This window comes from Urocitellus parryii, chromosome 1 (genome assembly GCF_045843805.1).
Source record: "Urocitellus parryii isolate mUroPar1 chromosome 1, mUroPar1.hap1, whole genome shotgun sequence".
Taxonomy (NCBI): domain Eukaryota; kingdom Metazoa; phylum Chordata; class Mammalia; order Rodentia; family Sciuridae; genus Urocitellus; species Urocitellus parryii.
This window is the reverse complement of record NC_135531.1, coordinates 23,159,179-23,303,357: the sequence shown is the minus strand read 5'-3', so window position 1 is coordinate 23,303,357 and position 144,179 is coordinate 23,159,179. Positions and strand designations below refer to the sequence as shown.

At 39.4% G+C, this 144,179-nt stretch overlaps 1 protein-coding gene and 1 long non-coding RNA gene across 7 annotated transcripts; one reads left to right on the top strand and one right to left on the bottom strand.

The window, feature by feature from the left end:
* Nucleotides 1-55,963: 55,963 nt before the first annotated feature.
* On the top strand, nucleotides 55,964-123,141 carry Npr3 (natriuretic peptide receptor 3). 6 transcript variants are annotated; one of them, XM_026390165.2, is made up of 9 exons: nucleotides 56,155-56,194; nucleotides 56,288-56,358; nucleotides 68,287-68,409; nucleotides 81,535-81,701; nucleotides 107,579-107,714; nucleotides 113,398-113,492; nucleotides 115,266-115,401; nucleotides 116,929-117,016; nucleotides 118,052-123,141. In XM_026390165.2, exons 3-9 carry the CDS (start codon nucleotides 68,295-68,297, stop codon nucleotides 118,161-118,163), a joined length of 849 nt encoding a protein of 282 aa, XP_026245950.2. In that variant the 5' UTR covers nucleotides 56,155-56,194; nucleotides 56,288-56,358; nucleotides 68,287-68,294; the 3' UTR covers nucleotides 118,164-123,141. The 6 variants fall into 6 exon arrangements, with proteins under 6 accessions (XP_026245951.2, XP_026245950.2, XP_026245949.2 ...); XM_026390166.2 differs by lacking the exon at nucleotides 56,288-56,358 and having other exon boundaries at nucleotides 55,964-56,194; XM_026390164.2 differs by lacking the exon at nucleotides 56,155-56,194 and having other exon boundaries at nucleotides 56,205-56,358.
* Nucleotides 77,040-81,514, bottom strand: LOC144255462 (uncharacterized). Its single transcript, XR_013343759.1, has 3 exons — nucleotides 81,219-81,514; nucleotides 80,745-80,813; nucleotides 77,040-77,186 (listed from the first exon to the last, which is right to left on the bottom strand). It is a non-coding gene; the product is annotated as an uncharacterized LOC144255462 (long non-coding RNA).
* Nucleotides 123,142-144,179: the final 21,038 nt, after the last annotated feature.

Sequence of the window (144,179 nt, the reverse complement as noted above, 5' to 3'; positions counted from 1 at the left end):
TAATTGTTATTCAAATTGATTTTAACCAGTTATTAAAAAGAAATGCTTATGTTTTCCAAGATTTATATATGCTTTTAGGTTATACTTGACAAAAAAGTATACAATGCTACCCATTATACCCGCTGCTCATAACTCTCAGCTGGGGAGCCCACCAGCTGAGAGTGACAACACCTAAACTGACAGGTACCTTTGGAACAGATCCCCATGTTTGGATAATGCATCAGTGTCAAATTACTGTAAGTGCTTCTAGGCACCCTCTCTCAGTTTCTGTACTTGATTGATTTTGGATCAGTAACACAGCACTGGTATTTTCCAAGAGTCTTTTCTGAATTGGGGATGGATATTGGAGCAGGGGAATGTCAGAGTTAATAAAAACTGGTTAGTGTGTGAGAATAGAGACCAGTGTTGCCCGAATGTTTTGGAATTTTTTATTTTACAAATCCAGTTGACAATTTTTTTTGTTTGTACCGTGACAATAAAATATAGTTATCCAGAGTGAAAAAGAAAATTACAGACATTCTGTGCTCAACTTTTACTTTCTTCTTTCCCAACAGTTATAGGAATGCCAGCCATGAAGTGTCTCCCCAGATACTGATCCAAATGCAATCTGCATTTGGTTTCTCCTACAGTGTGATTGTGAGTTTAGCAGGAGCATACGTTTACCTTGCAGTGTTAGTACTCATTTGGGTATTAGTACCCATTCTTGTTTATGGTTGTAAATAGGACCAGTCAGCATATTTGGTTATTGCTCTCCTAACAGGACCACAGACAGTGATTCTCTAGATGGGATCTAGCAAATTCATGGACTCCACTGATGAACTGATCTCACTACCATAACTGCCACCAGCATGACTTTTTGAAGAATTAATACTGTTTATTCTGCATGGTAAGGTCTTTCTTATAACGAGTGAATTGTGGACAAAATGATTCCATGTTATATTATTCCAATAGGTAAAGATTTTATTATATTATCTATCTGTGCCAAGAATTTTTTAAAATTATGAAAATGTTAATAAGAAGATCATTAACAACTTGGATGAAATTGGTTAGGAACTGGGAGAGGTGCTATTCACTAGAAATGGACATCTCTTACTCCCAACTATTCCCCACAAAAGAATCCTATTCTCACTGATAACAGCATAGTTTAGTTTTGCCTGTTTTTTTTTAATGATTTGTAAATAAAATAATACAACATGCATTCTTTTGCTTTGTAGTTTGAAAATTTCACTTAGCATTCTCTGTGTGAGATTCATCCACATAAGTTGTATGTAATTATAGCTTGCTTGTTTTCATTGCTTTATTATTCTCTGGTGCCATTTCTCTGTATATTGCTTACATTTAATGCAAGCAATTCTGTCCAAACCTATTTCCTCCTATATAGTGTGGATAAATTCTCCTTGACATTTTTACCACTTTGTTTAGGGTCCATTTGTCTTACTCCCTTTGAACGACAACTTGATAGCTGTGTATTGCTTTACCTTTATTTTTCTATACAACAGCAATATATTGTTCTTTGTGGAGAAGAGGTTATGATAGGCAGGGGTCAGTTCTTATGGAACCATGTGCAGCCATTGGTGAGGGGCTTGAGGTTTTATTATTTTCTGAGCTATCAAAATGTCCTGCAAGGGCTCACTCCACCTAGCCATTGGTGTGTCCCATCCTAATGAGTTTGTGCCTGTTTCTCCAACTTCATTTACCCAGTGCCCTGGAGGAGCCTGGTTAACACTTCTGCCCTGGTAAGACTGGAATGGGGGAGTCTGCTGTTGAGAGATTTTCCTTAAATGTTTTCCTTCTGAGTTTTCTGCTTATTTTTTTAGCCACCATTGTGTTCTTTTATTGCTACTACTGAATATTGGGTATTAAAAACAAACTGGGTGCAGTGGTGCACACCTGTAATCCCAGCACCTGGGAGGCTGATGCAGGAGGATCAATACTTTGAGGCCAGCCTCAACATGTTAGACCTAAGCAACTTAATGAGACCCTGTCTCAAAATTAAAAATTAGGGGCTAGGGATGTAGCTTAGTGTTGGAGCACTTGCTTAGCATGTGTGAGGCACTGGGTTTGATCCTCAGCACCACATAAAAATAAATAAATGAAATAAAGGTCCATTAACAACTACAACTAAAAAATATTTTTAAAAATTAAAAAAATAAAAAGACATGGGGATGATGTAGCTCAATGGTAAAGTGTCCCTAGGTTCAATCCCCAGTACAAAACAAAACACAAAGTTTTATTTCTCAGGTATTAGAGAAAAAGGATATTCTGTGGTCTTACTTTCTCCTGTTATGTTGGCATTTAACAGCTTTTGTTTTTAACTGCTGTAGATACAAGTGAAATAAGTATACTTATTTTAATCCAAGATCTTAAGGTGTTCATTATTTTGCCAGAAGGTGGTAGCAAAGACTTTGGGTAAAAATCACAAGTGTCATCACACAATGAAAACCAAACCAAACCAAATGAAAACCAGAAAAGAACAACAAACTGGGAAAATAATGAAATGCTACCTATTTATTAATATGGACCATAAGATTTATAAAGTCTTGTTTTTTTATAACTCATTTTTTGAAAATCACTATAAAGTAAATGCAACTCTGACCTCTTAAGTATGATAAAATGATTACTAAAACATTCTTTGAGTCAAAGGCTTTTATCAAACTAAATTTCTAACAAATTGTACATAGTACCCTCAACTTAAGAGATCAGAAATTAATGGTAAATTTAAAAATTCAGAGTTCTTTAAATTTTCACAATAGTATACATTCAACACATTCTCCAACAAGAAAGTGCTGAGAAAGGCTAAAATCTAAGAGTTGAAATGTTCTCCATTGATCCTATCATGATTAAGAAATAAATATTGGAGTAAAGAGATGATAAGAAGAACCTAAACAAATGTTATATTTTCTTGGTCCTATTTTCTGTCCTGTTCAGGTGATCAGAATTCCTTTCTTCTTTTCCTGCTGTTGCCCACCTAATGCACCCTCCAGTTTAGTCATTCATTCTTTACCCTTTTTGGAGGCTACCATATGCGAGACACTGAGAAATAGCAGTATCCAAGGCAAATAAAGTTGCTGCTTTGATGAAGCTTACATGCTAGTATAGTGCTACCCAGTAGAACTTTCTGAGATGATAGAAATAAATTTCAATTCAGTAGAACTTTCTGAGATTATGATGATCATATTGTGCTGTCCAATACAGTAGACACCAGCCACATGTGGCTACTGAGCATTTGAAATGTTGGCAAGTGGCCTTTGTATTAGACAGATCAATTCCAGTAGGTGAGAGATACAGCAAGCTAGTAAACAATCACATTGGAAAAGTTTGGAAAAAGATAGGTGGTACCAAAAAATTGAACTGAATAATGTGATAGTAACATGGGGAGGAGGGCAGTATTAGTTCCAGTGGTCAAGGAAGGGCTTCATACAAACAACTGAGGTGAGACCAGGTGACAGAAACCAGCCATAAGATGAAGTGGGGAGAACAACATCCTAGCCAGGGAGGGCATCTTGGGCAAAGGGCTGGATGTGGGAATAAGCTTGTTTTGAGGGCAGTATGGTTGGAATATGATAAGGAGAACTAGGAGATAGTTCTTTATAAGCTATGACAAGAAATTGGAATAAGATGTGAAGTGTTATGGAGCCTCTAAACTTGGAATATTCCTTTTACCCTTTGAAAATGAACAATCCAGTGGTTTTTAATATATGTTCATGCAACCATCTCCACTATCTAATCTACCCCCTTCCCTCACCTCAACACTTCCATGCTCCTGTCCATGCCACTTAATTCCTTAGAGCACAGCCAACACCAAGAGTGATTCCCTGCTACTATTCCTAAGGTTCTAGTGAATTGCAATGATTTGCAACCAAGTCTTGTGGTTGCTCTTTGGAGTCCATGGGCCCATTCTCTGCTCATTGGAGGCCAAGGAAAAAGGGAGGCTCAAATATTTATATCAAACCCACTTCTTTTTCAAATTCTGCCTGCTTCTATCCCTCTTGAAGGAGGATGTGTGAGGCCATCGTGGTGTGATCAATCAAAAGAACAGGCCTTTGCTAACTGTGGCCGCACTTTTGTCTTCAGGCTTAGGAATTCTGAGGAGAGGGTGTATGGAGGTGTGGGGGCAAAGAGCAGACTGGAGGAGTCCTCACAGCCTTCCCACTGTACTATTCTTAGTCGCTTTGTCGTTTACATCTTTTCACGATTCAGCAAGAACAAGGTGAAATCTACTTAGAAAACCTATTATACAACATAGTTGTTGTTTTCAAAAGGAAAATAAATAATAAAATGAAAAGATGAAGAAAATCAAATAAAGAAAATATTGATGTATTTTCCTCCTCCACATGTGTTGGGGAGTGAAAGATACAGGATGGGAGGAAGTGTCTTCATAGATACAGTGTTTCTCAATAAAGGCTGAAATTCAGCTCTGCCTTTGGAGGGAGTGAACTGAAAGGCTTCTTTTAGCCTTAAAATTCCATAATTCTCTTTCCACAGGACAAAATTCCACAAACTCTGGCAACAGAGTTTCAGTTTCCAATGTCTTTCCAGTCTTGGAGTCTGGACATTTCATGGAAATCCTTAGAAAACAAGGTGCAATTTATGACACACATTCGAGTGTGTGTACAGGGCAAGCTTCCTCCCTCATGCAGGGATGTGTGCTGTGAGGAGGACCAAGTATTAACGGGTGCTTCTCTATGCTATTGAACTCATTAAATTCAAGTTCCCTCTCTTTTTTACTGTGCTGGGGATGGAACCCAGGACATCAGGAATGCGAACTCTCAGCCCAGTGCTTGGGATGTCTTAAGTGAAGAATGAAAACTGCTGCACATGAAGCTTGAGGCTGATCATTCTTGGCTTCAGAGTTGCAGGAACTCCTTCAGTTCTGGAGGTGGAGATGTGGCTCTCAGGTCACAATATGAATGCCCACTGGCCAGCACAGAATCTTATTTCAACTTGGTGTGTTACATGGACCCAATCTGTTTTTCATACTAGAATGCCTTGAATTCAATCAGATGACCTCAATGGGTGCTCTTTGTATTCACATTCAGAAATGTTTCCATATTTTCCCAATAGGATAACTTTCTTTTCTTGTGTAGTATCATCTTCTTAGAAGATCTTTGTTGTGATCTAAGTATAGGATTTGGAGGGCATGTTGGATTTGAGTCTTGAATCTAACACTTATTAGCAGTGTCAACTTGCTTGACTTCTTAGAGCTTCAGTTTTCTCATCTGTAGATGGGATGATGTTAGTGATAGTATTACTGGGAGAATAAGTGAAATGAATGTATTATCATCTATGAGCATATGTAGTAGATGCCCCATAAAAGATTATTCTTGCTCTTCTTCTTCAGTAAGCCTAAGACAATACAGATGTTGCTTGATTTATTGTGGGGTTGCATCCCAATAAACCCATCATAAATTGAAAATAGAAGTCAGCCAAAAGTGCATTTAATACACCTAACCTACCTTAGCCCAGCCGACCTTAAACATGCTTGGAACACTATCATAATCTGGGGCCAGATCATCTAATGTAAACACTGTTATAATCAAGTAAATGTTGATTATGTCATGTATCTTACCAAAACTGTACTGAAAGTGAAAACCAGAATTATTGGGTGGGTACTTGAATAATAGTTTCTACTAACTGCGTATCACCTTTGCACTGTTATAAAGATGAAAAATCATAAATTGAACCATTGCAAATTGGGGATCATGTGTATAAGACAAGCAGATAATCCAACTAACTCATTGTAAGCATCCATATTCTTGTGTTCACAAGCTTATCCTTCAAGGCCTCATTGGTTGGAATTCATTTTTTTTTTTTAAGAGAGAGTGAGAGAGGAGAGAGAGAGAGAGAGAGAATTTTTAATATTTATTTTTTTTAGTTCTCGGCGGACACAACATCTTTGTTGGTATGTGGTGCTGAGGATCGAACCCGGGCCGCACGCATGCCAGGCGAGCGCGCTACTGCTTGAGCCACATCCCCAGCCCCGTTGGAATTCATTTTATAATTATCCAGAAGGATTTGAGAGAAGAGGTTTAATCTTATTTTAGGAACAGAAGGGGAACAGCTTTTATTCCAAGCATTTTGATAGAAGCACAAGCGCTACCCATTTGGGTAGGGCGGTAAAGCAATCTGCCTTCAATCCTTCTCTCTAGGCAACTGCTCTTTGCCTTTGGGGCTGTGCTCTCTACTGCTAATTCTCCTGGAGGGTCACTGCCTTCCACTGATGTCCTATGGATTCTCTTAGGAAAAGTCCCAAAGTCAAGCTATCCTCATTTCATACAGAGGTCTTTGTCTCTTTCTCTCAAAGCCCCCCTCTGACTTCTAGCCTTATCCATAGAACACATAGTGTATCCTTTAGCTGAAGAGCAGAGAGGGGGCCAATGCATTGTCTCCCAGGATCCTCTGCTTTCCACCAGATGTCCTGCATAGCCTCAGGTGATTCGAGGGCAAAATGGGACTTACTAGAAAAGAAAGTTTGAAGGTTGTTACTTTTGTCTCCTCTTAAATGTATGAATGACTTCCTAGAGATTTTTTTTTTTTTTTCAGTTTTCTTCTTTTTTTTTTTTTTTTTTTAATTGTTGGTCGTTCAAAACATTACATAGTTCCTCATACATCATATTTCACAGTTTGATTCAAATGAGTTATGAACTCCCAATTTTATCCCGTAAAAGTAAAATAGAGGAAAGAGCTTGAGACATTGAATTGTTTGTGCTGAAGGACTTCTCTGCTCTGTAACAGAGGAGGTAACTCATGGTGTGGAGAAGTTCACCAAAGAGCATCTAAAATCAAGAAACCTGTTCAGATCTTGAGGTAAATAATGTTTGACCAGAATTTGCATGTAGTTAACAAAACCTTTCAATCTTACAATCTCTTTTAGTAGAGACCAGAGCTCTCCAATAGAACTTTATGCTATTGTTTTACATTTAAATTTAAAAATTCAATAATTAAATAAAATTGTTGAAAATTCTATTTTGTTATTGCCCAAGTCACATGTGCTCAATAGCCACCTTTGGCTAGTGGCTATGGTATTGGACAGTGTAAGTCTAGATAGCAACCCTGTGATGTGGGATGGGCATTACTGTACTCATTTGGTGAACTAATCCAAGTATTTTTTTTTTTTTTTGAGAGAATTTTAATATTTATTTTTTAGTTTTCGGCGGACACAACATCATTGTTTGTATGTGGTGCTGAGGATCGAACCCAGGCCGCAAGCATGCCAGGTGAGCGCGCTACCGCTTGAGCCACATCCCCAGCCCCTAATCCAAGTATTGATGTAGGTAAGTGATCACAGACTCAAGGGGCTCCAGTAGGCAGGCAGAGAAAGAGAATGCATGGTGTAGGCCATGGTGTGTTAGAAACGGTGGTACTGGTCAGATTGTAGGGATTATGCCTTGTCCTAACAAGGAGCTGTTCCTTGGCTATCACCAATTGTTGCCATTTGCAAAGTAGACCCAAAGGTGCAATATCTTCTCTTTTCTTTGTTTGCTTTTTCCTTTAATAATGAATTTTTAAAAAGTCAATATTATGTAAATTTAAAAAAACAGCAACAATCAAAAACCAAAAACCTAACTATGAAGCCTGCTGTAACCCAAATGATTCACCAAAGCTCAAATTTTGCAGATGTATCAAATCACTGCATTTAAAACAGCTTCTTTGGAATCAGCTTTCATGGACAAAGGGAATTATAGGAATGTCTGCTGTTGGAGGCCAAATCCTGGTTCTGAATTTCCAGAAATCGTCAAACTAAATAAAAGAGATTGTGATAAGGGAAAAAACAAAACAATAGAACAAAATAAAACAAAAGTTGCTTTAAAAAAAAAAAAAGGTCAAAAAGTTTTCAATTTATGCACCAGATATTCAAGTCACACAAATATGAAGAAGCTCTAATTAGTGGCAATAATTTCCCCCAGTGACCTCACCTCTTACTATGTCAGTTTTTCATAATTATGCTGTACCTTACCCACAAGTCAGGAAGAGGAAATATTATTTCTCTGCTCCAGGGCACAGTTGTTAGTTGATTCCCAAATTTTCATTGCAAGACCTCAAAATCATAGCACAGGAAAATATCTTGAAAGAACACTAACATTTCAGTGAAAGGAGTGGACCAGGAGAAAATGACTTGTTACAGAGATACCGCTTATCATAATGAACATTCATTACCCTGAAAAATGATGAAAATTATTACATATCCATTTCTGTTCATTGTTCTGCCTGATAAAAGAGTTAGAAACTGCTTTCAAATGGTCAAAGTAAGAGCATTGTACAGAAAGTATCTGTTCTACTAATTTGACACTGCAAAAACTGCTATATTGTAAAGTTTAAGTCGCTTGACCTTCTATATTGTTATATTCTATACATGTGTTTTTTGGTTCAAATACTTCATGAAGAAATGGTCTAGTTGCATTTGTATTTCAGATTGCTGAATTATGTCTTAGTTATGGCTCAGATGTTCTGCTGATTGTCTTAAAATTTCTGTTTTATAATTTTTTTGACATGGTGTCAGGAATGTTGGAGAAAAAAAAAAGAACCTAGATTGAGAAACTTGAGGCAAACTGAGGCAAATACGAGCAATCTTCATCCACATCAGAAAGGAACTTGCAGTTTTCACCAGCTATTTCAACATTCTGAGTTTCTGTTTTGTTAAATTTCATTGCCTAAGCCAACTTTTATTGAGTGACCATTGCATACCCTTTACTAATTACCCCTGGGGTTGCATACAGAGATAAATCCAATACTCTTCATTGCAACCATAGCAAATTTGAAATTCAGAAATATAACCATTAGTGTTTTCTTTTAGAGTGAAAGTCAACTTGACAAATGATGCCTGAAGACCTAGTATGTTCCATGTAACCTGCTAAATATTTGAGAGTCACCACAGGCTACAAACTGGAATATGTAGCTTATTGAGTAATATTGTAAAATACCACCAAGGTGTTTACAGACACATGAGTTAAATTCTTTCTCAGAATGCCAATGTTTCTTGGAAAGGAAATTCTGTTAAACCACAAAGATGCTATCATCTTTCCATTATGAAGTCCTGTCCCCCTTGCACCTTGGAGCATGCAATGTACTTTGTTCAAACCATCACCTACTTGGTATAGATGAAGAACTTGGAATAACTTTCAGTAGCCCATGAATGTGATAAGTTTTAATGGGCACCTCAGTACAGGGCAAGATTTGTTCCAGAAGCTAGAACATTTGCTTACTATTGTTTCACAGATTCGATCATTTTATTTAGTGATCAGTATGTGTTGTAAGTAATTATTCACTGCCCCCAATTTTATGAAAAATAATAACAAGATCCTTTAAGGTTAATGCTAGAAAGGATTTCCTGAGGGTGAGGTGGGGAAGGAGCAGCTGGATCTGTAGGCCTAACATTTGTCCCACAAAGTTTGCTTCCTGTGCTCCAGTACACAGTTGTTAATCTCTCTCACTCCCATGCATCCCTGCCACCACCTCCACCCCGAGTGGAGGCAGAGGTGGGAGTGGGGAGTATCTGTCTCTTGCCTTTTAGCAAAGCTGGCCCAAAGAAGGAAGCAGGAGCCCTTCTATACATGCTCTATGGCATGGCTGAGACAAGGTTATGTCATTTAGAAGCTTTCCTGAAAGTACTGATTGACAAAAGACAAAGAATTATGGACTGCAGCAGAGGAAGTACAGTAAATCTTCACTGCTTATAGTTCACTGTAATGAGCAGCCCCACTCCGTAGCTTTTGTAGTATTAAAGACCCTAAACCTTCCAAGTTCTAATCCAGGAGGGAATGCCTAAACTCCTTTGGTTATATTCTATATTCTCCCAATTCCCTACCTCTCTTTTGAGGACTTGGCCCAGAAGGCAGAACCTCAGAGAGACAATAATGTCAGAATGCCCCTCAACATTTAGTGACAGGAGTCCAGATGACTCCTGGGACCCCTCTGTTCCCATGGCTGTGGCTAAAGAGTAAGCCACCTTTTGTTTCCCTAGAGCTTAGGATCTGTCACTATGATGTGCTCAGCACCCTTTGTGGAATGCATTGTTCACATGTCACCCTTTCCATCTGGGCCCTGGATGATCGATCATTCCTTAAACTTTGGTCTGTTCATTCTTTCATTAGTCTTCCCTCCAAATGATGGATATCAAGTGCCCCCAGTAAAGATAGTAAAAGGGGTGAGACCAAATAGTTATATTAGACCTTGCTTGGCTAGTCTGTTTTTCATAACTACTAAACTATATCAGACAACATCAAGATCCATCCTAAATCCATATAGGTTTACTCATAAGCAATAATGAAAGCCCTACAATTTTTACATTTATGCTTAAACACTTATGAACATCCAATCCTTGTGGCACTTAGGGAAAATATTGTTCCACACATGCATTCTTATCTACCAAGTAAAAATCAAACTAAGGGCAATTGTGGCAGTAAACATCAAGATTTTGTTTATTTTCCTAAATCAGTTGAAGCTATAATTCTCTGCATCCTGCTATCACTCTTGAAAGCAGGTCCCTAGTCTTAGATCTGCAGAGCTGAGCTACCTTCCAATCCAGGTCTTGACTCTTAGTGCACAGGATCCTCTTTGGACATTTCCTTGAGGAACTTAGATCCACTTCCTAAGAAAGAAAACTGCAGAAGCTGAGAATACTGTGATTTGATCATTTCCAGACAATGATAGAAAAGGCCAGGAAGAGACTCAGTTCTCAGGTTCTTTGAAAATGTTTAATGTCTATGGTTCTTATCTTGGGTGTTTGTGCCTGCTATAAGTAAACCCTTAATCTGTTGATGTCCTAGAATTAAAACAAGCCACTCCATCTTTCATTCATTCACTAGGATTTGTTGAGAGCCACTGTATGTATAACAGCATACTAGATAGGTCCTAAGGGATGTAGAGGAGGTACATGGCGCTCCCCTAGATTTCCAAGGGTTTACAGTCAGTACTTACAGTGGGTTGGGAAGCCTGCAGCAGGTGATTTAGCTCAGTGGCTTGGGGAGAAGGGTGGCTGTGTTATTTAGAGCACATTTAGTTGTAGGAAGTAGGATGTGAAGGGGAAAATATGCTGTGCAGATCTCTAAATACAGCAGAAAGTTGCTGTATTTAGATTACTCAGTAAAAAGAATAAAAACCCAGCTTTCTTGGTTAAACATGACTTGTTTGCAGAGAAAGGGCAGGGAGAGGAGCAGGTAGGGAGAAAAGCATGGCTGTGCTCATCCGTGAAAATGTGGAATAGTCTAGAAGGCTGGAATTGACCAGAAAGGGGAAAACCCCAACGTGAATGACATGAGAATGAGCTAAGGAATATAGGAAGAATAATACGGTACTCAATGAGCTAGATCCTCTCCTGAAAGACTAAGACTGTGCCATTAGGAAATTAGGGTTTTTTTTTTTTTGTCTAGAACACAGTATAATGCTTTCAAATCTCTGCCATCTCCCTTCTGCTATTAATTTATTCCATCTTTCTAAAACCACCCATAGAAAAATGTCCTCCCATTTAATGTTCCTTTGAGTCTTCAAGGCTTAGCTGTTTTATTTGTAAGGTGGCAGTGTCCAACACAGTCAGTAGATGTCACTGTCTAATAGTCAAGGTGTCCATTCAACAAGCCTTTGGGGTCAGACGCTTCAGGTTCTCTTGGATGGATTAACTCCCTTTTTGGTTGGCTCTGTAAGGTCTAAATTCTGTGCATAGTATTTACTTAAGACAGTATGTAGCCCTCTCTCCATTTCAGATATGACGTTAGAGACGTGGTTTGCCCAGCGTCTGTGATCACCAGCTTTCACCGCCTTCCAGCCGCAGCGCATTGCCTCATGCACCAAGAAGCCACAGTTGCCCTTCAAGGCTGATTCAATGGCATTTAATGGTATCTAACCCTGGCCCATTGCCCTCTGGACTTGGGTCTTTCAGTTATGGCCAAAATCTTAGTTCTGAAGATGGAGACGGGATCAGGTACCACATGGTCCCGAGTGCAGGAGCCAGTCTGAATGTGTCCTGTCACTTGATAGCAGACAGACACTCCTCATCAGCTACTCAGGACTCCAGGCGCCAGGAAGTAAGTTGAGGTCAGGGAGTTTGTTTTATCTACTGATTTGGAAAAATATTTAGCCTCCCTGGAACAGGGATGTGCATTCCGTGAGCCTGAAGCCATGAAATTTGGCAAGTCCCATATCAGATGCCTAAAACTGTTATACAACTCAGTCTAATTTAGATTGTAAGGCTGCCAGAGGGAACTCAAGTCTCTTCTTGGTTCCAAAAGTCCCTTCTGTCTGACAATTCTTGGGGCCCAGCAATCAGTATTGATCAATAGCAATTATCATAATAATGATATCCATTGCCCAGATTTGAACCACAGCTTAAGATGCATCGCTTTGGATAATTGGTAGTTACAATTTGGCCCAAAGAGACATGTGAGTGACTTGCGCAATAATCTGGCCATCCTACATATTAAAGACAAAGGTATCTGACACTGGGAGGTGAAAACATCTCCCAGGTGAGTGTTTCTTGCACAGTTGGCTCTGACTAGAAAACAAAAGCCACCTTTTTTTCTTTTTTTTAATAATTTTTCTCCTAAGAGGTCACTGACTATTTCAGATAATTTTATTCAAATTTGTTTTAAAAAGCTTTAATTTTGCCTTTTATATTTATATGCTATATGTGAATATTTCAAGCACTTGAAACTCTCTTCCATGGGAAAATAACAAAATGGAAAAGGACATTGAAAAATAATAGACATTATTATTGCTGTATGTATATAAGTGACTGTATGACCAATGTGATTCTGCAACCTGTGCACTCAGAAAAATGAGAAATTACACCCTATCTGATTCAAATGTATGATATGTCAAGATCATTGTACTGTCAAAAAGAAATAAAGAAAAAGAAATTTTTTTAAAAAAGCACATTGAAAATCAGTGTGTCTTGCACTTACCTTTCACATGGTCAATGGTAATCATGTGAATACATATATGTGCAGAGCTGTTGAAAAGAGCTAAGGATATGGCTCAGTGTTAAGCACTTGCCTGGCATGCATGAGGCCCTGGGTTCAATCCCCAATACCACAAAAAAGAAAAAAAAAAAAAGATCTGGATTCAACTTTTGACTCAGAAAAGTCTTCAATTTTCTTATCCAGATGTTCCATTTGTCACACCAAAGTGTATTCTCTGGAACATGACTTTTGCAGAATAGAAAAAAAAAATGTTACAGGAACGAAAGAGAGTCATAGTGCTAAGTTGAATGAAATTCAACTGGCTTTTAAATTGTAGGATCACTCAGAGCCTCTAATATCTTAAAATCTAATGTGTCTCTCAAAGAGAGATCAACACATCATTTAAAATGCAATGAATAGCTAAGTGTTGCCGGAACTTACCCAGCTATGGAAACTTCTTTTCATAAAGCATCTCATGGAATTTAGGAATTTAGGGAAACAATGATTACGTTCTTCAGGACACTTCAGGTTGAAAGTAATAGAGATCAAACACTAGTTTAGGCAAGAAGCGGAAACTGTTTGATCCGGTAACAAAATCAAAGGCAGGACAAGGGTGGAGATAGCTACATGGACAACTGGAGTAGCTTATAATCGTTAATATTTATTGTGAGATGACCATGTGCCAGACATTGCTCAACATGCTTCACATGCATTCATTGGTTCAGTCCCCCCCTACAACAGTACTATTATTATCTTCTCTTTACAAAAGAGGAAAATCAGGGTCAGAGAGGTTTGCCAATGTTGCCAAGGCAGTGACTCTGCACCCACACTTGGAACTACTAACCTTTTGTTTTTCCAGGGACTGAAATGCTGTCAAAGTTCATTTTCTCTGTGTGACTCTTGTGTCCTTGGGTCTATTTCATTCTCCTCAAATCACCTTTCCCCATGAGATTAGAGATCTGACTTCTACCTCTTGGCTTGCCTCCTTCCCTCCTTCTCAGTGCTCCTCCTCCAATTTCTATTAAAATCATTCTGGAGAAGGCTGTTATTAGCCCCTGACTTGAGCTCCCGTGCCCAACCTTGAGCCAATCTCTAGGGTGGAGGGGTGGATGGGGTATTCTAATCAGCTCAGCTCACATATCATTGTGGCAGGGAGAATGGAGAACTGTGATTAGCCACATCCACTATTTAAACAGTCGTAGAGGGTGATGGGGCAGGGCAGTTCTCTGAAACAAAGGTGTGTTTTCCAGAAGAGGCCTGAGGCACTGACCTACCTTGGTATCTTAGAATCCAACGGGATATGTATGCAGAGCTGCCAGCCATGGTTCCAGGCACTGGGATAGGGTATTGATTCATTGTGGCCACTCTTCTACTTAGGCTGAGTAGAGAAAGACCTTCCTTTTAATGCAGGGATGCTAAACTGAGCAGGTAGAAGAATGAACTAGGAAGGCTGCTTTGTACATAACAAGTCTGAAAGCTAAAACAAGACCTGACTGACTGATAGGTCAAGGTCTAGATCTAAAAAGTCAGGCCAAGCTGGAAGATAAACAAAACAAGGTTGGGGAAGGGGGCAGCAAAATCCAAATTTTTCATAAAACACAGACATGTTCATGGAACAGGCCAGAAGTCAACATCCAGAGGTCTAATCTGGGTAAGAGGGCCTAGGCAGGCAGGTCAGCCCAGAGCAAATTCCACCCAGGCTGGAGTGCAGGATCCCAGCCTGGTGGAGGTCAGAGAGCAGCTCTCAGAAGTAGAACAGGGAGACAGAGCAATGCCTCAGATTCCAAAATAAGGAGGCAAAGTGTGTGTCTAGTGGGACCCAGTTGACTAGAGATAAGTGATGCCAGAGAGTATTTTCTTCCAAACCCTAGCAGGGAAAGGAACCCAAACAGCAAACTTACTTACTTCAACTAACCTTAAACATATTCTAAAGGTCATTGTTGACCACTTGACTATTTGTGATAGGTTGCCAAGTCACAAGTTCAGTGAACAACTGTGATGTTGATGATTTTAGTTTTGATGGGCAATCTGTGTCAGGCTTGACATTCCCTATTAGCCAGCTCTGTTCTCTGGATAAATCCAGTGGTACTCCTCCTCTTCTATGATTATCCAGGAGGTGAATCATGATTGGTGTTAATATCTATTGCTGCTAAAACAAAACACTACAAACTTAGTGGCTGTGAACAATATCAGTTTATTATTTCAGTTTTAAAAGTCAGAAGTTAAAAAATGGGTATTATTAGCTGGGCACAGTGGCACATGTCTAATCCCAGGGAGGCTGAGATAGGAGGATGGTGAGTTCAAAGCCAGCCTCAGCAAAATCAAGGTGTTAAGCAACTGAGTGAAATCCCATCTCTAAATAAAATACAAAATAGGGCTGAGGATGTGGCTCAGTGGTTGAGTGCTCCTGAGTTCAATCCCTGGTATTCCCCTTAGTCCAGTGGGTATTACTGGACTGACATCAAGACTGTGTTTCTTCTGGATGCCCTTTCCTCTCCATCTCCAGTTTCTAGAGGTGTCTGCATTCCTTGGGTTGTGGACCCTTCCTCTATATGCAGAAACAGCTGCATAGCATTTTTTCAATTTCTCTTTGACTGAACCTCTGCTCCCCTACTGTAGGAATTCTTATGATTACTTTGGACCCCTTACCCCCAATTATCCAGAATAATTGCCTCACCCCAAGATCTTTAATCACCCCCATGAAATCTCTTCTGCTATGTGAAATATTCATGGGTTTCAAGAATTAGCATATGGAAATCCATGGTGGGGAGATATTAATCAGCTTGTCACAGTTGTCATGTTTGACTTTAAACCTCCAAACAAATCTGGTGTTTGACATATGCACACATCATTTCTATAAAGCTTGCATTGATCCGTTCCAGATTTTATAAGCCTAGGTACCGCCAGGATAGGAGGTATGTGCCTGAAATCTGATGGCTCTTTGTTTGGAGGAGGATGGGGTTAGAAAGTGTGTGCTGTCTCTCAAGTGAGGTGGGCTCTGTAAGAGTGTTGCACATGGTAGAAGCCTAGTCACCCAGAGACCTTCTCAGCCATTGCTTTTTTCTTAATGAAGGCAAGAATTTCAGCAAGCTCTGGTCACTAGGAATAGCTGTCTAAATCTGTTATACTTAGGCAGACATTATGGAGAAGTAAATGGGACTGATAGTTCTTGCTGGAAAAACTCTCAAACTGGTGCTCTGGTAATAATGTATGAAAGCATTCCTCACAGTCTTGTTTGTAATGGTGAAAAACCACAATTAAAATTTCCTTCAGTAGAAGGACAGACAAAAAAAAAACTATTGATGTATTCTATAATAATTACCACAAATGAATTAAGAGTGCATATGTTGACATAAAAAAATATTGAAAATATAATGTTAAGTGAAAAAAAACCCAAGTTATAAATTTGTCATTTGTGGATATGTATGTAGGAAAAAAAAAACATAAGAATGTGCTTGGGATAGAACACTCCAGTTGCAGAATAGTGGGTTCCGCTGGACAGGAGGGACAGAATGGGATTGGAGAAGACACACAAAGGACAGCATCCCCATTGGTGAATCCAGTTCACTTCTTTAACAAAAAATGAAATTAATATAGTAACATGAATATATTTGTTATAAATAAGTGGTGGGCGCCCCACATTTATTATATCATTCCCTATACTCTTATGCATAGTTTGAAATATTTAAAAATAAGCCATAAGTTAATTAAAATGTCTGGACATAAGACATACTACAGTTATTTTAACTATTTTTAAAAACAACTTTTTTCCCTATATACTGTGTGATTGGCTTGGGAATGTTTTCCAAAGGGCCATGTGTTAAAGGCTTGCTTCTAGGCTTGGCACTATTGGAAGGCACTGGAAACCCTTAAGAGGTGGTGCCTATGGGAGGTTCTAGGTCACTGGGGGTGTGCTCTTGGAGGGGACAGTGGGAGTCTGGCCCTACATCTTTGTCTTTTTGCCTCCCAGCCACCATGAGGTGAGGGCTGTCTCTGCCATGTGCTTCTGCCATGATGTGCTGACTCGCCACAGGCCCCAAAGCAACAGGCCAACCAAACATGCACTAAAACCTCTGAAACCATGAGATGAAATGAACCTCTTCTCTTTTTAAGCTGATTACCTCAGGTATTTATTAAAGAAGTGGAAAGTTAACACTATAATATAATGTTAAAATGATTACATACTAAACCAATTAATGATTTATAATTTTCAACACTGTACCCTGACTTAAAAACTGATCTAACATCCAAACTTCAGGCTCTTAAATTCTTATATAATTAGTAGGTTCATAAATTTCCTGGTCATCTTCTTAAATAGTTTGATCATTGAGAATGTATTTTATTATTTCCCTTTTGTGAAAAGTTCCACTTGATAAAGTAATAAGGATTTACTTATTATTAAAGTAATAATCCCTCTAGTGTGGTAATTCCAGCATGAACTTGCTTTATTAGGATAAAGTCAGTGTTTCAGAATCTGCTCCTCACCCAACAGGGACTTATGGAACAGACATTAATTTTCTCTATGGAATTGGATAGAAAAATATGTTAGTGAAAAACCTTATGATACATACAGAATTGTCTCTTCACTATAATAATATTTAATAGTGGGTAGGACTTTATTGAAATAAGAGAATTTGACTTTATCAGTTCTACTGTTTCTACCTTATACAAAATGTTACAGGAAAATTTAAAAGTAATGCCATTTAGAAATTTAATCCAACCTCCCCTCCTTTTCGAACCCACTAGTACTTTGTACATTTACTCTGCAAGTATCATGTTGTGCTATTTCTCTAGTCTTCCAAAATTGCAAGGATGAGGTTCTGGACATCCTGCAGGGCAGGAGAATTTATAGTTGAAAAACATAAGACTTTATGGAGCCAAGAGCATAGAGTCAGAAGTGAACATATGAAACTCTTCTACAATTGTTTTCACTACATTAGAGCAATGAAGATAATACATTCAGGGCTACTATTGGGTCATAGCTGTATGCTGTGTGCAAAATTTGAAAGTCACCTCTTTATCTGGGTGAACACAGTCCTCTTTGGACAGGTGCCCTAAAGTAGAGCATACCTTGCTCAGTCATACATGCCTTCAAGAGGGTTAACTGTAGCATTGAAAACATTTAAATTTACATATAATGATTATACATATTTATGGGATGCAGTGTGATATGTGTGCAATGTGTAATGGATCAAATCAAGGTAATTAGCATAGCCATCACTTCAAACCTTTGTATTGCTTGTGCAGGAAAATTTCAAAGTTCTTTCTTCAAGTTATTTTGAAATGTCCAATAAATTATTGTTAACTATAGTCACCTCACTGTAATATAAAACACTAGAAATTCTCCTTCCTGTGATTTAGTATTGATAATCAATCTCTTTCTATATCTCTTTCCCCCTTCCTAGCCTCTGATAATCATTATTTGACTCTCTGCTTCTATAAGATTAACTTATCTAGCTTCCACAAATGAGTAAGAATATTTGGCATTTGTCTTTCTTTGCCTGGCTTATTTCACTTAACATAATGTCCCCCAGGCTTATCCATGTGGTTGCAAATGACAAATTTCATGGTAGATAATATCCCATTTTATATATATTATATATCATACAGAATAATATCCCATTTATATATAATACATATTATATATATGATACATATTATATATAATACATATACATATATAATAATATCCCATTTATAATTATTTATTTGGCTATGAATATATATATATGAATTTATATATATAAATTTTTAAAATATATAGAGATAAATATAGATATAGATATCTATATCTATATCCATATATCTCCCACATTTAGAAAAAAATCTATATATATCTATATCTCTCCACATTTTTCAAATCCATCCATTGATGGACACCTAGGTTGATTTTTATCTTGGCTGTTGTGAATAAACATGCAAATACATATATCTCTATACATTATGTACTGATATTCTTTCCTTTTGTATATATACCTAGTAATAGGATTGCTGGTTCATATGGTGGCTCTGTTTTTAGGTTTTTGAGGAACCTCCATATTATTTTCCATAATGACTGTATTAATTTACATTCCCTTTTCAATATCTTTGCTAACACTTGTTATTTTTTGTCTTTTTGGTATTAGTGCTTCTGACTTTCCATTGAATTTTACACATTTTAAAGAAATAGTACAGACACAATACAATTTAAATATGCAACACCTTACTTGATAGAAACTTCTTGGGCTCTTCTCTGCACTTGTAATAAAATGCGTGCAAATTTGTTTGGTTTTGATGAGGAAGCATGTCTAGTAAGAGAGATTTTCTTCCTCTGTGTTTATGTGCCCTTCCAAACGGTCCGTGAATCAGGACTGTTGACAGTCATTTCTCACACTCACCTATGGTTCCAAATACAATACCCTTCACAGAGCCTGAGGAGGGGTGGTGGAAGCAGGCATCTGCTCAGAACAGTAATCCAGAGGGTGCTCACACTGCAAAGGAATACAATGTTTCAATTTCAGTTGGTACTGTGGACGACATCCTTAAGTAGATATTAAATAACTTGAATGCCAAGTTATGTCTCCTAAAGATTTTTACAAGATTTTGCCCACATGCAGTCTTACCATCAAAAAGTCCTAGACAGCTGGAATTCTGAAACCCAAATGAAAAATGGCATAAGAAACTTTCTTGGAAATAATTTATTATTTAATAAGCCTGCTAGCAATTGACTAGGATTAGCAAATTACAAAAGGAAGGACCTATTAGAAAAGCTGGAAATGTTTTGTTGAATTTTTTCAGACCATCAATTCTGCTCCAACCAGTAGAATTGAATTGGTGTTTTTAGGTAAGATACATATATAATTGCAAACAGAAAAGTTGCAAGTACAGTACAGGAAACTCCCCCAGCCAGGCTTCCCTTTTTCCCTTTGTATTTATGTCTACATGTATACTTTGTGGAGAACAACTTCAAAATTATGTAAATATCCTGTACTTCTTTAAAGGTACAATTCATTGATTGTTTTACCAATGTGAGTATGACCCATGTCTTTGGGTTATAATCTAATAGTACAATTACTTGTCTCCATAGTCCAATTGTCCCTCTTCAGGTTGGCTTCTGCATCCATTTGATATGTCTCCTCATTCTTTGAGAATTTCTTGCTTTCTGGCATAAGAAGCTCCCAGCTAATTTTTTACTTTCCCTGCCCAGCCCTGCTACTAGCCAATTCTTCAAGAAGCTGTGATTCCTCTTTTTTTTTCTTAATTAAACTTTTGGGGATAATTATAGATTTACTTTCAGTTGTGAGAAATAATAGAGAGATCCTGAATTACCAGTTCCCACCAATAACAACATCTTGCAAAATTATAATACAACATCACAACCAGGATATTGACAGTGATACAGTCAAGGCCCAGAACATTTTTATCACCATAAGATCTTTTCTGTTGTCCTTTTATACTTATGCCCACCTTTGTCTCCCTCTCTCATCTCCACTTGAGTCTGGTTCCTTGAATGGAGAATTCAAGATCTAGGTGTTAGATGTGTTGGTTGCTATTGGGTGTGGCTTCTCTCAATATATATGTATATGTATATGTATGCATATGTGTGTAAATACACATTTCCATCTATATGTATTTCATATCTGCCTACTGAAAGCTGACTTTACACCAATATCTCCAATTTCAATCCAACACATCAGGTTCATTCATTCCTTTCCATATCTGTACCTCTTCTGCATAATAAAACTGACTTCTGTTATCTTTTTTTGTTTGTTTTGGGTACAAGGGATTGGACAAATGGGTTCTTAAGCACTGAGCCACATCCCAGTCCTTATATCTTTTCTATTTCGAGACAGGGTCTCACTAAGTTGCTTAAAGCCTTGCCAAGTTGCTGAGGTTGGCTTTGAAGTTGCCTTCCTGCCTCAGCCTCCCAAGCTGCTTGGATTACCGGAGGTGCCACCATGCCTGGCTTCTATTATCTGTATTTAGTCCTGTGATCAAACCCTCTGCATGTAATGGTTTGCCATCTCTTCCTCTGTACAGACGCTCTCCTTACTCCCAGAGTGCTGACACCCTTGCTGGGCTGCCCTTCCACAAAGACATCCTTCCACTTTGCCCCAACATGTCCCGGAACACCTCCTCTGGGAGAATCCCCTCTTCCCCATGCTAGGGCTCTGCACCCCCTGGGCTGCCCCATGTGCAAGCACTGTGTTCCTGTTGAGTCCTGTCATGCGGCTCTGCTCCCTCAGTTCTGTCCCCATCTGGTGCAGATACCTCCCTCGTTCCTTTTCATCTAGTAGCTTTAGGACTGAATTGGTCAAGAAGGAAAGAAAAAGGAAGGGGAAGAAGAAGACTTATATGTACTTTTTGATAACAACAACAACAATAAAACCCTATCCCTAACAAATAATTGTAGAGCAATTTAAAAAAAAAAAGATTGAAGGCTAATGTGTTGGCCTATGAGGAACATCCTTGTGTAACAGCTCAGCCCTGGCTGTCAGACCCTATTATGTATGTCCTACTTCCTTCCTTCTGTATAATCCCAGGGTGCCGTTCTGAGGAAGAAGGCTCTCTCAGCTTCCTTTAGTTTCTTAGGCTTCATTGCAGAAATGCCCAGTGATTTGCCTTCATTTTCTATTTTCAACTCTCCCACTCCCCCTGCCCCCATCGTCCTTTTCTAAATATGCCTATCAGGAATGACTTAGGTTTTACAGCCATCGAAATTCTCAGGCTTGCCAGAGAGATGTATAGCAGTGAAGGCTTGCTGTGAGTTTGTTTATGAGGAGCCTGTGACTGACTTTCTGTATGTGTTTATTCCTGAGTCTAGTGCTTTATTTCCTGTAATCATTTTTGTTTTTTCAGACTTGTCATTGGACCTGGTTCCTAATGAGCAATCCATGAATGCAGGTTGCACTGTAACAAGTGATCTTGATTCACACTGTTCCACATAATGTTTGAACACTCAGTGAGCTGAAACTGGACAGCAAGATATATTTTCCAGGCTCCTGACTTTTAGTTTATAGACTGTCCCTTTGTGCTGGGGAACTAGCCATCACAGGCCTTTAGTAATGAAATGTGGAACAAAGACCCTCTTCTAGAATGGAGAGGTGTCAGCTTGGGTGTATATCCATTCTGTACACAGGGGCCATTACTGAGGGCAGAACTGCCTTGGACCTGTCATTTTTCCTTCAGAGAAGATTTTCATAGGTCCAAATGTAGGCCATGCTGTTTTGTATGTCATTTCCCTGGATGCTAGAGCCATGGATATCCTTGCTCCCATATCAAGAGCAAGGAGCCTGAGAGTGTGGAAACACATGAAGGCCATAATCTTTTCCTTTCTATTCTGGAGGAGAGGCTGTGCCAAGGAACTTTGCTTGAAGCAAAGGAATATGGATGGGATTATGGTTGATGCCACATGGAGTTATTAAAGATTGACTAACCCATTTAGCAAACATACTGATAGAGAAATGTATTCTGATGTCTTTTGGGGCTAAGAAGGATACTGTGGTCCTGTGGATGGAGATGGAGTTTCCCCTACATGGAAAAGATAGCCCATCCCTAGCCATCCTGAAAAGAGGTCTGCACTGAGAAGGAGGTTGGGACGTAACAGGTGGATCTCACCCAAGCTAGGGGAAAAGCCTCCTCCTAGCTCTAGGATGGGCCAGGTTTGGATGCTGACAAATGGAAATGTTCAGAAAGCCTCTGGTAGATGGTGGTGGTGGTGGGTACTCTAGGCCATGTGACCTAAAGGCAGATGGGAAGGGTCCCAGAATAAGGCACAGTATTTTAATGTGCTCTTTATGTTGTACTTCTTTTCCATGATTTCAGAAACAAACATACAACTTAAGTTTTATTCTGGTCACCTACATTGAGGGAAAAAAAATTCTCCTGGAGCTGTGGGTAGATTCCATCATCTGTGAAACAGGGAAGATAGGACAGATGACCCAGGGTTGCTGTGAATTGAGTGGGATAGTCCATCTCAAGGCACCTGTAACTGTGCTTGTTGCATGTGTTTACTTTTCCTAGTGAGCTATTTTTTGGAATTGATTTTTAAGGAAGCATCTGCCTCACTCACTCCTAAACGTGTCTTTGGCATTCCATTCCAACTGAAGAAAGCCAACTTTTTACTCCATGATTTTTTTTTATTTTGATACACCTGTGCATGTGCCTCATGCTGGTTGACAGCACTGAATGATCTGGCTCATGCAAAATATTTGTCAAGAAGCAATGACGTAAAATAAAATGATGAACTACCAAAGTGGAAAGGATTTCGGAGGTGATCTAATTTGGTTTCTAAGTAGGGTTTTGTTGTTTTTCCACTTGGAAATTCTTTTTGAATGGAAATGTTTTCTCCAATTGCAGGGTATTTCTGATTTCCTTAGTTTTTGTGATGCCCACACATTTCCAGATACTCCTAGGATGGGGAAACCTATTGCTCTTGTTGAGAACCACTGACACCTCCATTATCACCATAAGATAGGTAGGCCTAAGAAGTTATGTTAGTTAGTTTTACATCAACATGACCAAAATACTTGACAAGAACAACTTTAAAGGCGAACAAGTTATTGTAGTTTATGGTTTCAGAGGTCTCAGTCCTTGGCTGACTGATTTCATTGTTCTGGGCCTAAGGTGTCGCAGACATCATGGAACAAGGGCATAGTGGAGTACGCTGCTCAGCTCATGGCAACTAGGAAACAGAGTGAGGAGGAAGGGACTGGGGAGAAGATAAACTCTTCAAGGGCAACCTCGAGTGATCTACTTCTTCCAACCTCCCTCTAGTTCATTTGGTGACCAATAGATTGATCTTCCGATGAGGTCAGAGCCCTTTATGATCTATCATTGTCTAGAAGCCCATCTCTGGACCATGCTCCATTGAGGACAATGCTTTAACACATGAGCTTAGGGGGGACATTTCAGATCCAAACTACAACAGAAGCTTGACAAAAATTCCAGAACAAATTAGAGAGCCATTTCTAAGGCCTGCAACTCCTACAGGTAAGTCTTACTATTCTATTTATCTGGGTTAAGAAGCTGACGGATGTGCCTAGCATCACACAGTGAATAAAAAGCAAAACCTGTATTCAGCACTAGACGGTTGGCTTCAAAGCCCACCCATTCTATTCCATCCCATGGTGCTCATAAATTAGTTCATATCCACTTAGAAAATGAAGACCATAAAATGATGCTTCTTTCATACCCAACTTAACACTAACAGAGGACTTATCTATAGGTTTTCTGATGTTCCTAAAATTTTCTATTTTTTTTCTCATATAAGAGATGGTAAAAGATGCCATTTAAAAGTTATAGATGATGCAGAAAGCTTCATATTTTTTTTGCTATGATCCAACTATTAACTCATTCCAAATTGTGCAAACAATTAAACATGCCCAACCCTACATTCTTTCACTATGACCTTCATCATGGGAGTTTTCACACAGAGATATAAAATGTTGACAGAACATTTTACTCTACTATATTACTATTAAAGGCAAATTCTTTGAATTTCTGACTGTAAAGTTAAGGATTATATTTTGTTTCAAATGAAACTGCACATTAGGAAGATTTTTCTGTGAAGCCACTCTTCATAACCCAAGAACATTAACTAGTTCTGTTAATCCACCTAATCAAAATCATTTGGCATTTGGAACTAGTACATGTAAGACTGCTTTTTCTTTTTCTTTTTTGGTACTGGGGTTTAAACTCAGGGGTGCTCTTAACACTAAGCTACATCCCCAGGCCTTTAATTTTTTTTTTTTGTCATTAATTTTGAGATAGGCTTTCACTAAGTTGCCCAAACTAGTCTCAAACTTGTAATTCTCCTGCCTCAGCCTCTCAAGTCACTGGGATTACAGGCATGTGCCACTATGCCTGGCCAAGACTGCTTTTTTCTTAGATAAATGATATGAGTGCTATTTATTCATGTTTCCAAAACATAATTATAAATTAAAGAGACTAATTTTATAAACAAAATATTTCGTATTGTTGTAGTGAAAATGGGTACCTATAACATGCTGATGTGAATTTTTTAGGTCATTTTATAAATATAAATGCAAAATTTAAGCATTTTATAGAATTCTTATATTTATTTTATACAATATTTTAGTAAGCTTTTTGCTGTTTTGACCAAAGTTTTTAGACGACAACAACTCAGAGAAGGAAAGATTTATTTTGGCTCCTGGTTTCTGAGGTCTCAGTTCAAGGTTGGTCAACTCCATTGCTAAACATTATGGTGGCATTGGGGTGGAAAGCAGCTTAGCTCATGGCAGCTGGGAAGCAGAGAAAAGAAGGGAGCCAGGAACAGATATAGCCCCAACGCCATGTCCCCAGTGACTACCTTCGTCCAGCCACAATCACCTGCTTACAGGTACCAGTAGTCCTTTTAAATTATTAATCCATCAAATGGATTAATCCACTGATGAGGTACGAGCTCTCATAATCCAATCTGATTGCCTCTTAACATTGCTGTACTGCCTGGCACATGAGCTTTGGGGGGATGTTCCATATCTAACCATAATACATACAAAAGCATTTCTTCCTAACTGTCAGTTCTCTGTCCTCTTTTTCTTTTATTTATTTATTTAGGTACTGAAGATTGAACTCAGGGGCACTTGATCACTGAGTCACATCCCCAGCCCTATTTTGTATATTATTTAGACACAAGGTCTCATTTTGAGTTGCTTAATGCCTCGTTAAATCGTTGAGGCTGACTTTGATCTCCCTATTCTCCTGTCTCAGTCTCTTGAGCCACTGGGATTACAAGTGTGCACCACTGTGCCCGCTGTTCTCTTTTTCTAGGTACTATAATTCTTAAAGTAACTCTGTCATATAGTTTATAATAATTTTTAGAATTCATTTAGGAAGTCAGTGTATGTAAAATTTGCTCATGTTGAATTCATCTTTTTAAATAAAACAGAATGTTGCTCAGCCTTACTGGAACAGAAATATTTCAAATCAAGAAAAAAGAATTCTCCATATATACATTTACTCACAAGATAACTATATAATTATGATGTCAATTTTATTGTTTATATGTATATATTGCTTATCAAAGCCAGAAGGAAAGTCTGAATCTCAACATGTATCCATGAACTTGATTCATCTTTTTTTTTTAAATACCACTTGACAATGAAGCAACATCAGTTTACATGCACAGGTATTGGTATGAAAAGAAAACCATGTATGAATGTACTTATAGAAACAGGAGGTTTCACCTACTTAATAAGATGATCAAAATGTTGTCAAGTATTTTTCCTCTTTAGGTGACAGTATACAGAAAACCAAGGCACAAGAACTGTTGGAATGCCTATAGAAAATTTACACCAAATTCATATCTAAGAATTTAAAGCAGTGAATGATTATAATTACCTTCAAAGGGTTCCTCTAAAGAGGACACACATCTATTCTAGGGATAATGCCATTGCTCTAAAACATGGTTTTTCCAACTGAGGGTTGCATCCCTGAGGCTCCAAGGATGTGTTGTTGGATAATCATGAGTCCTCCTTAAGAATGTTTAAATTTGCATTTGTTTAAAAAATAGTCTCAAACATTTTAACATCATCCTTTTATGGATCATCTAGAAAATTCATAACTGAGACCTGCCAAGAATTTTATGTCCTAGTTTGCACTTGTATTTCCAATTCAATTTGAAATAACACACTTTAGCTGTCATGGACTAATAAGAAAAAAGCAGAGATATTTTCACACCAAGTGAAGGCCAAGTAATGACCTGACCCTGTGGTCCCAAGGTTCCCAGTGGATTGAAGGGATAAAGTGGTGAGACAACTGAGTCATCATAATGCATGCAACAGCATAGTGGTGCTGAACTCCAGGATACCTGTAACTTAGCAGCACATTGGGAGCAGCAGATCGGTTCAGGAAAACAACATCTGTCAAGTTAAACTTATGTAAGTAATTTGGAATTATATTGTTTTTGTCATTTTGTTTGAATTGCATTTTAAAATTTATTGTGGCTTTAAATTTTAAAAGTGCTATAAGTCCAAGATTTTTACTCCTGGTTTCATGCTTGGACATACTTGAGTAACACCACAGTCAAAAGGAATTTAATACAACACTTGATGGTTTATGAGATCTTTTCTTTCAACAAAATTTATTTTTACATTCAAAATAATCCTTTTGTAGAACAGTGCTCTAAAAATTTTGGACCTGCTCTCTAGGAATTATCTCTATACTATATTCTTTTTAATATTCTCAATAGTATGAATCTTGCTTCTCTGATGGTGGATGTGTTAAAAGCACTACAGATTCTTCTAGTTGCCTGTTCAGGGTCTGTGAACACTTCTCTTGGTTTTCTGCCCCTTTGTTTTCGTTTCTGGAATGCAGTCTTCATGGGAGTGTCAATCACAGTGTCCCATCCCCTTCACCCCTTATTCCCTGGCCAAGGGCTGGACAGGGAATCCAAATGATGTCAGCCAGACTCTCACTGGAATTTGAGGCTTGAAGCAGAGTGACCCAAGAACTGAAAATAGTTGAAGCTGATTCTTCCCAAAGGTGGAGGCTGAAGGAGCCTGTCCATTAGTGTTTGCTCCTGCACTCTCTGATTTGGCCTGAATTCTGTCATTTTCAAGACTTTCTGATCATTTGTTGCTTTAGTTCTATGGGCTGCCCTTTGCCTTTCAACAAATTCTTAATTTATCCAGAGGATGTTTCTGTTACACGCCACCATGGATGGAGTCATTAAGAGGAGAGGTTTGGCAAAAGGGTTAATTGATGATACTTGGAATTTGTTTGAGTCAACAAAATAATGTGGGAATAAAACTAGAAGAATTAAAAAAATACACAGGTCCTTCATGAGGCTCATAATCTGGCTAACTTCTATAAACACTGTTGGAAAGAACTATCGAGGGAAAAAAATATGGAGGCTATGGCTTTAGAATCAAATACAATTAGTTCTCTAATTTATCAACTGAGTATAACCTTGAGTTATGTTCCTTCAACCCTTTAAGCCTCCATTTCCTCATATTTCCTCATAATATTGGGGAATATAACAGTATAGTCAGCCTGCCACATTGGTGGGTTCTGTGTCTTTGGATTCAACCAACCTCAGATAAAAAAAAAAGTGTTTGGAAAAAAGATTGAATCTGTACTAAATATGTAGACTTTTTCCTTGTTGTCATTCTCTAATCAATACAATAACTATTTATATAGCATTTACATTGTTATGAGTAATCTAGAGATAACTTGAAATATACAAGCAGATAGAGAAGTGTGTTGTTTTCTGCCACTATAACAAATACCTGAGATAATCGACTTATAAAGAGAAAAGGTTTATTTTGGCTCATGATCAGTTGGCCCATTTGCTTTTGGGGCCTTTGAAGAGGCAGCCACTCTTGGCAGGATTGTGTGATAGGGCAAAAGTGCTTACCTTCTCGATGGGAAATGAAAGGGAAAAAGAGGAAGCGACCAGTATTCCATATCACCTTCATGGGCATGCCTCATGACCTGAAGACCTCCTGCTAGCCTACCTCTTACAGTTTCCATCACTTCCAATAGTCTATGCTGGGTAATGAGCCTTTAACACCCTGGATTTGGAGGGAAATTCAAGATCCAAACCACAACAGTAGGTTATATGTAAATACTATGTCACTTTATATAAGAGACTGAACATCCAAGAATTTTGGAATCGTTGGGGGTCCTAGAACCAATTTTCCATGGATATTGAGGGACAACTGTTAAGTACCATATGGTATTGAGATATAGTCTATAAGACACATAACAAACATCAAAAAAAAGTATCATTGTTATTATAATTTTGTTTTATGTGGCAGTCATTGAACTGTATGCTGGGGATCCAAAAGTAATGAGCAAAGAAATTTAATCTTTTTTTTTTTTTATACTGGGGACTGAACCCAGAGCCTCTTAACCCCTGAGCTACATTTTCATCTCTTCTAGATTCTATTTTAAGACAGTCTCACTCAGTTGTCCATGCTGGCCTTGAACTTGCAAATCACTGGAAAACAAAAACAAAAACAAAAACATTGATTTCTTTGGGAAGAAGTAGGTTGACATTCTGCTTCAGAAGGAAAGTAAGACCCATAAGGAAGTGCTTAATTAATAGCCTAGTGGGAGAAAAAGAGACATTTTGTTAGTAAGATAGGGAGAAGGAGAGCAGTTGGAAGCCAAGGGATGAGATTTTAAAGTGAAAAGATAGGCAATGTGATCCTTTTCATTGACTCCACCCTGCGGTATTCAGTAAAGACTACCAAAAAATTCAGCAAGTAATTATTAAAATTTGAAAGTGAAAGTCAAGAGATACTGAGTTTCTGCATCTTGGCTTCCATAGGGATAAAAATTTATCTGATGTAAAATGAAGGGAACAGTTGTCATCTTTGGTATAATTATGGCATCCGCCACAAGATTATTGAACTGGTCACCACCCAGTTATTATTCATATTAGTTCACATTAGCTCAAAAAACAGCCTCCTCAAGCAGGACCTGGGTTGGGTTGTATATATGTTTATGAAGTACAGAGAGTGCTCCCTTGGCCATAGGGGGAATGGGATGTGGGTAATTTATGGCATGTGGTGGCATCATGATTACTCAACTAATCAGTGGGAGGTATAAGATGTGAAGTGCAGGTGGTGGGCAAGATATTGGGAGATCAAGTGGCTGTGGGACTTAGTCACTATAGTGATAGTAGTTTTGTAAAGATTGTGGTGTCATCTGACTTTTTTTTGATGACCCTAAGTGGTACAAGAGAAGTGTGAAGCTATAGACCCAGGATGGAGAATACACATGGGTAACCAGAAAGCCATTGCAGGATCCGTACAGCTGAGGGGTCAAGCACAAAGCATTACAGCGTCAAAGAAATGCTTAAACGTGCTGAACTACTTACCCTAGGGTTAGGGAACTGGGAAGCAGGGTGTATGAGAGTTATCTGGCAGACGTAGAGAAGGTTGAGAACTTGGGCTGTAAATTCCCAGTAACTCTCTTGCTAGCAGAGGAACAAACACTCTTCTGTTAGAAACCTTCTAAATGAGAACACCTGGCAGTTGCCCCCTCCTGAGGCATACCACTCATCACCTGTACACTAATATCAAGAGTTAAAACCCAACAGAACCCAGATGAAGAGGTACAAAGCCTGGTCTGGAAGAGAGATCTTGTACACAGAGTCGGAAGATGTCACTGATCGGCTTTGGCACAAGTCTGGAGAGCATACATGAGAATAGATTCTCAAGATGTTATACCAAGGAGGACATTTAGAGCTTTTTTTGGTTCTAATTTATTAATATAGGAGCACTCACACAGGGTTCTGGATTTAATGTGTTAGCTTTAGGAATCAAATTAAGAGTGTGCTAGATTGGCTAATCAAAACCCATACTCCATCATAGTGTGCCAGATTGTATTCTCCAAGGTGTTTGTAATATATAATCCCATCCCACTGCTTAAAAGGAGGCTAAGTCATTCTCCTACTCTCTGTCATCATGTAGTTTGGATATTGGATACACGAAATTCTGATCATTTTGATATTCTGCTATTGATGAAATTGGATGCCAGTGGGACTTGGTGTCAGGAGACAGCAAACTCCTTTGGTGCCTTAGCTATATATGTGTACTCGTGAAGGAGAAGAAACACCAAGAAAGTAGAGTGGCTTGCCATCTTGGTGAGTAGCTAGAGTCTGGTGCTCTAAGCATTTGGAATGGTGAGAGAAATGGTGTTGAACCTTGCCTGGTTTAAAATGAGGCATAAAGCTTGGTGAGCCTGTTTGGATTTTGAGGAAGAAAATATCTTTGGGCAAAGGAACTCCAGTACAATGAAAATAAACAATATTATTACTTTCTCATTTTAATAAAATAATGAATTAGAGAAACGTTATGTGCCCTTAATTAGCTGATATTTAATTTTATTGTATATTCCTGATTTGCATCTGAAACCCTATTCTCTTTATGCCCCTAACATCATTCATCCTTTGACCATTTTGAGGGATTTTGAATTCCTTTTATTTTTTTGACCTAGTAATAGTTCATTTTGTATCCCCAAACACCCTAATGTTATGTTGGGATCTTCACTACTGTTTGTAACATTTTTATACTTTGAATTTTGTACAATATTTGGATTGACATTAATTGGCATTATTTTATATCTCTGCATATCATACCAATACATGCTGACAAATTAACAGTAGAACATATAAACTATCGGCCACTCTCTCTCAAACACTCAAATACTTGGCATATTCAAAATTATCTCAAAAGCCAATAAACCCATGGGAAAGGTTAAAAAGAAGAAAAAAGAATACAAATAAGGAGGAAGAAGATAAATTACTTATGAGTGTGTATAACTATGGAATCTATCTTGTTTTTCTTTTTTTTTTCAACAGATGAAGTCATTTGTTGAAAATATATCTTCTCTTTCTTTTTAAAAAAGTATTTTATTGTGGTAAAAACACTACACATGAGATATATCCTCTTAAAATTTTAAGGGTACAACACTATCTTCTCTCTCTTTTTTTTAAAAAAAGTATTTTATTGTGGTAAAAATACTTGAGATCTACCCTCTTAAAACTTTAAGGGTGTAACACATCGTTGTGGAGGATACAATGTTGTACAGAAGATCTCTAGCACTTACTCATCTTAACTGAAAATTTTATGCCTACTGACTAGCGACGCCCATTTTTTCCTCCTTTCCCTTCTTATTTATTTATTTATTTTTGGTACCAGGGTGTGGAGAGTGGTGACTTGGATCATGGTCTCTTACTGCCTCGTGGCTGCATTTGCACTGGGAACTTTCTGTGTAAGATTGCCCAGTTGCCATGGTGATGCTCTGCCTAAGGAGGCTCTGTGCAAAGACACAGAACTATGTCAATCTGGACCTTGAGCTCGGACACCAGCAGCCAGGTATGGAGGACTCTGGGCATAACAAAGTAACCACTGGGTCTTGAAAGTGACCACAACCTTCAAGTCTGCCTGCTTTGCAGAAACTTTCCCACAAATAACATTTCCACAATGAAGCCTATATAATAAACATGCTGAATTAGCTCTGGGTCATTCATTGTTCCTCCATCAGAGGATGGTGTCTCACCTGGTCCCGGCTTTCTCTCTATAAGTTTTTGTTTGCCTTTCTTAAACCCCATCGCCCCTCTCTGGTTTCTAATTATTGGCCATACAGGTTGTGGCACCAGGGATTGAACTCAGGGGTGCTGAAACACTGAGCCTCATCCCCAGCCCTTTTTTGTGTTTTATTTAGAGACAGGGTCTTGCTGAGTTGCTTAGCGCCTCACTAAGTTGCTGAGGCTGGCTTTGAATTTGTGATCCTCTTGCCTCAGCCTGCTGAGCTGCTGGGATTACAGGTATGCACCATTACACCCGTCCTCCTTTCCCTTTTTAAAAGCTTGCAAATACTTCTCTTTTTTTCTTCAGAAAATGGGATCATATGGGATATGGAATTCTATAGTTTAAAATTTTCATTATGTTAACTTAATGAAATAAGTCATTATTTTTCATCAATAGCATTGATACTTCAATTTAGTCCATCTCTTAATTTTGAATCTTTAGGCTGTTTTCAGTTACTAGCTATGAATACAGATTTTGCTGGTCAACACATTCTACCTTTTATTCTAAAACTACAAATTTAGAAGGGAAAGGAAACGGTCATCTGAAAAGCAACATCTTTAAGTGAAAAAATGTTAATGCAAAAATTTTACTGAACCAAGGTCCTTGCCGCTCACCACTTGAAGGGCCAATATCTGAGAGATAAATTGGTAGGAAGAAATCAGGTTTATTCAAGGATCAGCTCTAAAGAAGATGGAGGGGTGATTGCCCTCAAACCTGCACCTTGGGGGTTGCAGGGGTGCAAAGGGCTTTCATAGGGAGGGAAAGGAATTGCTGGTTTGGAAGGTGACTTGCTAGCCTGGATCTTCCTCATCTAGGGTGTGGGAGTCCTTTTTTCTTCTTCAAAACATCATGATGGACCTCAGCCTCCTGGAGCCGTATCCCATGGTCTTTTTTAGGTAGTCATATATTACTTTTCTGAAACTCAGACCTCACATCAATTTACGTGCTTTGTGTTAGCAGATTTTAAAGAAAGATTTAGCAGTTAACTTCTGAACCACTTAGATGGGGTTTCTCTTGAGAATTTAGAAAGCTCAGCAAAAGAGAGGGGACTTCACACTGGCCAAAGGATTAGGCAGGGCATCAACCTTGTGGAAGGTCAAAGGACGGCAGAAGGGAAAATGACTCCGCTAAGGATGGTTTTTCAAAGGAGGGGCCCTGGTATAAAAAGGCCAGTGTATGTTTAGTGGAGAGGAGGATAAAATATCCGTGGGTTCTTATAATGATGTAAAACATTCTAAACTTAATTAAGTATATTCCTGTGACTTAGGTGATTCATCCAGTAACACATCCACCAGCATCTGGCGATGTCCAGGGCAGAACTACATGCAAAATCTACAGATTGTATAAATTTCCTTTTGTGTTTTTCATGAAACATCAGATAGTAATTATACTATAAAATTTTGTTTTTGGTTAACTCTGCCTTAAAAGAACTTGCATGATACTTGTATTAATTGTGTCTTCTATTTTTGGCTTTTTTTTATGGCTCTTTGACATTTTGAGGAGCATTGTTGGCAGGGGTGAGACTGCCCCTAGCTAATTGCTGGGGATAGCAAATGACTCCCTTGTGGGCATAACTTTCAAACACAAACCAATCGATCTAAAACCTGTATTCCCAACCTTCTTTATCTAATTCTGTCCTAAATCATCTTAAGATCAGAAACAGACAAGGAGAGACCACCCTTATGGCTCAGAGCCCTCTGAAATTTTTCCAGCTGCCCAATCCTAAACTTAACTTGCCCATCCTGCCAAGCTCATTCCTACCCAAGGGAATCACTATAAAATTTCGGGCCAGGCCTTCTGCTGTGCTGTTTTTGCTGGACTTGGTACCTCCCCAGGTGGCCCTGCATGGTGTGGTGTGTCTTCTTCTCTTGGGAAGAAAATGTCTTCTTTCAAATGCATTTGTCTTTGAATTTGTCACCTTACCATTACTTGAGGGAAGCAAATCCTGGGGACACCATTCTTCTTTCCTTAACCATAAAAATTCAAAGGCTGCCTGGGGTACTGTTTCTAAGCTGGTTTGCATCATGCTCTCCCAGTGCATAACCATATCCCAGCAAGGCTCATATGCATTTGAGGTTTAGAATAGCCCAGCCCTGTGGTTCTGGGGACTGTGCGGGCAGAGTATTCTTCCACAATATAGAATGCTCTTTGGGTATCACAGTCTATTTTTATTTTTTCTTAGTTTTTAACTAAGTCTGCATGATTTTTCCTTGTTCAAAAGAAGAAAGCAATGCGTTGTTTTGCTTTATCATCTTTGAATATCTGCATGAAATAAGAGGCTTTCTGGATTTTATAGGGTGAATATACGTCTATAGCCACCCGAATGTAAACTTTGCACAATGTGAATCTTTACCCAAGCCCAGTAACTGGATGCATAAAAGATGTGTCAACTAAATCCTCCATTTGATCTCCATAGCTCTGGCAGCTTAAAAGTAACTCCTGCAGGGAAACAGAAGAGCATCTGCTCACAGTGAGACTGTGAATCACAGGGACTTCTAAGAAAACGAGTGATTCACCAGGAAAGGATAAATCAAATAGAAATAAAGCCCAAGGGTTCTAAGAAAGTATTAAAAAATATTTTCCTAAAAAACATTTTTAGTAGGTTAAAAAAATGACTTGCTTGGTAAAGCTGGATTTAGTCGATTCAGTCAACACTATCATAGAGTTATATCTCTATACACTTCAAAACAGTTCCAAAAGTTCTTAATATCATAATTTTTTTGGGGGGTGGTTATTGGGGATCGAACCTAGGGGTGCTTAACCACTGAGTCACATCCTCAGCCCCCCCTTTATATATATATATATATATATATATATATATATATATATATATATATATATATTTTACTAGAGACAGGGTCTTGCTGAGTTGCTAAGTGCCTCGCTAAACCGCTGAAGCTGGATTTGAACTTGCGATCCTCCTGCCTCAGTCCCCCAAGCCACTAGGATTATAGGCGTGCGCCATTGCACCTGGCAATAACATAATGTTTGATTAAACAGTCCGATGCATTATAAAGAGGTCTGATAGACTCACTGTGCCTTGGACTTAGCTCATCTTCATTTGATGCAAGGAACATTCACTAAACTCCCCAAGCGCTTCTTCATCCATGAGATGAAAGAATTGAACAGGCTGAATTCTTCCAACTCTAAACTCTTAATAATGTATTTGGGATTCTTTCTATAGTTATTTCAGGCTCAATTTTAGGTTTTCAAGTGGAAAATCCCACTGATTGAGTTTTCTCCTCCTCCTCCTCCTTCTTTCTTACAGTGCTGGGGAATCAAATTCAGGGCCTCATGCACAGAAGTTTTCAGTCACTGAACTACATCCCCGTTCCTGAGACCTTTCTTCTTAATGTATTATCAGTACCTAATAGTTTTAATACACATTGAAATGTAGAATCAGATACTTCATTTTATAATAGAAATGAAAAAGAGAGATGTCTAAAATGGAGAAATCCTTGGCAATGATTTTTCAAAATAAAGAGGGTAGGTGGCATTTGCATAGTAATGGAGCAGGGTGCCCATCATTTTGGTAGGTAAATGGAGGCTTAGTTGCTCCCAAGATGAAAGTGACAGTTGATGTGGGAAAGTTCAACTCTAGTTCTGGCTGAACTCATCCTTTGTTTTGTCTATGGAATATTTCTTAGGAATTGCATTTGAGAGATGAATAACTGGAGTTGTGGCTCAGTGGTAGAGTGCTTGCCTGGCACGTGTGAGGCCCTGGGTTTGATCCTCAGCACTGCATATATATAAATAAATAAATAAATAAATAATAAAAGATCCATTGACAACTTAAAAAAAAAGTAAAAAAAATCCCAGCCCTGCCACATACTAATGTGTGATTACAGACAAATTATTTCAATTTTTTTTGGTGGTATTTAGGTTTGAACCCAGGTCTCACACATATTAGGCAAGTGCTTTACCACGAACTACATCCCCAGCTCTTTCAATGCTGAGTTGCCCAGGCTGGCCTTGAATTAGTGGTCTTCCTGCCTCAGCTCCTGAATAGCTGGGATTACAGGTATGCAGCACCATGCCTGGAAAATTATTTAATTTTTTGAAGGCTCAGTTTCATCATCTCTAAATTGGAGCTGATAATCATTCTTATTTAGAGAGTTATTATGAGGATTAAATGAGATAGGGCATGCAGAGTACTTAACAGGGTCTTTTACTTAGTAAGATGGTGCCTAAGAAGTGGTAGAGGACTGCGGGGAGAGTGTAGCTCTGTGGTTGGCACTTGCCTAGCCGGTGTGAGGCCCTTGGTTGGATCCCCAGCACAAGATGTAGTAGATACTCTTGTTATACCAATTACTTCCTTGGATCTCAGCTCTGTGCCCTGGTGATTTTGTAGGATTAGGAAAATTAAAGAAAAAAATGAGAAATGATTACTAAATAAATGAAAGAGATTTGGGTGAAAAACAGAGTAGCCAGTATAAGACAAAGTTAAACTATTTTGCAAATGTAGAAAACAAGTCACAATAGAGTTTATAAAGGCAGAGAAACTAACTGAAGAAATGACAGCTTAAAAAACAATAAACAAGCCAATATTAGGTTGGGAAAGAACATAACACTTTTACTTGCTTGAAGCTTTAATACCATAGACATTTTTTTTAAGCACAGGGCAAAGACTATGACTGTCATACTGATGGTATGAGCAGATATCAGCCAATGGCTTCATTATCCTCCTCATGATGACAAAGATTCTTTTCTTGACCAAACTTTAGACAGGCTCCCTCTCCCTGGTGCCCATCTGTGCACTTCCTTGTAAAATCCAATTTTAGCAGATCCCAGCTAAGTCAGTTACCCCTGTTGATATCTGATCAACCTCATTTGATCTAGTTCCTCATCCTCCAGCACCCCCAGGTTTTCAGCAAGAATCCTGTTAGGTCAATTTAGCCAGATCTCCCTTACCCATGATGTTTCCTCTCATTCTGTTCTTTGGCCATACATTCCCACTTGCCCATGCTGTATTCAGAGTTGAGCCCAATCTCTCTCATACTGCAAAATCCCATAGCCGTGGTCCCTGTACCTACTGCAATGGTTTTGAATAAAGATTACCTTACTGTGCTCAGACCAGTATCACTGAATTGTATTCTTTTTTGACAGTGACCCTGGAGAATAAAATTAAGTATATGCAAAGCCATCAGCTAGGTTTTTTCCCCCTGCTTGAAGTAGACATTGTCTTCTTCTTTTTCTTTTGACAAGTGTCCAAACTTTCCTCATAATAGCATCCCAGCTTATGCTGCTAGTGCCCCCATAGCGCAGCCTAGATGGGAGGTGGCACCCACTTCCCACCTAGGAAGATGAATGGGATGTTTTTCTCTCCTCCAACATGCACCCACAGCCTGAAGCAGGCTGCATCTTGGATTCTGCCAACTAGACACATCTCTTATGCTTTACTTTTCTGTGAGGGACACAGTGACGCAACAAGGCAGGACTTTGTCAAGCCTGCCTTCCTGAGTGACTTCGGGAAGTCTATTTCTCAGGCTTGGCTGTGAGTTCTTATTCCCCTCAAGGAGTCTCCAATACCCTTCAGTGATAGTCATTTTTTTTTTCCAAGAGGGAACTAGTTTAGTCCCCTTGGCCCCCAAGCAGACCCAGAGAAAAGAATTTGAATGTAGGGAGTTTACATGGGAGGCTAGGAGGCTAAAGAAGTGAGACAGAAAGAGAAGGCAGGTAGGGAAGTGTGCCATCCTCACGGGGGCTGCTGAAATTAATCTTTTTTTTTAATGTTTATTTTTTAGGTGTAGATGGACACAACACAATGCCTTTATTTTTTTTATGTGGTGCTGAGGATTAAACCCAGGTCCTGCCCGTGCTAGGCGAGCGCTCCACCACTGAGCCACAATCCCAGCCCGAAATTAATCTTGAAGAAAGAAACTGTGGGGACATATGTCACCCACGGGGGGGGGGCAGGCACTGAAGTGTTCAGGTACTGACCATTGTCAATGCTAGACTGAAGGCTGCTCCCGGGGTGGCCCATCATCTGGCACTTCTGGCTTCCATGAGCACAGGCAGAACAGCCTTCTCCTGCTTTGAGGAACCCCTCAGTCAGGGAAGCAGGTACTGGCAGTTGGCCCTGGATTGAAGCATGCAGAAGTGACTCATGCCTTTGGACTTGTTGGTCTTGACCTTATATATTATTGTTGGGCATATTTGACTTTATGTTAAGTGGTTAAATAAAACTCGATTAATGATGGATAGTGCATGTCACATGGTCACTTGGTGGTCCATGATCAGACAGTCTCCACCTGGGTCCAGCAACAAGCCAATGGTGATGTTTCTCTTAAGGGAGTATTTACTTGCTTCAAAACTCTAGGCCATTCATTGTGATTATTCTGATAAAGACTGTGATAGGCTCTAGATAGTATCCCTGTCTTCCAAAGATACTTCAAGAATCTCCTAAATCAGAATGATAGGTAACCAACTGTTTCCACTTCAGCATAGACCTGTTGGAAAGCTTGTTTGACCTAGGTGCCCACTGAAAGCTAGCCATCTACATCCACATGTGTCTGTATAGGAAACCCAAACATGGTGAACGGTACCTTCAAAATTCAAAGAGGCTCAGTCAGTGAAATGGCTCTTTCTTTGGGATATGGAGTGTAAGAAGCATAAATTTGTCCTGTAGAATGGATATATGTCTGTGTCTGTGTATACACATGTGTATGTATTTGTGAATGTGTATATATGCATTGAGAGAGGTGTTTATATTTCTGGTTATATGTTTATATACATGTATTCATTTATGTGTGTATGTGTGTATGTATTTTCATGGGATCCATAAATTCCACCTAAACATATATTTAAAGTGTATGAATGATATCTGCATTTTGTGTATCCAGGTATCCTTCCCATGTCATGAAGCACTTGGTCAGTGTGATGACCTACGCCATTCTTAGCACTTGGTATTTTTTTTATTAGGCAGGGCTATAGCAGCGCAGCTTTTATATTTTTATGCTAGGAATCAAATAATCCATAAAAAGTCACCCAAGTTTCATGTGGTCTGACCACTATTACAGCGATGATTTCCCGTCCATGATCGCAGCGACGCAAGGAAGGGAAGGCAATCAGGGTGCCAGCAGGCCCTTGCTCTCCAGGGAAAGCCAGTGCCAAGCCTCTCTCTTGACAACCCGGGGAGTGAACATCTTGCATGGTATGTCCTGGGTTCCTTGATGGCCTCATCCTAGTTCCTGTCCTGTACAATAGTCATCACGTGTTTTCTACTTCACCGCTGAGTGTTAAGTCCTGTATGTTGGCCTCCGGCATCTCTTAGGTCATTCAAGCTGCTGTGTTGAAATCAGAGGGATCATTTCGGTCTCAGTCTCTCTCTGGTGATAGTATGTTCTGTGCTGTCAAAACCCTCCCTGTAGGACAGAGGCACTCTTTTTGCTACTTGTTAGAAGTATTGGTGGCTGAGGCTATAAGGGTCTACACACCTGGCTTTAGAGTTGGACGTTCTAGATCCAGAGATTCTGGTGGGAATTACACTGCAGTTCCACCCCTCCCTCTGCCAAAACTTCCTGCCTCTGCTCCCTGACCAATGTTGATCACAAGAACATTCAACAAGAAACTTTCTGCACACACTTTCCTCTCAAATTTTGTTTCCCGGTTACCAAATCTGAGCCCAGTGGTGCAGCTGCTGTATGGGGAAGCAGAGCACATGAGATTTTGGAGCATGGTACCTTCCAGCTGGCTGGCATGAAGGACAGCATTTCTTCCTTCCAATAAATGGATAGCATTCCATTTATTGATTGGGTTATTTATTTTTTTAGGTTAAGTTTTTTTGTGTTCTTTGTATATCTTAGAAATTAATGCCTTATCTGAGGTACTGGTGGTGAAGTTTTCCTCCCATTCTCTAGGCTCTCTCTTCACATTCTTGATTCTTTCCTTCACTGTGAAGAAGCTTTTCAGTTTGATATCATCCCATTTATTGATTCTTGATTTTACTTCTTGCACTTTAGGAGTCTTGTTGAGGAATTTGGTTCGCAAGGAACTGAAGAAATAGGAATGGTCAAAAGATATGAAAAAATGTTCAGCATCTGTAGCAATTAAAGAAATGCAAAATAAAGCTACAGTGAGATTTCATCTTACTTCAGTCAGAATGGCAATTATCAAGATACAAGGAACAACACATGTTGGTGAGGATGTAGGGAAAGAGGTTCACTTATACATTGCTGGTAGGACTGCAAATTGGTACAACTACTATGGAAAGCAGTAGGAAGATTCCTCAGAAGACTTCGAATGGAATCACCATTTGACCCAGTTATCCTACTCCTTGGTCTGTATTCAAAGGACTTAAAAATAGCATACTATGGTGACACAGCCACATCAATGTTTACAGCAGCTCAATTCACAATAGCTAAACTATGGAAGCAACCGAGGTGCCCTTCAACAGATGAATGCATAAAGAAAATATGGTCATATACACAATGGAATATTACTCAGAAGAATGAAATTATAAAGAATAAAGAAGAATAAAATTATGGCATTTTCTGGTAAAGGAATGGAACTGGAGGAGATCATGCTAAGTGAAATAAACCAATCCCAAAAAACCAAAGGCCAAATGTTCTTTCTGATTTGTGGATGCTAACCCAAAACAAGGGACGTTGGTGGGGAGAATACTAGAAATCCCTTGAACTAGACAAGAGGAAACAAAGGGAAGGGCTGGGGGAGGGGAATAGGAAAGATAGTAAAATTAATTGGTCATAACTTTCCTAACCTTGTATTTGTATACGTGACCAGGGTAACTCCACATTATGTATGTATTATTACAAGAGTGGTAACCTAAATAGAATAAGTTATATTCTATGTACGTATATTCTGCCAAAATACATTCTATTGTCATGTATAATTAAAAAGTAAATATTAAAAAAACAATAACAATTAAAAAAAAAAGAACAGCATCCCTGGTGGCAGGTGGAACTGACAGCCCCTGTCACACACTCCATACAGCTTTCACTGCTGGTGTATGGAAAGGAACGCAGAGGTAGGGAAATACAACAGGTATGTGTGAAGTTGGTGAAGGTAGTAATTAGAAGAATTGTGAAATTATATGGCTATTACTGGGGGTAATTAAGGCAATGGAATAAGACAATGAAAAGTCAAAAGGTATTAATCAGTAATTAAAGGCTAAGTGTGAGAGAGAGGGCCACTCTGGCAGCATATGAAAAGATTTCTGAAGCTTGAGGGCAGAAAAACCTGAGGATCAGGCCTAGCAGATAATAATAATAATAATAATAATAATAATATTAATAGAACTAGCTTCAGAGGAGGTCTGATTCTCCACATTGGAAGGCCCTGATTGGGAAAGATGGGCACACATGGGATGACCACATCTGGCCCATGCACTGGAAAATCTCAAATCCCCAGATCTCTCTGAACTTTCTAAGCCTGCAGAAAGGGCACAGTACTTCCCCTTAAAGGGCTGTGCTGCCCTCTTGCTTGAAGATATTCAGAAGCTTCTGTCATGCAGGACAATTGAAACCCCTCAGGATCTATACCAGCCCATTTTCTAGCTACAGGATCAATAATTAGGGTCCAATCCCAATATAACTCATCTGATGCTGGGTCTGCTAGGGAAGGATGGGGCCTGCAAGACCTCACCGATGTGGACTAGCAGCTGCTGGGAGAATAGGTGTGGGACCGGATCATGGGCTCCAGTTTTTCCACGACACATGACTTAATGTCTTTGGCAATGACTCTGGGAAACCATGACTTGTTTGAAGAAGGTGAAGGTTTACACTAAGTAAAGTTGAAATTCAAGACCTGATATGGCAGACAGTGGGAAAATGGATTACAAGCCTCAAAACAGTGGGTGAGCTGGAGTGCACACACAACCCAAGGTCAGAAAACCCACCAGCTGACCATGTTCCAATGAAGGACCCTGTAGACAGTCCATTTGTCAATGTGTTAAAGAATATGCTGGTGAAAGGGCAGTGATTCATTGAGTTTCTCTTTGGTGGCTGTCCCTGTAGACTAGACCTGATGATAGGAGATGGTAATAGCTGGGCTTGCTGATAACACAGAGATGTCAGGATTGCAAAATAATAAAGGGTGGTACTTAACCATAATAAACAATGAAATTATTAAACCAGAGTGCCAGGTGACATGGGTCTGACCTGTTAAGAAGGCTAAAAATTGGTTAATAGAAGATGTATTACTTAAGAACAAGATAGATGGGCAGGCAATAAGAGCTTTGCTTAATTTATGTAATTCAGAGAAATAAAGGATTGATGATAAAAAGCAGAAGACAGCCAGCCCAATAAAAAGCCATGATCTCTTCGTAAGTTTCCAGACTTGATTCAAGACACAGATCCAACAAATAAGGAGAAACCATGGGTCCCGGAGGAAGGACCTGGAGTACCATGGCAAGTATTCATAGCTACAATTCCCCAGAGAGACCTATGGCTATTTATTCAGATAACTAGGCCCTGGGGAAAAGGGAATACCCGAACATTTCAAGGACCACTGGGCAAGTTGGCATTGGGATCTTGGAACCCAGCTTTAAGTATTTTAAGTAAGAGAGATTTGATTACAGATTTTAATCACATTAGAAAATACCTTAATAACAGCACTTAGATGATTGAATAACTGGGAAAATATGCCCAGACAAGTTGACACATAAAATTGACCATTGCAATAAATGTGGTATGTATACCCGGTGAAATACTATTCACCCATAGAAAGGATGAAATCCTGTCATTTGTGGCAATATGGATAGAATTGGAAGACATTATGTTAAGTGAAATAATCTAGGAACAGAAAGACAAATACTGTGTGTTCTCACTCATATGCAGAGTTTTATAAAAGTTGATATCCTGAAAGTGGAGATTACAGTAGTGATTAGCAGAAGTGGGTGGATAGAGAGAGGTGGGATAGAGGTAGAAGGAATAGGTTCTAGTTCTAATTCTGCAGCATAATAGGTTGACTAGAGTGTACAATGATTTATTTTATATCTTAAAATATAAAAATATTTTATACCTTAAAAAAAGAGGAGTTTGAAGCTTCCCAACACAGAAAAATGTTAATTATCCAGATTTAGTTGTATATGTGTATGAAATTATCACATCATGCCCCACAATATGTAAAATTATGATATCAGTTTAAAATTTGGCCATCAATATACCCATAACATTAAATTCAGTCCTATTGCTGGGCACACAGTGGCACATGCATGGAATCCCAGCCGCTCAGGAGGCTGAGGCAGGAGGATTGTGAGTTCAAAGCCAGCCTCAGCAAAAGTGAGGTACTGAGCAACTCTGTGAGACCCTGTCTCTAAATAAAATACAAAATAGGGTTGGGGATGTAGCTCAGTGGTAGAGTGCCCCTGAGTTCAATCCCTCATACCTAAGAAATTTTAAAAAGTTCAATCCAACTTAAAAATGGAATCTAGATTTTTTTTTACTTGATTAAAAATTCTCAGAATATATATTCATACATCCCCTAGATTTCTGCTAATGTGAATTACAAAAGTACTATAATTCTTTTGTATTTAAGTCATCTTCTTCAAAACTTGGCTTTTTCATTGAGCCTTTTGGGAAATTTAGGATTAGACTCCAAATATGGGGAGAAGGGCCTGGATCAGGGAAGCTTGGTGGGATGGAGGGCTTGCAGAGCACCAAGTCCTCTCACATGTCCCCCTTCCTATTCTCAGAGTGCCACTTTCTGCTCCTCTGTTCCTCCACTTTCATATAAGAGACCTAAAAAAGCATTTCATTCAACCCAAGTTGCCCATCAGGAAACAACAGAACTAAGCTGTGTTTGCTTTTTGTCTCTCTCTGTCTATAGCCAGAAGCATGGAGTCCCTAGGTTTCGGTGTGTCTTGAGTGAAGAAGACAAATGTTTGAGCTTGCTACTGTTTATATTCAACACAGAATATAAAAACATTTGAGACATTCAGCAATGTAGGGATGGGGTAGCTGCTTCTACCAGCATTGGATATCTCTTTAAAAATAGAATGGCAGGAGGGTGTAAGTGGAAGGTATGCTTGGTCAAGTGCTTATCAAGTGACCTTTCTAAAATAGGGTGCTTCACATTTAAAAAAAGGGATAGATGTCTACCCAGGGAGGAAGGGGTGAAGATCAAGGATAGTGTGATGGTGGGGGGTGAAGTGAGATCAGGGAAGGGGTGAGGGACGGTTGTTAGGTGACGGAACAGGCGGGCGATTAGGAGTGGAATGAAGTCGTGGTCAAGGATGAGGTGAGGGTCAGAAATGGGGTGAGGTCAGGAATAGGAAAAGGGTTAGGAAAGGGGATAGAAATTGTGTTACGGTGATGAATAAAGTGAAGGTCAGGGAGGAGGCTCATTGTGATATCGTTGACATCCCGTCTTTCTATAGGTCAAAGGTCCACAGCATCCAAATATATTTTTTTTTTGTTAAATTATGAAACATTCTGACTTGGAGGGTAGTCTAGATATAAAATGTGGATGTTTGTTACGTGTTTCACCCCCTCCTGTGTCCTGCGTACATCACAGAGTCTGGGAAACTCCCCAGACTCCCTTGCTGCTCTACTACTGGGTGCATCTCTTGAGAGACTGGCAAGCAGAAGTGAGGAAGACCATTGTCCCTGTGCCAGATGGTGGGCTTCCAAGGAGCCTCACTCATGTTCTATACAGTTCAGTCACCAACTGTTATGGTTTAGATATAAAGTGTCCCCCAAACGCTCATGTATGAGACAATGCAAGAAAGTTTGGAGGTGAAATTATTGAGTTATGAGAACTTTAACCTAATTAGTACTTTAATCCCCTGATAGAGATTACCTGGGTGGTAACTGTAGGTAGGTAGGTGATGGGGGGAGGGCCCTTTGGATATATATCTTGTGAGCTGAGCTCAGTCTCTCTCTGCTCTCTGGTGGCATTGTCCTGAACTACTTTCCTCCACTGCACTCTTCTGCCATGATGCTCTGTCACATCTTGGACCCACAGCAGTGGAGCTGGCCATCTGTGGACTGAGAGCTCTGAAACCATTAGCTCCAAAATAAAATTTTCCTCCTCTAAAATTGTTCTTGTCAGGTCTTGTGGTCATAGCAGCAAAAGAGTTGACTGAAACACCATCTTTGGAGCAAAGGGCAGTGGAGACAGAAGTTGTGGCCACCGTTTTAGAGCCTTGACATTGCACTAAGGTGGCTTCTGGAAAAAAACGAGCTGAGATCTCCAGTTCTGCTCCTCCAGACTCCGATGACTCTTTACTTAGTTGGAGGGTAGTTTGTTTAAAATAGTGTAATCATCCTATAACTTATGTTTGTTTTCTTAAAATCATGTTCACTATAATTACAATTAGGTAAATTTAGTGAAGACTGAGAAACTAAAATATTCTCCAGGGTTGGTACAATACCAGCTCTAGAATTTTGGCTTTCCACTCCGCCTATTATAACTTTCTAGAGCAGAAACATATTCCAACTGCTGGCACAGTGCCTGATGCAAAACAGGGGCTCCATGTGTGGGTACTGAACAACAAATTACTGGTGGAAGTAATAGGTAGAAATTTTATACCGAAATAACCTGTTAGAGTGAACTTTAAGAAAAAATAAATTTGTTTAGAAAAGTTTGGGAGGGATGTAGAGGGAGTTTAATACATGAATACAAAGCAAATTCCAGTAGTTTTTATTTTATTTATTTATTTTTATTATTATTTTTTTACTTGTAGATGGACATGGACACAGTGCTTTTATTTTATTTGTTTATTTTTATGTGGTGCCAGGGATCCAGCGCATGCTAGGCAAGCGCTCTATCACTGAGCCACAACCTCGGCCCTCCAATAGATTTTAAAGCATCTAAATCTCTGTGTTAAAGCCCTTTCTGTTTGAAATACCTGTGGTGTTTCCATTTCTTTCAGTTATACCTGACAGAAATGGAGGAAAGTTAATCTGAAGGAAGGAAAAGTAGAAAGGAAGATGTTAGGTTTTATGATTTCCAATTTGCAAGTTATGGTTATACCCCAAGAGGACTAATTCAGGATATTGCAACAACATGGGCTACTGATTGGAAAACTCTGACATCTGCTTGGGTGGAATGTGGGAAATTCCATAAATATTATTTTCTATTTAGGATGGGATTGAGGAGAAAGTTGACTTTGGAAACTGTGGACCTTTAGGCTTGATTTTCACACTGGGATGGGGATGGGGAACTTGGAAAAGAATTAGGAGATCAATTTGCAAATTCTTTCATGGAAACTGGATAAATTTAGCCTGACTCTATAACAGAGCAAGCATGTCAGGATGCTGTAAGGACTGACAGGGAGGAAAATCAATGTTGAGTTCATGTTACTGTCCTTATTCCAGAAGAACATTCTGTCTTGTTTCTTTTTGTTGTTTCTTGATAGTTTGCTATTAATTGACCCTAAGCCTAACGATTCCATAGGAGGCGGCAATGGGATGATTTGACTTGCAGGACTATAATCTATATTTGTTTTTAATATGTTGTAATCATATGGTTAAAAAACCCCCCACTTCTTAGCTACATCCTTTCTACACAAGAAACGTCTTTTCCACCCATACACACACCCCTCATCAAACCACTGAGCAACATCCCCAGTGCTTTTTTTTAAAAAAAATATGTTTTATTTTGAGACAGAGTCTTGATAAGTTGCTTATGGCGTCACTAAATTGCTGAGGCTGGCTTCAAACTTGGCAATCTTCCTGCCCAACCTCCGGAGTCACTGGGATTGCAAGCATGCACCATACCTGGCTCCCAGGGAAACTTCTAACTTGTTCAGTTCTTCACAATTTAGAGTTAGGTGAATGATCATCAGCAGGTGTCCTCAGGTGAACATTATAAGCTATCAGATTTCCTATCTGTGGGGGCTTTGCCAGTGGTTATCTTCAGTTTGTCTGATAGTTGATGTCAGCAAAAATCTACATTTTTTTAATATTCGAACAGATTGTCATTCAACCTTCCTCAGAGAGCAATGGGCGCAAAATCAGGCAAAAGGAAACATATTCTCATTTGAATTTAGCTCAGGTGGAAGTTGAAAACTTAATCTTGCTAAGTTAAAGTAGCATAGTTGTTTCTAATTTCTGTGACACACTAGTTTTATTATATTATATCCTTGCTCAGAAATCCTCAGGTTGTCCTCAAGATTTCAGGAGAAACATTCAAACCCTAAAATATAATTAAATGCTTTCTTTATTCTCCTGTTATCCCACCTCTCCAAATAAACTTCCCATGACTCTCCACCATCAACCTGGCTTCCAATGAGTCTCATTCTTCAGGGTCCGCCCAGCATACTACACACTGATGGAAAGCTTCTGCTTATACCAAACCCTATATGAAATATATATTTTTTGTCATTTCATTTCTGTGTCCGAGTGTTTTCTTTGTTTGAAAGAATGGCTCAAGTTTTATCTGATGCCTCTCCATAAAGAGAATGTACTTTTCTTAGTGAATCAGAATGTCCAATGTTTGACTGACAATGTGTTCAGGTGGAAAGGGGAGACTCTTTTGTGGTCCTAATTATGTTCCCTTGAGTGTCTTCTCCTTTGTTACTACCACCACCAGCACCACTACCACACTGACCCCCAGGTGAGCCATTCTCAATCTGTGTATAGGCAAAATCCTCTCTCCTTGTTTTCCCTGTGCACAATGAAACAAAGACAGAACTTTAAAAGACTTTTCTAATAACAGGAGAGGACAAAAGAAAAAATAAATACCAAGTTTCAAGAAGCCACAAACAGCTCACTTTACATAACACAATAACTCAGCCTATCTTGATACATTAGGATTAGGTTCAGATGCATTGGTCCAACTTTCAAAAAATAGCATAAAATATATGAGTTTATTCACTCTTGTAAAAGAAGCTTGCAGGTCTAGCATCAGGCATTCAGACCCTGATTTTTCTATTCCACTACCCTTAATGTGAGGGTTCCATCCTCAGGGTCAGTTTAGGACTTAATAGGAATGCTGGAGTTCTAGCCATCTTGTACATATTCCAGGCAGGAAGAAGAGAAAGGGCCAAAGGTCATAGTGTATGCACTCCTTTAAAGAGCCTTCTTGGACTGAGTGTGATGGTTCACTCACTATGCCTATAATCCCAGCAACTCAGGAGCTCAGGAGGTTGAAGCAGGAGGATCACAAGCTCAAAGCATCCTCAGCAACACTGTGAGGCTCTAAGAGACTTAGAGAGACACTGTCTCAAAATCAAAAATAAAAAGGGCTGAGGATGCTGCTCAGTGGTTAAGTACCCTTGGGGTAAAAAAAAAAAAGGCTTCTTAGAACTTTCCCAACATCTTCCTTTTCCATTTCATTAGCTATACATTAGCCATACTTTTAGTTTCAAGAGGGGGCTAGTTAGTATAATGTAAGCAGGGAAGATTGTTGCCTTGAATAAAATAGGGTTCTGTTAATAAAGAAAAAGGGATATTGATGGACAACTAGCCATCTTTGCCACAGATCACTCACATGGCTCAGGGGCCCTGTTCAGTAGACCTCCTCAGCTCCAAGAAGCTGGCTCAAGCTCAAAGCCCATTGCTGTATATTGTCTGTGCTCTGAGCATCTCTCTAGTCTTCATGTGAGGTGTCATCTTAAATGCCCATGACCTTGGTGCTCCCTTGTTATACTATAGGCTGGCATAAGCTAGAGAAAACGTTTTGTGGGTTTGTCATACTTGATTGCAGTTCTTGGTCTAGTTAGTGGTAGTACCTCTTCTTAGGTGATTTTTAGTGAAACTCAATTTCAGTATAAGAAGTTATGGGATGGTCCTCTAGCATCATCAATTGTTACTTCATGGTGTCCAATGAAGCATGCTCCTGGTGCTCACTTCCTTTGTAGTGCCTTCCTACAGTGACTCTGGGTTTTGTCATGTGACATGGTGTGGCCAATGGGACATCAGCAAGTGTCATGCTAGAGGCCTAAGAAGTACTTATGCATTGGGACTTGCCTTCCTGGATTGCTGTCACCACTCTGTAAACCCATCACTTTATATAGAGGACATGAACATCCATGGATTTTGATATCCATAAGGAATCCTGGAACCAATTCTCCATGGATACCAAGGGATGACTGTATTTTCCAGTTATCTCCCTGTCTTTGGTCATTCATCATCCATTTCTCCCTGTTTTGGCAACAACACTGGGATTTTTTTTAGGGCAATCAGTTATTAAGTAATCACATGAAATTCTTTTGTCTACAGTGTTTGAACAGAAAGAAGTAAATGACCTGGTCAAGATCGATTAGAGGTCAAGTTCAGGCTTCGTGTTCAAACTCTGTTTTTAATCTAGAAAAAAAAAAGTCTGAAGCTAGGGAGGATCTCAGGAAAGCAATTCAATCCTTCTTTTTGGTAATGGAGACACTCTCGACAGGCATTAGAAACATACTCAGTTTGTACTGAGGGAACCCTTCTATAGAGCTGGTGGGAGAGCAAACTGATGCTGCCATTCTGTGGAGTAATTTGAGCATATTAAATAAAATAAAAATGCATATTCCACTGAGCCAGAAACATGAATCCAGGGAAATGGTCATGTAAGTCCATAAGGGAACACAGATGAAGATCTTCATGAGGGCAGTTTCTGGTAGCAAGGATTAACATAAGGGTCAAAATCTTGGAAAATGTATAAATAAAGTATGGTAGAATATTAGGCAACATGCCAAAGTCATGAGATAATTTTTACCCTTAGTATGTGTGCAGACGTATCCACGTTGCTCTCTCAGAAAATAAAAAAGAATATAGTACAGTTTCTCAATTGGAATAATACATGCATGCACAAAGAACACTCTTTTTCAAGAATGTGAATTTATCTGTGGCCTATGTTAATCATATTAGAAAGGATCCTAAATAAAAGGAATGTGAAGAAAGAAATGAAGGGAAAAATCAAATAAGGCCAGGACCTGGGAAATGATGATGAATGTGCTTAGGATTAAGGATACAGCTAACTTAAAAATTGGTACCTAAGGTTCAAAAAGAACCCAAAGCATTCATTCACTAGACCACTGAATGATTTGCAATTTAAGATAATTTGTACATTTATATACACTTGACTATGAGAAATCATCCACATAGAAGGTTGTTTCCAGGTCAGAAATAAAGGCAATCAGGAATCTGTCAGGAAGCAGGGTTCAGGTTAACATAGTCCTCATTATTTCTCCAGGCAGATGGCAAAGGGAAAAAGAACAAAAAGGCTGAAAGGAGAATATTTTTTAGGTCAGATAAACAGCAAAGAAGAACATGTACTGTTAAGGAATTACCAACAATCGAACAGGAACAATGTCAACTTGATGAGACAATTTTCTCCCTTAATGTGAGGGTGAAATTTGATGTCACAACATGATCACCAAAAATATGAGAGGGCAAATGTCAAGAATTTTCCTGATGTTTTCCTCATGGCATTCTATTCTATTTTGGTCTCATGCATCAGCTATCCAAGATATAGTGCCAAGTGGAATGTACTTGCTGGAAAGAAATAAAAACCTGTATCTCACAACATTGCACATGATGGTAAGAGAAATTTTCCTTATCACCTTTAATTCCTGTTTGGAGGATGATAAAAGATAATGCCCTGATGTTTTTAAGAATCTGTGTAGTGCATTTTTCTCATTAGCAAGAAAATAATCAAGAATTAAATGTGAATGATGAGGTGCTGGTAAAAAATCAATGTGCTAAGGCCACTTAAAATTAGTATTTAGGCAAGGTGCCATGGTGCATGCCTGTAATCCCAGCAACTTGGGAGGCTGAAGCAGGAGGATCGCAAGTTCAAAGGCAGCCTTAGCAATTTAGCAAGGTCCTAAGCAACTTTTGTGAGACCCTGTTGCAAAATTAAAAAAGGGGTTAGGGATGTGGCTTAGTGGCTAAAGGCTGGGGATGTAGTTCAGTGGTTTAGCACCCCTGAGTTCAATCCCTGGTACCATAAAACAAAATAAAACAAAACAATGACAACAGAAGAAAAAAATCCATAAAAATTAGTATTTAGGATCTTGGACCTCTTACATCGTTTAGACAATCAAAAATCCAACATGATCATATCTGAAAGTTCTGAGAATTTTGATTTTAGAACTTCATATACATGAATTTATATATATGAGCTAATTTCTCTTTGAATTATCCTTTTTCATTTTATTGCTTCATGATTTCTCTTTTAAATTGCATTTCATAGTAGTCTTTGCTTTCTGTGGATGTATCATTGTAAAATAAAAATCTAAGCATCCACATATCGTTCTTGAAGGAGGGAATACAGGACTGAAGGAAAAAAATTCCAGACTTTATGGAATCTATATTCTAATGATTTGATGCTGATTTAATTCAGAGTTTAAAATGTTCAAGATTATGGTATAGGATCAGATAAATAATTTTATGAGATATTTCTGAAATTTGCCATATTCTTGTCCTGATAATGTTGCTCTTGAATTTAGCGTATTTGACATTATAACATCTCTAGCTATTATGTAGATTTAAATATAACTTGGGTCAACTCATTTCTCCAAACAAAATCTGATACAATAGGGTAAAGCTATAGAACACCATAGTCCTGGACACATTGTAGAGGTTTAAAAAGTTTGAATTAAACAAGAGCATTAAGCTCTGGGCCAAACATTTTTATAGCCTGGGTAGTTAGTACATTATGGTACATTCTGTTGCTCCTTCATTTATGTTAACATCTGTAATCTATAAATTAAATACATTCTTCCCAATACAATAATCTTTGTGTTTCCTGCTTCCTCCTCCCTTCCAATCCTCAAAATCCTGTGCCTGGCACCACCTCTCCTGTTCCCCTTCATTTTTATTATCTTCTGATTGACCCTTGTCTCTCCTTATTCTCTTTAGTTCTCTCAGTCTGAATTCTAGAGGAGCCTTGGGGCTGTTATGGGTAGGTGCAGGGTGACAAATATTAGCTCCTGCTCTCTTTGCCCCATTATGGGGGAGAAAAAAATATTGAACAGGCTCTTGTCACAAGCTTACCAGGAAATTGCTGAGGCTGGGAATCCAGGGCCAATACCAAAGTGATTGCCAAAAAGGTTCCCCCAGGGAGGCCACTGTTAATAAACAAACATTATAAAATAAGGTCTGTTGCAATTGAGTCACACATAAATCATATTTTTTTAGAGTTTTGAATTCATTTACTTATTTTATTATTTATTTTTTGGACCTGGGATTGAACCCAGGGTTGCTTAACTACTGAGCCACATCCCCAGCCCTTTTTATATTTTATTTAGAGACATGGTCTCTCTAGGTTGCTTAGGGCCTTGCTAAGTTGCTGTGGCTGGCTTTGAACTTGTGATCCTCCTGCCTCAGCCTCTCGAGCCTCTGGGATTTCAGGCATGGGCTACTGCTCTTGGTCCTTGAATTTATTCATTTATTCATTCATCCCATAAACATTTGTTGAACACTTTCTTGGTGTAATGTATATATATATATATATATATATATATTAACTAGGCATTGAAGGGAATGTTATAACATGAGCTGCCATTTATTAATTTTCTGCAGTATACTAAGCGTTCAGCTTTCATTTTTTTTCTCAACCTAATTCTATAACCCAAGGACAATACCTCCATTTTAAAAGTGTGAGAATAGAGGAAACTGAAAGTCAAACAGGTCAGAAGATAACGTGCAGACTTATTTGTGAGGCTTCTGTGTGCGTGTTCTTTCTATGCTGCAAAACCCTGGAGACTTATTTCAACCCAGAGAGACTTCCTCATTAAATGGAAATATAATTCAGTGTGATCATGAACCAGGAATGTTATGGAAACTCAGATGGAAGAGCAGAACATTTCTGAGGCTTGGGTCCATTACTAAAGGTTTAAGGAGGAAAATAAATCCCAAGAGAGTAGGACCCACTGACTGTGCATGTTATCCTAAGTGAAAGTTTTCTAAAGTTCCATTTTATATATTTATGTGGCCTTCTAAAATGCTTTTTGGAAGAACACAGTGTGTAACTAAAGAAACCAATTAAACGCAGTCAATATTATACCCATGAAGTTGAAGTACAGATACTTTGGAGGTAATGTAATGTCTTGTTTTGTAATACAATAATCTACATGAAATAACTTTTCCATATGTCAATGAGACGGGGTAGCTTGCATTCTTATCTCAGTACTAAGGTCAAATCACAGAAAAGCAATACATTTTTCAGAGATCTTCCCAGTGCCACTTTGTCTCAGAATATCTTCAAGTAAAAGAATATTGTAATTGATGGACTAAAAGGATAATAATACACACAGTGGATTTTCAATAGAAGCCTTCTCAAGGCCACATTTAACTGCAGTTTCAGATGAAACAGAATCATAAATTTAAATAGAAAAAGACACGATTGCTATTAGAAAAGGAGTCCATTAATAGAGTCCCTGCAAAGAAAGCTGAAACCCAGAGTCAAAGTTTTAATTTAGTTTTTTGATGTCTGTTAAGTTTTCTCCCACTTCTTGGGCAGTTAGTTCCCTCTGAAATATCAATTCTATTTTGGAAATGAAGATCTTGACACTCATTAAATTACTCTGGTTTCTCTTCAAATCACATAAACCTTTAAATTACAGAAATGTTCTTAAATTATGTGTCATGTTTTTTCATCTTTTCTGCCTCTAGGGGGAAGTGTGTTTTCAACAATTCTGTCCCCAGAAGGTATTTTCTTGTAGGCTATAGGCTTTCAGAGTGTTCTTTAGTGTGACTTCAGAGCTGACTGGACAAGGAAGAGGCCCCTTGAAAATCTGAACAGTCCACTTTAAAGGTTGCAGCCAGGATTCTGAGGGAGCAGGGTGGTAGAGATTGTTACGAATGGTTAGAGAAAACTTCATTCCAGTAGCTTTTCTACTACGTTACATAGATTCACGCTAGTTGCCCTATGTGGTGCTGTCTTTCCAGATAGAAGCAGGATGATATATGGACACAAATTTCAGTTCACAGAGCTGGAAACTAAGCAGTTGAATACTCTATGGAAACGTTGCCTCCTTATATTAGTAGCTTAAAGTTTAAAAATCATGGTTTTTGGATATTGGTGAAAACATATCTAAACCTATAAAAAATCTATTAATTTCTATAACTTCACATTTAGGACTAACATTGTCTTCAGGCTTTCAACTGGTTAATTTTGTTTTGTAGCATTTCTTCATAACTTTTATTTGTTTTCATGTGACATTTGAAGCCAGAAAAGATGCACCCATTAAAAAGCTTAGTGTTTTTTTTAATATGAAAATATGCTTCTTTTCTCCTATTTCAGTGTTTCACAGAGTGAAAAGGAATCATATTTAAAAATTGAGTCCAAGGATGAGTTATTTTTATTTTTCATTCCTTTTCTTTTTTTCTTATTTTAGTTTTATGATAGTATTACAAAAATTCTGTTATAAAATGATGTTATTTTTAGTTTTAGTGGGCCATATAGCTTGGAAACAGCAATATATAAGATTAAAAATATTGATACAAATAATGTTGTTACTTAAAGTGGGAGTTGGCTTTGTCTCTAACCCTCTTAAGATGTTCTCAGGGGTTGAAGAGGTATTTATATGTACTCTTTGGGCCTCAATTCTTCAACTAGAGAAGTGGAGATGTCAAGCTGAGTGACTTCTTGCAGAACTCCACTATATTTACACAAACTCTCAGCTGGCTACTAAAAAAATAATCTGATTTGATGGAAAGAAAACAAGCCCATACCATTAAAATTCATATACTTGTAATACTTGGTGAGTCTTTCTGTAATCTTCTGCCTGTTTGCATTTGAAGAACTTTCTTTGGAATCCTAACTTCTGCTCATTGGAATTTTCAAGGGGTGTTTGGAGTATGTGCAAGGGTAGGAACACCAGCTTTCTTGGTGTTCAGTGACAGAACTGTTCAGTGACAAGCTGGAAGTTGAGGCTCAGGTGCTCACCCTAACGTAATCACACTGCCCTGCAGCTGACCTTCGGGCGAAGCTGGGCAGCGCGGGGATAGGAGAGGCATTCATGCCGGTTGCCACTGAAACCCCAGACTCTCCGAGTAAGCCCACATCACACATTGCAGAATCATATCGCCCTTGGCGGGTGTTCCCCAGACACTGGGCATAACGGGGAGTAATCGGAAACCTCCGTCCTTCATGTCTCCTGGCAACCAGTTGAAATCCATTAAGACCCTTGGAATTCTGGATTTAGCTGTTGTCCTGTTGTCTTTTTTTTTTTTTTTTTTTTTAAGTAACTATGATCCTATAAACAAGTCCGCCCTACTAGAGCTCAGGAAGGATTTAATTGCTGTGAAGCGCTAAATCTAAATTTCCAGTGCGTGTGTGGATTACCTGTTTGTTGGAATTACATTATATAGATGCTGCTTTTGCTACTGGTTGGCAGCTCTAAATTAGTTCTCCTAGGAGTTAGAAGCTCCTACTTTAGGATTTAGGCAAAAACGGTGCATAATCTGAAATCTAAATGACCAAGAGGCTGAGACGTTACCCATAATTACAGTTATGATGCCAGAAAGAGCGATAAGGAGAGTCGTTAAGAGCGAAGAGAGCTGATGCCAAAAGTTGCCACATCTCCGGAAACCTCAATTTGCCTTTTCACGGTCACAAATCAGAGCGAGGGTGCTTTAGGGCCTTAACGTTAAAAAAAAAAAAAAAAAAAAAAAGCGCCTGGGTGGTGGCACCGGGGTTAAGATGTAAGCTTCTGCCGAGAGAGGGCGTACGTTTAAGACTAATAGAAATTTGTGGACTGGGACGCCCAGTCAAATGAAAGAACATTTTAAAACATTTTTCAATTTATGTTAATTTGCGGGACTTAAGTGTTAGAATTCTCTCGTGCAATGCAGCTCGTTCACAGTGCAAATGACTTCGGTGTGTTAAGGCGTACAGAGGGTCCAGTTCCTTTTTGACCTGCCTAGCTGCGCGGCGAACTCCTTGCGATGCTCCTGTTTCCACCGCGTCTCTACTGCCGTAGTGACCGTGACCAGTGAATAGACTGGGTCTAGGAAGCAGGACCTTCCTTGGCATCGCTAGCCTCCAGCCTAGTGCCTAGCGCACTCGGGAGAAGAAGCGGATGGATCTCCACGAGCTCGGTCTGGCAGAGTGCGTTCGTCCCCACTCAGGGGATCTTCCAGGAAGCAGAGCGAAGAGACAGTCCCTTTATTTAGTTACCTGGTTTAACAAACAAAGCCTGGAGAACGTCTCGGCGACGCATTTCAAGCTTAGTGCCATCTCCAGGAGCTGAATCATTTGCTCGCTCTCGGGAGCAACAAGTTTCGCTTTCTTGCTCTCGGTGCGTTGGCGGAGGGTCTGCAGGCGGAAACACAGTGACCGACCCCGACACCGCTGCGACTTCCAGAGTGAACCTGCGCGGCTCAGAGGGAGGGGGCTGGCGGAGTCGGGGAAGGAAAGGTGAGGGTAACGCCCGGGTAGGCTGGGCACGTCGGTCCCTCAAATGAGCCTCTGCATTGGGACCTTGCTCCTAGTTTTCTGACCTTTCTCCAGGCGAACAGGAAGGTCAGGTGCCCGACCGGGATAGGCTCACCAGGGAGGAATGTGCGCGGATCATTAAAGAGGTGAGAGCAAAGGGGACCTACGACTTTTGCACCAAAACTATCAATTTCGAGAACCACTCCCTCCTTCCAATCCTGTCGTCCGCCTCCCCCCCCCCCCCAGTTTGTGTTTGTGTGTGTGTATGTGTGTGTGTGTGTGCGCGCGCGCGCATTTCTTTACTTTCAAACACATTTCCTCTTTTAAAGCCTGGAGCTGGAGAGAGCGTGGCCAGGGAAAGGCGGGGATCGGAGAGGCGCGCGGATCTGTAGGGGCTGCTGCCGGTGCAGACGTGGGCGGATGAGGGTTTAAGGAACCGGCCTAAGGCCGGCCAGGAGTGAGGGTTAGGGAAGAGGGGAGCGGCGGGCAAGGAAGGGGTGCGGGGAGGAGCCCTGATGTAAGAATGTTAATGACAGGCTCCCCCAGCCCAGCCCCCACCTTTTCCCACCCCCACCCACCCCACCCCCTGGAAATACAAGTCGGTCCTTGGCTCGCCTTGTGTGGTAACACGCTCCGCCGCTGCCACGCTATTTAAACGCGGGCTATGGATCCAGGAACCGGCGCGAATCAATGAGATCAAACGCGAAGGAGATGCACCGTCAATTACAAGCACTTGGACAAGTCTAACTTTTTTTTTTTTCTTTTACAAATACGCTTTCAAAAGCAACCTTAGCAACGCCCAAATAAGAAGCCACCTCTAAGCAAATAGCATATGTATAAAGGGAGGGCGAATATATATATTTATAATAAGTATATATGTATATTACAGACGCACAGATTTACACTCGGTGAACTTTTTCTTTTTTTAAAAAAACTAGTGACATTGAAGAGAAGGACTGTTCCTCTCTATCTTTTGGCGCGTTAGTGAAAGGGGTATTCTGTTTTCTTAGATCGCCCAAGGGGGCGCAGGGACCTCAGAAAGAAGAGTGGGGAAGAAAGAGGAAGGGTGGGTGGGGGGCAGAGGGTGAGTCGGCGGCGAAGGCGACCGCTTTCTTGCGGCACGATGCCGTCCCTGCTGGTGCTCACTTTCTCAGCGTGCGTCCTGCTCGGCTGGGCGTTGCTGGCTGGCGGCACGGGTGGCGGCGGGGGCATGGGCCTAGGCAGCGGGCGCCGGGAAAGAGAGGCGCTGCCTCCTCAGAAGATCGAGGTGCTGGTGCTGTTGCCCCAGGACGACTCGTACTTGTTCTCACTGGCTCGGGTGCGGCCGGCCATCGAGTATGCCCTGCGCAGCGTGGAGGGCAACGGGACCGGGAGACGGCTTCTGCCGCCCGGCACTAGCTTCCAGGTGGCCTACGAGGACTCGGATTGCGGTAACCGCGCACTCTTCAGTCTAGTGGACCGCGTGGCGGCTGCACGAGGCGCCAAGCCCGACCTCATCTTGGGGCCTGTTTGCGAGTACGCTGCAGCACCGGTGGCCCGACTGGCGTCGCACTGGGATCTGCCCATGTTGTCGGCCGGAGCACTGGCCGCGGGCTTCCAACACAAGGAAACTGAGTACTCGCACCTCACGCGCGTGGCGCCTGCCTACGCCAAAATGGGCGAGATGATGCTAGCCTTGTTCCGCCACCACCATTGGAGCCGCGCCGCGCTCGTCTACAGCGATGACAAACTGGAACGGAACTGTTACTTTACCCTCGAGGGTGTTCACGAGGTTTTCCAGGAGGAGGGTTTGCATACGTCTGCCTACAATTTCGACGAAACCAAAGATTTGGACCTGGACGACATCGTGCGCTACATCCAGGCCAGTGAGCGAGGTGAGCAGGAGCGCGTCCCGGACCCCTGGTCCTAACCCATCCTCTCTCCGCGACTCTCCTTACACACCGGTCCTGTCCTCTGCAGACCTCACTGTTCCCTGTGGCGCTAAGGATCCCGGGAGGGTGTGCGCGGGGACTTGCCAGGTGTGAGCTGTTTGGCAGCGATCTTTGAGGATCGCCCATCGCTGTGGAGGGGTGTACTTAGAGGGTCCTGGGGAGATGGAAGGGTCTGGGCAAGGAGAAAGCCGTCTTCTGCGGGTCCGTGTCTGACAGGTGCTGTCAAATCACTCGGGGTTTTTCTTCCCAGCTCCCTCTTTGCCAGCGCAGGGTTGGCGATTAGAGGCGCACCACCAGTGCCCTGCTTCAGGGTCTGAAGCATGCTAAGGCCGAAAGAAGTTGTTACCCTCTCCATTGCTGTTGTGCGCTCCCGCTTAGTGGCAGCGTCCTAGGACGCTGTGCAGCTGCGCGCTGCCACTTGGCTCACGCCCGGGCCTCTCGATTTTCCAGACCCCAGGCGTCTTTTAAAAGTCTCATTGTGTCGCTCTGTCCTTCCTTCCTTGACCCCTCTAGCCCCTTACAAACACGTTTCTGTGGTTTCTACTAAAAATGCTTCGTAGTGTTTGGACTCGGGCAACACTCATTTTTCCCGGGGCTTTCGTCATCACAATCTCTAGAGCGCCCAGAACTAGACTTTGCGGGAGCGCTCTCGGAAAGCGGCCATTGAATCTCCTTTCCACCTGCCTCCACTCAGCGTCAAATTTTCTTGGCGGGTCTCTAGGGGGTTTGGAATAATACCCAAACTGGATAAAGTGCTCAAGACTGGAAATGGTGGCTATGGCTGCAGCGAGTATGGTCGAGGAAAGGTAATAGCGGAAGCCCCTATTGCGGCACATTTTACTGCAGGTAGACTGCGAGGAGGGGGGTTGGTGGTGAGATCCCAGCATAGTGCAGTTTCCTCCTCGATAGTAGAGGGGTTGGCGTGAACTGCACTCAGGGAATACCGCCTCCGATTTCCTTCAGTGCGCACGCGCCTGGAGTGCCTGGGGTGAAACCCAGCAAAACTCTTCGCAACCCCTGTGCCACCGAGGGGAGCAGGGTTGAGCCATGCGCAGGGTTTGTCTACATCTTGGTACGGACTGGCATCTGAGCTTTGGCCACAGGGGCCAGCACAACCTGAGGCTGGGAACCTCAGAAGCAGGTGATACTCTCAGAGACTACATTGAGGATGAAGCTGTAGCCATCCCGCTTCCCATCTTGGCCTCGGACTTGAATGAACACACTCTTTAGAACGAAGGGGCAGGAAGTGTTGACAGTAGGCTGCCTGGCATGTTTTGAGCATTCGAACTCCAGGCTGTCTGCACCGAATCCCTGCCAGCTAAGCAGGCGGGGCGCGGGCTCTGCTGATTGTGAAAAAGAGCATTTGTGTTCAACAGCTGCGGACTCGCCACGCTTGGCCTGGGAACCCACATCTGTTTCTTTCCGCCCTTGCGGTCCCCGGCTTGCCGCAGCCTCCTTGCAGATCTCGGACTGCTATAGCCCCTGGAACCTGCTTCTTCAGCTCTCAGTTTTCCAGGGCCAGGAACTAGAAGTTGGAGATTTCTTAGGGCTGGTTGGGGTTGGGGGTGTGTCTCTCTATCGGCGAGATCCGTCGTTTGCAAGCGCGTGTGTGTGTGCTGCCTTTGCTGGACTGGTTCCAGTGGGCAGTCAGAGACCTCAGCGCACGTGGCGTGGGATACAAGGCAGAGTGGATCTGTTTGCCCAAGTGAGGGTAGATCTCAGCCAGGGACCTCTCATCCTCACATGAGTTGCTGAGGCCCTGGCACAGGGAGGGCTGTAGTCCCGTGGTGGGCCTGGGGGGCTGGTGGCCTCAGGCTTTAGAGGATTTGGGCTGCCTTGTGTTGCTACTGCGCGCTCCCTCCCCCCTTTTTGTGTTATATAGACATATATATGTCTATATAACACATTATATATAAAATTTATATACGTACTATATATATCTCAAAGCCTCATAGATATTACCAAGTCTCTGCTTTTTTTTTCCTTCTAGATATGAATTTAGCGATGAAAGTTTGCTGGGCTCAGGTTTATACCTTACAGGTGATAAAGTTATGATTTTTATGACTCTTACTTTAAAATATATTTCAACAAGGACCTGACATATATTCGGAAATATGAAATAAAATAGTTTCTTTCCTAAACCATTTTTCCTACCTTCCAAATTCCTTACTCTCAGGAGAGAAAGTTGCTTGATGATAAAGATCTCAGGGGATCTTCTACAAACACATTCAGTTATTACTTTACCATAAACAGTTAATGTGTTAAATAGGGGGTTCAGTTTCAGTGGAGTCTGTAACTCAGCCACTCAGTGCCTGGTGAATCTTGGGCTGCTATTGAACTCTGTACCTGGGACTCTTTAGGTAAAATTGGGTTAGGGAGAGTGCCTTGTCTGGGATGATGGGAGGAACTAACTCCTGGAATGTGCTGAAACAGTGCCAGACCCATAGTAAGGGCTCAATAAATGTGGTTTTATCATAATGGTTGTTACTTTATATATGTGATGATAAGCACCTTTACTGAGAAGGGAAGGTCCTGCCATGGGAGAAAACCCTGGGTTGAGAAGCAGATGCTTGGGGATCTGGTGTCTTAACTTACCAGCTTGGGTTTACCTGTGCAAGGCACTGTGCAGGAGCTTCCTACCCTGAGGCACAGGGACTCTGGTGAGAATTAGGCCTCTTCAAACTGATGTTTGGTGGTTCTGATTTGTGCATAGGCTCTTTTTTTTTTTTAATAAATAATGATTTTTATTTAAAATAGATTCACTTGTACACCTGACTACTACCCTCAATATTCCATGCTTAATGGTAAATTTATTTTAAAAAAGATAGAATGGACTAATTTTTTCAAGCAATGAAAGTCAGTCATTGTTTTGTTTATACACCTTAAAAGTATACTTTTAAGGTGTAACTGACAGTATTTCTGCCTTTGAAAATTCCTTATTAAGCATTATGAACTAGAGTATTCTCTAGAGAGTTCCTTTGCCCCTTCTTTTGTTGAGAACATTTAGCACTTGTTTTTGTGCTATGCTTGACTTCATGTTTAAATCCAAATGAATATTTTAATCTCTTAAATGACACTCTCAATGGCACTGTACAATGGCGCTATCCCAAATAATCATATGACTATTTTTTTTTACTATGGATTGTACTAAATCCATAAACACTAAAAGACTTCAGTTATTTTTTCATCTTAGGGAGTTACTAAATATAAGTCAATAATTTAAAACCATTTTTCCTCTCATGTCTTTAGCTTATGTCACCAACATACACATGACTGAGCATACATTTTTAAAATAATGGTCTTTATTTAAAATGGACTCACATATGCATATGAGCACTGCCCTCAATATTCCACACTTACATGATAGATAATAAGCTATATCCCCAACTGATAGATTTATCTTTAAAAAGACAGAGTTAGAATTAAGTCATTTTTTTCAAGCAATTAAAGCCAGGAGTTTTTCGTTTATATTCCCTATAAAATACAGTACTCAGAGTATTCTACACACAAGATTTTTTTTAAATGAAAAACTGGAGTTTTATTATTTTAGTTATTAATATGTCATCAAACTGGGCCTAGGTAATAGCTGTAGAGATAATAGTAATTAATCAATACAGGAATCATCCATTTTTAATAGTCTCGGGTAAATGAGTGGTAAATGATAAAGTGGTTGATCAGAATTTCTAAATAATGAACTATAAGTATAAAATAACTTACACAGAATAACATGGAAAAAGAGAAGCACTGTAGGCTGCAATGCAGAAATTCCAGACCTTCAGAGAGGGTAGCGCTTTGTGAACAACAAAAAAGAAGATATATCTCATTTTTGCAAACAATATCCATTGCTATTAAATGTAGAAAACAGCCAGAGAAAACTTTTTTTGAAAAAAAAAGATTTTAATTTAGCAAAAATAATTATAAGCCACATAATTTAAAATCAGAAAATTATACAAATCTGATTAAGAAAACTTTCATTGCTTTCTACTCCCCATTTCTGACTTTCCAGAGGCAATCATTTTTAGCTAATGTAGCTTTCTTGTAGTTATTTGTCTTTATATCTCTAAATAACAGATTATTTTATGGAAGATGATGATCAAGGTCGCTTCTACTGTCTGTTAACCACATACACATTTTCCTTTTAACATGGACCTGTTAAAATTTTGTTTAGTTCAGTATTCAGTATCAATATTATTATTTTCTTCTAAATACTGTTCACAGTCAAGACATGCAGGTTGACACTATCTTTCTTGCTCCGCTTTCAGGCTTAGGGTAAAAATTAAAAACAAAAACAAAAACAAAAACAACCTTTTGTTTGTTTGTTTGTTTTCTTAGTTTCCTATGGACTTAGAATTAAACCATTACAAAATTATCTGTTTTAAGCTCCTGAGCTGCTTCAGTGTAGTAGTGTTTGAGCTATACTTCATAGTTGTCATTCTGCGTTGTTCCTTCAATATCTTCCTAGGTCTCTAGTCACCTCTATTTTTGAGCTAGGTCCTAGTGCTCCTGTTTTTTGCTTCAAGCCCTTGTTTGGGGGAAGCATATCATCTAGGAACTTTCTGAGAAAGAATGAATGAGAATTTTCAGACTTGTCACAAATGGAAATTTCTTCATCTTGCCTTTAAACATGATTGTAGAATTCTAGGTTGGAAATAATTTTCTCCCAACATTTGACAACATGCTCTGTTGTCTTCTAAATCCTGATGTTACTATTAGGAAGCTTGAATAGATTCAGATTCTGGAAGTAATCTTATCTTTTTCCGCCCCCTCTGCTGAAAAGTTCTAGAATCTTCTCTTTGCTCCCAGTGTTTTAACATTTCATTAGGATGTGCATTAATGCCAGTATTTTGCCTTATTACTCTTGGTAGGCCGCTTCTTTCCAGAAACTCTTGTAATTCTTGGAAAATTTCTTAAATTATTTCTTTGATGAGTGTTTATTTGTGATGTGTGTGATGTGTGTATGTGTGTATATATTATGTATGTACCGAGCCGCATCTCCTTCTTTCAAGATTTTTATCCACACTGCTTTTCTCTTTCTAGATTTTTTTTCTTATTTGGATTGATCTTCTATTTTTATGATTTTTTCCTATATACCACCTGATTTATCTTTAAATTTTTATTTTTCATGGTGGGAGGGTTTTCAGATTTTTATTTTTGTATTTCTTCCAAAATTACTATTGAGTTTGGGTTTTTCATTTTTTATCACACTTTTGGCTTGCAGGATGTGGTACACTTTGTCTTGCCTCCATGCAGTAACATCTATCTCTTTTTCCCTTCCAAATTTAGAATTAAAAGGAACATAGGTGCAGAAATCAGATGGAGAATATGAAAATGTCCTGTTTATTATTACTTAAATGTATTGGAGAACGTGGATTTAGATCTGATGCTAAAAGGGCCTGCTTACTAGTACTTCCTCCCCAAATTAGGCAGAGACATCTACCAAATCACAGCCAGTGCTTTGAAGCTGTAATTTCCCTCTCCAGGAGCAGTAACCCATAAAGGGTACTCTCTGTTAGTAGACATATCTCAAAGGGGAAGAAAGAGGACAGGGCCTGGAGCGCCCAGTGTTTTCTTTCAGACTCACCAAACATACAATCTCTCCTTTTCCTCTTGCTGGGAAATGTTACTGATGCTGGTGGGTAGTATATTTCTCTGGAATTTTCTAGGCACTTCTCATACTTCTCTGCATACTTTCCAAATCTGTTTATGCCACTTGTGCTTATTACTTAATTTAATTAGTTATTGTATAAACTGATTAGACATGAATAGGAAGAGAAAGCTATTTCAATGAAAACTATTTAAAGCCTTTTGATAAACTGTATAAAGACAAGTTCCTAAAAATACTTGCTGTTTACTTAGGCATGAATAAGACAACTGAAGGAGATCAGAGAGCATCATAAAAATTTGGGATTCTGCATTCTGACTGCTTTGCTAGAGTCATTAAATACTTGCTTCAACTTGCACTGAAACTTGATGATAATGTATGTTATGGATTTGGTTTATTCAAGAGAGACAGTGAGCTGCCCATGAACTTGGGAATTAGGGGTTCCTTTTGAGAGTAAATCACAAGGTTAACACAAAATGGTAAGATTGAAAATAATCAAAGTCTGCATAGTTAGATAAATGCTGTGTTATAACGCTTTTGCTCAGACTAAGTGGGTACTAACATTTAAAGAAAGAATGTGCCCATCAGAAGGCTTGGGGTAGTGTTGATGGGGAGAGAGGAGGAGATGGGCCAGGAGTTTAAAGATAGGAGAAGAAGCCACAGAAGCCAGTGTTGGGCAGAACACACCCATGACATGGGGAATCGTGTGCTCTGGCCCTGAGGCATAGTCTGTTCAGTCCTAGGCAGGTGTAGCTCTTATGTGGGTGTTTAAGGTTATCAGTGGCTCATGCCTTTGGATGCCTGAATCCTTCAAATGATCTTTTTGATTCTAATTCCATCCTCACTGGCATCTTACTGCTCATCATTTGCCCCCTCCCCCACCCCGTTGGCATGCCCAAGGTACAGGGCAAGTTGACCCAAATATATTCATGGCCATTCAGGTCTCCATGAAACTTAAGTAATCTGCAGCCATAAATATCTGATGTAGGTTATTGGAAATCTGCCCCTAAGCAATGACATTACTCTCTAGGTAATGGCAGAATCAGGTTTTGCACATGGGAACTGAGAAATACACCCTAGACTACAAGTAGTTGATTAAAAAATGATAAGGACTGTCTAGTAGGCAGCCAGATAGAGCTTCCTGGCTCCTTTCTGGAGACGCTTACTCCTGGAATCCATATTCTTCAAACTTGTCTGGCCTTACCTCCTAGCTGGCTATTTTGTGGGACATCTTGACTGTTTTTTTTTTTTTTTAAGTGAAAGGGCCAGATTTGAATGAGAGCTAAAACAAGGTTCTGTCATAATGAATAATTAGGAGTTTCTTTGAGAGCTTCCCCACTGAGATATCATGACATTTGTTTATCCCAAATGCATATAACTGTATTTCCAAGCATAAGCAATACCTGCTCCCATCATTATAGGTCTATTAGCAGTTTTACCCTGTTTTAAAAACTTGTTCTCTAAAGCTTTTATCCCATGCACGAAGCCCTTCTGTAATACCAAATGACAGAATCAAGACCTAACCCTCTTGAGTTAATGTGCAGTAAATGAAATATCAGCAAGAGCCAGCCCTCCATGCAGGTTGCCAAAGCTGCTCAGGCATAGCCTTTCAGCACCCCTGCTTTTACCAAGCACATAAACATCTTGGAGGTCTGGCATGCATCGTGATAACATGGTTTACAAAACCCAGGTCTCTGTGGGTCTCTTCTCTGCATAGTGTGTATGCAGCAAATACATGGTTGCGGAGTCTGGGACCATCAGAATTGACCAAATTGAACAACAGCCAAGTCCTTACTTTACTTCAGCTGGTGTCTCTCTTAGGTGTCAGGCAACAATCATCTGGAGCTGCTTAAAGCCTCTCAAATCCCATAGCGTGGCTATAAACTGAGAGGACATGAAAAGGGAACATGGGGATCTTGTTAACTATTTCCTCTGTGTTGAGTTTTAAATAATGTTTTAAAATGCAGACAGTAAAATGTGTATGGAACTCACTGCATCTTCTTATATGCCAGAAAAATGTTCTTTCTATAGCCGCTGAGTTTTCTTTTTAAGGGAAATGCATTTGCCATGCTATTAAGTATGAAAAGCAGTTAGTACTTTTTCTTAGTTTATAATGGGAAAATCTAGTGATTTACTTAATGTATTACTTAGGAAAAAACCCTTTCATTTTGAGATACTAGAATTGAACCCAGAGCCTTGCACATACCGGTAAGGCAAGCACTCTGCCATGGAGCTACATCCCCATCCCTTTTTTAAATTTAATTTTGAGACAGGTCTCACTGAATTATTCAGGCTGGCCTTGAACTTGTGATCCTGTTATCTCAGCTTCTGGAGTAACTGGGATTACAGGTGTGTACTACCATGCTTAATGGAAAAATCCCTTTATTTTGAAATAGTTGTGCACTTTTGGAAAATCTAAAGAACCTTTATACAGCCTTCTCCCAGATTTTCACCAATTGTAAATATTAACATTTTGCTTTTTCAATACAAATCTGTTCCCTCCCTTCCCTTCCTCTTTTCTGTTTACACACACACACACACACACAGAGAGAGAGAGAGAGAGAGAGAGAGAGAGAGAGAGAGATAATATGTATTTTTATAAGTACAGGATTGTTTTTCCTCTTCTTCCTCCCTTTTTGTAGCCCTCCCTCCTCCTTCTCTTCTGCTTTCCAGTACTGGGGATAGAATTCAGGTCCTCACACTTGCTAGGGAAGTGCCCTACTGCTGAGTTAAATCCCCAGCCCACAATCATTGTTTCTTTTGATTTTTTCCCCCAGGGCCAAGGACTGAACTCAGGGCTTTGTGCACGCCAGGCACTTTGCAACTGAGCTACATCCCCAACCCCATCATTGTTTCTTTACTCCTAAATATTTAAGGGTATGTTTCCTAAGAATAAGGAGGAGTCATGAAAAGTGATAATGCAGTTCTATTATCTAGTTCACAGGAGTTAGTCAAATTTCACCAGCTGTTTAAACAATGCCCCCCCTTCCCCTTTTTACATATATATATACTTAAGGTCCAGAGTCCAATTAAGTATCATACATTGCCATGTTTTATGTTGGGAGTTGCCTGGCTCCAAAGACTGAGTTCCTCATCCCCCGAGAAGAGCCGTCCAATGGTGAGCCCTGTTGGCTCACATGATCCTTACCCACCAATCAGACTAGCCCTGCTGGCTCACATGATCCTTACCCACCAATCAGACTAGCCCTGCTGGCTCACATGATCCTTACCCACCAATCAGACTAGCCCTGCTGGCTCACATGATCCTTACCCACCAATCAGACTAGCCCTGCTGACTCACATGATCGTTACCTACCAATCAGAAAGCACCCCATGCCAACTGTCAAACTGTTCAACCATTAAACTGTCATAACTGTCAAACCACCCCTGGCTCTATAAATATGCAGAGCTGTTCCTCAATAAAAGGGCATTTTTCGTTCTTTCATTTTCTAAGTCTCTTCCAGTCTAGAATGTGTCCTCAACCTGTCTTTGTTTTTCATGAAGTTGACCATTTTAAAGAGCCCAGGTGAGTTATTCCACAGTCTGTCCCCAGCTGGGTTTGTGGCTGCTTCCTCTTGACAAGGTGCCAGTCGCCTACGGGCTGTGTTCTCCCAGGAGGCTGGTGAGCCTTCTTTTCCTCAGTTGGTGATGTTGTCTCACTTGTTTATGGTGGTTTCAGCTAGATCCCCCTCAATAAAGTTACTATGTTTTTGATTTTTAAATAAAACCTTATTTTATGGGAAGACTAGAAAACACTAAAGATTATGATTGCAAATCTTTGATTTAGAAAAATTTCATTTATTCACCTATAAAAGTTTATCAAGTATTTATTATAGAAGCTGGGCATGCATAAATGGATACATTTTAATTCAACAAATATTACACTATTTTCTATAACAGTGTTAGCGTCAAAGGGATAAATATTAAGTGAAATAGTTTAAATGATTTATTGTTCCTTTAATCTGAAGGTACAAATATTAAGAAAATATAAAGAAGCATTCCTCCTTATAATTTCTTTCAGTGATTTTTTATTAATTTCCATAAAGTTACCATTTTTTCCTTTGTGAATATAGTAGTCTCCTCTTTATCTGTGTGGTTTTGCTGTCTGAGGTTTCAGTTACCTGTATTGAATTGTGGTCTGAAAATATTAAATGAAAAATTCTAAAAATAAACAATTCAAGGGGTTTTAAACACTTTTGTTATAGTATATTATTATAATTGTTCTATTTTATTATTAGTTGTTGTTGTTAGTCTCTTACTCTGCCTAATTTACAAATTAAGCTCTATCATAGGTATTTTCTTATAGGAAGAAATATGGTATATATAGGGGTTGGCATCATCCACAGTTCTAGGCATCTGGTGGGTCCTTGGAACATTTCCCCTGCAGAGAAAGGGAACTACTATAGAAAGTACCTTATGTGAGGAGATGCTTCAGGACCCTTTAACTACCCTGTCCCATGTCCAGCACTCCAGACTGGTTTTGCATGCTTACTGTCTGCTGTGTTGGGTGTCTCACATTTGTTGTTTGTTTCTCTCCCCAGTGGTGATCATGTGTGCGAGCGGTGACACCATCCGGAGTATCATGCTGGCAGCACACAGACATGGCATGACCAGTGGAGATTATGCTTTCTTCAACATTGAACTCTTCAACAGTTCTTCCTATGGTAACTCCACTTCCAGCTTCCCCCATAGTGCCAATAATGTTACTATGCCAAGGTGTCAAAGAGGGATTGGAAGGAAAAGTCAGACATTTGAGTTATACCCATAGAAGTGATTTCTGTAAATGTGATTTTGGAAATTTGTGATTTGGAACACTTCTATAACATATCATAAATTCTCAAGCTTTTCTTCTTAAAGAACTCAATGAGAGCAAAATTAAACAGTGTACCTGTGGTGTCAGGGGGTCAGCATAGCTCTATCTCAGACTCCAAATGATCATAAATGCAGCCCCAAACACCCATTGCCCAATACTTTTCCAATTGCAGGTTGCTGCTGTGATGATGGACTAATAGAATAATTTTAATGAAATTTGGGTAGAAGTTTAAATTGAATGAATGCATTGGAACATAACATAATAGAATAGAACAAGGTGTATCACACAGTGTATGTATTGCTTCATAAAACTCTTATTTTAGTACTGTAAATGTGTGTGCTTATATTTATGCACAGTTCTCATATGCTTGTAAAAGGTCACAACGGGAAAGTAACAATTACTGAACATTGAAGTAAAAATGTGAAAGCCACTGCTCCAAGCCCCTCTTTCTTCCAAGTTACTATACTTTAAACCTCTCCTATGTGGAATTTTGGGAGCCATCAACATAGAGATTTGAAAACATTTAATTCCTATAATGGATCTGGGCAATTCCCAGGGTCCCTGTGATGAAGGCTGTTTACACCCATGATCACGGGTATATTTTCCGCTCCCTCCCACCCCCCAGATGTGGTAAGGCTCTCGGAAATAGATATGAAGGCTACTAAGTATTTTCTCAAGTCTGAACACTGGCTGCTCAAAGCTGAGAAGTTCTGGGGGAATAGTAAGTGTGCAGATCCCACATATGGCATGTTCATATTGAGCTCCACTTTTGAATTCTTGCTGATGATATGTGATTAGACAGGATCTAAACCTTAAAACATACACCCTAGTTTCCTGCCTTGCTGTCCTGGCTTACTTAAGCAATAGACCATTGTGTATATATAGATACTATAACACATTTCTCATGGGGATAAAGAAAAGTCGATGAAACAAAAGTAGACACTGTTTTCTGCCATGGGTAGAACAGGAGATTTAAGGCTTGCAAGATCAACTTGCTATCTTGCCCTCATGCCTGTCAGGATGATCTTTTCCTTTCTTCTTTCCAAAAATGGAGTGTTGCTTTCAATTCTTGACCTAACATCAGAATGTCTTTACATTATTGGTTGCAGCTTTGAGTTTTTAATTTTTTTTTAGTTGTAGATAGACACAATATCTTTATTTATTTTTAGTGGTGCTGAGGATGGAACCCAGTGCCTCACACGTGGAAGGCAAGCACTCTTCCACTGAGCTACAGTCCTAGCTATGAGTTTTTTCACACTGTGGTTGAAGCTGATGAAAATGAAAAGCATTTATTCTAAGTTTTGCAAGGTGGCCACTGGCAAATATAGAATTTAGAGGCAATGCATATTAATGCATATGGGTGCACATTATATATGAAGAAGTGCATTTACAATGCACATTCACATACATTGTGCATTTAATACTTAATGCAACATGATGCTGGAGTTCCTTTCAACTATAGATAAGACCGTATTATTTTTCCCTACTAATTGTAATACATAAATATTGTAGAAAGTTTGGAAAACATAGGAAAAACACAGGGAAGAAGACATAGTTATAATTATACCACTTAGATAAAAGTACATTGTAATTTTTAGAAGTATGCAACCCTGCTTTATAAACACACACATATACATATACATTTATTTTATAAAATATTTTTTAATAAAATGATTATATCACTAACAGTATGGCTACATAGTATTTTATAATATTGACATGCTTTCTTTAATCAGTCTCTTATTTTTCAGTATTTGTGTTGTTTCTAGCTTTTTGTTGTTGAGAACTGTTCCACATTGAGTACTTTGTGTGCACACATGCATTCACTCACATATTTATGTATATATATTTTCTGTAAGAGAAATTTATAGAAAAATTGCTGACTCAAAAGTTATGTGCATTTAAGTTTTGACAAGTATTGCTCAGTTGTCCTGTGAAGAGGTTTACCAGTTTATACTTTTGCATACAGAAGTATGAGATTATCTGTTTTTATTATTCTTGTCAACATTGTATAATCTTTCTTTCAAATTATTTTATTTATTTGAATTTCTTATTATATTCATAAGCAAAGATATGCAGTTTTCTTTTTTCAACATAAATATTTTAAATAATTTTAAATTTAAATAATATAAAGTTAATCACTTTAATGTGAACAGTTTTGTGACTCTTACTACATTGACGCTGTGGTTCAACTACCACCTTTTAATCTTTAAAAAAATATTAATTTAAATCAAATGAATTAACATTTGTCACATTATGTTATTTTTATGGTGATACTTTTGAAACTTTTAGTTATTTTGAAACGTGTTTCCCTCTGTGACACTTTTGTTGAGTTTATTTTTGGTTATTTATGGTTTTGGTTGTTCTTATAATCATGATCTTTTCTGTTACATTTTGTACTATAGTTATATAGAAAAACCTATGAGTTCTTATTAATTTTTTAAGAATTCCACTTATTGAATCCTGTGTTCTAATTGCTTCTGTGTCATTATCACGTTACAGTAGCAGCATTTCCTCTTTTAATAGTTGAACATCTTTTTTCTTATTCTTATTACATTGGCAATATCCTAAAAAGTGATATTATATAACAGTGGTGATACTTAAGTTTCTGACCTTTTGTCTTGAAGTAGATGTTAAAGTATTCTTTTATACTTTAAAGTATGTGAATTGTGGGCTGAGGTTGTGGCTCAGCAGTGGAGCGCTTGCCTGGCACGTGCAAGGCCCTGGGTTCGATCTCAGCCCCACATAAAAATAAATAAAATAAAGGTATTGTATCTAACTACAACTAAAAAATAAATATATTTTTAAAAAGTATATGACTTGTGATTTTAAAAATAAGAGTTGAATGTTGATTTTATAAAATGCTTTTGCCCCATATTTTTAGTAAATTTCATAATAGTAAGCTATCATAACATTCTTAGAAGTAAGTGTACTGCATTATGATGGTATTTTGGGATGTATTTAAGATTTTAGTATTTTATTTGGATTTTGAATTTGTATTCATGGGTGAGGTTAGATAGTATTTTTCTTCCTTAAGATGATATTGCTAGATTTGAATGTGAGGTTTGCATTAACTTTATAGAACTAATTTGGACATGTTCTCATTTTAAATGCTCTGGAACAGTAAATATATACCATAGGTACATCCCTTGAAATATGAAAACAATTCAACTCTGTATTTGGAGTTCACTTCTGCTAGAGGTAATTGTTGGACAACTTTTTACAAAAATCTTTTTATTTTAGAATGATTTTAAACTTTTAGAAAACTTGCAAAAATAATATAGAGAGTTCATGTATATGTTTTACCAAACTTCCTCTAATGTTAATAACTAAACCAATTATCAACTAAGACAATTAACATTTTTAGAGTACTACTAACTAAACTTCAGGATGTATTTGAAATTTACCACCTTTCTTCCTAATGTTCATGTTCTGTTCCATATTCTGATCTAGTGATATAGTTGGGTCATATGGTGGTCCCATGCCCAGTGTTTTGAGAACCTGATTTTTGCTGTAGTTGTACTAATTTACAATTCTACCAACAGTGTTCCTTTTTTCTTCACATCCTCTTCAGCATTTATTATTGTTTGTATTCTTGATGGCTGCCGTTCTGATTGGTGTGAGTTGAAAACTCAGTGTAGTTTTGATTTGTATTTCCCTACTTTCTGTTGCTCTGGAATATTTTTTTCATGTATTTGTTGGCCATTTGAATTTCTTCTTTTGAGAAGTATCTGTTTAGTTTATTTCCCATTTACTTATCAGTTGTTTATTTATTTATTTATTTATTTTGGTATTCAGTTTTTTGAGTTCTTTATATATTCTGGATATTAATCCTCTGTCAGAAGAACAGTTAGCATTTCTCTCCCATTCTTAATTGTTTCCTTTACTCTGAAGGAGCTTTTAAATTTGATACCATCCCACTTATTAATTCTTGGCATTGTTTCTTGAACCTTAGTATTCCTCTTGAGAAAATTATTGCTTATGCCTATGTGTTGAGTATTAATCTTACATTTTCTTCTAGGAATTGCATAGTTTCTGGGCTAATTCCTAGATCTTGATTCATTTTGAATTGGCTTTTGTGCAGAGTGAGAGATAAGGAAATAGACTCATTCTTCTACATATGGATAACCATTTTTTTCTAGCATGTGTTAAAAAGGCTGTCTTTTCTCCAGTGTATGTTTTTGGCTCCTTAGTATTGTATCAGATGACTGTGTTCCTGGGATTTTTCTCCAAGTCTTCTAATATGTACTTCTAATATGTACCAGTACATATTGATCCTATTTTATCGATTTTGCCTAATTATTTTCTTTCTTCTATTTGTTTTGGAATTGGTTTGCTCTTGTTTTTCTAGGGTCTTGAAATGCATCATTATATTTTTTATTTGGGATCTTTTTGATTTTCTTATGATTGCATTGAGCTCGTATATTGCTTGGTAGTACGACTATTTTAATGATATTCTGCCTATATTTGAACAAGGATATCCTGTGTTGTCTTCAATTTGTTTCTTCAGTGTGCTATAGTTTTCATTGTAAAGGTATTTCACCTCCTTCGTAGATTTATTCCTTGGTATTTTTTTAGGCTGTTGTGAATAGTATTGTTTTCTTGATTTATTTCTCAGCAGATTCATTATTGGTATATAAGAAAGGTATTGATTTTTGTATGTTGATTTTGTAAGTTGCTACTTTGGTGAATTTGTTTATTAGCTCTAGCAGTCTTCTGGTGGAGCTTTTTGGATGTTCTAAATATAAGATCATATCATCTGCAAACAGGGATAATTTAACTTATTCCTTTCTTATTTTTATCCCTTTTCCTTTTTTTTCTCTTGCCTAACTGCTCTGGTTAGAGTTTCTGGTACTGTATTGATAGGAGTGGTGAGAAGTAGACATCCTTGTCTTGTCCCAGATTTTAAAGGAAATACTTTCAGTTTTTCCCCATGTACTATAATGTTGGCTTTCAGTTTGTCATATGTAGCCTTTATGATATTGAGGTGGGTTCCTTCTATCCCTAGTTTCTTCAGTGTTTTTTTCATGAATGAGTGCTGATTTTTATCAGAGGCTTTCCTGCATTTATTGAGATGACTGTGATTTTTGTCCTTAATTCAATATTTAAGTGGTGAATTACATTTATTGATTTTCAAATGCTGAGCCATGCTTGCAATTCTGGGATAAAACCAACCTGGTCGCCCTGTACAATATTCTTAATGTGGTGTTGTTATGGTTTGGATGTGAGGTGTCCTCCAAAACTTATGTGTGAGACAATACAACAAGTTTCAGAGGAGAAATGATTGGGTTGTGAGAGTCTGAACCCAATCAGTGATTTAATCCCCTGGTAGGATTAAGTGAGTGATAACTGAAGTGGTAGGGTGTGGCTGCAGGAGGTGGGTATTCGGGTGTGGCTTTGGATATATATTTGTTGTTGAATATGATTTGTTAATGTCTTATGAAGAATTTTTGAATCTAAGTTCATTAGGGATATTGATCTGTAGTTTTTTTTTCCTTGATGTATCCTTATCTGGTTTTGGTATGAGGAGGATACTGGCTTCATAGAATGAGTTTGGAAGTGTTCCATCTTTATATTTTATGAAATAATTGAGGAACATTGGGATTAATGCTTTTTGCAAGGGAGATAGAACTTGGCTGAGAATCTATCTGGTCCTGGCCTTTTCATGTTGGAAGACTTATTATTACTGCTTTTATCTCATGGATTGCCATTGGTCTGTTTACATTTTCTGTGTTATTTCAATTCTATTTTGGCAAGTCAGATGAGTCTAGAAATGTATCCACATTTTCTAGGTTTTCCAATTTATTGGAGTATAAGTTTTCAAAATAGTCCCTAATGATCCTCTGCATTTCTGTGATATCCATGGTGGTATCCCCTTTCTCATGTCTAGTTTTGTTAGTTTAGGTCTTTTTTCTTTTTCTTCTGGTTACTTTGACTAAGGGTTTATCAATCTTATTTATCGTTTCAAAGAACCAACTCTTTGTTTCATTGATCCTTTGTATTTTTTATTCTCTATTTTTATCGATTTTGCCTAATTATTTTCTTCCTTCTATTTGTTTTGGAATTGGTTTACTCTTGTTTTTTCTAGGGTCTTGAAATGCATCATTATATTTTTTTATTTGGGATCTTTTTGATTTTCTTATGTAGGTGCTCATAGCTGTAAACTTTCCTCTTAAAACCACTTTCATAGTGTCCAGAGGTTTTGTTATGTTGTATTGTTATCCTTGTTTGAGTCTAAAAATTGTTTAAAACTAATTTCTTCTGTCACCCATTCATTCAGAATTGTATTGTTTAGTGTCCATGTGTTTATATGTTTTCTGCAGGGTCTTATACTGGGGTCTGCCTGGGTCTTCAATTTGAATAGTGTCAGTTTTTGTAATGAGGTGCACCAGCGTTTGAGGCATGAGAATTTATGATTCTATCTCTTCTTGTTGGATTGTTCCCTTTACCAATATGACATTCTTTGTCTCTTTGGACTAATTTTAGCTTGAAGTCTACTTTCTCAGATATGACAATAACTATTCCTGTTTGTCTTCAGACTCCATTTGTACAGTGTATCCATTTCCATCCTTTAATGTTCAGCCTGTGGCTGTCTTTGCCTGTAAGGCGAGTCTTTATAAACAACACATAGTTGGATCTTCTTTATAAATTCATTCTACCAGCCTATGTCTTTTGGTTGAAGATTTGAGACCATTTGCATACAATGTTATTATAGAGAGATGTTTATTAATTCCTGCCATTTTGATTTTTTATTTTGGTTCTGTTTCTCATTTGCTTACTTTTCAAATAAGATTTATTCATTTGTGAGTTCTGGGGTTTTTGGGGGTAGCGTTTCTTTTTTTTTTTTTAAGTATTTTCTTTAGTGCCATCTTAGTAGTCATGAATTCTTTAATGCATTTATCCAACCTGTACCTTTTAATTGAAGAATTAAGACCATTTACATTCATGTTATTATTGAAAGGTTTATACTTGTTCTTGTCATTTTGTTGATTTTCTTTGGGTTGTTTTGAATATTCTGTGTTCATTGCTCATTGTTTTTTCACCTTAGACATTTGAAGGTTTACTATATTGGTAATATTTGATTCTTTTCATTTCTTATTTGCATGTCTACTCATCTAGTAAGATTTATTCTTTCCTGTGCTCTTGTGATTGTTAATCTTTCTTCCTCTTCTGGGTGTAGTATTCCCTTAAGTATCTTCTGTAATGCTGGTCTAGTGGTCATTAATTCCTTAAGTTTATGATTATCTTGGAAGGTTTGTACTTCTCCTTCAATATGAAGTTTAGCCTTGATAGTCATAGTAATCTTGATTGGCATTTATTTTCTTTCAGGACCTGAAATATGTCATTCCATGCCCTCCTGGCCTTTAGAGTTTCTACTGAGAAATCTGCTGAAAGGTTTGCCTTTCAATCTAGATTGGCACTTCTCAGTAGCAGCTTTTAATATTCTTTCTTTGTTCTGTATTTTTGATGATTTATAATGTGAAGCAGAGAGGTTCTTTTCTGATCATGTCTGTTTGGGGTTCTAAATACATCCTGTACCTGGGGATTCATGTCTTTTGTAAAATGTGGAAAATTTTCTGCTGTTATTTCCCTGAATAGGTTTTTAATTCCCTTAGTATGTATCTCTTCTCCCTTCGGTACACAGTTATTCAGATGTTTGGTCTTTTAATGGTGTTTCAGAGAATTATACAATTTACAAAAATTCTTGAAGTGTCTGATTAAAGTCCCCCCCCCCTTTTTTTTTTTTTACCTTTTACAATGTTTGTTCAGACTGTGGACTCTTGGGATAAATCTACATGAGAGGCTAAGCCACATAGTAACTCATTTATTGATTTATTTATTTTTGGTACTGGGGATTGAACCCCGGGGCACTGAGCTACATTCCCAGTTCTTTTCAGTTTTTATTCTGAGACAGGGTCTTGCCAAGATGCTAAGGGCTTTGCTAAGTTGCAGAGGATGTCCTTCAATTTGTGATCATCCTTTCTCAACCTCCCATGTCACTGGGATTATAGGAGGGCACCACCACACCAGACACTGACTCCTCATTCTAAGAGCTAAAGATTAATATCTTAACTCTTAGCCCTGGCAAAGTGACTTAACCCTGCCCTTTTGGCAAGCCTTAGTTTCTTCTGATAGTAATAGCACTAGCCTTATGGCATCAGACTGACTAATAAATGAGGGGTATATGTAAAATACCTAGCAAACTTTTTGGAATGTAACTTTGAACAAATGTTAATTATATTTATTATTAGTCTTAGTTCACTTTGACAATTACACATGGTACTTAAAATTATAATTAAGTTTCTCTAGTTGTAGTTTCTTGATAAATTTAGGGCCATACATTCTCTTATGAAACTAACAAACTTTTATCTACTATATCCTAAGGACATGGGTGGGTTAGGAATTACACCTACATGCACAAAACCAAGACTCTCAATTACAAAGGTGGAGATTTATTATCTCACTTGAAATAATTCCATAGGTAGAAAGTCAAAGGTGAAGATGAGAATCCACAATGTCATCAGGGTACAAGCTTCTTTTGTCTTCCTGTTCCCTCAGTCTTAGTGCATGGTGTCCATTTTCAAGATCAAAGATGGTGCCTAGGGCACCAAAGATCATGTCTTAATTCTAGACAAGATAGGGGAAAGACAAGAAAGGTGAAAAGAGATCCTTCCAGTTGACTTGGTTCTTTCAGGGCTCTTCTAGAAGCCTCACTCATTAACTTTTGGTTACATAAGATTGGCTATCATTGATTGCAAGGGAATTCAGGAATTGTATGCTTTTCCTTGTACTCACTGATACCCTAAATCAATTTGGGAATCCTTTAGTAAGAAAGAAAGGAGAGTGTTTATAAAAAGGCACCTGTCTGTCTTTGTTCTTGGAGCAGAAAGAGCAGATGGGTACATTCACCTAGACCAAAGTTTTGTTATATATCATTAATAAAGGGCCTTCCTAGAGATTTTATGTTTTAAAATGTATGCTTATGAAAAGTTCTTCAATACCCACTTTCCCTATGCCTCCTCACATCAAATCCTTATACTTGTTCTAGAGAAAGCCTTCTGTTTTAATCAATATTTACTTGATATTAGATTTTTAGAAAATATGTTGGTAGTATATCCATTTTTACTAATTACTAGATTGGTCTTGGTGAGCGCTCACAAAATATTCTCGAATTTGCCCAAATTATATGGTTATGATTCAGTACATAATATATTATGGGGTAGTTCAAATGGTTTAAAACAAGATTTAAAAGATAGGTTTAAAAATCTGGAGAGAAGATGATAGGTATATTATCCTGTAGAGGTTTTAATAGCATCTACTGGTGTTTTTGTCCATTGGCATTATCTTAGAATGTAAGGTAGAAAGTTATTTGGGAAATCCTATCTGAGATATTTGAAATCATTATTATTAAAATTATTATAGAGCTTTCCTGCCTTCCAAGAAATCAGAAGGCACTAATTAAGGTGCTCCATGCTTCCAAAGTAGTCCTGTCCAATGGAACTTTCTGTGTGATGTCTAGTTCTCTTCTGTGCCACTCAATATGGTAGCCACTAGCCATAGGTGGCTGTTGAACATTTGAAAGGTGGCTAGTACCATCGATGAGCTGAATTTTTAATTTTAATGAATTTAAACTTAAACATGTATCTAGTGGCTACTAGGTTAGACAGCATGACACTACAGCATCCAATATTGTTTCCATCCACCTGTTTCTGGAAATCCTATGCTCCCAGCTTTGATGACACAGCATTCTTCTGGTTCTGTTAGCTACTCTCTGTCTCTTCTTACTCCTCCTGCCCTCTAAAAATAGCCTCCCCAAAGTGTTTGTGCTTAACCCTTCCCCCTCTCTTCCTATACTCCCTTCTCCGGGGAGATAGCCCCTGAGCTCTAACAGTGAGCTCTGTGGAAATGACACCCAGGTCTTTTTACCCCACACCACTGTTTCCAACCCCAGCCTGGTGGTGTTACTTGGACATTCTGTGGTCACCTTGGAACTGAACTGAAGCCATCACATCCATGTCTGTTGTTCACCTCCCTCCCCTCTCTTTCTTCTAATCATCACCTGATTTCCTCTTCTCCTTAGCATCCTCCCTCTCTGGCATCTCTTCCTCTCTGACTGTTGTGGAGTTTTGGAATTCCTCTGGCACAGCCCTCTACTTTCATTCTCAAGAGTGCTATCTTTTTTTTTAGGATGACAAAAAGTTTTCCTAAATGTTTATTGTTGCAAACTTAATGCATTGAGAAAAAAAATGTAAGAAATAAAAAAGAATGAAAGTATGTCATAAGCCTCAGCACCCAGAGTGCCATTTTTTATTTTTTGGTTGTGACTTCCCCCATGTGACCTCTCACAACCTCTTGTCTGCATCACTGTGGCTGTGAATGTTCAGCGTCTCCCCACTCTAATCCACCGCTATTTCCCAAGGCATGATTCTCATCATGTCACTCTTCTGTTCCGCCCATAAATCTCTGAGGCACCCAGTTGTCTACTGAATTAAATTTGTCTCCACTGATGGGGTGTCATGCCAACCTGACCTTTGCTTTCCTAGTTTTCAACAGCGCTGATATGGGACACATGGCACTAAGAAATGCCCACAGGAGCAGGACTTGCAGGTTGTGAGTGGTTACTTATTTCACTTGGCTTCGATCCATGAAGCACTATTGTTTTCATTCTTTCTTTACGAAAACAAAACTCCAAAATTATTACCTGTTAGACTGTGGTAGACAGATTTATTGGCCTGGATTTCAATTCTTTCCCCCCAAAATATGTCTTTTTTTTTCCATTTCAGTAACTGAGATAGTTGCTGTTTCTAGTTCTACTGTATTTTCTGATTACATAGCATAAAGCCCCATGGAGCTGAGTGTTCTCCTTCATGTGCCCATGGAGAGAATTCTTTCCCTGAACTGAGAAACTCACTTCTGTGGAGTCTTGAGGCCTCGAGTCAATTAAAAATGAATCAATAAGTGTTTATTGCAAGTCTGTAAGAAATGGGTTCCTTCATGGGATGAAAATTTCCTAGGCATTCTTGAATTTGGCGTCTTTCTGGCCAATGGGTTTGGACCTTAGCAAACACCACCACATTTGTGTTTTGGGGCTTGGGCACCCTGCTGGGTTTACCCAGCCTGGCGATGGTGAAGCTGGACTCACCGGCTCCCTGAGAACAGGCTTGCCTTTGCTCAGGCTGTAGCCTCTTCTGGGTTTGGGAGGATTCAGAGCAGAGGAGGAGGACTTTGTCAAGTTGGATTTGGTAGCTTGAAATTTAATCTACTGCTCATTGAGCATGCATGGATCTACTCCTTAATGAATTATGTCCTCGGCTCTGTCTTATTTATCTTTTAGCAGCTCCCTGGCACATGGTAAGCAATTAATAAATGGTTGCTATTATTAGGATTGTGATTATACTGATGCCTCCACAAACACATTCTTTGTCTCTGCTTTTTCTCTTGCTCCAGACTGAGGTTCCCAGCTGCCCACTGGATGTCATACACATTTGCACCTTTGCCCGTGTTGTAGACTCTGCCAGGCCTGCCTTTCCACCCTTCTCTCCTCCTATTAAAATCCTATTCACACATTTAGGACAAGGCTAATGCCTCCTTCTCGCATGAAAATTTCCCCCTGTTTGGAGAACATTGCCTGTTCATCTATATTCTGCTCTGCTTCCTCTCCCCCACCTCTCCTCCCCTCCCTGGCATAGTAAACTGTTAGTTCTACCCTTTAATAACTTTAGTTGTTTACACGTCAGATGCTAAATTGCTCTTGAATTTGATGGAGACTATTCAAGACATTTATGATGCCCACCATGGCTGTCAGATTCTTGCATATAACATGTACATAGTTTAGATATCTTTGGTTCAAACTGTGATAGAAATTCAAGAGCCACCAGGTCTTTATTGAACTTCTGGAAGAGTACAGTGAGCACCGTATTCCAGAGACATCCTTGCTGCTTGGCTGTTGGGCTCCAGGCATTTCCTGTGCACTGGGAGCTTGAGGTGCACAGATTACTTGTGTTGGGACTTCAACAGATTGTGTTCCTTGTATTTTCAGAGATCTCTAGGAATTATAATCATAATTCAAAGGAAAAAATTTGTCAAAAACTGAGTGTCCCTGTTGCCTTTTAGGATCCCACAAGCCACATGTTTCTCAAAAATGAAATAAATAGAAGAATAATGATTTTTCTCCATGTAACTTGCCTTTGTTTTGGTGAAAGGCAGAGCTGTGAAGCAGCCAGCTCTCCAATGTCTCTGCCTCAGTTTCCTCATCTGTAAAATAAAAAGGATGATAGTGCTCCCGTTAGAGCATCTCATGAGTTTATACAAAATCCTCAATAAATAAAGCCTTTATTATTATTACATATGTACTCAATACATTTATTTATTACCATCAATATATTGATGGATATTGTCCAATAAATGAGAAAGATACAAATCCTCAAATTTACCTAAGTTACTTTTCACCCCAGAGAGATGCAAATTCTTTTTTTTTAAACAGTTCCAAATTTATAATACTCATGCATATCCATTGTGCATGAGTATTATTATTATTGATATTGCATGCCTACATAACATCAAGTTTATTATGCCATGCAAACAACTTTGTTCACCTCCTTGTTTGATTGTAGGTCTTGAAAAATAAGTATGAATGGAAAGGAACAAAGGCTTACTTACTTCTTGCTCTTGTAGTTCTGCAATTCCACAGGGTGTGGGGTGCGCTGAAAATTGCAGTTACATGGTTATTATAAGGCAATTACATCAACAGGGCTTTTCTTTCTCTCTCACATTTCAAAGGAACATGTGTCCCAAGAGCCTTGTTCTCCTTTAATGATCTCGACATTGTCACATTATACCCAAGTGTAAAACTATGACAATGCCTTTTGCCCTGGCTGCCAAAAGTAACATGTAGGACACATTGCGGTTGAAAAGAGAGAATGGCCTCTTTATGGTGACTGGCCTGGAATTATAAATATTTTTATTTCTCCCGTAGGAGATGGCTCATGGAAGAGAGGAGACAAACACGACTTTGAGGCTAAGCAAGCATACTCATCCCTCCAAACAGTCACTCTACTGAGGACCGTGAAACCTGAGTTTGAGAAGTTTTCCATGGAGGTGAAAAGTTCTGTTGAGAAACAAGGGCTCAATGAGGAGGATTACGTAAGTGCTTGATTATGAGCCTAGCCCTTCAGCATTCTGAAAACGGTCTTATAATTAAGTCAAAGGTGACAAAGGGTTCCATTCTGAACCATTCAGAAATTCCGAGTTCAGGTCTGAATGTCACTGTCTCTGTGTTTTTTTTTTTTCCCCTCTGGCCAATTTTCCTCCCTCCTTCCTCCACCACACCTCTATTATCTCTGCCCTTCACTTATACTTTTTCTGGAAGGAAAATTGCTTTTTTATGGGGGTCTGTAATGCTGAGCAGAATGTCTGCAGACGTCCATCACCTATTCAGCTAGAAGGGATCAGGAAAAGATGACCAAAAGAACACCCAGGTTCTGCATGCCTGATTTCTCCAAAGCATGGTGGCAGAAGTTATTTTTGGATTTGGAAGTCTCTTTTGGCAATCTGTCTCTGCTTTATGGTCAGCTGCTTCTTTTTCTTGTAGACAGTGCCCTTGCTCCCTTCTGCTGCAAGCTGCTGCTTTTTTAGGCTTCCCACTCCTGCAGTGCTGTTGTTACTATTGCATTCCTAAGAATGGACTGAAGTCAGAAGCTTAGCCAGGACTAAGGATTAAGCAGGGGAACTTGTGTAAGAACTGCTGAAGGCAGCCAGCTACACCTTCCTGGGTGTCTTTGTTTTACCATGTGTCTGAGGCGTCTGTGGTATCACCATGGCAAATCCTTTCTCAGAGCAGCAAGAACAGTGGGCCCTTGGGCTCGCTGAGTAGGTGTGCTGGTTTTCAAAACTGCTTCCTCTACACTACCCAAAACAGAAGCCTCCTTAATGATCAATGTATGGCTTGGATAGTCCCTGCCCAAGTTGGATCAGGACCAACTTTACAAGAGATGGTCACTTCCAAACAGGTCGTCTCCTAGAGTCTTTGTTGAAATATGACAGTGTGCTGGTATTGGCATCAGACAGAACTACACTCAGCCTGTATCTCACACTTCTGCATGTTGTGTGAGCTTGGACAAATTCCTCAGTCTCCTAGATCCAGACTGACACCTCACTGCTGGGAAAATGCAGATAATTGGTCTGATGCTTTTAGCACTATCTCTAGCAAAAAGTTGGAACTTAATAAATAGTGCCTCTGTTATAAACAGTTACTGTTATAAGATTATACCTGTCTTTATAAAAATTTGCTTAACAGCCGGGCATGGTGGTTTACACGTGTAATCCCAGAAGCTGGGGAGGCCGAGATAGGAGGGAGTTTAGTGAGCCCGCCTCAGCAGAAGTGAGGAGCTAAGCAACTCAGTGAGACCTTGTGTCTAAATAAAATCCAAAATAGGACTGAGGATGTGGCTTAGTGGTCAAGTGCCCCTGTGTTCAATCCCTGGTCCTAAAAAGAAAGAAAAAGAAAAAAAAAAAAAGAATATGCAATACAGAGAAATGCCTTGCGTATATTGCCCAGTTTTTCCCAAGAGTAACATTTTGGAATTTGGAAAATTATTTATAAGCTCACAACAGGATATTGACACTGATACAAAGCATTGGTCATACTCAGATTTCTCTCCTTCCTTCTTGGAATTAAAGCCAGGGGTGCTCTACTATTGAGCTACATCCCCAACACAAGGTCCCCCTCAGTTGCTGAGGCTTGGCTTGAATTTATAATCCTCCTGCCTTAGCATCCCATGTTGCTGGGATTACAGACATGTCATGTAATGTGCAATTGTGCCCGGCTCTCAGATTTCTTGTGTGCATGTGTGTGTATGTGTGTTGAGTTCTATGCAATTTTTTCACCTGTGTGATTTGGAGCTTCACATTTTATCAAATGCCTTTTCTACATCTATTGAGATAATTGATAGCTTTTTAAAAATTTGTTCTTTTTAGATATACATGACAGTGGAATGTACTTTGACATATTATACATACATGGAGTATAATTTATTCTAATTAGGATCCAATTCTTGTGGTTGTACATGATGTGGAGTTATACTGGTATTCATGTGCAAGGATAGGTTAGTTACGGCTGATTCCATTTACTATCCATTTACTGGCAAATGCCATAATTTCATAATTTCTTGATGGCTGAGTAATATTGCCTTGTGTGTGTGTATATATGTGTATGTATATATGTGTATGATAATCTATCACATTTTCTTTATTCATCTGTCGTAGGGCACTTAGATTGGTTCCATAGTTTGCCGTTGTGAATTAAGCTGCTGTACACATTGATGTGGCTGTGTCACTATAGTATGCAGATTTTAAGTCCTGTGGGTATAAACCAAGGAGTTTATTCTGTTATAAAATTGTAATGTGATGAATTGCATTACTAGATTTTTCCTAATTTTTGCCATCCGTATTCTCTCTGCCTTAAGACTTTAAGGGGCTGGGGATGTGGCTCAGGGGCTGGGGATGTGGCTCAAGCGGTAGCACGCTCGCCTGGCATGCGTGCAGCCCGGGTTCGATCCTCAGCTCCACATACAAACAAAGATGTTGTGTCTGCCGAAAACTAAAAAACAATAAATAAAAAATTCTCTCTCTCTCTCTCAAAAAAAAAAAAAAGACTTTGAGCTTCTCCCTCTCTCTCAGTTCATATTTTGGAGAGTATAAGTTTTAAAATATATATATCTTTTATTTTTTAGTTGTTCATGGACCTTTATTTTTTAAAATTTATTATGTGTGGTGCTGAGAATTGAACCTAGTGCCTCACACATGCTAGGCAAGTGCTCTACCACTGAGCCACCTCCCTAGCCCTGGAAGAGTGTAATTGTGGTCAATCCTCTACCTGTTTAGGTGGAACTCTTCAGGCTGGGCCATCTTAAAGGCTCTGGCAGCCTGTGAATCAGCTTTTTTGGGTCAAATATGTCCACTCCTGCTTTACTGAACTTTACTGGTTGGTTGAGCAGTGTGTGTGTGTGTGTGTGTGTGTGTGTGTGTGTGTGTGTGGTGTGGTAGAAGCTGGGAGTGCTTATGGCTGAGTTTCTATCAGGACTGTGAGTGTTACATGTGCTATAATCATCTAGTTACTGGTGCATGTCACCTTGTATATTCCTTTGGGTAACATTTTATAAGTACATTTTCCTTGTTTGTGAACCTGTTGTATCCATTCCAATACAACAAGCTTTAATGGGGCCAGTGGCTACCATTGGATGAATCATTGCCCAGTGGTTAAACACACAGGCTTGGAGTATCATATCCCTGGCTTTCTCTGTTACTAAGTAATTGTTTTTTTGGGCATGTTTCTGAAGCTGCCTTTAATAGTTTACTCACTATTAAACAAGAATGATATATATTTTTAAAAATGTATTAGTTCTTTTTAGTTATACATGACAGCAGAATCCATTTTGATATAGTTACACAAGCATGGAGTATGTCTTATTCTAGTTAAGATTCTATTATTAAGGATGTACATGATGGTGGGATTCACTGTGCTGTTTTCATATATGTACATAGGAAAGTTATGTCAGATTCATTCTATTGTCTTTCCTATTCCTACCCCATTTCCCTTCTCTCCATTCCCCATTGTCTAATCTACTGAATGTCTGTTGTTCTGCCCACCTCTGCCTTATTGTGGGTTAGCTTCCACATATCAAAGAAAGCATTAGGCCTTTGTCTTTTTGGGATTGACTTATTTTACTTGGCATGGTAGTCTCCAGATCCATCCATTTACTGGCAAATGTCATAAAGTCATTCTTCTTTATGGCTGAGTAATACTTCATTGTATATATATACCACATTTTCTTTATCCATTCATCTGTGGAAGGACACCTAGGTTGGTTCCATAGCTTGGCTATTGTGAGTTGTACTGCAAGAAACATTAATGTGGCCATGTTACTGCAGTATGCTGATTTAAAATCCTTTGGCTATATACTGAGGAGTGGGATAATTGGGTCAAATGGTGGTTCCATTCAGGTTTTCTGAGTAATTCCTATTCTGTTTTCCACAGCAGTTGCACCAATTTGCAGTCCAATTTATGAGTGTACCTTTCCCCCACATCCTTGCCAATGTTTATTGTTACTTGTATTCTTGATAATTGCTATTCTGACTAGAGTGAGATGGACCTCAGTGTAGTTTTAATTTACATTTTTCTAATTGTAGAGGATAATAATTTTTAATTGTCAAAAGTTGTTGATAGAGCTCAAGAATTGTATAAATAATAATCCACACTATTCCAGGACCTTAGTGAGGATTCAGAGGGTGGTAAGTACTCAGTGGTGTTTTTCTTACTTTCTTTCCTTACTCTCCAGGTCAAGTGAGTGATGCTCCTGCCTGCCCTGTGTCCCTAGTACTCCCCATATCCTGGTCAAATTCCACTTTCTCAGTATGTCCTCCCACACTGACTCACTTCACTCTAATCCCTTCTAGTAGAGCATATCTCTCAGGCATATCCCCATACCTTTGTGTAGGATTTTCTAGCCTTTGGTCTCTTCCACACCCTATGAGAACAGGAACCAGGTCCATGTCTGTTCACTCTTGGCATCCTCTTACTGTGTGTGTGGCACAGAGGAAGCAACTAATGAAAGAACTATTGTAACAATAGGAGCATCCTCAATCTGAAAATCCCAAATCCCAAATGCTCCCAAATATGAAGCTCTCTGAGCACTGACACAGCATCACAAGAGGGAAATTGCCTACCTTACCTTGTTCTCACCTGACTGTCACAGTTGAAATACAGGTGCACTAAAGATGTACAATCTTACCTTCAGACTATGGTGTAAGGTATATATGGAACATCAGTGAATTTCATAGTTAGACTTGGGTCCCATCCCCAAAATATCTCATCATGTATATGCCAAAAAAAAATTCAGAAATACTTCTGGACCCAAGCATTTCAGATTAGGGATACCCGACCTGTATTATGCTTATTATTTTGTTATCATTGAATCAGAAACATCTCAGATCCAACCCCCTTCTTGTCCAGTGATGGAACAGGGAGTGTGAGGTAGCCTTTCCAGATAGAACTGGGGAATCGCAGTCATCATAGCAGTGTGTCTGTCCACTGTGCTTAGCCTGTCTCAGGTACACAAAGCCAGGTGTTCATTTGCACTTGTACTGTGGGGGATGGCTATGGGGAGCAGTAAAAGGGCTCCACATGGAGGTCCTGGAGACAGTCTGGGGCTCATCAGAGTGGAAAGAAAAGCCCCACTGGAGAGGCCCTCAAGTATCAGAAGGGCTCCGGGCATGGCTTAGTCAAGTTTTTCCAAGTGCCTGCCTGACCTTCTCTAGTGGATTTTATTGGGTCGCCTACATGTGCAGTGGCTCCCACTCAAGGGCATCTTAATGGAGCTGCTTGGCCTCTGCCACACGAGCCTTTCCAATTCCAGAGCACTGGCATCTGGCTTTAGAATGTGCTGTGATGGCCAAGCCAAGATTAGTTGCATCCCCTCACTCCTGGGCCAGTGACTTTCTTTTTCCACTACATCAGTCTGACCCTTTAAACAACAAGGTGCCCAATAAGGAGGCAAACCCATGACCTGAGGATTAAGTGTCTCAGGCCCTGAGCAAGCCTGGCAGGGACCAGAAGCTGCAGCAATTCCTTCTTTTCCTTGCACCCACCTGCACAAATACACACTTTGAAGATGTCAGTTTCTTTTCACTCCTTTACACACTCAACGAAGTCTGGCTACGACTCTTTGTCTTCATCTGCAGTGACCTGTCATCCCTATTTTTTTCTGAAGTGTAAAATTTGTTTTCTTGATCATCAGCTGCTGTTGCTGGAGTGCTCCAGGGAGCATGGTTGTCAGCTTGCTTCTGAATAGTGAGTGGTACCATCAAGGGCAGGATCCTCACACCTACACATTCTTAAGTAGGCATATAAAATCTGTGGCCATGAGCTTCGGGAGTTTCTAAGAGCTGCATCCCCATGCCAGCACACATGTAAAACATCATTCACTGTGGTGTGATGCACTCTGAAACACTGATGGCACTCACGGAAGTGTGGGCACCAATTGTGGGGTATTGTGTGAAAATCTCCATTTTCTTAGGTAGATGAAATCAAAGGGCATGGGTTCACTACTTCTTCTTCTTTTTTTTAAAGAGAGAGAGAGAGAGAGAGAGAGAGAGAGAGAGAGAGAGAGAATTTTAATATTTATTATTTTTTTTTTAGTTTTCGGAGGACACAACATCTTTGTATGTGGTGCTGAGGATCAAACCTGGGCTGCACGCATGCCAGGCGAGCGTGCTACCTCTTAAGCCACATCCCCAGCCCCATGGGTTCACTTCTTTAGCAGGAGACTACTTTTCACATTCATCCAAGTTCCTATGAGCTTTGTCAGTGGACAAGGTTTCTTGTCCTAATTTGCATTATCTTGTCATAATTATGCACAAAACTTTGGGTATAAGTGTTCATGTGTGTACTTTTGGGGAAAAGAGTCAGTACTCCTCATCTGATTCTTACTGGGATGGTAGGTGTGGGTTTACTAATTGCTAATTGTATTTGAGAGAATAAAAGCAAACCACAAGTTGACTTTTAACAGTAGCAAAAAGCTGAGAATCACTGAACTAGATCATGACTGTTTAGCATACCACTGGCTCAGTTATTGTCCTGACCCTGTTTATTCACATGGGTAGGGGATGGTAACATTGTACAAACAGGGTTGCATTGAAAAAAATCACTCCCTGGAAAAGAAGGAAGAAACACATAAATGCTCAACTACTACCTCATCTTATATTAAAAAAATCACTTAGTTTTATTTCTGAGATTAAAGAGGTATTCATTCATTCATTCATTCCAGAATAGAGGATCAGCCCAATCTTTCCAATTCTATATTCTTGCTTTATGCCTTTAAAAGGTAGACTTAAATTTGTCCCTGCTGCTATTTCCCAGGCTAGACTGAGCCAACGTTGGAGACACTTTTTCCTCTCTGGCACCCTCTCTGGCTTCTCCTCCCTGTAAATCCCGCTCTTGGCCTTAACCCATTCTCCCTATTGTGTTTGGTATTTTTGAGACCCATTCACTGGCTGACCCTTTAACAGTTGGCTCTTCCCTCTCACGAAGCTCACCTTCTTTCCTTGACGTTGTTGTTTAAATCAGAATGATACATGAGTTTCCTGATTGAAAGGGCCCAACACAATGAGTGTAAAAAGCTTTGAATTAAAAATAACTCCATAGGACCATGAGAGTTATAGACAAATGTGAATTCTCTCTTGTCCTGTCCTTCTCTCCTTCCGATTCTCAGTCCTTTGGGGCAATAATCCTTCATGTTTTCATCTGATCTTTTTGCTCTTCCATATTTTTAAAATATTAGAGACATTATAAAATATTTGAATTGCTTTTTCCTCTTTTTTTGAGTTTTAAATTTCTTTTTAGATATATATGACAGTAAAATGTATTTTGACATATTATACACATATGGAGTATAACATATTTGAATTAGGATCCCATTCTGTATTGCTGTTTCTGATATTTTAATATTATCTCTTAATTTCCTAAAATGGGAAAATATTTACCTCTTTTACATACTCTTCCTCTGCCAAAACTACTTTTTACTCCCACTCACTCTCTCAATATTTTCCAATAACAGTTTCTGGTTAAAGAGATATTCACAAAATAAAATTTGAAGAAATGCTAAAAAAATCACATTCAGAAATTTTGTTATTATGATCATATAAATGTTCCATTTGTAATATCTGGAGCTAGGAATTGTGTTCCATGTAGTCCCAATCAGGAAAATAGAATTTAGGCCAGATAATTCAATGGAAGGATTTTTTTTTTTTTTGTACTGCTGGTTTGAACCCAGCAGTGCTTAACCACTGAGCTACATCTCCAGCCCTTTTTATTTATTTTTTAAAATTTTGAGATAGGGTTTTGCTAAGTTGCATAGGGCCTTGCTAAATTGCTGAAACTGCTTTTGAACTAGTGATCCTCCTGCCTCAGCTTCCTGAGCCACTGGGATTACAAGTGTGTGCCACTTTTACTTGGCCAGAAGGAACTTAATAGGAGGAACTTACTTTACGGTGCAGGAAGAGCTGCAAAAAGAAAAAAAGAGTAAGGCAAGCCAGAGATTAGCCACGGCAAAAAAGGTATTAGCACCCTAGAGCTGGAAGGCCCAAGGGCAAGAGAATTATTACCAGGACTCAAAAATCAGGGCTATCCATGGGAGCTAGGAGCATGGAGCAATACAGTCTCTTCTGGAGATGGGACCCAAGGCAGCAGGGATGAGGAAAAATAAGTACCCTGATTTCCTTCCCTACTGCCTCCATTTTCCCACCAGTTCTCATTGGAGCTGTTGTGGAGTGCTTGAGAAGCTCTGTGGGTATGGGTGAACCTTGTCTAGTGGTGTACTTTATGGTAGGTCATGTGTCTGTTCAAATGGTTATACCTAATAAAACCACTGGGAACTTGCTTCCCTTAGGTTGGTGAGTTTCACTGGAGAATTCTCCTTGGAGCCCTTCTTGAGGGTCCTAAGGCTGCACTGCATTCTGGGAGCCCTGGGAAGGGAAGTGTCTCCTGCCTTCAGGATTGCACACTTAGCACTTTAGCTCCTTTTGAGTTTCACATCTCAGCCAGTCTCCTTCAGGCCCAGGTACCCTCCTGATCACATCTCTCTGTTTTTCTTCAGCTCCAAATCGTTTGCCATTCTATGGCCTGCAACTGAACATGCAAACCCCAATGTTGGACACACAGATTAAATAATCGCAGTGTTCTCTGTCCAGTTTGCATCTATAAAGAACTGCAAGTGTAATTTTGCAAGCATAGAATTAGAGGCTACATTCAAAGAGTGGATCAAAACTTCTCTGACTTACATCAGAGACAGATTTTGGGGGGTGTTGTTTAAGGTGTTTTAGTTATAAAAAATGTGCAGAGTCCAATTTTTTAATGAAATAATGCTGCATCCTTAGTATTTTGGCTTTCAAATTCAGTTTTATACTTCTTAATGAGACCTCTGTTCTTGACTTGGGGTAGAATTTGGTAAATGCTGTTTTTATTTCTAACCAGGTATTCTGAGCAGGGGGTGATTTTATAACTTTGGATATTTGCTCGTTTGAGGTTAGCGGGCCACCCATAGCTTGTTTTTTCCTCCTTATTTAAAAGTTGAAAATTTAACTAATTAAACAAATATTCCAGCAGTGTCCAATGCACAGAAATATTGTCAGGGAGGTGGGACATGTCTTTGGACATTTCTTCTGTCCCAGGTCTCCCTCTGACACTCAGAAATGAAATGTGAGGCTGAGGAGTGTGTAGTTTATCTAACCAGAGACAGGGTTTAATAAATAATTGTTTAAAGAGGCCAGACATTACATTTTGGAAAGTCCAAGATGTTGAAAAACAACATTCTAATTTCCTTAAAGGAGGAAGAAGCCCAGCCACAATGCTTTTGAAACTAACTTGTATTTTGACACTGATTTTGCACAGAAGCTGTGTGGGAGGTGACATTATTTAAAAGTTATCAGGTCATCAATAAAATCTTGGCCAGACATTTAATCCCCTCTTGTCTTATATAATATCACTTAATTGGGACTGTATACTGAAAAAGTTAAAAGATAGTTATTCAGTTAAATTAATGAAAGAAAAAGAAAAAGCGATGCAAGCTGTATTTGCCTCACTTGTGGCGACACTACACAGACAAGCTTTTCTGCAAGAGCTGCTTCAGAATGCCGGGAGGCTGCCCTCTGCCCTGCTTGCCCTCACCCCTTTCTTTAAAACCAGCCAGGGAATAATTTGTCCAAATGAAAAGGCCCTTTCAGGCACTGGAGGGCTTTGCTAATTGTATTTGAGAGAATAAAAGCAAACCACAAGTTGACTTTTAACAATAGCAAAATCATGAGTTCACATGCCAGCATATTAATAAGATTAGCTCTATTGGGAAAATGTAATCAGATGGACAGAGGCAGTGCAAGAGGTTTTTTTCTAGCCAAAGAAATATTTTTCAGCTTTCCAAACACATTTAAATAAAGATGTATTGAAATGAAAAAAAACCTTCACTTTACTTTTCTTGAAATAAAGGAGAAAATTGCTTTAAATTGTTTGTCCATGGAACATTTAAATAGCTTTCATTGTGCTATTTAAATGTTTCATGAGTATTTGAAGAGCTTGGAAATATCCTAATTAAAGTGTTTTTTGGTTTGATTATAAGTAAATATTCATTGTGCTTGTCACATGGTGGTAGGTGTGGGTTTACTAATTGCAAGAAAAACTGGTGAACTGGTATAATCTCTAAGTACTTAGTGAAGAACCACAGTGCTCATGAAAAAAGACTTTCCCCAGCAGTAAGCTTCATTTTGTCCTTTTGAAAGACAGTCACTAATTTGTTGTTGTTGTTATGTGTAGTGATGTAATTAATTTGAGTTAGAAAAATATTTTGCAGGGGCTGCAGTTGTAGCTCAGTGGTAGAGCGCTTGCCTAGCACATGTGGGGCACAGGGTTCAACCCTCAGCACTATATAAAACTAACTAAATAAATAAGGATATTAAAAAAAGAAAGATATTTTGTAGTGGTGACAATTATGTCACAAGTATGCATGACTAGAATAGCAATGCAGTGTGGAAATATGTTTCATGATCAAGAAGCTAAACTATTTTATTTCCCTTTCCCCCCTTTTATTGTCACTGCTTAGAAAAGAAGAGCATTTCAGCTCACTCATATTTACCAACTTTTTTACAATTGAAATACAACTTAATTTTTTTCCCCAGAATGGTCAGATCACTTCAAATATGACATGTGACCAGTTTAGCTGGTGCAAGAACACACATCAGCCTTAATAATTATAGCCATGAGTGTTAAGTGAAGGAGGCCAGCCAACTGATGGAGGGTGAACACTCGGATTCCTTGCTTCTCCTTTTCTCCCTCCTTCCAATTCCCACGCATCTCAGGGTCTCAGCATCCTTTTTTCTTTAGTTGGTGAAGATCTTAGGGCTGCAGTAGATCAACTTTACCAGAATGTTGTATTGAAAGGAGGAACCTGGAAAAAGTAGCCTAAAAGCAAGTGAATCTAAAGGTGGTGTTTTGCTGTCTAGTAGAGGAGACGAGATAGTAACCCTCAAATGCCAGGATTTCCTCCTTCTGCAGGGGAGCTCTACTCATGAATATGTTGTTCATCATAGCACCCGATGGCTAGGGTGGTGTGGTACTTTCAAAACTTGAACTCTCTTCCATGAGAGTTTGCATATAACTCACAGACCAGCAACGAAATAACTGCATTTCAGATCATTTGACAGGAACCAGAAGGGAACTCCCAGGTATTGAGCCTTCCAGCTTGGAAGTAATGTGGCCGCTGCCAGCTACCTTGGCCACTGTACTCACAGAAGACTCTGGTGTTTGATGCTGACAGCAGCCACAGGTTTTTAAAGTCTCAGGGCAGAGTTATGGTTCATAAGGCCTAGCCAGTGATGCTGCCATCCATGTGGGTAGATGTGGTGAAGGAGCCCAACACAGTGGTACAATAAATATTAATTGATGGGCATTAAAACAATTGATGACCCCCAGGCATCTGATCCTGTGTGCCAGAGACTTCATTCTGTTAAATGGAGAAAACCACACCAGTTGCCCTTGGAAGTTATGAAAAATGATTGTAAAGGAGTTTTAAAAGCTTAACTGTGTTGAGTGACAGTGTCCAAAGAAAACAGCCCTGTCTGCTGCAAGAACATCCCTGTGGCCCTGTAAGGAGTGTGTAGTAGCAGTTTTAAATGACATCCTTCTTTGGGTCCAGCCAGTTGTTAAAAGAGAGGAACTGGGATGATATATTCCTGGGGATTCAACCCTCTTAACTGGTTATGAAATCTGAAAGTAGCTTGTACTTTAGGAAATTATTTTGGAATTGATATTTATCTTCTGACATTTTCCCCCTGCAGTGAACTTGCTTCATTTTATAAAGATCTAAAAACCTTACCCCTGCAGGCTATGATTGGAGGTGGGGATTTTATTTTTTTGTGATATAGTGAACAATTTGACTTTTGGCACTAATTTGAGGATCTTTATTATTTCTTCTGTCTATCTCTGTGTGGGTTAAAGAATAAATCTGAAGTCTGATAGATGTGTCTCTATCCTATTTTAGAGATCTTAAGGGGATTTAATTTCTTTTTTTAATATATTATTTTTAAAGAGAGAAAGAGAGAAGAGAGAGAGAGAGAAAATTCCTCAATATTTTATTTTTCAGTTTTCAATGTACACAATATCTCCTTTTTAAAAATTTTTTTATGTGGTGCTGAGGATCGAACCCAGCGCCCCGCACATGCCAGGCGAGCACACCACTGCTTGAGCCACATCCCCAGCCCCATAATTTCTTTATTAATAAGCAGTCTTTATGAGATTGGCATACTAATTCTCCCATTTTCACCATACAAATTATATGCATTTAAATTTTAGGCCATTTTTCATTTTTTGGTGACATATTTATGGCTTCTGTAGGTCCAAGAATTCCTTGAGCTGAACAGATTTTAGATTTAGTTCATTTACTTGGTGTCCTCTAGGAGCAAATATATTTTTCTGACCTCTTGACCAAGGTATAGCCATGCATGTGCAGTCAGGCCTGAAGATGGTTGTTGTTTGACCCTCTGTGCACACAAGCAAGCTTGCTGAGCTCCTCCTTTGGGTAAAGATTGTGTAGGTAAGGACAACTCAGTGCCTGAGTAGTGGCTTTTGGTGGATCAAAACAGAAGGGAGGGGAGGGGATGGGATATGGGGATAGGAAAGATAGTAGAGTGAAACAGACATTATTACTTTATGTGACTGCATGACCAATGTGATTCTATAACATGCACACTGAGAAAAATGAGAAATTATATCCCATCTATGTATGATATATCAAAGTGCATGAAAGCATTCTACTGTCATGTATAACTAATTAAAACAAAAAAAATACCAAAAAAAAAAAGAGATGGGATCAAATGAGCCTCTTAAATGAAACAAAAAGGAATCCAAGCTTAGAAATAGGAATGGATTAGACCCATTTAAGGAATAGTGCAACAATTCAGCTTGAATGGAGCGATTCCTTAGGACGATACATTGGAAAAATCTCTCTCTTTTTTTGAAGTGTGCTTCTCCACTGGCTGCACCCACACTGTGGTCTCCCAGTTCTCTGTCTACATTGCTGTGTGCGGCTGCTTCTTAGATAACTCCTCCTTTCTGCTTGCAGCACAAATGCTGGTATTTCCCAAAGTTCTTCCTTCTCTCTCTCTCTCTCTCTCTCTCTCTCTCTCTCTCTCTCTCTCTCTCTCTCTCTCTCTGTCCTCACTGTTTCTGGGCAATATATGTGCCTGTGCGGGTTGATCACCTCTATGTGGATAACACCTACATTTATGTCCCTGGCTCCAGCCTCTCTCCTAAGTAGTAGGACCTACTGACTCATAATCTGCCTTTGAACAAGATCCTCAGGGGATCTGGACGCACATTAAAACCTGAGAAGCATTGATTGAGAGTGTGTGTCTGAGTGTGAGTTGATAGTATGTGTCATAGTAATAGCTGTCAGGAAACCAAGAAGCTATGGTGTTGAATGCATGGATAGTGGACCAGGACATTGAGGTGGCCCACTATGGCTGTGGTGCCAAGAAAGAATGTGAGTTACTGCAGTCCTTCTTGATGCATACCTCCTGCCCTGGGATTGAGGAAAGGCCCTTGCACAAGGTAATAGTGGTATTTGACATAGACTTTTTGATGTGTCTGTTTTTTTAGACACTTTTTTTTTAGTTAATATGTTTTCTCTTTTAAATTTTGTTTCTCTACTCTTTTTGTAAAAATGTTTTTATTAGTGCATTATAGTCATACATAATATTGGGGTTCATATTGACACAATCATATATACATGTGATATAATTTGCTCCACTTCAGTCCCCGAGGCTTCCTCTTTTCTTCTCGTTCCCTACTCCACTTCCCTTCATTTAATGGTGTTCCTTCTATTTGTTTATAGTTTTTTAAAAAAATTAGTGCTTTATAGATATACATAAAGGTGGAATTCACTGTGATATATTCATATGTGTTCATAGCATAGTTTGGTCAATTTAATTCCACTGCTCCTCCCTTTTCCCTTTCCTCTTCCCTCCCCCTCTATCCCCTTTTTCTATTCCACTGGTCTCTCTTCTATTTTCATGTGTCTTAACTCTTTTTTTAAAAAAAAATTATTTTGGATGTTGATGGACCTTTATTTTATTCATTTATTTATATGCAGTGCTGAGACTCAAACCCGGTGTCTCACACATGTTAGGCAAGTGCTCTACCACTGAGGCACAACCCCAGACCCATGTGTCTCAACTCTTAAAAAATTATAGCTGTCCCTTAAATAATGAGCATTGACTTTATCTCAGTGAGTTTAATGAGACTAAGCCTTTTTTTTTTTGGATTCATGTCAGATTTACAATTTTTTCAGCAACTTGAAGCTGACTTTAACAACCCAATATCCAATATTACCTCCCATTCTTTTTTTATCCTGGTAGTAAAAAATTGTGTTTGCTAGGCAAAACTTCCTCATTCCCCTTCTTCCTGATGTGCAGATAACATCTTGGCAATCTTTATATATAATCAAGAAGTCAGATTTAAGTCTTCTAAAGAAGAGGCTGGTATCTTTGGCTCTCTGAGTGTGAGTTAGGTGTTTAGGGAGGAGTTTCACTTGATCCGTTCATTAGCTGATGCTGAAGGTGCTTGTTTGGAGTCAGGCAACTTTGGTCTTTGTTGCATTCTCCCCTCCTCTCTACAGCACAGTGGGCAAATCAGGCAACTGTTGTGGATTCAGTTTTTCATTTGCACAATAGAGTTTTTGGACTTGATGAGCTCCCAGTTCCTTTCCAGTTGTGCAGTTTGTGATTCTGTAATTCTTTTGGACTGCTAAGATAAGAATGCCTATAAGGTTAAGATAATGCATCTCTGTAAGACGTGTGCACTCAGGAGTCTCTTGTTTTGTGGCCAGTGTATTTATTAACCTCAGGTCATTATTCCACCTTTCAAAATATTGAGAATAGCTTCATGATTCAAATAATGATACATCTGTATCCAGAATCTGTATCTAGAATACCCTGCCTAGTTGAGGTAGCTTTCTTAAGAGAAACAAGTCTCTGCACATTAGGAGAGTATGTACGCCCTAAAGATTTTTAAAAATAATTAGAATGTCTTTAAGTTGCTCAAGAGAGTGGAAGAAGTTTGAAACAGGCTAACAAGATCCAGCTCTTCAAAAAGATATCATAAGATGTAGCATTATCCAACCTTGTGAAGATTATGGGATATTCTTTAAAATTGGAGACTTAAGGGAGTTCTCAAACTGTAAACTTGAAGTAATACTTTAAGGATAGTTAAGAAGAATTGCTGGTTCTCCTGATAATTAGTAAGGATATGAAATTTATTATTGCATAGTTTCTAAAGACTATTTTAAAATGGGTTGCAGAATGTTTTAGATCAGTTCATTATGATGGGTCCCAAATGGGACGGAGGGGCATTTGGTATGTTGCCTTATTTATTTTAGGTTGATATTTGAGATCTGTAAGTGTCCGTTTAAAAAAATTATTTTGGTTCAGTGATATAGAAACATAGTACTGAACTGAACAAAATATAAATGTTGACTTTAATATCATTATATATTTTCCTATGTTCTAAGTGCACTCCCTGACTGTGGGAAAGCATCCAGGATTTTTGGTTGTTCATGTAGGGAACTGATTAACAAAAATACTTTAAAAAATAGCATATTTCAAAATATGTTCTCAGGTAGAGAGAGAGCCAGGTTCCCATCACTCAGCTCCTGCGGTTGTCAGTTCTAACTTCATCTGTGTTTTCCCATCCTCATTCCAAACAGATCAAGACATCGGTTGTTCCATCTGTAACTATTGTAGTATGTGTCTAAAAGACTTTCTATTATCTTGTCAAAATAGAATTTATATATAGTTAGCTGCATAGATCTTAGCTGTAGAATTTGGTTAGCTCTAGTAAACTTATAAATTCTTAAAAGCAGCACCTCATTCAAGATCTAGGACATTTGCACAGCCACATGCATTTCCTTTGTGTTACTTCCCACCATCCCCCTAAGCAAGCGGTTTTCTTAATTTTGCCAGTTCTTGAACTCATAGAGCACATACCTTATGAGTGGAATCATACATTAAATGTTTTTGTGTCTGGCTTCCTTCACCCCATATGCTGTTTTGAAGATTTTTGCCTGGTGTTGCATATTATTGTAGTGTGTTCTTCTTCTTTTTAAAAATTGCTGAATAATATTCCATTGTATAAATATACTACAGTTAGTTTATTCTTCTGGTGGTTTGTAGGTGTAGGTTTGTGTGTGTGTGTGTGTGTGTGTGTGTGTGTATGTGTAAAACTGTGGTATATTTATACAATGGAATGTTATTATTGTTATAATATAAAATAATAACATAAATATTATTCCCCCTAATTTGGGATTTTCATGACTAAAGCCACAATGAGAATTCTTGTGGACATATGCTTTCATTTCTATCAAGTAAATATCTGGGAATGAAATTGCTGGTTATAACATAATGCATGTTGAATTTTATAAGAAACTGCCAAAGTAGAACCATTTGACATTCCACCAGCCATGAATGAATGAGAGTTCCATGACGCTTCTGCACTTGTTCTTGCCTGCATCCTAATGTTAGCTATTGTGATGAATGTGAATATCATCCTGTTGTGGTTTTAAATTGTACTCTGCCGATGATTAGGAATGTATAGCCTTTTTTCATATGCTTCCTGGTCACTTCACTTTGTGTCTTCTGCTGTGTTTTAAGTTGGGTTATTTGACTTTTTGTTATTGACTTAAATTTTTTTTTTAATATTCTGGATATAAGTCAGATATATATGTATTGGATATTTTCTCTCTTGCTTTTTAATATTTTTAATGGCACATTTCAATGAGAAATTTTCTATTTAGATGAAATCAATTTCTTTTATGTTCAGTCCTTTTTTTGGTATTGTCTTTAATAACAACTTGCCAGCACCGACATCACAGTGATATTCTCCTGTTTTCTTTTAGAGCTTTATAAAAGTTTTAACTTTTGTTCAGGTCTGTGATCTATTACAAATGAGTTTTTGTATCTGCTGTGAGCAAAGAATCAAGGTTTAATTTTTATCTGTCTTTTTTTGTCCTACCACCATGTCCTGAAGACTTTATTTTTTTCCATTGAATTGCTCAGCTACCTTAGTCAAAACTCAAATGACTGTTTGTGATTTTTAGACTCTACTCTGTCCCATCAGTCTATCTGTTTTTATACCAATTCATGGTAAATACTGAAGCTTTATAGTAATATTGAAATCTGGTGGGGCTGGGGATGTGGCTCAAGTGGTAGCATGCTTGCCTGGCATACGTGTGGCCCGGGTTCGATCCTCAGCACCACATACAAACAAAGATGTTGTGTCCCCGAGAACTAAAAAATAAATATTAAAAAAATTCTCTCTCTCTCTCTCTCTCTCTCTCTCTCTCTCTCTCTCTCCTCTCTCACTCTCTCTTTAAAAAAAAAAAGAAATCTGGTAATGTAAGTTCTCTAATTTTTTTTTCTCTTTCAAGGAAGTTTTGCCTATTCTAAGATATTTCCTTTTAATGTATAAATATTAGAATTGACTTTCCAATTTCTTTAAAAAAAACCTTCCTGTGATTTCTGATCTGGATTATATTGATCTATAGAACAATTTTGGAGAAAATTTACATCTTGAATATATTGGTTCTTCTAATCCTTGTACTTAAGATATTTCTCCATTAATTGGGCCTTCTTTAATTTCTATCAGCAATGTTTGAAGTTTTCTGTGGGGAGGTCCTGCACTTTTTGATTATTATTATTATTTTTTGATAATAACCTTATGTCTTTTGATGTTGCAAATAACCTTATGTCTTTTGATGTTGCAAACCAAAATAAAATAACCTCATTTCATTGTTTGTTGCTAGTTTACAGAAATACAACTTATTTTGGTATACTGACATTGTATTGTTTGTTTGTTACGCTGGCGTATTTTCTACTGATGCATCGTCACAGACTCTTCTGCAGTCTGGATAGGCTTTTAAGCCTGTTTAGTGAATCTTTCCCTTTTCAATATTGTACTTTTCAATTCTGTAATATTCATTTGTTCTTTTTTATAGCTTCCATTTCCCTGCTGAAATCCTTCATCTGGTAATTTTTGTTTGTTTTTTCTTTAGGTTATTAAACACTTGATAATAGCAACTTTAAAGAATTTATCCTAGTTCCAGCATTTGAATCATCTCAGGGTCACTTTCTAGACATTCTCTTCTTTACTACAGGCCAACTCCCTGCCCCTGCACATATAGTAGTTTAAACTTTTATGCTGAATGTTAGTCTTAGGATGAATCCTTAGTCTTTGGACATAGCCTTGACTTCCTAGGGTGCCCTTGGTTCCCAAGAGTCTCTAACTTGGTGGTATTCAAGCTCCAAACTATCTTGATTGCAGAAGATCACAGCGCCAACTTTCCATTGGTCTTCCAGCCTTCCATTGAACTTACAGGTATTTCCTCTGGGCGTGGTGCAGGTTAGGATCAGCCAAAGGTAGATGAAGTTTATAGACAAAAGGTATTCCCCTTTTGGGGATTTTTCCCCCCAGAAGTTATTCCCTGAACTTATGCCCTCTGTGTTTGTTCTCAATTACATCCTGAACTCAAAAGCCACAAATCCTGTCACTTTCTGTTTGAGTCCCATCTACTCCTTGCTTCTTGGACCAGGGAGGAAAATCCATGTAAGTTTAGTTCCATGCAGTGTGGCTCTGCCTTTCAGGGGCCACATATATTGCAACTATATTACTTTTGGTCACTTCCTAGAGCTTTTTTTTTAAAAAAATTTTGTCTTGAGTATATAATGGTAATTTTGTAGCATTAACTGGGTACAGACTATTCTGCTACTACTAGAACTCTCTTTAAAAATACTATTATCACACCAAAAAGTTGACAATAATTCCTTAACTTTATCCATAAATGATGTCCAAAATGTAGGAAATTAAGTTTCTTGTGAGGGAGATGAAATTTAGCTTGATCTCAAATTATTGATGGAAAAGATTTCTCAAGCAAAAATTGATCTTTCTCATCCACAGATTGAGATTGTTAGTTTCAGGATGTGCTTCTCTTAATAGCCTGAAAACCTTACCCATGGCAATAGCTCCTGAACCAATTTTATGGCAAACTGAGCTGGTAAAGAGCAAAGAAGGCCTTTGAGCATCTAGAATAGAAATGTGATTTATTAATTTTATCACAGGAGAGTCTCTCAAATCCTCATTTAGACCTGATTTACCCTTTTTGATTTGTTTTGAGATGGTATCTTGCTATGTTGCCCAGGTCTGCCTTGAACTCCTGGGCTCAAGTAATCCTTCTGTCCCAGCCTTCTGAGTAGCTGGGACTACAGATATATGCCACAGTGCTTGGTTTATTCTTACTTTTGCTTTTCTAACTTTTTTTTTCTTTGGTGCTGGGAATTGAGCCTATGCCTTCACCCTAGGGAAGCACTTTATCACTGAGCTAAACCATCAGCCCTACCCTTATATTAAGTATGGCTATAACACGCCTTGCAATTTCTTTATAGAACATTAATATTAGCAAGCGAGAGAGAAGATTGCAAGCTAGAGGCAGGCACAGACAGAGTAGAAGGAAGTGACAGGTGGTAATGGAGTCACCTTGAGTGCAGTTTCTGAATTAGATGTGGGTCTGAGTCAGATATACTTATGGTATTGGTTGTGCATCCCGAGCTTATGCAGTGTCAGGGTGCCCAGGCATGAAAAAGCATTACATTGGTGAGGTAATCCCAGCTACTCAGGAGGCTGAGACAGGAAAGTCGCAAACTTAAGGCTAGCCTGAATAACTTAGCAAGAACCTGTCAACAACAACAACAACAACAACAATAATAGAGGGTTGGGGATGTAACTCAGAGATAAAGGACTGGCCTAGCATGCACCAGGCCCTGGCTTTAGTCCTCAATATAGAGGGGAAAAGTGCAGAATCAATGAGTGAAAACACAAGTTTGCACTAAGGGAACCTGAAGAAGCAAGGAAGACCTTGGGTGGTTCAGAGTCTTCAGCAGGAACAAGTTTGAGTGGCTCATAGAAGGTTGTGTGAGGGTCCTGGGAGGAAATAGAAGCCAGTCTTACAGAAAATGGAAGAAACCTAATAAAGGAACTATTAGCAGAGATACTTGTGGGATTGAAGAAAACCAGGAAAGGATGGCAGAGAACTCCAAGGCTTACAAAAGAGGAACCTGGAATTTGCTCATGTCTGGATTCCATGTGACCCCTGTGCTCAGCCTCTACTGCCATCCCAGTCATTATGGGAGGTGAATGAGGGGTCATGACTTAATGATCTCCCAAGACAAGTTTTCTTTAATAAGCTATTTTTTTCTAGATTATGAGAGAGAAGAAAAATCTATCTGCAGGCAGCTCTCTCTAGGCTGTAAGATCTGTTAATTTGCTATTCAAGGGCATTGCTATATGGATGGAGCTGATCCCAGGATAGAGACAGATGTTAGGGAAACTTAGAGCAAACTCCTACCCCAGGAAGTCGTAACTTCAACTTGGGAAGAAAGAAGGCTGCCAAGCACAGAACCATAGGTGGAGATCTCAGCTCTCTCAACCTAACTGCCCTGTGCATTTCTCAAAGTTCAACTAAGATAAAGGGGCGGATGCTTAGTTTAATTCCCTCAAAGCTAAAAAAGTCATCTATAAAAGCCCAACTGTGAATTCCACGAAGATAAGTCCAGTATAGAAAAGCAGATGTGGGGATGTCTATCAGCATGAGTGAGGCCCCCTAGGTTTGGTGTTAAGGAGTTGGGTGATATCACTTGATACATGACGGTTTGCAGTTATTACCCTAAATTGTAGACTTCTGATTTTATGATTTAAAAGGAAATTGAATGAAAGCAGATGCTTTGTTTTTGAAGAAGAGAAGTTGCATGTAAAGTGTTCAACAGATGTAGAAATTCTTTGACATTTTGGCTACCGGTATAGCATTCCTAGGCCACATCTGCTGTCTTCCATCTCCAGTGGTCCAGGAGAGCTGGACAAGGTTCATATGCAGGGCCTTTTTACTAATTGGACAATGTAATGCTGTCATCATTGGCTTTTAAGGAGGAAGGTCAGGTCATGGACTTTTGCTTGCTCTCCATCAAAATTTTGCTTTCCCCATCTGCCCTTCAGCTGAATGGGAGGTTAAAAGTCATGTCATTTTCAAAGAACTCTTAAGGTATTCTGCCCAAACCCTCTGCTTCCCTCTTCTGCACTGAGAACCACTGGTTTGTGGCAAGGAAGATAGATTCACCAAGTGATACATGTGAGTTCATGTGTATACCACAAGCAACACGCTTTGTATACCACAAGCAACATGCTGGACCTGCCTTGCCTTCCTTTGAACTCTGGTAGTGTTCTTCTAGGACCTTCTATCTCACAGCTTCACAGGCTTCCTCAGATATGCATGTGTCCTCATGTGACATGTCACTCCCTTTTTAACAACATCTGAGGCATGCAGCAGCCTTTGCTCTTATTTGTTTGGAATATAAGCATTGAGAAATTCATTTAAACATGAATTTGCCACCTCCTTCACAGGAATGAAGAAGATGCTGTCCAAAGTCACTGATAGAAGCCAAGTCACGAATGCCAACTCTTTATGCTCAGTTAAAAAACAAAAACAATCCCCACCTCAAGATGTCTATTCAGCTTTTGCTGTGATAGGGAATTTTCAAAAACTCTAATAAGGAGATGTGGCCGGCAGGCACTATTAGGGATGAAGGCCCTCATGCATGCACTTCGAAGCATGCAGCCCACCTCTGTGTGTACAGAGCAGCTGTCAGTCCACCTCTGTGTGTGTACAGAGCAGCTGTGCTATCTGGTACAGGTTGCAAACTGTATTGTCCTCTTAATGTAGCTGTTCAGTGGCTATCAGAGGAATGGCTGCCTTTAGGAACTTGATGACCTATGGCTAGTGATGGTAAGGGAGAGCTTTCTGGCTAGAAAAGATGCTAAATGCTAAAACAAGTTACTCAGGTGAGGGAATCCCGTTTTCTGTGATTGGAAATAATGGCATGATCTGTGTTAGTCAGAACTTAGAGGATCAAGTGATGTTGTGTCCAGAGGCAGGGGGACACACCAGATGACCTGATTCCTTTCGGCTTGGAGGCCCAGTGGAAAGTGTTCCTAAGACAACTTAATACTCTGGTTTTTTTTTTCCTCTCTCTCAGTTCCTCCCCTTAATTTGCACTTCCAATTTTCAGTGTCTGTAATGTGCTAACGGGCTTTCCTCCCACTAAAAAAACACGTGTAGATGTGAAAATGTTCTCCTCGAGAAAAGACGGTCTCTAGGGTTTTGCTTCTGGCTTGAGGTCTTATGAGGTAGGTGTTATGAAACCTCCTCCGCAGCGGGCTAGGGTGCCAGCAAACCTCGGCAGGGTCAGCAGCTCACCTGCTAAATTTGGCAGGAGAGGGAGACACTCAGCCACTTTGAGAGGAAAGGAGGTAAATGTTGCGATGCTCTTACAAATCGAGATAGACCGAGTTTTCAGACCTGAGCTTGTGTTCAGGGCTTATCTATCCTCTTCTTTTATGTAACCTGTTGGACAAATAATCTAAGTGCATCCTTCTCAGGCAGATAATTGCTTTTCCCATCCTGGATTGTACAGGGCGTATCAAGAAGGGAGACAAAGAAAGGTCAGACAGAGTGGGGCTGGGGCACATGTGTGGAGTGTCAGGTGGCCAAGGTCAGTGTTGAGGATTTTGAGAACAGGACAGGAGGAGAAGGAAGGGAGGTGGGCAGGTGAGGCCCACTTGTACTTTACAATTTAAGCTGGCGTATTCTAGGTACCCCAGGATCCAGGAGCTTACAGAGCACAACACTTGAGTACAGAACCAGGGAGACTGAGAAGAGCAATGCTCTTTTGGTCTTCCAAACAAGGAAGGGATTAAACTAGGGCTTTTCTAAGAGGCCTGCATTTTTGTGATTCCATGACTTCCTCTGTAACATCACCAAAGAGAAGACGGAGCTTTGGAAAAAGAAGTATGGCTTCAGAATTAAGTGACACAGCCAAAGTCTACTTGTCAAAATTCATCTGCATGCATGCTTTCTCAAACCCTGATGACTTCAGGGCCTGAGCAAAAATTTCACATTCCTTTGGAAAATTGAGTTAGCACAGCCAAAGCAGCAGAAAATTATCTTTGACCAGTAGATGTTATTTCTGTATCTTTTTTTTTTTTTTGGTCCAAGAAAATAATGGCCCTGGGACATAAGCTTGATGGCCAACATTACCAGTGCTTCACTGTCCCAGGGACTGTTTCAGGTATTCTATGGGCACTAGTTCATTGAAGCCCCGGAAAAGCCCTACGAGGTTCTAACTCCTGCTTAAGGGATGGGAACACTAAAGATTGGAGAGCATAAGTGACGTCAGGGCTGGGCCTGGACTGTGGCTGCAGCCAGCCATCTCGGCTCTCCTATGAACCTGCACTCTATCTCACCCTCAGCTCTCCCGGCGGGTCAGTGCGATTGACCAACTTGGGCTGCACCCAGGGCAGAATCAAGGTTATGGCCATGAGGAAGTAAGAGGACATCAATGAGGAGCCATAGTTTCTACTAAGTGTTAGATGGTTTGATGGGATCTGTCATGCCTGTGAGTGAGTCACTTACTTCCTATGCTCCTTTTGGAATGAGAAGCTAAGCAGGATCCCTGGTTTGTGACTATCCATCTCTAGGTAGCTAAAGCCAATAGCAGGTGCTGATTCTGTCAGATACTATTTGAAGTCTTACATTCACTAATTCTTTTTTTTTTTTTGAAACAGAACTTAGTTTAATTGAACTTTTCCCTAAAATCATTAGATGAGAATATGTTTGACTTGTAGAGAATCTTATTATTCTCTTTTTAAAAATTTTAAATTTGTTCTAATTAATTATTAGAATGCATTTTGACACATTGTACACAAGTGGAGCATAACTTCTCATTCCTCTGGCTGTACATGGTGCAGAGTCATCCCAGTAGTGTAATCACACATGTATACAGGGTAATAATGTCTGTCTCATTTTACCTTCCTTCCCTTCTCCACAGCCCCACCCCTCCCCTCACTCCCCTCTGCACAATCCCGCCAGACTATGGATCAGCATTGTCTTATTAGAGAAAACATTCGGCCTTTGGTTTTTGGGGATTGGTTTATTTCACTTAGTGTGATAGTCTCTGCTTTTATCCATTTATTGGCAAATGCCATATTTCGTTCCTTTTCAAAGCTGAGTGATATTCAATTATGTATATGTACCACATTTTCTTTATCCATTCATCTGTTGAAGGGCATGTAGGTTAGTTCCATAGTTTAGCCATTGTGCATTCAGCTGCTATAAACATTGATGTGGCTGTGTCACTGTAGTATGCTGATTTTAAGTCCTTTGGGTATAAACCGAGGAGTGGGATAGCTGGGTCAAGTGGTACATTCACTAATTCTTTTAAGCCTAACAGCCACCTGTGAGATAGGTACTGTTATTTCCTTCATATTCTAGATGAAGAAGCTGAGGCTTGGAATAGTGCCAAAACATGGTGAGGAGGTGACAGGGCTGCAAAGGGGACCACCCCGGCTCTTGAACCAGTATTTTAAGCTGTTTTTCACCCCTGGGATTTGACAGACCTGGAACATTTGCTTCTGGAACACAAATAGGACTCCTCAACCTCAAGGGTGGAAGGAGGCCAGGAGGAGCAGGACATTGAGCTGAGGTCTGTCCCGTAAAGAGCCCGTGTTTGACCTGAGGACGCAGGGCCACTTGTGGCTCTCTTCTGCTGGGGCAGGTGGTGCCTCACACAAGAGCTTCCCGCCGGGCCCCTGAGGGACGCCCCATTTGTTCTGACGCCTTGAGGTTCCATCATTGACACTTTCTCCTGAGAGAAGGTGGCTTGGGTTCGACTTTTGCCACCCCTGTTAGGCCTCTCTGACTTCCCTTCCCCAACCCATAATGTTGACTTCTCTTTCTCTTGTGCCCTGAACAGACCTCTGACACAGCCCTGAGGGACACTTCAGAGTCCATAAAAGAGTCACAGTAGCGCTGGCTCATATTCGTTGACTACTTGACGTGTGCTCACATCATGCCTTAAGCACCCTAGGCTGCTGTGCCAAGTGGTGCTTGTAACCACCCCGTGAAGCAGGTGCTAGTCTCCTGGTCAATATGTAGATGAAAGAAACAACGCTCACCATCATTAAGTGACAGCTCCAAGTTCACAGGGCCATCTTTTTTTTTAAAAAAATTTTTTATTATTTTTTTTAATGAAACTGTAAGTTGCCAGAGGGCAGGGCCATCTTCACTAGAGACAGAACTCCACAGGTCGCACTGACGGCCCAAGCTCGTCACTCATTCCTGTTGGTGGAACTTGGCAGGGGTGGAAAGAGGAATTGAGGTGTCGTGGTTGATAGAGGTGAGACACCAGCCCTGGCCACTCAGGCAGGCGGAAGTCATGGTGCACATTCTTCTCTGCTTCTTTAGCACTAGCTATTACCAGGCGTAGAGTTGAGTATGGATGAATGGGTTCCTGCTGTTCTTGTAGCATATTCCACAGTAGAGCCTAGAGACATCACCAAGGCTGTTGAAGGTGAAGAAAATCTTGGGATGTGGGGGTGTTGGGGTCATGTTGAAGTAGAGAGCAGAAGTGTGAGAGGACATTCCTGAGAGACAACTATTGGCAAAGGCCGGTATGCCTGGAACACTTCACCTGGCCAATGTTTTTTTTTTTTTTCCCCCACAATACCTTTATTTTATTTTCATGTGGTGCTGAGGATTGAACCCAGTGCCCCATGCATGCGAGATGAGTGCTCTACCTCTGAGCCCCAACATAGTCCTAATGTGTGTGATTTTCTTGGCTTCTGTAACACCCACACAGGGGGAGAGTTTTCTTCACTAAGCCAGTGCCAGGAAAACTATGACATGACTCTAGTTAGTTCCCCTCTGCCCACCTCTGAATTGCTCATGGACCTCCAGACCACTTGTTAACTGTTGTGATTGCTTCTGTTACATGGTGAATGTGAGTCAGCTGGTCTTTGGGATCACCCAACGGGGCTTTCTTTCCAGGTGAACATGTTCGTTGAAGGATTCCATGATGCCATCCTCCTCTATGTCCTGGCTTTACATGAAGTACTCAGAGCTGGTTATAGCAAGAAGGATGGCGGGAAGATTATCCAGCAGACCTGGAACAGAACATTTGAAGGTAGGGATTTGATCTACGTGGAGACAGCATTGCAGCCCACTGAGCGGCTGCTTTGGTGGGTCTCTTTCTCTCTGTTGATCTGTGGGACCTTTCCATGTCTTGCTTTTCCTAGTTTAAAAGTATGGATAAAAATCAAGATCAACCCACCTTATAGGCTTGTGAAAAATTAAATGAAATTAGGTTATGTGGATGTGCTTTGAGAAGGTCCCACCAAAATAGGAAATATCTTCTTGTCTTCTGATTATTTAGGTAGCAACTTTATGCTTTTTCAATTTACATTGAACACAAGCTTCATTCGCAGCAGGACAATCGGTTTGTGAAGAAATCCCAGGTAGACATTCCTTGTTCAGACGGTGTTGGTTTTTGCGACGCTCTGAAGACACTGCTGTCGTGGTTAAACCTGGTGATTAAAGATGGTGTGCAGGTCCACCTGGGCCCTCTGCTTTTATTTACTTTAAAAATGGCTAATAGTCTCCTTCTCTCTCCCCCACTCCACTCTTTCTTTTGGTACTGGGGCTTGAATCCCGGGCCACTTAACCACTGAGCTACATCCCCAGCCCTTTCTATCTCTTTATTTTGAGATAGGATCTCACTAAATTGCTTAGGAACTCGCTAAGTTGCTGAGGCTGGCCTCAGACTTGCAACTCTTCTGCCTCAGCCTCCTGAGTTGCTGTAGTGTTGCTTTATTAAGAATAGAGAAGTCTGAGAACAACAGCAGCGGTGGGGAGGCCTATAGCCTCAACACTCAAGCAACCTCATTTGACATTTACAAATTATATACGAATGAGACTTTTGTTGGCTGACAAATTTAAACAGTACAAAATGAAAAGTTGAAGTTTTCCTTTCCACCCTAGTGCTCTTTCCCCAATGCCATCAATATTAACAGTTTCCTATGTGCTCCTGTCTAAATTATTTTATGCCTTCTGCTTGCATGTATACTTTTAAACAAACGGATCATATTAGAATGTCATTTTTCATCTTACCATTTTTCCTGCTTGTATGTCAAATAAAAGAATTTTTCTGTATGAGCACTCATAGATCCAACATACAATGAGAATTATATATTATTCCACCTTATGGCTGTACCAGAATTTCTTTACTCAACTTTTAAGTGTTTACAGTTTTTGCTGTTATACAATATGCTATCACAGGTTTCTTGCCCATTTTAGTAAATTTTTGTGAATATTTCCAACAGAGAACATGCCTAGTTGTGAGATTTCTGGGTCTAAAAATACTTTGGTGCTTTATAAATTGCATTAGATATTGCCAAATCGTCTTTAAGAAAGGTCTACTAATCTATATTCTGCCAACAATGTACAGAAGAGTACAGGTTTCCTCTAACCTCAAAAAACCAAAAAAAAATCTAATATGGGAATATTCATTCATTGATTCATTTGACAAACATCCTCTGAGTACCTGCTATGTACCAGGCAGTATTCAAGGTGCTGAGGATTTGCCAGTGAACTAAAAATGTTCCCTGTGATCAGTTGAGCTTACATCAAGAGGGAGGAACAGAGAGTTAAAAGGCATTCCATTTCAGGGGTTATGAAGTGAAGCAGGGTAGGGAGGTAGAAGGAGCTGGTTCAGTGGTCAGGGAAGGCCTGCCTGAGTTGGCAGTTGGTAGAGACCTGAGAAGTGGGAGAGGTTATGGAGCTGTTGAGGAGAACCCTGCAGGAGGAGCAGCAATTGCAGAGAGCCTCACTGTCCCCGGTTACAAAGTGCAGTGTCCCCTGAGGAGCGGGGAGTCTGTGTGACTGACTCCCCCTGTGTGGGCAGTGTAATAGGGGTCAAAACCAGACAGCCTGTGGACCCAGATGCCTTGCTGAGGAACTGGGCTCCATTTGGGTGATTTGGAAAGCCACCCATGGGTTTAGAGTGATAATCATCTGCATTATTTATTGAAATAAACTGTAGTATGCTGCGGGGCTTCTTCTGAGAACCATTAACATAAGTGCAGATGAAAGGACCAGGGATCAGGGACCCTCACCCCAGCCACTGACTAATAACCTCTGTCCTCTGGGCTTCTCTTTCTTGACCTGCTTGGTCAGGAGGTTGGACTAGCTGATGACTGGCAAGGACCCTTCTCCCAGTTCTACATTGTGCTAACTCTTCCTTTGACCCTTTAATGGATTGGGGTATGCAGATGCATGTCTTTGTAATCACACTAGTGAAAAATCTCAACATCAGGAACAACCAAGTCCAGGTTTTGGGCACTTTTAATTTTTTCCCCATGAAGGTCTCCTAACCACTCTACGGCCTCACCTTGTCCTTAGTCATTACAAAGGTTAGGACAGAAGGAAGGGGTCAGGCTCCATTTAGTGTTGTCTGGGGAATAGCCATGGTGGCCATTGGTGGATTTCATTTTTCCATGGTGGCTTCAATGGATGCCATGTCTTACTTGAAACCAGAGTGACATCTCCTTTACTCTGGGCTGATAGTCGGATGTGAGTGAGTAAGTCTCCAGAGTGATCTTGCTTTACTTCTCACTGCTTTAGCTGAGGAGCTGGGATCAAACAGGGTGATTCAAGGGGCACATCAGGACAAGGTCGAATTTCCCAGAAGCTGTGCACAATACGCGGAGAAGCCCATGTGTGGGGACACAACCTTGGTCGGCCACATCCCATTTGTAGCTGTTACTCACTCCTGGTGTGGTCATCTGTTCTTGGTCTTTTGACAGAGGGACAGAAGCCAGAGTTGGGGGATGCTGGAGGGCACCGCTGAGGGAGGTCGTTAAGGGAAGGACAGGTGCCCATGGTGGTTGGAATATAGTTTTTTTAGAGCCAGGGCATGGGATGGATTTTCCTGTGGGCCATCTTGATTAGATATTTCCTTTCCAGAGTGGGGTCTACACATCAATATGAAATGAATCCTGAAACAATCAATTGTCTAGTTAGCATCCCGTATGTCCAAATGTAAAGATAATTGAAGCCAAGATAAGTTTTGGGTTTGAATGGTTTGCAGAGCCTTTTTATTTGCTAAACAATGATCCATTTGAGGGTAGGCCCCCAAAGAACGCTAAGATATCTGTATGAAGAAAAACCTTAGCCTTCCTAAAATTAAAAACAATTTTAATTTTAGTGATCACCATAAGTGATCATTAAGTTGTCAAGGTAAAAATACTCTGGATGTTATTTGACAAATTTGGATTTTATTGCCACGAACCCTGTGATCAACTCTCAAGACTTTCAATAAATGGCTTGGGAAGAAGCTGAGTTTCCTCTGTGTGAGAGGTCAGAGTGACAGCGTAAATAGGACTGTGGCTCAGACCTTGAGCTCCGTCCACTACAGGCAAATAGAGATGAGGGGGAAGGTCTCATTACTCATGGACAGGAAAATTCTGCTGTCAGCCTGACAATCTCGCCTTATGTTCGATACTCTCAGGTGAAATCTCACTTTGCTAATTGGCCATCCTGAGGGTTCTCACCCCCTTTCTTGGCAGAATTGTCAAAACTTAAAGGTGTAATGAGGTCTTGGATTACTAGGGCCACCTTGCCTTATAAAATACTCTGAAAAACACTTAGTAGGACACACCCTTTCAAACACCTCTGCAGAGAAAGATAAATGGTTTTGGATAGCCAATATGACACACACAAACACACACACACACACCATATTTATTGCTTAAATGTTTAAACGTTTTATAGCCTGTTAAGGATACACAAGTTAAAGATAGGTGTATTCTTTTTAACCAGTCTATATTAAGAAGACAAAAAATCAGGATGAATGGTAGCTCCATTCTGTTTCCAGCAAAGTAGACCAAAGTCTGGAAAAATCAGTGGACCTTAAAACCACAGCCCAAAGGACAGTAAACCCAAATACTTGCCCTCTCCAGACCACACCAGAGGATGGAACTTTCCCTTGGGATGCTTTTCCCCAGACAACCATTTTACTGGAGCCATCGGTACTTCCCAAGAGACCCAAATCAATAGAAATGCCAATTAAGAATTACATGGAACTCCCCCAAAATAAGACAAATAGCTTTAGTTAATCAGAATGTGGCCGATGTAAGCATTCTCCAACTTAGTGAATGAAAATGAGAATACAGATGTATTTAATATCAGCTCATCATTGCTGGCTGAAGCAAGTGTGTGTTGTTTTCTCCACTCTACGTTTCAGCCTTACCTCTTACTGTACTCCTTCATGCACATGGGCCATCTCCCTGGAAACCTCACAGTTCTTCTGGTTCTTCTTGGCCTCTCTGCCTTGGGAAATACAAATAGGCCAACCTTTCTGCCTATATACTCACACTTCTCAATTGCTACTTGTCTCAATTGCTACTTCCTCCCATGTACTTAATAAAATCCCTGCTCTTTTACTGAATCCCCTCTCATTCTCCAACTCAGTGAGCTAGTTCATTCTCTGAGAGATTGGGCATGGTCAGGTGTTTTCTGTCTGACCTCAAGCAAAGTAACAATAATAGTAATTATAAGATAAATACAGGATAAGCATCTTTAATTAAAATATCTGAAAGTGCTCCAAAATCCGAAAGTTTTTGAGTGCTGAAATGACACTGCAGGTGGAAAGTGCCTCACTGTGAAAGTTTGTTTCATGCACAAACTTATTTAAAATATTATGTAAAATTAACCTTCTGGCTATGTGCATCAGATGTCTATGAAACATAAATGAATTTTCTGTTTAGATGTGAGTTCCATCCCTAAGATATCTCACATCTTATATGCAAGTGTTCTAAAATATGCAAAACCCTGAAACCCAAAACATTTCTGGTCCCAAACATTTGGTAAAGAATCTCAATCTGTAGTATTAGCAATAGTGATAGTTATAACACCAGAAGGAAACACCTAACTTCTCTTAAATATGTGTCGGAGTGCTTTACCTGTTTTATCCCATGTCATCATCTCTCCTGCCCCTCGGGAGGGAAGTGTTATGATGCTTCTTTTACAGTTACGGTGACTGATACTCAGAGGGATAAGTGCCTTGCCCAAGGTCACAAAGGCAGGAAATGTTAATGCTGGAATTCAGTGCAAGCAGTTAGACTCTTGGGTGAGCCAGCTAAATCCCCAGTTCAGTCTGTCCCTCTCTTGAGCAGAGAATGTGTCTGACTGAAGTTGGCCTCAGCTGCCATTACTAATTCAGCACCTAGTCCCCTTCCAGACACGTGGATAATAATGAGCCCATCGGGATAAAGAAGAATAGTGCTTCAGCTATTGGTTCTGATGACTCATGAAGGAGCCCTCTGCTTTCCTGGATAGGAAAGAAGCCTGTTTCAAGCATGTTCATGGGGTCTTGGGCCTGGAATGATTTTTCTTTGGTAACATTTGTCCAGTGATAATGGAACCTATGAAAAGGCTGTGAATGTACCCCACCTCCACTGCCTACTCAGCCATTTTTTAAGAAAAATTGATAAAAAAACCCCTCAGGAATAAGCATGCTGCTTTCAGGATTAGTCTTAATCTTTTTTTTTTTTAACCATACTCTCCAAGGAAGATCATTTATTTCTCTTTCTTTTCATTTTTAAATGGAGAAATGTTAAGAATTTAGGAATGCAGACACAGATGAAATTACAATGTCTTTCCAAATGCCAACAAAAATGCCGAAGTCTGATGAGATTCCCTGTGGCATGAATTTGTTTAAAGAAATCCTCTCAATTCATTTTCTGGTTCTTCTTGGCAGACAGAGGTATTTTAAGTAACCAACTTGGAGTTCCTCACTTCTTGTCCTGTAGGTATTGCTGGGCAGGTCTCCATAGATGCCAATGGAGATCGGTACGGGGACTTCTCTGTGATCGCCATGACAGACGTCGAAGCAGGGACCCAGGAGGTGAGCAAACGAGACCTCTGCATCCATAGTTCCTTCTGCACATGGGGACTCCAAGGGTGGATTTGTCCTGGTATCCAAAGAGCTGTCCCCAAAGCAGCCCTCAGATGCAAAGGAATTGAAAACATGGGAGTTTCCAAGTAGGGAGAGCTCACTATTGGTTGAGGGTGTTGGGGAGGACGTCAGGAAATGATTCCATGTTTATTCTCCCTGGGGAAATCCAAACTTTCAAGTGACCAAGAATCACATGGAGTCCTCTGCAACAGGGGCATCGGATGAAGGAGGTAAAGTGAAACTGTATTTGTCCCTTAGATTTTGAGATTTATGTGTGTATGTGTGTGTGTGTGTATGAGAGTGGTTGGTTATAAATTCTACACATGTTAATATTTCAAAAGATGGTATAGTTTCAGGATAGCATCTGAAGTGAAAAGATGAGTCTGATGCTTGCTGGGGGTGTGAGCTCTCTATCTCAGTTTTCTCAGCTGTAACATAAAAATCACAATAGCTTCCTTGCTGATCTCACAAGACTGTTGTGAGGACCAGATAAGATGAAACCTAGAAAAGTACCATACACACTTGGTAATAAATATGTGTATAAGAATTTTACAAACATGTGATGTTCCAGCAATTTAATGCCACTTCCCAGGGTCATTGCTCTTGTTGCCTTTTATGGTCTTGGCATGTGGAAACTGTTGTTTTCTCCCTGTACAGATGTGCCTGGTATTTGTGCAAGAGGCACAAGGCAGCCAGAATTACCTTCACTGCTTACCTTTTTGGTGGTTTGGGTCTCATCTGTAGTACAGTGTGCTCCTCAAGGAAAGGTGGGAAGTAATATTCCATCATGGTCCATTGTGAGGCCGCAGGTGTGGGAGTATAAGGAACTTGGTAACAGCTTGGTGCACATTAGTGATTGGTATTATTTTAGTAAGGATCTAGAACTCTTTTTATTGTGATCCCATGTAGCCTGTGAGAGCCTGCTGGGCCCCAGTCAGGAGAGAGAGAGAGAGGAGCTCTCCCCAGCTGCCTAGAAGCCATGTGCCTGTGCCCAGACAAAAGAAAGACGAATTCTGAGAACCCGGTGGGAGGATACTCCCAGATCCTGGCTTGGGGAGCTGGTTGGTCATCTTAACCAGAATCCAAGGGGTGACCCTGATACTGAACCAGGAAAAAGTAACAGTTTTCTAGGGGCTCTAGGACACAACTGAAAGAGTTCAGGTTGGTAATGAGGATAGAAAAGGGATGAATTTACTGGAGAGGAGAATGTGACCCCCAAAGGACTTGCCTATCAACCGAATGAGGCAAAACAGGATGTTCTTAAAAGATACTATTTAATGCTTTAATTATATGCTAAACTAAATGAGGGGTAGCCTGGGTATTCAGTGACCCATGGCTTTCCTGCACTCCTCCCTGAGATTACTGGGGCCTTACAAATGGCTGATTGCATGGCTGCTCTGTGGCAGGTAGGTGAAGCAATGTCCTGTCAGATGAGCAAGGAAAAGGCCATGAATTCCAAGATCACTGTTTTTGTGTGGAGGGGAGAACGCTTCTTTTTTCACTTGGTAGTGTAACTGCAGAATACCAGGGACAGCTCCTGCTGTCACTCCCGCAAGAGGTGAATTGATGTGAGGGGCTGTGTGGCTTCCTTGGTACTGGAGGCATTTAGTTCAGGCTGTGCATTTTTGGGGGTGGTAATGCAAGTCTGTGAGCTTAGTGTCTATTTTGGAAACAGGTACCTTTGACCTTTCCTTTTGTTAATTTTTTTTTTCCTTTTTGTAGGTTATTGGCGACTACTTTGGAAAAGAGGCTCGTTTTGAAATGCGTCCTAATGTTAAATATCCCTGGGGCCCTTTGAAACTTCGAATAGATGAAACCAGAACTGTGGAGCATAGCAACAGCCCTCCTTGCAAATCGTGTAAGTTTAGAGACTTAATCTGCTGTGTGTTTCCTCCTCTTAGTCTCAGGATTGTGCGAAGTCTCACGTGCAGGTGTTCTGTGGAAGCTCCTGTTCTGAAAGTTTCCATTTCTTTTTTTTTTTTTTCCTTGATGTGATAAAGCACATGAGAACAGTTCACAAACTGGTGCTTATCTTTATTATAGGCTTCTAGATCTTTCTTCTCTTCCATTCCTCTCTTCCAAAATAGTAGAAGCCTTCTCCCGGTTTTACATCTCTTATTGTAACCTTAGTTATTTGAGGTTTCCACTTTCAGGTGAAATCAAAATATCAATCACTAAACTCTGTGCACTTATTCATCTATCTTAAGAATCATAACAAGTCTCATTCGGATTTTTGGTCTGTAGTTATCCTCCAACTCCTCAGAATCAAACAGTGCCTTTTAAACACCTGAAAATTTAATAAATTGCCAAATAAGCATGAAACATGTTATTTATGAAAAGCCTCTATACATAAACAGAGATGCAAATGGATATTTTTATGACTCATGTAGGAAGGAAAAGCATTAAATACCATCATTTTAGACCCTTTACGGCCTGGTGATACAGAATCAGGTGGGGATCCATATTTCAGGAAGGTTTATCATTTTAGGTGGATATACATATGCTCATTATTATTTGGGCCCATTGGTTTTTCAAATTATAAAGTATGTCTATCCAGGCAATAATAATGGAAAGGAATCTAGGAAGAACTAACTGTATGTGCTAAGGTTCTGAAGTTAGTAGACCTGGCTCTGATTGCTTACCTTCATCACTTGCTGTTTTTATTTTGACCCTCGGAGTATTCCCTTAACTCTTTCAAAGCCTCACTTTCCCCATATGTAAATGAAAGAAATGTGCCCAACTCTTAAGTCTTCTGTGTGGGGACTAAATGAGACAATACTCCAAAGGCCTTATGTTAAATTCTGTATGTATGAGCTAGTTATTTACCATTTTTATATAACTAGGACACTACCAAACAGGATTATTTCAAATTATGATTCACCTTTTCACAGAGTTATATAGGACATTTTGACATGGAACTCTGGCTTTTGTGAGAGAATATCTAAAAACAGAACCCTGCCCCAGTGAATTTTTCACCAAATCTTCTAGCGCCTTTAAGTGTTACCATCCATCTGTGAAAAAAAAAAAGGTGCTGGGTCAGCGCCGTGGTCCACCCAGTTGTCCTTGACTATCAACTTTAAAGAGTGTGGATATATCTGAAGTCTTTGGTTTCCAGTTTTCCTCAGATCCTTCTAGAATCTGTTTCGGTTGCCATTCTGCTCACTGTCTTGCAGCAGTATGCTTATCTAGTGCTTTCCCAAAAACATTTCTTAAGCTTTACACTAAGCAAGGAAACAAAGAAACCAGGATCTCCTAGGAACTTTTTTCTTACAAAGAAAGGAAATTTTGCTTTGAGAGGGAGATTGAGAGATACTTTCCAATGAATGAAACTTTCATTTCTATCAGTTTCTCAAAATGATCCCTGATTGTCTGTTTCTTTTTCAAGCAGGTGGCCTAGAAGAATCAGCAGTGACGGGAATTGTTGTGGGGGCCCTACTTGGAGCTGGTTTGCTAATGGCCTTCTACTTTTTCAGGTAGGAACAGTTTTATAAAGTCAAGAGTCACTCCCTTTACTGCCTCTGCCAATTATCCTTGCACAGTGCTCCTTGTGATTTGTCTATATCTTTCTTTCCCCCAAGAAGCTTGGAGGTTTAAAGATCCAAGCTATTCTTTTAGTGTGACCTGGGCTTGATGGTCAGTGGGTTAACGAAGTGGGTACTGGGGTCACAAATTTCTGTTGTAATGACCCCCAACCCCCGGGGCCAGAGAGCTGCTGTGATCCTTTGACCACAGATATTCTGACAAGCATTCCTGGAACTCACCAAAAACTATGAATAGAGAGGGAATCTGGACAGAGGGTGCAAGGGACTTCCCCGTGTGCAGGCACCCTTCAGTTCAGAAAAAGGTGCCTGTGTTTGCCTTCCTCATGAGGAGGAGGAGTCCGAGCATTCCTTGCTCTCGGGCTGCTCTGTGCGCTGTACTTAGAGAACTCGTATGCTGGGTTACCATAGTGGCTAAGCCCCAAGCCCTGTAAAATTGTATTCTGTTCATGTGTCCAAGGTGCTGATTGCTTCACTCTGCAAGGCGGTCCATTCCTTTGTAATCTCTGACTGCTGGGTCTGTGACTTCTTTTTAAGTCATCAGACCCAAGATTTCTTTACTTCTGCATAGAATTGTAACTCCCAGTGTGTGTGACCCTTTATGGAAACAATTGTACTCCTGTTCCTTTGGTCACAGTACCCTTCATCTGATGCTATCTGGAGCATATCCTGGGAGTCAAGCAGCGCCTCTGTGGCAGAATGGACAAGACCTCACCCACAAGGCACCCAGGGAAGAAGGGGAAGGCTTGTTCTATGGTCTTTCGGAGACCATGCCAATTTTTGTGCTTGAATAGAGACATAACGCCTTGGGGCACACTACTTTAATCTCTGACCAGGGTTTCATATTCTGTCACTTCTCATTTATCAAACCAAACCCAGATGTCCCTTGAGGGCATTCTCTGTAAGAGAAACCATAGTATTTTGTAGCCAGCAAGGTTTTATTACTACATTTACTTTCCCTTTACCCAGGAAGAAATACAGAATAACCATTGAGAGGCGAAACCAGCAAGAAGAAAGTAACATTGGAAAACATCGGGAGTTGCGGGAAGATTCCATCAGATCCCATTTTTCAGTGGCTTAAAAGAAGCCTTCCTCCCCGCCCACCCCCTCTGCTTGAGATTCTTAAGCTGGGATGAAAGACATCCATGGAACAGAAGGGGTGTTCTTGAAGAATTCATTCTTTTAAGCAGTTAGTCATTTTGTCTTAAAATTTCTTTAGAAGCTCAGGAACTATTATTAATCACCATCGGCCTCCTAGCCTTTCATCTCATGACAAAGAAATATAAGGATATAACGTCACTCTGTTAAATGTTCATACTGCTTGGAGGGCATAGGATTAGATTTGTGTTTTTACAACCTGCTGTCTCCGTATCTGGATGGGTTCTGGGGACATTTCACACAAGGATATAAAAATGTGGTTTTCTTAAATGAAATGTTTTGTAGCTAGAATAAAATCATTTTTATAAGTAGAATATTCTTGGAAAGAATTTAACACCCAATGAGAGGAAACTGTAATGAAAAAAATTCGAGGTTGGAAATACAGTGTCCGTCTCTCTGGAGCTGGAGGACAGGTTGTGGTGGAGCAGGGCTCTGTCCAATGTCTACATTCAGGTCTGACTTCATATCTCGAGAAAGGATCCTCCTTGTCTCTCTCAGTGTCTCATAAAAGCTACTCTGGAAAGTTGTAAATATTAGTGAGGTAGGAGGGTTTTTACAAGAAAAGCAAGTCTGAAATGTTTCTTTCTTTTTTTAATGTAAAAAACCCTATTTCACACTAACATTTTATTTTTAAGTATTTTAATCTTATATTTTGGTATTAGAAAAATGTGTCTATTTTTTCATTTTGAAGATTAAATTTCACTTATATTTTAAATGAATGGGTAAAGTGTACAACAAATCAATGATGATGAAAGATACTTCTCTTCTGTTTCTATCTTGGCCAGATTGCTGCTTTAATCACAGAGAGCTAGAACTGTATTCAGGTTATAGACACAGGAGTCATAAATTTCAAAAATGATTTTTCATTTTTGACTGTTTTAAGTGCAAATCATTTCAGGGTTATATCCCTTCCAATTCTGGCTAGATTATGAGTTTCAAGATCAGGAAGGAAAAGCTATTTAGAATTAAGCAGAGTTTTATAAAGACAGGTAGCGGTTTTTTCCTCAAGAACAACTAAATAGAGAGAGAATTCGACAGTAAGCACAGAAATTGAAAAAAACACATACATGATATTTGCCAAAATTCACAGTGGTGATTTTGGCTAAAAGAGGGCATCTAAATGTCCACCATGTCTGCTTACAGTCAACTCCATAGAGCTTCTTGGCCACCCCCTAAACACCTGTGTTAATGAGTGGGTTAGGTGCAGACATTAGGAATTTTGGAGAAGGAAAATGAGTATTTATTGGGTATCTACTTTGCATCCATGATGGAAAAAATAGACAGTGGGGGAAGATGGGTGGCTGTCTGATAGTGTTCCATCTTATATTTATGCCACCAGGGTTCTTCCTTAGCCACACTTTGAGGATCTGAAACATAGTTTTAAAAGTCATCTTCATATCTGTAAAGGCCACAGACAGGAGTCTGAACAGCTCCTCGGTGGTGGTGGTGGTGGTGGTGCGAAGGTGAGTGTGGAGGCAAGCTGAGTGGGTGCAGCATGTCCTTGTCTTTAGCCTGAGCCTGTTTCCCCAGGGGACTGCTCTGTGACTCACAATTCATCACCCTAAGGGAAGGAGTATTTCTGCATGGGCCAGTTTTCCCTCTATTGTTTAGAAAATGGGATGCAGGTTGCTGGGACGGTGTGGAAGATGAATTAATAATAGTCACAGAAACAGTGACAGTTGTAGGTCCCCATGCTGAATGCAAAGGAAAACGTGCTGAATTCTAAAATCAATGTGGAAAAAAAAGAAGTCAAGAAAGGCAAACTCCTGAAATCTGGATGTAGGAAGATTGAGAAGTAAAACACAGGAAAGCGATGTTTGATGGCTATGGGGTCCCCAGAGCCAAAACAGAGGTGAGGAGGGATCGCATCTACCTTAATTATGTGAATCAGAGAACTGATTTCTCTTGAACTCTTACTTTTTAATGGTGTTTTTCATATATTTTAGAGATACTAATTTTCTATTAATTTTTATTTGGTGAGAACATTTACCTTCCAAACCTAGGTGCTTATTACTCTACCTGATTGTTGTCTTTGGTTATAAACACTTCTAATCTTTTAGTGTGCCCACAAACACCAACATTTTTAGAGTAAATATCTTTTTTTAATACTTCAGATAGAAAAGTAGTTCTAAATTTAATATTGTAGCCCTAGATAAGATCTTAAAGACAAGTGAGAATTTAATCTTTTAAAAATGGCAGGACAGATCACAAGGTTTTTGGTATGTGGAAATCATTCTGGTTGCTTATTTACATCTCTATTGTTTTTTCTTCCTTGAAATCTTCGTATGAATTATTCCATTAAGTTCTGAAAGCTCCCCAGTGGGAAACCTTTGCTAAAAGTATAGATGTTTGGCCCAAGGTTGTCCTGCATTAAGATCTCTAGAGGTTGTATTTTGGGACTTAAATTCCTAATTGTTAAGCAACATCTTGACAACTAGTCATTCATACTCTGCCAGTAGCCACAAATTATATAATAAAATAAATAGGGCTTTGGTTCTTAAAATAAAGTGTTACCCTGAAATCCAAGGTGTTCAGATTTCAAAAGGGATATTTTATCAGTATTCTTCATCTGGTCACATATAAGCTCACATTGATACAGGTCAAAAGGAGCATATACTCTTTGATGTTAGAAATAAGTGTAGATTTTATGCCATTATTATTGTCTTAGATTTTGGAGGGTGGGAGAGGAACTCAGAAACAAAAACTTTCCCCACATGACAACTTGTATCTGGAGAGAACTTCCTGCATCGAGTCCATATTTTCCTGCAGCCTGATCACAGGTTTTATGAGGAAGCCCCTGGAAACTGCATTTGTCTGAAGAGCCATCAACTTGTTTTTCTCTGAACCACAGATATGGCTCCATAGGCTTTATAATAGTTCTCTAAATGTCAGAAGCCACATTTAATGGAGGGAGGGGAGAAATGTTTGGAAAGAACAAATGCCTCCTTTTCTCCTTCCTAAAGTTCAAAGACTTTTGCTTTGGAGTGCCAATCACGTCTCCCTGTTCACAGGCTTTGAGGACCATTAATTAGCTCAAGGCCCAGGTGCTTTCTTTGCCCCTATCTTATCACTTTTCTTCTGGTTGGGACCGATTTGGGGCCTAAGATATGCTGTGGGCAGTGAAAATCAAGGCCAAGGTAGACCTCACACAGACAGCAGTGGATTCAGAATCAGGTCCAGTGGCATCGTCGCCTTCCTGTAAGTGGGCACATGCTGGCTATTTGTGGAAGTCTCTTCGGGAGACTGAGTGGAATACTAGGCCACCAGTATTAAGGGAGTGTTCATAAATTGGAAGGAGCAAGTGTCTGTGTTTTTGGGACACAAAGAACTCTGATGCTGAATGGATGCAGTCCTCAAGGCAAACGCCAACCTAAATTAGGCTCCTTGATCTACGTGTCATGGGTTTTGTTTAGTTACACCCTGTGGTTCAGGGCCTCCTAAGGAAGCTGGTAATGAGCTCAATTTCTGGTTCAGTGGAAAAAACTGAAACTGTTTAAAAACACAGGATATGTTTAGGGGCAGCTTGGAAACAGAGGGAATGAGATGGTGATATTCAGAGGGAGGAGTTTCTTTTTCAGTTTGTCTTAGAATTGAAGAGTAACCAACAATTTAGTCCCTCTCCAATGGCCACACTCAGTAGGCACTTCATCCACCAACAGAAATGGAAGAATGTAGCTTTGCAGGCTGTCACTCTCTTTACACCCCAACCCCACCCTCCATCCGTTTTGGCTGAAAAGATGTGTCAGCAAGTGGGAACTTGTGAACAGGCCTCCGTACATCCTTAGAGGGAAAATGGCAAAATAATGCTGGTTATAAGAAGGTAGATGGCTTTTCATCAGAACCCCATACTAACTAGACCACACATGCCCGTCACAGTTCAAGCCTGTGATGTGCATCAACTCCAACAAGCCTGACTTTGGTTTTCAGCATGCAGATTTCACAAATATCTCTTGCAGGCATTACCCCACAGATCGACTGTAGAATTAAAATAACTTTCAAAAGGTGCTGGGTTGGAGTTTGTTCAAATTTCTCATTAACCACTAATGTCAATTCATACCAAAGGCAAAGCATGCTACACCGGATGATGCTGTTATGTTCATGTTATAAGATACTTCAAACACCGTGGAAGGGTTTCAGTGGGAACCGAGTCTCAGAAGCAAAAAAATCCATATATTATAATAGCTCTTTGATGTGTCAGGTGTAGGATGATTCCTAGTGGAGAGATTTGAAGAAGTAGAATAAAATGTTTCATTGCTTTGATTCATGTTTGAAGACTTAAATTTCTATGCACAAGGAAGAAAGAGTCCACTTACTACACAATGTGTAAATTGTGTAAATTACAACACAAGCTACCAAATTATTTTTCATTTGCTATTAGAACAAAGCTGTTAAAATACATAATTAATATTGGACAGAGAAGGCTAGGAAAGGGGCGAGTTTGGATTTTGAAATGGGGTGCCTTATTTATTAGTCAATGCCAAGATCTGAAAATGTTCAGTGTAAAGTAAGACAGCAAGAAGTGCCCCCTCAACAGCATGGAGATGCTGTGAGTTTGCAGACTGATATATCTGGGAAGGGGAGCTTTGTTCCCTGTGCATTAACGAAACCAAGAAGATATAGGATAGATATAGTTGAGTATCAATTCTGTGGTCCTCGTCTCCTAGACCATATCATACATTGTTAACATAAATATAGCACTACCAACCAATACAATCTACTACAAATCTGGTAGAGAAGTAAAAGTGAAAGCTGCACAAGCCACACACAGTTTATTATTCTAATGTAAGTAGAACTATCTGCATATAATGTGATTTAATTTATTGTTGTTTTGTGTAGAAAATGAGAATTAATGACTGTGGATATAACCCGTTTTGTATAATATATTTTATTTCTGGTGCAAACTGGTCATTTAAAATACCTACTTCATTTTGTGTTTGGATATAAATGTGTATGTGTTCTTGTAAATGTTTATATTAAGCAAGAATGCCACGTACTCAGAGTATAACAATGTGTTCTCATTAAAAAAATACAACCACAGAAGCCTTTCCCTGTGTATAATTCAACCAACATACACTGCACACATCCATATGTGGATAATCTGTTTTCTACCCTTTGAGGGCTTTCTATTTTTGGATTAGTTTAAGTGGAAGATCAGTCAGTGGGCCTGATGGATGTTTGAATGATACCCATGAAAGGACTCAAGAATTTCTGCTCAGCAAAGGGAAGTTTAAAGAAATAAGAATATGTTTTATTTAAATAAGGGACAGACCTTGAATTAGCAGGTAAAGGAAGAAAGCTTCATGAATAATAACCACTCTCTTGAGTCTGTGCAGCTGGAGAACACTCATGGTTCCAGTTGACCTCATTGACTCATGCTATTATGTCCATCTTCCACTTTAAAGAGATTACAGTCTATTTTGTCATTCTCAAGAGCTTCCCAGGTTCCGGAGTATTAAGCCGAGTAACTGACCTCCAGCACCTTTAGCTGCCTCTGGGTGGCTTCACATTCTGAGAAGTTACTTATGACTTCCTTTAAATACGTAGCAAGTCCTATGGTTGGAGCAATCATCCCCTGGTCCCGCTGCTGTCACCACTGAGGTCCCCATCATCAACACCATAGCTTCCACTTATACTGTGTCCACATTTGATATTCTGCAGCTTCCATGACTCTCCTAATCTCAAAAAAGCTCTACTTTATTTGGGGACATTAGTTATCTCAGGGGTTATGATGGGTGTGTGTGTGTGTGTGGGGGGTCTACAGATGTATTTTGTTGGGCAACATTTAGAAAAATATGGGATTTGAATGTCTTAGCATGGGGAAAGTGCTCTCCAATTTTCCCAAGTTCCTACTCTCCCAATGTTCTTAGATCCAGACTTCTTCACTAATTTCTATGACAACCTTGGGGCTTGCAAACTCGTAAGTATGGCTAACTGGGCAAACGTGGGGCCATGTGCCATCTCTCTTCTTGCCACATATTCTTTTAGCATCACAGATTTCAATCTGCCTATGTCCAAAGAATTCCCTGGCAGTGTAGATTAATTTCTCTCCCTTTGGCTTCTTGGTTAAATACTGACCCCAAAGCAAAATATTTCCTCCACAAAGAACTATTACTCAAAAAACTCCCGAGGGTTCTGCAATGTTAATACTTCATAATGTTTCCGTTTTCTGAAACCAGATTTTCTTAAAACTGGGATATTCTTCAATGGTTTCCCGTAACAAAAGCCATAGAGCTTCAATCCTGCTCTTCCATGGGCCAGCTCTGTGACTTCCACACACCACAGGACCATTTGGAGCCTCAGTTTTCTCCTTTGTACAGTTATAAGGATACTCATTCCTTTGTGGGATTTTGGGGGCAGTGCCTAATATGTATCAAAACAGGAAGCCATGAAGGTCTTCATGAGGGAAACCCTACAAGTGCCCCTCCACTTCCTGGGCTCTTTGGATCAAGATTGGCTCATCACTAAGGCTCTGAGGGCTTATTTTCCATGACCACAGAGCAGATTCACATTCTTTCCAATCCTTACCCTAATTCCATAGCCGAGGACATGAGGCATACACAAGGTTGTGGGGGTGGGCCCCTAGCAAGGGGCTCAAGTGGATGGCACGGATCTTCTGCTGTGTGCCGGCCTAAGCCCTGTGTCTCACACAATCATCATCACCGCCCTGTGAAACCGCCACTGTGGTCATCTCTGAGACATGGAGTGGTTAGATAACTCACCCTGGTCATGTACCCAGGAAATGATAGAGCCAGGGTGTGAGAATAGGGACTCCAGCCCAAGAGCCCAGGGCCCTGTCTGCTCTGAAGTACACACCTTACCCCTTGTTTTGTATCCCAGTGACTTAGAAATTTCTATTGGTAAATCCGTGATTGCTGGTTCTTTTAAGGCCCACACAAAACCTGTGTGCTAGGCCAGATTTCTAATAGATCATCTCTATTCTTCTTTGAGAAATCTTTCATACTCTGACTATAGTCAAATGATTAACAGTCACCCTCAGACCTAAACCATTGGTAAAACAAGCATCTCTTTCCTTGGAAGATTTTCATAGCTCCCCCCCCCCCCCCCCGCTATTTTTTGGTCTTGTAGCTAAATATTCTATTCTATTTATTTATTTTTTATTTTTTCTAATTATAACTGACAATAGAATGCATTTTGACACATCATACGTAAACGGAGTATAATATCTCATTTTCCTGATTGTACATGATATAGAATTTTTCATAGTTTTTTTCAAAATGTTGAGAAATGTTTTAACCAAATGTTTCTCAAAATGTTTTAACTGAAATTATAAGCAGCTTTTATGGCAAAACATCTTGATTTTTATCTTATTTTAATAATGGCAATAATGATAGTGATAGTAATGTGCCGACACTTCAGAGGTAGATCATTCTAAACTATGGAATGGAACCTTTCTTTCCTTCTTTCTTTCTTTCTTTCTTTCTTTCTTTCTTTCTTTCTTTCTTTCTTTCTTTCTTTTCTCTCTCTCTCTCTCTCTCTCTCTCTCTCTCTCTCTCTCTCTCTCTTCTCTGTAAGCCTTTTCTAAACTTAGCTGCTGTGGCTTAAGAGAAAAATAGAAAAGCTCAAATCCTGCACATCACTATGAATTCTTTTTGCATTTTATTCTCATTTCTACACAGCCATGATCTTGTATCTTCTCATTCAAGTAAGCCTTGGCTCAAAGCTATTTTTAGATCTTATTTAAAAATTAACTGGCATTCTCTGGTTCCTCTCCATCATATAAAAGAAATGAAATCTTCTGGTGGTGTGCTGGAGCTGACCCACACCAGCTTAGGAGAACAAATGCTGAAGTCTTCAGGAATTTTGTGAGCTGGTTCATCAACAAGCTTTTCTTAAAAAAACAAAATTACAAAAACCTCCATTAAATTTGTGAAAAATCAAGGTAATAAAAATTCAAAATATTATTTGCTGCTTATTTGACTATGTTTTCCTATGACTATGCTGTGGAGTTTTTGTTTGTTTGTTTGTTTGTTTTTTTACTTTTACTGTGGAAATACCTTCCTTATCTCAGTGGGTGCTGTGTTTCTTCCCAACTCCGTGTCCAGTGATGTCACACTGGTGTCTTGGAATTGGTGCAAGTATTTATGTCATGGGAACCAACAAATGCTGTACAACAGGGCACATTCCTTGCAGACCTGGTGGTTAGGGATTGAGCAGAAAACTGGTATCCACCATTCTCTTCTTGTTAGGTGGACACAGGTCAACCCATCAATGACACTTGTATTTCACAGATAAGGAGATTGATATTCTGGGATGTTAGGTGATCTGTTCAAAGTCTTACATATTCAAACAGTAAACCCAGGACTGGACCCCAGGGCTTCAAAACCCTACCTAGTCGTCCTTACGTTAGAGAATGAGGGATACCCTAAAAGAAGCCTTGGGTTTTAGGAGAAGCTTCCCAGCTTCATGATGCCTCTGTTGTGAGGGTCTGCCAGAAGATCAAAGATTTTGATTCCTGTAACAGACATCCTTAAAATATCAAAGGACTTTTGTGGCCTCAATTGAAAATCCTACATTGTTATCTCACCAGAAACCCTCAGTATTTTAGTGAGATTAGTGTGTGCACTGCTACTTGGTGATGCTAAAGGATGAGAAATATTAGGAGTCTGACAGTTGGAAGCTTTTCTGTGAATCTGCCAGGCCTCTGACTTCCTGAGTTTACAGTGCCCTCCCCACACCATATAGCACACAGGGCAAAGTTGGAAACATGATAAAAAGTTTAGAAAATCAAAATTCAGTGCAAAGTGATTGAGTCACTTTGCATAGGTCTTCCAAGTAAGCTGAGTCCAAACCTTTCTGACATTTGAAATACGATATTTGTAATATAGAACTAATCTAAGTGCATTCATATACAGGCTTCCTTGAGTAATGACTACAATTTCCTTAGAAAATTTAGATTCAGCCTGAGCCTTCATTTTGGAAACCATTTGTCTTAACTATACAATCCTCAGAGGCCAGCCATAGTCTTTAAAAAAATACTCTTATAGAATATTGAGTGTTTCTTAATAAGTGTTTCTTAATTTTATTCACATAAAATTTATAAAATGAATTGATAATATGACTTGGCTCCTATTTCTAGGATATCCTTGGCCTGGTCCAGCTACCATCCTCACACTGACATTTTTCTCTCTCCCTGGCCAGACATGCTCAGTGTCTCCATAAGCATCACATATGTGCTTCCAGAATGATATTTCTATTGAAAATATTGTTTTACACCCAACATCTCACAACTCAAACTTCATTTTCTACCTTAGAAACTCAGGTACATTGAAAATGTTTCCCTCAACAACCACAACAGTGCAAAAACTTGAGGGTCTAGCGGCAATGTTATGCTAAATAAAGAAGGACAGAGAACATTCTCCATGCCATGCCGTAGACTTGGGTTTTCAAGTTGCAACGCTTTCTTGATTTTCTAAACTATGAGTGATGCTTTCTTCTATACAGATGAAGGACTGTGAAAGGAAAGAAAGGGGAACGATTCCATCTAGGGCTTCATCAGAATCCAGGGCTTCATCGACCTCTGGAGAGTTTGTGGCCATTTGGTAAGATTTTCCTCATCACTACCCTTACATCCACATGGATAGTGGGCAGTGTAGAGACGTTATGTTGTTTAGCACAGAACATGCAATGAAGAAAAGAGAAGATCTTTTCAGACAGATTTCCTACTTCTGTGCTCAGAGTGCTGTAGAAGATACAGAGTCCGGGCATGTCCTTGCTCACTGGAAGCCACCCTCTCCACTTCACCATATTCACTGAAGAGGGTTCCTGAAGTGAGCTGGACTTCTCACCCCTTGCTTGGAAAGCCGACGGTAACTCAGCTGTACTGGTCGGTCCCCACAGGCTTCATTCTTTAAGTCCCTTTTGAACATGCATGGGAGACATTCCTGCAGCCTACTTAGGAAACTATTTCTTGAGGAGCGATCATCACATTTCTGAAAAATTATGATGGCAGCTGATCCAAAATCTTGGCCTTGAACTCCAGCCAATGTTTTCTTGACTCCAATGTGTCCTGCCAAAACAAAGTAATTGCACAGCTGACAGAACCTCTCTTGTTACCTCTTAGGAATGACCATAATTTACAGCCGGCAATGCCGATGGGGGTCTCCCGGTGAATACACAGCTACTTTGATGCATGTCAGTGAGTCATCTCAGGGCTGACTGACCTTCTCATATTCACCTTCTCAGGGAAACACGGAATTCCTTGTTTGTGGAGAAAGAAAAGCCAGATCAGGAGCTCTGGTCTTACCGGTCGCATGCGCTCCTTTCCCCTTCCAACTGCCTGCTGGTTCCCTGCCCTAAGACTCTGCTGCCATTTCCTCTGAACTCCAATTCATCTCCCAGGTGCTGGTCCCAGACTTGAGGTGGCCAACACCAGGCTGTCCCTATGGAGATCTGTTGAAGGACGGGCATCATGTTTGGCTTTAACAAAAGGCAAAGTCCTTCTTTCTAAAAGGAAGAATTGTTTCATTCTCTGAGAGAATATTTTAAGATTTACTATTTTTTTTAAGGCAAGGTAGATTCTGGGCTCAGACTATTTGGGGTTATAGATCCCAGAATCTAGAAGCCTTGGAATGGAGCAGGCAGGGAGAGCAGAAGATGTACGTCTGAACCTCATGGGCCCAGGCAGCGCATGAGAAGAGAAAATTCTAAGTCATGAAATGCTGCCAATGCTGAAGGGTCCCGAGGATCTGTTATTGTAGTTATGGAGCTTAAAATGTCCTCTGCTTTCTAATAGAGATAAGTGTATCCAGAAGATGCACTGAGGTAAGTTGACTGTATACTTCCTCAGGACCGGCCAGTAGGAAGAAAGATCTGCAGCTGGTTTCAACCAGGAAAATACATGTCCTCTGGGGTCACCCAAGACAGACACTCCTCATGGCAAATTTTCTCTGAAACATTCATTCTGTTTCTGCATGGCTGTTAAGCCCAACTTATGAATTCTGAAAACTGGCAAACTGTCCCCCTCATACCTGGGGCAGTGACCCTCTGGCCCATGCTCTTATCACTCATGTGTGCTAAGACCTAAAATTGGGGGTTCCTGGAGTTTTCCATTAATTTTCCGGCAAGCTCAGTTATGCATTTAAAAGGATGTTTGGTAGTGTTTATCCAGTGTGTTGTAGTGAACATTCCCAGGTATTCACATTGTCCACACTGCCAGCAACGAAGTCTTTATCACTGGGGTAATTGGAACAAGTTCCACAATGGACATCCTCTCGCACCATTAACAGGAAGTGTCAGGCATGGTGCAGTCTTGAATCATGGTCTGAGAGGTAAAATGAGTTTTCCTATGGAGTCATCTGGAGCTTTGTGATGGGTACATTGGGTCACATTTGGCTGTGGGGCTCCTGGGTCTGGTGCCTGGACCACCTGATTGAGCCTGAGCCTTCTATTGGCTCGACTTCCCATCTGGCGCCTGGTCGTGTCTCCAGGCTGGACTACTGGTCTCTGCTTCTTGGGCTCTGACCACAGACTGCCTTATGTTCAGTTCTTTTTTGCCTTGTCTTTTCTCTCTTCCTGGTTTTGAACCGTTGCCTTGCTCTGGTCTACAGAAACATGCATAGCCTTCTTTGGATGACTCACCTGACCCCAGGCCTCCCGCAGGCTGAACTCACTCTTGTGTTTTAGTTTCTGGTTGTTGTATTTTCTCTTGGTCCTTGACAGAGGCAAATATTTAGATTCTGCTTTGAAAGTTCAAGTAGTATATAGAAGAGAAGAAGTGTATAGAAGAGAGAGTGAGTCTGTGGTACCAAGAAATACAGATCTGCCAAATCATTCGGGACGAGGAGACCTCAAATTAGCAGAAAGGAGAACTTACATAAGTCTGCTGAGGAAAAACCTATATCAACCCTTGAGCTTCTCACAAATTTTGGAGGTCACACAACTGGGCAATACATTCTTGATCTCCCACTAGCTTTGATCTTGGAACACCTCTAACATGTGGGTTATAAAGGTAATAGCTGCCTAGGTTACTTTTCAGGGACTTGAAGACTGCTTTTGCTGAAAACACAGACTCTTCCCTTGGGCCTGCAGATGTCCAGTGGGTGACTGGAATGGCCTGGCGTCTGCCTTCATATTGTGTCTGCCTCTTTGACTGCCTTAACTTTTGGGTGAGAGCCCTACTCTGCTCTGTGTGTAGACGTGTTAAACAGTTGAGAAATGTTTTGTCTGGATCTACAACATAGGGAAGCTAGACTTGCCTAGCTTCTCTTCTCCCTATTCAAGGTCAGAAACACCTACCAGTTGTTATGATCAGAAGCACCAGACCTTGAAAGGAGTGAAAAGAGGTGGTATTTGAGTTCCCAGAAACTCTATTCCCTAGAATAGTCTTCCCTCTTATTAGCCTCTCTCTCTCCCTCATTATTCCTATCCTGTACCTGTAGACCCTCCACCCCCCTTGGAGTTGGGAAGTTGATTTGTAAGCAGAATTGCCACTTCTCCACTTTTTGGCCTCTGAGTAAACATCTCCTTTCTCTGCAACATTCTTCTCTTTGACTTTGGTTTTTCTATGGAATGAGCTTCCATATCTCAGGACAATACCTCTTGCATTCTAAGGTTATTATTTTGGCTGTATCTTTTATTTACACTTTGTAGCCCAAATAATGCCTAATTTCTGGGAGGCACAGGCAATCTAGACCCTCTAACACTCTGTATTCCTCCCCCAACTCATTTTTCTGTTGTTTATGAGGACATCTTCAACCCAGTCTTTCCTGAAGTTAATTGCCAGTGAAGGTATTGGTGATGCTTCTTCTCTCTCTCTCTCTCTCTCTCTCTCTCTCTCATTATGTTAAAAGTATAACATAAAATTTACCATCTTAACCATTTTTAAAGTTCTTAAAAAAATTTGTTCTAATTAGTTACACATGACAGTAGAATGCATTTTGACACATAGTACACAAATGGAGCGCAACTTCTCATTTCTCTGGCTGAATATGATGTAGAGTCACGCCAGTAGTGCAATCATACACATATATAGGTAATAATGTCTGTCTCATTCCACTGTCCTTCCCATGCACACATGCCCTCCCCTCCCCTCACTCCCCTCTGCTCAATCCAAAGTTCTTTCATTCTTCCCCACCCACCCATGCCCCATTATGGTTTAGCATCTGATTATCAGAGAATACAGTCAGCCTTTGGTTTTTTGAGTTTGGCTTATTTCACTTAGCATGATATTCTCCCACTCTATCCATTTACCTGCAAATTCCATAATTTCATTTGCTGAGTAATATTCCATTATGTATATGTACCACATTTTCTTTATCCTTTCATCTGGTAAAGGGTATCTAGGTTGGTTCCATAGTTTAGCTATTGTGAATTGGGCAGCTATAAACATTGGTGTGGCTGTGTCACTATACTATGCTAACTTTAAGACCTTTGGGTATAAACAGAGGAGTGGGATAACTGGGTAAAATGGTGGCTCCATTCCAAGTTTACCAAGGAATCTTCATAGTGCTTTACATAGTGTTGCACCAATTTGTAGTCCCAATAACAAAGTATGAGTGTATCTTTTTCCCTGCATCCTCACCTACACTTATTGTTGCTTGTATTCTTGATGATTGCCATTCTGACAGTAATTATCTCAGAGTATTAGAGATGATGAACATTTTTTTCATATGCTTATTAATCGATTGTATTTCCTGTTCTGTGAAGTATCTGTTCAGTTCCTCAACCCACTTATTGATTGAGTTATTTGGTTTTTTGGTATTGTTTTTTGAGTTCTTTATATATCCTGGAGATTAGTGTTCTACCTGAGGTGTGTGTAGTAAAGATTTTCTCCCATTCTGTAGGCTCTATCTTTATGTTAATTGTTTCCTTTGTGAGAAGAAGCGTTTTATTTTGAATACATCCCATTTATCGATTCTTGATTTTACTTCTTGTGCTTTAGGAGTCTGATTAGGAAAGTCATTTCCCAAGCTGACATGGTGGAGATTTGGGCTACTTTCTTGAATTAGGCACAGGGTATCTGTTCAGGTGCCTAAGTATTTGATCCTCTTTGAGTTGATTTTTATGCAGGGTGAGGGATAGAGGAGACATCACAATACCAGATCTTAAACAGAGCAACAGTAAAAAACAAACAAACAAACAAACAAAAAAAACCAAAAAAAAAAAAACATGGTATTGATGGTATTGGCACCAAAATAGATATGTAGACCAATTGTACAGAATAGAGGATGCAGAGACAAACCCCCATAAATATGGTTATCTCATAGTTGGCAAGGGTGCCGAAAACATTCATTGGAGAAAAGATAGACTATTCAACAATCTTGCTAAGGATTGCTTTGCTATTTGGGGTCTCTTATTTTTCCAAATAAATTTCAAGATTGTTTTTTCTATTTCTATGAAGAATGTCTTTGAAATTTTAATAGGAATTGCTTTAAATCTGTTTAACACTTTTGATAGTATGGCCATTTGGACAACATTAATTCTGCCTATCCATGAATATGAAGAGATCTTTCCATCTTCTAAGGTCTTTAATTTTTTTCTTTAGTGTTCTGTAGTTTTCTTTGTTGAGGTACTTCACTTCGTTTGTTAGTTGATTCCCAAGTATTTTATTTATATATACATATATTTTTGAGGCTATTGTGAATGGAGTAGTTTTCCTAATTTCTCTTTCAGTAAAGTCATCACTGATGTATAAGAATGAATTTGATTTATGGGTGTTGATTTAACATCCTGCCACCTTGATGAATTCATTTATTAGCTCTAGAAGTTTTCTGGTAGATTTTTTTTGGATCTTCTAAATATAGAATCATGTCATCATCAAATAGTGATAGTTTGTGAGTTTTTCTTCCTATTTGTATTCCTTTAATTTCTTTCTTTTGTCTAATTGCTTTGGCTAGAGTTTCCAGGTCTAGAAATTATAATAGAAGTGGTGAAAGAGGGAACCCTGTCTTGTTCCAGGTTTTAGAGGGAATGCTTTCAATTTTTCTTCATTTAGAATGATGTTGGGGCTTAGCATAGATAGCTCTTACACTGTTGAGGTATGTTCCTATTCTCCTTAGTTTTTCTAGTGTTTTGAATACGAAGGTCTGCTATCATTTGTCAAATGCTTCCTCTGCATCTGTTGAGATGATTATTATCTTTAAGTCTATTGATGTGACAAATTACATTTATTGATTTCCATATGTTGAACCAACCTTGCATCCCTGGGATGAACCCCACTTGATCATGGTGCACTATCTTTTTGATATATTTTTGTATGCCATTTGTCAGAATTTTATTGAGAATTTTTGCATCTCTGTTCATCAGGGATATTGGTCTGAAGTTTTCTTTTCTTGATGTGTCTTTGTCTTGTTTTGTTATCAGGGTGATATTAGCCTCATAGAATGAGTTTGGAAGGGTTCCCTCCTTTTCTGTTCCATGGAATACTTTGAGGAGTATAGATGCTAATTCTTCTTTGAAGGTCTTGTAGAACTTGGCTGAGAATCTGTCTGGTCCTGGGCTTTTCTTTGTTGGTAGGCTTTTGATGGCTTCTTCTAATTTATTGTTTGAAATAGATCTGTTTAAATTGTGTATGTTTTCTTGATTAAGTTTGGGTAGTTCATATGTCTCTGGAAATTTCTTGATGTTTTTGAGATTTTCTAATTTATTGGAGTATATTTTCAAAATAGTTTCTAATTATATTCTGTATTTCAATAGTGTCCATCATGATATTTTCTTTTCCATCATAAATTTTAGTAATTTGGGGTTTCTCTCTTTCTCTTCATTAGTGTGGTTAAGGTTTTGTCAATTTTATTTATTTTCCCAAAGAATCAACTTTTTGTTTTGTCAGTTTTTTGAATTGTTTCTTGTGTTTCAATTTCATTGATTTCAGCTCTGATTTTAATTATCTCCTGTCTTCTATTGCTTTTGGTGTTCATTTGTTCTTCTTTTTCTAAGGCTTTGAGATCTAATGTCAGATCGTTTATGTGTTGCCTTTGTCTTCTTTTAATGAATGAGCTCAATGCAATGAACTTCCCTCTTAACACTGCCTTCCTAGTGTCCCAGAGATTTTGATATGTGGTATCAGAGTTCTCATTTACTTCTTTTTTTTAATTGGTTTTATTTTTGAAATACATGACAGCAGAATGCATCACAATTCTTGTTGCACATAGAGAACAATTTTTCATACCTCTGTATATAAAGTATGTTCACATCAATTCAAGTCTTCATACATGTACTTTGGATAATGATGTCCATCACATTCCACCATCTTTGTTAATCCCCTGCCCCCTCCCTTTCTCTCCCACCCCTCTTCCTTATCTAATTCATCTATTCCTCCCATGCTTTCCCTCCCTACTCCACTATAAGTCAGCCTTCTTATATCAGAGAAAACATTCAACATTTGTTTTTTGGGATTGGCTAACTTCACTTAGTATTATCTTCTACAATGCCATCCATTTACCTGCAAATGCCATGATTTTATTCTTCAGAGTTCTCATTTACTTCTAAGAATTTTTTAAATTTATTGTGCTATCCATTTGTCATTCAATAGCATGCTCTTTAGTCTCCAGATGTTGGAATAACTTCTATTTTTTATTTTATTGTTGATTTCTATTTTATTCTGTTATGATGTGATAAAATCAGGATATTATCTCATTTTTTTGTATTTACTAAGGCTTACTTTTTGGCATAACATATGGTCTATTTTAGAGAAGAATCCATGTGCTGCTGAGAAGAAGGTGTGTTCATTCAATGATGGCTGAAATACTCTATATACGTCTGTTAAGTCTAAATAATTGATTGTATTATTTAGTTCTATATTTCCTTTGTTTAGTTTTTGTTTGGAAGGACTATCCAGTGGTGAGAGAGGTATGTTAAAGTCACCCAGTATAATTGTGTTGTGGCCTATTTGCTTCTTGAAATTGAGAAGGGTTTGTTTGAAGTACATAAATGCTCCATTGTTTGGAGTATAGATATTTATGATTCCCCTAAACAGCACGAAATGTCCTTCTTTGTCTCTTTTGACTAACTTTTGCCTGAAGTCCACTTTATCTGATATGAGGATGGAAAACCCTCTTTGTTTACAAAGTCCAAGTGGATGATATATTTTTTCCCAACCTTTCACCTTCAGTCTGTGGATCTCTTTTCCTGAGAGATGAGTCTCTTGAAGGCACATATTTTTGGGACCTCAAAAAAACAAAAAACCAATCTGCCTGTCTATGTCTTTTGATTAATTAGTTTAGGCCATTAACATTCCGAGTTATTATTGAAATATGATTTCTAATCCCAGTCATTTTGGTTCATTTTTGGTTTTTAATTTGACTTAGGTTCTCCTTTGATTGGCTTTTCCTTTAGTGTAGTTCCTCCCTTTGCTAGCTTTCAATTTTTTTTCATTTCCTTCTCATGGAATATTTTGTGAGAATGTTCTGTTGTGCAGGCTTTCTAGTTGAGAATTCTTTTAACTTTGTCATGGAGGTTTTTATTTCATCTTCAAATCTGAATCTTAGTTTTGCTGGATATAAAATTCTCAATTGGCATCCATTTTCTTTCAGAGTTGATATATGTTGTTCTAGGACCTCCTGGCATTGAGGGTCTGGGCTGAGAAATCAACTGAGATCTGAATTGGTTTCTCCCTATATGTAATTTGATTTTTTTTCTCTCACAGCTTTTAAAATTCTAACCTTATTCTGTATGTTAGTCATTCTCTTTCTAATGTGCTTTCGTGTGGGTCTGCTGTAATTTTGTACATTTGAGATCCTGTAAGCCTCCTGTAGTTGATTTTCTATTTCATTCTTTAGAGTTGGGAAATTTTCTGTCTTCCAAGTGGTCTATTCTGTTGGTGATGCTTTCTATTGAATTTATAATTGAGTTTATTGATTCCTTCATTTTGAGGATTTCTGCTTATTTTTCTCCCACAATCTCTAACTCTTTATTGAAGTAATCTTTCACTACCTGTATTTTCTCTTTGATTTTCACTCCTTTGCATATCACTTTTACTATGTACCTTCTAAACTCCTTCTCTGACATTTTTTCTACTTTATCATCTATGGATTCTACTTGGAACATCTTGGTTTAGGTACTTTGTTCCCAGCTTTTTTTTCATGTTGTATGTGTGTCTTCCCATCTAGTGGTATGGATCTGAGGCAGTACAATTTCTACTCTGTAGTCTTATACCATCCCTGAAGGCTTCTAGTACCTCACCTTTAAGGGGAAGACCAATATTAACAGCACTCAATGCAAATAATATACAGTCTTCAGCCAAATAGCTCCTATTGACCGTCTACAGTTTTGTCACCATAAACAGAGATGATGTGCTCAATTATTGTCTACAATATAAACTGTAAGTTTTCTGAAAGGATTTACCATTTTAAATGATGGATGAAGTAGTACAGGATGTGATGTTTATGAGGAAGAAGGAGAAAAGATAGAAGTAAAAATTTATAGTAAGAGCAAAGGAGGAATTAGTAGAAGTTATCTGTTAGCATGAGAGAAGTGTGAAAGAGAAATACAGGAAGAAAGATAAGTGAGAGAAAAAGTATATACAGATTTAAAAATTAAAAAAAATACATAAGAATATACAATCAAACTGTTATATACTATTTAGACAACCCACTGCTCAATAAATTGATGCATGAAAAATATTTGGATTCAAAGAAGGTAGAGATGTGGGCGGGAGGGCAGAGGGAGGAAAGTCTCTATGGAAAATTAATTGCTTCTGTTGGCTTTCAAAATTCTTCTCATCTTCCCTTCTTTACAGACAGGTGGAGTTGTCTGAAGCTTAATGGTAGCCAGATGGTGGCCACTAGCACACCCATCAGGAAGCCCTCAGGTGCAATCAGACCTGCAGGTATCCTGATAATGTAACTCTAGGCTCTGGCTGGTGACCCCAGGCTGAGGCAGACATGTCCTGAGATGGCAGTAGTGTAGGTGGCAAACCTGCAGGCCCCTTGGCCCTGGATTCCCAGGCCCTGGCCAGTATCCCAAGATTATGGTGACTGCCTAAAATAAAACCTGCAGATATCTTGACAATGGATTTCCAGGCAGCAACAGCAGAGCGCTGTTGTGGGCGGTCTGTGGGCCGTCTGGGGGCAAACAGAGGGCACTGGGTGGATGGATGTCTGGGCAGCAGGTGATGGGCAGGCAAAAGGTGGGCATATGGGCAACTGGTGGGCGCTTGGTGATGGACAGCAAATGATCTGCATGCAAAAGGTGGACAATATACTGGCAAAGGGCTGGTGATTGGGGCGGACAAATGGGGCAAAGAGCAGGGGATTCATTGGCAGGGAGGGCTCTCTCGCCGAAAAACAGTATTTTCCTCTGCTTGAATCCCAAGTCATGGAGGGACAAGGAGTGCAGCCTCTCTCTAGTTCGACATCTTGGTTCCATCTTAACCATTTTTAAGTGTATCTTTCAGTATTGTGAAGTGTATTCACATTGCCATAAGACAGATCTCCACAACTTATTCATCTTGCAGATGTGAAACTCTACACTTATTAAACAAATTCCCTTTCCCCCACCCTGCAGCCGCTGGTAACCACTATTCTCCTTTCTGTTCCTATGAAATTTACTACTTTAGATACTCTATGTAAGTAGAACTGTACAGTATTTGACTTTCTACACCTGACTTATTTCACTTAGCATAATGTCCTCAAGATTCACTCATGTTGTAGCATGTGACTTGATGTTCTTCTTTTTTAAGGCTAATTAATATTCCATTTTATGTCTATACCACATTTGGTTTGTCCATTCTTCTGTTGATGGATATTTAAGTTGCTTCCATCTCTTGGCTATTGTGAATAATGCTGCTATGAACATGGATGTGCAAATACCTTTTGGATCTCTGCTTTCAATTATTTTGGATATACTCTTGCAAGTGGGATTGCTGGGTCATATGGCAGTTTTACTGTTAATATTTTGAGGAACCTCCATACTGTTTTCCACAGTGATTGCAGCACTTTACAATCCCACTAACTGCACAAGAGTTCAAGTTTCTCCTTGATAACACTTATTATTTTTTTATTATTTTTTGATAGTAGCTGACTTAATGTGTGTGAGGTGGCACTGTCTTTTTTATACTTCTCCATATGGTCTCTGGATTATGGCTGTTTTGAAAATAATCCAACCAGTCATCCTCGGGTAGCTAAGGTCAACTTTCAAGGTCAGATGGGTTGCAAAGTTTTGATAAATTGAGAGTGTTTTGATCAAGGGTGGAGAACATCCAGAATATTCATATTTGGTTTTCATCCCAAACTCTCACTCAGGTAACTTTTATTACCAAATTCCAAATAGTTCCATTACACAATGTGTAGAGCTTTTTTTTTTTTTTTTGGTGGGGTGGGGGGAGGTGGGGAGGGCATGGTACTAGGGATTGAACTCAGGGGCACTTGAACACTGAGCCACATCCCCAGCCCTATTTTGTATTTTATTTAGAGATAAGGTCTCACTGAGTTGCTTAGTGCCTCGCTTTTTGCTGAGGCTGGCTTTGAACTTGCTATCTTATCTCAACCTCCCGATCTGCTGCTGGGATTACAGGTGTGCACCACTGCACCCGGTTTAGAGCCTTCTTTGTAAGCATTTTTGTGTGTACGTTCCTAATAATGGGAAGACCACTTCATCTTGGTTTCTGATTTTCTTCTGTGAGCTCATCATAGGGTCATCATGTCACGTATTATATTCTTGGACTAGACTAGAATAACAGTTGTCTATCCTTCGTGATCTTAGGTCTTCATCTCTCCTCCAGCTGAAATAGCTGACTTCTTTTGGAGGTCACAAAGACCAATTTGGCTACCTTTATGGAATGACCACAGGAACATATACTTTTCATCTTAAATGACTTTCTTGTTCATCAGGTTTTATTTGCAGCAAATATTGAATCAGAACCTGGTGCATTTACCTTGCAACCTGTGTTCCAGTTAGTATCATTCCATTTCCAAGGAGGGAAAGGCTATTTACCTCTGGGTATACTATGTTGGTATACCACAGTTTACGTCTCTTCTAATGTATGACTCTAAAATAAGAAATCACACTTCTTATATTAACTCTTGATTAACACAGCTAAGAGCATAACAAGGGGAGAATGTCTGACTCACGATTGAGGAATATGTCATTTTATTGGTACATGGTTAAAAAGCAACACAGTGTGTCAACATATGCTTGGCCAAACACAATTAAACATTTTAGTCAAATACAATTGAATTTTTCTGATTTTGAAACTCATTGACTGCTGGTGCTTTGCAAATAATTTGGTCCGTGGGGTCATGATCTTCTTTGACTGTATGAGTAGGATAGTGGTTCTCAAAATTGTGCACCCTGGTGAGACAGCACATCCCCTAAAGATTGTCTTCTTACACTTGAAAATTCCTTGTACAAAGATTCTCACTATAATTATATATGGTCATTAGGGCCTCTTTGAAAACAAGTCAGTGAACATTGAGTAGCTCAGTCAACTTTCAAGGACAGATGGGGATTCAAATAATCATCATGTTGAAAAGTATTCTGTTTTGTTTGTCAATGCTGGGGATTGAACCCAGGGCCTCATGCTTGCTAGGCAAGCACTCTACCTGAGCTACATCCCCATCCTGTGTAGAGGTTTTCTATAAGAGTCTTCTGATCAAGATAAGGAAATATCCAGGAAACTCATTTTTGTTTTTTATCCCAAATTGTCACTCAGCTAACATTCACCATTAAATTACACCCGATTTCATTATATAATATAAGGTGTCAATGAATACAGATGGGTGGTTTGGGATTAATCCTAAAGGAACTTCAATATTTAATGGACAGAGAATGAGAGGCAATTGTTAGCAATGTTGGGGTGCCATGAAGAGTCAGACATGTACTTGGAAGTAGCTCAGCAAGGAAAACTTGACTTCTGCAGAAAGGTGTGCTACTGAACAAAGTCTGGCAAGCAAGCACACTTGGGTGGGCAGTCTGTTTTTTTTTTAATATTTTGTTTTAGTTGTAGTTGGACACAATACCTTTATATTATTTTTCTGTGGTGCTGAGGATCGAATCCAGCACCCTGCACATGCTAGGCAAGTGCTCTCCCACTAAGCCCCAGCCCCAGCCCCAGTCTGCTGGGTTTTGTCTCTACTGCAGCACTGCTCTGATAGGAGGAGCTCAGGGTTGCAATCTACATGATTGGCTAATTTTAAAATTGGGGAGGACAAAGGGAAGGGCTATAGATAAAATGACTACAACTGAATATATCTGGGCTATCTTCTGGAGACCGGATCTGCTGAGAGCCATAGCCGAGTCCGAATGATGCATGGCATTTTTGCCAGAACGGAGTGGTTGAGAGGTGACGCCAGCAAGCCATTGAGGTGATAATGGTTATGTTAAGCTGTGTATATTAGACCCCTGCTGTCCGCCTCGGCCTGCTACTTTGGGATTCCCGGAGAGTTCCCATTGGTTGGGGAAGTGCCGGAGGAGGGATTTCCGGTTGCTGGTTCCTGGAGGAGCCCGTGTGGCATTCGGGAGACTTCCCAGGAGCGTGTGTGGAGTGTGCTGGTGGAGTTCAGAAATAAAGTTTGTTCCTGCTTCAGTGGCTTGTGATTTGTGCCCAGCCAGACTGCGGCATGGATCCAAGAATTTAGATAGATAAGCTACAGGTTGCCTTTCTTACATCCCAATTTTACATTTAAGGCCGAATCCTATATTATGAAAATGGACCATGGGACTTTCAATTTCTCACACAAATGTAGAGCCTCTGAACACCCTAAAGCCAGACCAGGGTTTTGACTTTAGAACTCATAGGCTAGAATATTAGACTTGAATTATGAGAATCCTCCCAATTCTGAGATCCTTGATTATAAGATAATTCTGATGACTCCATGTTGTGATATTGAGGATAAATGCTGTTGATGTTTTGTTTAATCCTGCCAATCATAAATAATCCCTTCTGATTTTGACCTTTTAGTTTTTAGAGACCAGGGATTATGTCTTAATCTTTTCTCAACTTCTCTTCCCAAACCATGCTCCCTAATAGGCAATGTGTTTTGCTTATAGTTGGAAATCAATACTTTTGATAAAAGAATGCTTGGTACTACTGAGTGAAATTGTTAAAATTTTTCTTTTGTTAAATTTTTAAATATGATTTAGAGAATATGATTGAACTCAAAGATAAATAAAAAGCCCACCCTGGAGAGACCATGCTCCTGAAGTTCCCATCTGGTGAGCATCTAGCTATCTGTTTAAGGTTGTAAGAGCAGGACTAATCACAGACTTCCAGATTACTGATTCAATTTGATGATCAAAGCATACATAAAATAAAATAATCCTTATCCTGCCTACTCATTCTTATATACCCAAAGCTAATAATTTCCCTTTTATAGCACATCCAGATTGGATCTTTCTTCAGTGGAGCGAGAAAAAATGTTGCAATGGGTGAATGCACACTTCAAAAATGGATTCAACATCAAAGATTAGCATAATCTTCAGATAGTCAATTATCACCTTGGGTGCTACTCTAGTTTGTTTCATGTTGATGAATGAACTATGAACTATAGTTTGTTTGGATGATTAATGTCCATCTAAAACAATCCATTTGACATTTAGTTAATTACAAAATCCAAGATTTGGGCAAAGAGTTGGTTCATTATTCCTATGAACCAATTGAATAAAGCACAGAATGAAAGATAAAATTAAATTATTTATTAAAGCATTTTATTTGCTGGGCTCTTAAATATTGTTGCTTCTTTTTACATGTTTTTTGATTTTACCTATATGTTTCTAAGTAATTAAGAATTTGAATATCATTAGATAATTTATAATTATCAATTGATTAGGAAAAAATTGAATTAAATAATTTCAGATCCTAGGTTTTTAAGAAATCTAGATTGGCTTTTCTGTTTTCACATATCCAACAGTCTCTCAAAATTCCCTTTTCTTAAGCCAGCAACCATTAAGTTACTCTTAAACCCACACTAAGTACTATTTAACACAGAGGACAGAAAGCCAGATAGGTCTGGGTTTTAGTATCAGTAGTGTCTTTGTTGTGGAAAGATGTCAGCTCCCAAATTCTCACTACACTGTACAGACGTGTGTACCTCGGGCAACTTTATAGCTCAAACCCCATTCCTTGGGGACTTATAGCAACTTGTAAATCTATGAGGAATTTTTTAGCAAAGTTCTATTTCTTAGTTTATTCATGGATTAGGCTTGTAAGAGTAGATTCATTCTAAGGCTCTAATGAGCAGAGTCTTTTTTTTTTTCACACTGGAAAGAACAGTTACTTCTCTTTTTCCAACATTCAGCTTTTGATGGTTTTAGAATTTATGTTCTCAGTTTTATCCCCCATTGACTTTGAAAACTGAGAAAATTCTTACCATGGTTCTTCCCAGAATTCAACTCTATTCAAAGCCTTTCTTTATGTAGCATTAGAAAGTGAAGACACACAAAACTATTTCGCATGAGTTTGTTGCTTTGGTTTACTTCTAAGAACATTGGCTTTGCTCTTACAACTAACCAGAGGTCAAGACAGCGGTTTAATAACCAAGCAATGTCAATGAACATGAAGAGGATTTCCAGGCTAAGTTTCTCAGTTGGGCTGAAGGTAAGTTCTTTCTTCTTTCAGCAGAAAAATCTTGAGTTCTTATTTTTGTCTAAGTTTGAGTTAGTTACATGCCTTCAGAGTAATGTCCACCAAAATAAACTGGAAAGTACAAAAGGCTCATTGCCCACTTGGCTGAGTATGCCAGTATCGTACCTGTGGCTAGTCCAGGTTGTTTCACTTAACCAACTTTTCTGATCAGTATATGGGCTGCCTTACTGTCTCCTTAGAGCTGAATTTTATGTTTGTCCCCCTTCCCCATTTTTGGCATTATAGTTATATATAATAATAGAATTTGTTGATACATATTTGTACATGCACAGAGTATAACAATGTAATTTGGCCAGTATCACTCCCCCACACTCCCCCCACTTGCCTCCCACCACTCAGTCCCTGTCCTCTACTGATCTCCCTTTGTTTTCCCTTTTCCTCTCTAGTTTCTGCATATAAGAGAAAACATATGACCTTTGACCTTCTGAGTTTGACTTATATTCCTTAACACAATGGTTTCTAGTTTTATCCATTTTCCTGCAAATGACATCATTTCATTTTTATTTATGGCTGAATTAAATTCCCTTTTGTATTGTTGGAATGTCTAGACTGGTTCCATCAGGTTGATGATTGTGAATTGTGCTGCTATAAACATGGGCATGCATCTATAACTGTAGTAAGATGACTTTAATTCTTCAGGATGAATACTGAGGAGTGATATAGCTGGGTCATATGGTGGTTCCATGTCTAGCCTTTTGAGAAAACTGCATGCTGATTTCCATAGTGGTTTTACTAATGTACAGTGCCACCAACAATGGAAAAGTCTTCTTTTTTTCTTCACATCTTTACAGCATTTTTTATTATTTGTATTCTTGATGACTGCCATTCTAACTGGTGTAAAATGAAATCTCAGCATAGTTTTGATTTGCATTTCCCTAATTGCTAATGATGTTGAACATTATTTTCATGTATTTGTTGGTCATCTGTATTTCTTCTTTTGAGAAGTGTCTGTTTAATTCATTTGCCCATTTATTAATAGGCAAATATTTGATTTTTTGATGTAAAGTTTTTGATCTCTTTATATATTTTAGATATTAATCCTTTGTCAGAAGAATAGCTAGAGAAAATTTTCTTCCATTCTGTAGGTTGTCTCTTCACATTTCTAATTGTTTCCTTTGCTGTGCAGGAGATTTTTAATTTGATGCCATCCCATTTATTAATACTTGGCATTATTTCCTGAACTTTAGGGATCCTATTGAGAAAGTCTTTGCCTGGGCCTGTATGCTGGAGTGTTGAGCCTACATTTTCTTTTAAGAGTTGCATAGTTTCTGGTCTAATACTTAGGTCTTTGATCCATTTTGAGTTGATTTTTATATAAGGTGAGAGAAAAGGGCCTGGTTTTATTTTTCTACATATGGATAATTCGTTTTCCCAGTATCAGTTGTTAAAATAGCTGTCTTT

Coding starts and splice junctions, on each gene's coding strand:
- Npr3 (XM_026390162.2), top strand. CDS start 57,336: ATGCCGTCCCTGCTGGTGCTCACTTTCTCAGCGTGCGTCCTGCTCGGC. Junction 58,087..68,286: donor CATCCAGGCCAGTGAGCGAG/GTGAGCAGGAGC, acceptor TTCTCTCCCCAG/TGGTGATCATGTGTGCGAGC. Junction 113,493..115,265: donor TCGAAGCAGGGACCCAGGAG/GTGAGCAAACGA, acceptor TCCTTTTTGTAG/GTTATTGGCGACTACTTTGG.